The sequence below is a fragment of the Labrus bergylta genome, chromosome 4, assembly GCF_963930695.1.
Source record: "Labrus bergylta chromosome 4, fLabBer1.1, whole genome shotgun sequence".
NCBI lineage: Eukaryota > Metazoa > Chordata > Actinopteri > Labriformes > Labridae > Labrus > Labrus bergylta.
Window position 1 is genome coordinate 28961087 of NC_089198.1, and position 141888 is coordinate 29102974.

The 141888-nt window shown below is 39.6% G+C and overlaps 11 protein-coding genes across 24 annotated transcripts; 7 read left to right on the forward strand and 4 right to left on the reverse strand.

Moving 5' to 3' along the window:
• The first annotated feature begins 240 nt into the window (after positions 1-240).
• larp6b (La ribonucleoprotein 6, translational regulator b) lies at positions 241-2893 on the forward strand. Its single transcript, XM_020628133.2, has 3 exons — positions 241-257; positions 334-517; positions 633-2893. The coding sequence occupies exons 1-3, from the start codon at positions 241-243 to the stop codon at positions 1515-1517; spliced, it is 1086 nt and encodes a 361-aa protein (XP_020483789.1). The 3' UTR covers positions 1518-2893.
• Positions 2894-4078: 1185 nt separating this feature from the next.
• Positions 4079-13609, forward strand: LOC109981364 (neurturin). Of its 4 annotated transcripts, XM_020630116.3 has the most exons (4): positions 4079-4228; positions 4384-4819; positions 10626-10929; positions 11463-13609. In XM_020630116.3, exons 3-4 carry the CDS (start codon positions 10653-10655, stop codon positions 11897-11899), a joined length of 714 nt encoding a protein of 237 aa, XP_020485772.1. In that variant the 5' UTR covers positions 4079-4228; positions 4384-4819; positions 10626-10652; the 3' UTR covers positions 11900-13609. The 4 variants fall into 4 exon arrangements, with proteins under 4 accessions (XP_020485772.1, XP_020485788.2, XP_020485780.1 ...); XM_020630132.3 differs by lacking the exons at positions 4079-4228; positions 4384-4819 and adding an exon at positions 6902-7045; XM_020630124.3 differs by lacking the exons at positions 4079-4228; positions 4384-4819 and adding an exon at positions 7189-7363.
• A 14438-nt stretch (positions 13610-28047) lies between these two features.
• On the reverse strand, positions 28048-43628 carry ranbp3b (RAN binding protein 3b). Of its 6 annotated transcripts, none has more exons than XM_020629287.3 (17): positions 43555-43626; positions 39959-40014; positions 39456-39492; positions 39285-39362; positions 39103-39174; positions 37214-37279; positions 36923-37015; positions 36598-36707; positions 35920-36039; positions 34848-34948; positions 34672-34747; positions 34482-34578; positions 32704-32828; positions 32492-32612; positions 31407-31549; positions 29398-29593; positions 28048-29249 (listed from the first exon to the last, which is right to left on the reverse strand). In XM_020629287.3, the coding sequence occupies exons 1-17, from the start codon at positions 43574-43576 to the stop codon at positions 29206-29208; spliced, it is 1557 nt and encodes a 518-aa protein (XP_020484943.1). In that variant the 5' UTR covers positions 43577-43626; the 3' UTR covers positions 28048-29205. The 6 variants fall into 6 exon arrangements, with proteins under 6 accessions (XP_020484943.1, XP_020484934.1, XP_020484956.1 ...); XM_020629278.3 differs by having other exon boundaries at positions 36890-37015; XM_020629300.3 differs by lacking the exon at positions 39103-39174 and having other exon boundaries at positions 36890-37015; positions 43555-43627.
• Positions 43629-54284: 10656 nt separating this feature from the next.
• ccl25a (chemokine (C-C motif) ligand 25a) lies at positions 54285-57264 on the forward strand. Its single transcript, XM_020626486.3, has 5 exons — positions 54285-54439; positions 54903-54987; positions 56093-56210; positions 56349-56451; positions 56678-57264. Exons 2-5 carry the CDS (start codon positions 54924-54926, stop codon positions 56702-56704), a joined length of 312 nt encoding a protein of 103 aa, XP_020482142.1. The 5' UTR covers positions 54285-54439; positions 54903-54923; the 3' UTR covers positions 56705-57264.
• Positions 57265-62482: 5218 nt separating this feature from the next.
• On the reverse strand, positions 62483-71402 carry LOC109979097 (serine/threonine-protein kinase NIM1-like). Of its 3 annotated transcripts, none has more exons than XM_029276547.2 (6): positions 71233-71402; positions 70792-70912; positions 66147-66272; positions 65773-66048; positions 63580-63848; positions 62483-63267 (listed from the first exon to the last, which is right to left on the reverse strand). In XM_029276547.2, exons 2-6 carry the CDS (start codon positions 70871-70873, stop codon positions 62512-62514), a joined length of 1509 nt encoding a protein of 502 aa, XP_029132380.1. In that variant the 5' UTR covers positions 70874-70912; positions 71233-71402; the 3' UTR covers positions 62483-62511. The 3 variants fall into 3 exon arrangements, with proteins under 3 accessions (XP_029132380.1, XP_029132382.1, XP_020483840.1); XM_029276549.2 differs by having other exon boundaries at positions 70792-70921; XM_020628184.3 differs by lacking the exon at positions 70792-70912.
• pnhd (pinhead) lies at positions 71207-74695 on the forward strand. Its single transcript, XM_065954437.1, has 4 exons — positions 71207-71519; positions 72314-72495; positions 73289-73347; positions 74539-74695. Exons 1-4 carry the CDS (start codon positions 71207-71209, stop codon positions 74687-74689), a joined length of 705 nt encoding a protein of 234 aa, XP_065810509.1. The 3' UTR covers positions 74690-74695.
• A 944-nt stretch (positions 74696-75639) lies between these two features.
• admp (anti-dorsalizing morphogenic protein) lies at positions 75640-78730 on the forward strand. The gene is made up of 5 exons (XM_020630533.3): positions 75640-76771; positions 76858-76994; positions 77112-77234; positions 77347-77536; positions 78049-78730. Exons 1-5 carry the CDS (start codon positions 76477-76479, stop codon positions 78471-78473), a joined length of 1170 nt encoding a protein of 389 aa, XP_020486189.1. The 5' UTR covers positions 75640-76476; the 3' UTR covers positions 78474-78730.
• Positions 78731-81539: 2809 nt separating this feature from the next.
• Positions 81540-86853, forward strand: cib3 (calcium and integrin binding family member 3). The gene is made up of 6 exons (XM_020659986.2): positions 81540-81812; positions 82289-82323; positions 83867-83978; positions 84462-84609; positions 86314-86509; positions 86674-86853. Exons 1-6 carry the CDS (start codon positions 81762-81764, stop codon positions 86693-86695), a joined length of 564 nt encoding a protein of 187 aa, XP_020515642.1. The 5' UTR covers positions 81540-81761; the 3' UTR covers positions 86696-86853.
• Positions 86854-87260: 407 nt separating this feature from the next.
• LOC109980880 (ras-related protein Rab-8A) lies at positions 87261-93942 on the reverse strand. The gene is made up of 8 exons (XM_020629433.2): positions 93761-93942; positions 93198-93258; positions 91112-91172; positions 90943-91020; positions 90740-90829; positions 90583-90648; positions 90448-90498; positions 87261-90194 (listed from the first exon to the last, which is right to left on the reverse strand). Exons 1-8 carry the CDS (start codon positions 93882-93884, stop codon positions 90105-90107), a joined length of 621 nt encoding a protein of 206 aa, XP_020485089.1. The 5' UTR covers positions 93885-93942; the 3' UTR covers positions 87261-90104.
• Positions 93943-94894: 952 nt separating this feature from the next.
• Positions 94895-108262, reverse strand: LOC109980233 (tropomyosin alpha-1 chain). 4 transcript variants are annotated; one of them, XM_020628770.3, is made up of 9 exons: positions 107873-108259; positions 103701-103826; positions 99039-99172; positions 97848-97965; positions 97672-97742; positions 97504-97579; positions 97153-97215; positions 96996-97065; positions 94895-96444 (listed from the first exon to the last, which is right to left on the reverse strand). In XM_020628770.3, exons 1-9 carry the CDS (start codon positions 107984-107986, stop codon positions 96362-96364), a joined length of 855 nt encoding a protein of 284 aa, XP_020484426.1. In that variant the 5' UTR covers positions 107987-108259; the 3' UTR covers positions 94895-96361. The 4 variants fall into 4 exon arrangements, with proteins under 4 accessions (XP_020484426.1, XP_020484497.1, XP_020484457.1 ...); XM_020628801.3 differs by lacking the exon at positions 94895-96444 and adding an exon at positions 96578-96805 and having other exon boundaries at positions 107873-108262; XM_020628841.3 differs by lacking the exons at positions 103701-103826; positions 107873-108259 and adding an exon at positions 100381-100877.
• Positions 108263-113987: 5725 nt separating this feature from the next.
• On the forward strand, positions 113988-128496 carry ap1m1 (adaptor related protein complex 1 subunit mu 1). The gene is made up of 12 exons (XM_020630203.3): positions 113988-114189; positions 115935-116091; positions 116228-116295; positions 116428-116558; positions 118451-118598; positions 118733-118859; positions 119686-119828; positions 120966-121037; positions 121337-121495; positions 121693-121818; positions 127201-127276; positions 127707-128496. The coding sequence occupies exons 1-12, from the start codon at positions 114148-114150 to the stop codon at positions 127727-127729; spliced, it is 1272 nt and encodes a 423-aa protein (XP_020485859.1). The 5' UTR covers positions 113988-114147; the 3' UTR covers positions 127730-128496.
• Positions 128497-141888: the final 13392 nt, after the last annotated feature.

Genomic DNA, 141888 nt, shown 5'->3' on the forward strand with positions numbered 1-141888 from the left:
TATCGAGGTGGTGGTCAAGGTGCTGTTGTGTAATCTAGAACTTTGCTTGAAGCATTTTACAAAGTTTTGTTTTGGATTCCACAAAAAACAAATTGACATCATTGTAGTTTAACAAACTGTGTCTAAGTTGATTTTGTTGTCATTCAGTGACTATCTAGCTTGCTGCTTTTGCTTAAAACCTGTCTTCACTAAGAAAAAACTCAAACAACAGCTTAGCCCCTGAGTGACCTGAGTGAAACGATGAGTAATCCAACTGGGTAAGGAAATTAGAAAACATATGTTTGACTGCTTTATGTACAGATTATTATGATGCTGAGCCGTGTGTTCTTGTAGAGATTGTGCACAATCCTCCCAAGAAGAAGACCGTGAAGGTGAGTCTCTCTGCCTGAAGATTAAAGCCCAGTTGGAGGATTTGTTCTCCGACAGCCACCTGGCACAGGACGGCTTCCTGCTAAAACATGTGCAGAGGAGCAAGCAGGGCTATGTCAGCCTAAAGCTCCTCACTTGTTTGAAAAAGGTAACAAAAAAAACAACTAGGTTTTGTGTGCTTTCTTTGGTGTTTACATTCCATCAGTTCTATTAAACATTCAGTGAAATGCAAACAGAGCTGAGGTTGCAAATGTTTGTCTCAGATTAAGGTCCTGACCACAGACTGGTACATGACTCTAGCCGGAGCAGAGTACTCGGAGCTTCTGGAGGTGAATGATGTATGCACCAAAGTGAGGCGGAAAAAGCCGCTTCCCACATGGCTGCTGTGTTCCCCCACCAGCAAGCTTCTCCTTGCTTGGAACATTTCTGAGGAGAAAACTGGAGAAGACGGAGTAGCCCGAAGCCCCGAGCACCCTTCACTCTCAGAGAGGATCTTCAAAAAGTTCAGCACTCATGGCACCGTTAATTCAGTGTGGATACTGCATCCGGGCAAAGAGCTTCCCAAGGAGCTGCAGACCTATGCTAAGCGGCACAAAGAGCTCGGCCTTCATTTGTGTGCAGTAGTGAAGTTTGCACAACTGGAGGCGGTTCGTAACGCGTACAGTCTTCTTAAAGACGAGCCTGACGGGGAGGGCATGCATGTAGTGCCGCTGGGATTCCTGATGCACCACCCCACCAAAGAGGAAAACAACCACGACCATCCTGGAGAAGAAAATCCACTGGAAATCTCTGAGGAGTCAGTCCAAGAAGAACCCTCTTCACCAGTGAAAGTTTCCACTGAGAGTCTAAACACAGCTCAACCCCAGGAGTCCCAGAGTAACTCCATGCAGAAGCCCTTGGAGCTGCTATCCAGCAGCAGGAAAGTCCAGCCCTTCTGTGGTTTAAATCAGAGGTGCAGTAAGATGAGCTGGTGCTCTGGAGACTATGATAGGGGTAATTCCCAGAGCCCCTGGGTGCTGAGGCGCAAATTTGCAGCCAGTGCATTAAACCCCAAGGTGGCTGGGGACCTGAATGAGCCGAGATTCATGCAAAGAGTGATGCGTCAGCCCCTCGGTCCTGACGGAACCAAGGGCTTTCTGTTCAGATGAAAACTAAGAAGGAAGCCAGACTGTCCCTTGGATGAAGTAATACTGACTTTGCTGTGTATCAGTGGCAGATCTGCAGGAGCAAGTACTCACACAAAAAACAATATCTGATGAAAAAATAAACTATTTTTGCCTAAAATTAGAAATACTAGTTGAGTTTTAGTATCTGTACTGTTGAGAGACAGAGGGGGGATTGTAGCTTTAAACCACGGACAGATGGGGGCAGCATTTAGCCGTGTTCACGTCTGATATTTTAAACACATCCTACTTGTAGAGCTGTAGTGGCGCAGGAAGCAAATGCCTATAATACATAGATTAAACACATATAGGTCGAGGTACAAATATCTACACAAATTGTGTTTTTTAAGCAATGTCGTAAAAGCGTTTAAGAATCAAACACACATCTTTTTTGATATATAAGTGGCCTCTGCACCCCTGGAGCCTCAGCTGTCTGGTCCCAGCTGCAAATTGCCATGTATATTTGTTCTTGGGCCAAGATGGATGTACCTTGTTACCTTTTTTTTTTTTTTTAGAGAAAGAGGTGTTTTCTTTCAACAGGAAACACATTTAGAAAAAGCACTCATTGTCCAACTGCATCTTTTTCACAAATGCCTGTTTAGGTTTCGGTGCCCTAAAAAGTAGTTTTCCACCGACTGAGATGACATTTGGCTGACGGATACTTGTCCAATCATCAAACCACATCTTGTGCAAGACGCGGGTAGAAGCAACAGTTATGCCTTAGTTCCAGCCTTCCTAATGACACCTCGACTAGAATGGTATGTTTATAGTGTTACTGATTGAGGGCTTCCTTAAAATCTTGCCCGAACCTAAACAAAATGTGTTTCTTCACTCATCCACACCCAGTGGAAAAGATTCAATCTGATGTGTATTGGGATCCTATCAAATTCAAATTTGAAACATTCTTTGTTGTTTTTTCCCGTTGTATATGCTGAGTGTCATACTGTCTTCATGACTAATGTAATCTGAGCTGTTGAGAGAGACTCTGCGTTGTATACAGATCAAGTGTTTCACTGTTATTGTCTCTGACTTGATTTAGCAATTAACAGCTGTTGGGCTTTTTTAATGCAGGAGGCTGGTCTGTGAAAAAACTTTGCACATCTGTGAACAATATGGAGACTATAGAGTAGAAATGTTCCTGCCCGACGTCAGGAAATGTTTCTGTGCTGATAGTTCCTTTTCAAGGATAGACAAACACAAAACCTCCTGCTAACTGGAAATCATTATGTATATGCAAGGGCTGCCCTGGCTAGTAATTGAGTTCTATGTCAAACACGTTTGTAATGATAATTCTTGTGTTTTCTTTTCTCTTTTTTTTTCTGACAGAGGATAGGAATGATTTTGCATCTGTTGACTGTCAGCTAAACATTCTCACCATGATGAAGAGTAAGAATCCTCTCTTGATTTGTGGCACGGTGTTATCCTTTAGGTCAGTGCTTAAGAGTTGAAGCTGAACTGAAGGAGAGTTTGTCTTGGCATCGTTTCAGACACCAGAAACCTACGCTCGAGGTCACTAAGCAATCAACCTTAGGATATTCATCAATGCACATTTTTGGTTTAAAACAAAGCGTGGACTTGGACAATCAAAACTTCATTGGGTTTTTCCCTTTTTCGCTCATTCAACACTCAAGGAATTTCAAGTTCTAGAAAAGTTAGTGCTTCGCAACAGCTCCACTTTATGAGTGGAATTTTGCAAAGCGTGATTTGTGTATAATTTGGCCCAAGTATACGGGAATGACTCATGGTGTTAGAACGAGATATTTGTTAACAAATAATTCGTTTCCTGTTGTGTGTCTGAATTTTTTACCCGAGCACAGAGATAGCTGCTTCATTTCAACATCTTTGGCCGCAGACGCATTTGTGAAACCACAAATTTAGTTTGAATCAACTCTGTTTCTGAGGATTTATTTGTCTGCTCCCAAAACAGCACCTGCAAGACTTTGTGTATCTCCCTCTCTCATGCATCTACTCCCTGGTCTCCAAGCTGGCCTTTGTATATCTATGATTGACCCTACACACCTGACGCATTTCCTCCATGGATGGGCTATTTATTTAGATAGCAGTCTGGAGTGCTTGATACCTTGCAAAAGCACAGCCATCTGCTCCTCATTTGCTGCTCAAGGCTCAAGAGCTAAAATACTGGTTTGTATTGGAGGTGACGTGAACGTGAGACATGCAACAACACCCTGGTTTTATCTCCGGCCAACTGTAGATTGAATCCTCATGAAATACCTCCGCTGTGATAAGTCCATTTAACTGGGGGTTAATGTTGTCTTAGCAGCATTTAAACCTATTGTGAACTTTCTTAATTCCACCTAAAAGATTGAAAAACACTTGCTTCAGCAGACTCTACTGATCTGCCCATTTGAGGCTATTACTAGTCACCCACTTAGTATGGCAGACTCTCCTGTGGCAGAAGGTAAATGTAAGCCCTTGCTCAGGCCAAAGCATCCTTTAGTGCTCCTGGAGCTAGAGCCAGGGAGATTATCATGTCAGGAGTAATCCGACTCGGCCCACAAGCACAACTATGGAGGAGGAGGAGCAACAGTTGAGGGGGGGGAGGCAGGCAGAGGCATCAGATGGGCTCTGCTCCGCTTACGGTAACTACGCTCTCCCTCCTCACCCTAACCAATCTTCTCAACCCACAGAGTTCCCCTCCTTAGAGCTGAAGAGAAGACCTGCTGCTGGAAAAAGGGGTAAGCAGATGAGCATTATCTTTCCAACCATGCTGTTGTGTGGAGTTAAAATGATCTGCAGTGGATGGAGTTGCACAACAGATGGAATAAAAGTCAAGACATCTGTACGAGCTGTTTATTGCATGGCTCAGTTCCTCTGTTTTGCTCTGTTTCAGGATCAGGATCGTGCAAAAGGCAGATCAGGAGTTTCGTATGGAGGAGCATGATGACAGAAGTTTTCTAAAGTGAACCAGATGCCCAAGTCAGGAGCGTTGTTAAATACATAACTGCTCTTGTTGAATGGATCTGAGTACCATGAATCACACTGTTACATTCAGAGGAATGCTGATTCTGATCTTTGCAACCTAAAAGAGTTCTGTGGAAGTGCAAACATGATGAAAGAATAATACAGCCTGGACCTGAATCAACTCAGGTCACCTCCCCTACTTGCAGGCACAGGGAGTTGTGATGATTTTCAGGGGGAATAAGCAGGAGTGCTGCCCTCACTCCTCTCCTGTGATGATGATGATGGACTTACCCAGCCAGCACTTGCCTGTGGTGGTCAGCTGAAGACGACGCCACGCAGCTAAGTCTGGATTAGCCGGCCGAACGGTAAGGACACCACATCTTCTTTTGTTAGTTTAAGCCAGCAGCTTATGGGGAAGGCGTTAGGTGCCGCTGACAGGGATGCCTCACCAAGTGCTTGAGTGGCAGAAAACACACGTTGGATTAGCTGTATCAACAAGCGGCCTTTGCTGGAACCACATGTCAATAGCGCAGATCAGGTCACGAAATGTTTGTGGAGCGGTTACGTTTGATTAAAACATGTTGGAAGAGCAACAAGAGGAAGAAATAAGTATTCTTGTCCTCTGGATAATTTAAACAACCTGTCATTGTCCGGGGGGATATTTATTTTTCTGTCGCTTACCTAACGGTTTGTGTTATGCCACTTTATCAGGCATGATTTCTATCAATGGCTTTCTTTTTTTAAAGGTACAAGCACATCTTAGAAATCTTAGAAATCATAGGGGTGGATTATTTTTGTCTTGATTGATTATTAAAAGAAGAAAGGAGAATATTTTGCAGAACTGTGTCTCTAACACATAGTTAAGGAGAGCTAATTAAAATGATGAATGATGCCTTCTTAAAAACAAGGGGGGTAAGAGAATGTGTGATTCTGACTATAGGCATTTTACTAAAGTGATGATCCCTTCCTTCTAAGCCCATATCATATGTAGAGATTACACTGTATCCAGCAGAGCCCCCAGAGGCCGGGTAGAGGTTAAGCCTAAAGTCAATTGAGCCGTCCAACTTTCATAACCTGACAGAGCTGGTCATAACTGGAGAAACTGAAAGGGAAGCTGCACTGATGCGCGACTTCTCATCACCTCAATGACATTTTTCTGTATTTTTCTTGCTCAAATATACATTGTGCACGTGAAATGAATAACAAGCTAGTCTTTCAAAGAGAGCACGGGGCTATAAAGATGTAAAATGTCATCATATTTGAGATGTTTGTACTTGCTTCTGCATGCTCGCGTGGGTCATATTTGAAACTGGTATTCAGCGTGTGCCAGATGGCCATCATCCCTTTGTAACAGCAACATCAACATGTTTAACATTGGTTTAGAGGCGCTGCGGTTGTGTAAAAAAAAAGGAGGATCTAGCATGGACAGATTAGCAGCTAGAAGCCAGAATAGAAGCTCAGAGACTCTTCTTTAGAAAGTCGTCGAAGCAACATCAATCTCTCTCCCAGCTCACTCAAAAATGACGACGCACGGTGATGTTTGCCTGACAAGCCTCATGTAACCTCTTTGTGAAAGAGAAATGCATGTCAGAACTACACCTTGACTCAACGCTTCCTTTTAATAGAAAGGCCAGATAAATTGGGACATGGGTCAAATGTGCATCTATAAGTGTATCTGCGCCTCAGATCTCATTAACGCCACCCTAACAGCAACAGGTTTGAGTTGGGACATGTCGTGCAAGGCTGTTTGGTCAGTGGATTAATCCGGATCAATCCGTCGGATGTGATAGTAAGGCTCCCAAAATAAAATGGAATGGTTTCTAAGCACTCACCTACACCCAGCAGATTTAATTGACACAGTAATGGTTGGTATTTATAGAACGCAAATTCAAATGTACACTGTTTTTCTGGCATTACTTTACATGTTTTTTCCGCTCATTTACTTCTCAATAATGAGCAGCAGCTTTTTCTCTAACAAGGCACAGGCTTGTTTTAATTATGCAATGGTTACTGAGTGACAGAGTGTGAGCCAACTGAAGCAGTTGCCCAGCAAAATTACAGCGCAGTTTAACCTAAGCCTTTTTCAGTTGCATTAGAACCCAGGCTGGATTTAGAAACAAGGCAATCCTGGCTCAGAACATCAACTTTTATTTTGCAGCCTTTTGGGCCACCCTGATGGACACAACTTACTGAGCAGGTTACTATTCTTATAAATGCTTAAACCTCCACACGTTTCAAGACAACAAGAAGGAGCAGTGCCTGCTGGCGCTCACTCAGTGGGTCCTGCAAACATGCTGGCCTAACCCCTAAGTTAGAGGTGTCTGATGGATTAACACAGACGCACACACACACATGCAGCAGGACTCAGGCTCCACCACCAACACTGAAGGCAGGTGTTAAACCACGTGACTACAGATAAAGCCGGCAGGCATTAGTGCTAATCCTGCCCTGATCTTTGGAATATGTCCCTATTACGTCCCCAGCACTCTCTAGCTGTCCCCAGGCCTCCTGATGCTCACTTAAGAGGGAAAAGACAAAGACAGTGCCTCTCTAGGACTCCAAAAAGCAGGTCGTTTACCTGCAATTACACAGTAGGTGCCTTTCCCGCTGTTTGTTACGCTCCTCGGGTGTCTGAGCAGTGCAGGTATTTGTGGGGTGTGTTCACAGTAGCACAGACGATCACATGGGTGGAGCTGAGTTGAAAAGCACAGCGTGGTAATAATGTTCTGTAGATAAGGGCCTCAGGTTGTGCAGTGGCAAATAAAACGATGATTCAACCCGCGGACATGACTAGAAATCATGAAGCAGCGGTGTTTTTGTAAACTGGATTATTTAGTGTTATATGATGGTGCTGCTGGGAGTGTGTGTACGCACTGGAAGTGAAGTGGGTGTCTGGACAACAATGGAAGGTTAGACTTTGTCTCTCGATTTCCACACAAGCATGTGTCATATGATTTGAGGGAAAGTGAAACCACACAAGTGTTGCAAGTGTGTGTTTATGGTATGTGTGAGTCACGGCGAAGGAGCGATTGAGACAGAACAGGCTGTATTTAGGGAATGTATAGGAACGAATTCTACAGCGTTGAGAGACATTTAAGTTGTTATCTGTGTTTTTCAACACAAAGAATTCATTCATTCGGCTCTGTGATCTTCACTTGCTGTAATCTTGTCACAGTGCTAAAGATCCAAGCGAGCTGACAAGAAGGCACCCCCTGTCTGCTAGCTTCATTCAAGTGTTAACCACAGACGCCCCTTATCCCCAATTTGACAGATCTCTTCTTCATCTTCCATAGGCCGGGGCATTCTTTGGATTGTCTCCCTCTGGCATGGCAGGGAGAAGGACATGAGTGCCATGCTGCTGTAATTACATTACCGACAGCTTAGCAGCGCATTTGCCACTGACCCAATTATTCCTTGAAAACATGCATTTTATTGTGTCCATTCAAATAATGCAATCTTTGAGTGACAACAAGAGCTTGGCTGATGTTTGAGGACTGGACTCTAGTGTACGATGCACTCATTGGAGTATACATAACAGCTCAGGAATGGCTTTGACAGACTGGGGAATTCATTCTTGGCTTTGCAGTTCGCTTTCAAAGTTTGCCTCAAACAGGTTAATGATCCTCCCTGGACTGTTTTCACTCTGTTGGTAGCACTTCAGGTGACGGCTGACTGACAGCAAAACATCAGGTGTACTTTCTCATACATACCTCATATTCATTTTCAATCCCACTAGGACCACACAATATTTTAAAGAACTGTCATAAATGCAAACAGGATCCTTTTCTTCTCGTGATAAGTTGGTTTTCTGTTTGTTTTGGGCCTCACTCTTTCGACTAGCCGTTATCTCAAAACACAGGAGCGTGCATGGGCACATCAGTCCTGCTGACGTGCTGCGCCTGAATGGAAGCTTTTTTTGTTGTCTTTTGCAGCTCATCTGCACTTTTATGTCTCATTTTGAGGATGGCTTTTCCTTCTGCTTGGAGTGTCCTCTGGGATTCCTCTATATCCTCTGCCTTGTTGCTCTCCTCTATTTGCTGGAAAACAGCAGCATTTGTCTTTTCAGAGAAGTGGTACGCTCATTCACATGTTTCCATTGCTCACCTAAGAAAACACTGGTGCCTCTTTCCCTATTCATATCTGTTTATTTATGAACATGACAGCAGGGGCCAGTGGTAGATATTAAATATCTGTGCCAATTAGTCATCTGAGACCATCCCGACAAGCTGCAAAATGCACCTTGGCATTTTTATAGGCGCCAATCGACTGCAGATGGGACTAATGTGTTTCTGAGTGGAGCAATTACCACAATCAAAGTGTCTTCCGGGACATGAGATCAGCGTTTGATGACCAGGTTTTGTCAAGCCTCAGAGACCAAGACATCCAAGAACTCATCTCTTCCTAACAAGCTAATTGTTTTATCAAGATATGCCATGGATCTAACGGCCCACAGGTCTGAAACAGATAAGTCCAAGGCAGAGTAATCGGCCCAAACTGACCTATTAACAGCATAAGAAAGCAATGATCTCATCCTGTGCCATATATTATAATAAACAAGCCCTTTCTAAATTGAACATTTATCCCAATTAACAGCGAGAGCGGGAGGATTCTTGGTGTCAGGCGTTGGTGTTGGACTTACAGGAACTAAATTAGACTTTCAGTGGAGGCCTCTATCTATCATGTCTGGTGAATAAATATAGCTAGTGGAAATCAGACATACTGTATAGGCGGGTATGAGTAACATTCAGACGCAGCCGCGGCTCCACATTTGATTCAGATCGACAATGTCAAATGAGGTTGTTAGCTGAAATGTTTGACTTTTAAATGAATACCATTCTTCCCCTTCATTGTGAAAAGACTGGTTACCACGTCAAACGCGTATGAAATTAAGAGTGATGAGTCAAGCTGTGACTGATAGGACTGGTTTGACCTGTTTATACGCTGTTTATTCCATTGCAACTCATGCGTGCAGCGCCTTTGTATTTTTCCCTTTGCGGTGGCCAAAACTCTGGAGAAATGTCTGAATTTGCCTATAGTTCCTTTTCTGTGCTTTTCTTACTTAACTGTAAAAATTCCACCAGAAAGCCAAAACGTTCCAACTCTTTACAATTTTTCATCGAAAAAAATCAGTTTAATGTGATCTGCAGGAGTAATCCACGTGCTAAAAGTGCAAACTTCCAGAAGTAATTCATTTCAGATTTTTGTTTTTAAACTAAACTAGACAAGGATATGTGAATTTTGACCCATTGTAAACACTCAAGCAGCCTGTATATGTACACTACAGAATCCAGTCTGGCAAAACAATTTGTGAGGCTGGTCTGGATTTGCTGTTAGTCACTGCCAGTATACCGTTTCCTGCTCTGGGGAAATGTTCTGCTCACTGGTGACATGATATGAAAAAGACAAAGAAGTCAGCTTGTAAAACTTCTCAAATACCTGGGGCATGACAAAAAGGAAAGGTAAGAAATAAGGTTCAATTCTACCAAAGTGAAGTTTGTGGCAGCTGTGGCGCAGCGTCTATAGAATGGGAGGGGCGGTGTAAGATAAAGGGATGTACAAACACACATGTACATACATAGCATTGCAAATAGGCGTGGTTTAGAGGTTCCAGTTGAGGAAGGAAAGGATTTCCCCTCTTTAAAAGGATATTTCCAAAAACATTTACTCCTGCACAGAGAAAGTATTTTTCTTCAAAAATGAAAGGACCAAGCTTATATTCCCATTCCCATCAGGTATTTTTTTTTATGATACACAAATGTCTTTTTTTTTTAAAGATTTTGAGGGGCAAAGCTCATTCAACATGCCTTCAGCTCAAATAAGAAATTGCAGTAAAACGTTTCTTCTCTCCAGGCAGCTGCGATTGAGCACACGTTGCATTCTCATTTGTCAGCAAGGGGATGTCAAGTTCGCGGATCATGAACCCACTTAAAAGTGAAAATGAGCTGACAGCAGAATAAGAAAAAGTAAACTGACAGTGAAATAAAAGCCCTGTTGAGAGGAAAGGATTTATGGCAAGGTCAATGAAATTTGACGGCATAGAGGATAAAATGTTTTGCATTGTTCTCTGTGCATTAATGTGACAACTTGAGGAAGGTTGCTTGGTATGTATGATTAAAGGTGAGACTGTAAATACATGTCTGACGTCTGTGTCTGCTCTGCCTCTCTCAACAGAGTTTCAATGCTCCTCCACGTTCTAAGATGAAGTTATGGAAAGGTGCTACTTTTGCCTTCGTGCTCTGTGGTGCAGCCCTGTCCATCCTCCTTGTTAGAAATATGGCCACTGTTGGACAGTTCAAACCTAGGAAAAATTCTCCATACACATCTTCATCCTCATCAAGACCATCTTCATCGTCAGACTCAACATTTAAATCCTCGGCATTATCATCTGCAGAATCGGCAGCGATGTCTCAGCAGATGGGTGGTCTTCATCGAAGAGCGCGCTCAGCAGACGAGATGAACTCTCTCCTCTCAGAGTGTAAGATAAACTGTTATTGTCTTCCTTCTTGTCTAGTCTGAGATAAGGTGTCATGTGAAAGGGCTTTTGGGGTTTGGACAGAACACTTAGTACCTAGCTCTGTTGTTTTTAGAGCAGGTTTTGATGTCAGGCAATAACCTGCAGTCAATTAGCACCTCATAGTTCACCTGCTCTCCATAGAACCATTACAGCCTTCAAGTGAGGATGATATACCCACTTTGCTTTGGTTTCCCGAGGCCTTATTGAAAGGCATTTGTCAGCTTAAATGGGCTTCAGGGAGTTCTTGCACTGTCCGTAATAGTGATGGTGAAAAGACTAGTCTGTAGGTGTCAACATGTCAGATAAAATAAACTAGTGTTCTTCTTCTGTTTGCACATTGTTTTCATTATTCTGCCAAAGGCCCCACACTATCTCTGCAAACCATTTGTGCAACTGACATGTCTGATTATTTCGAAACGCATCCATTTCTAAGGAATCAGATCAGCTGTACCCTCCCTACCTGTTTGTTGAATTTGATTTATCCTCCCTTTCAGTTTCCAAGATGTTCCAGAGCTTTACGGAGGGCGAGCTGCAGCATGTGGTCGGGACCTTGCTCGACAGGAAGAGAAGGAAAAGCCGACGCCTGGGTGACAGTCTGGCTCGAAGGACTAAAAGAGCCCGCAGGCCTAAGCCCTGCTCTGTAAGGGAACTGGAGGTGACAGTGAGTGAACTGGGTCTCGGATATGACAGCGACGAGACGGTCGTGCTGCGCTACTGCAGCGGCAAATGTGTGGCGCACCGGCAAAACTATGACATTACCATGGAGCACATGGCACGGATAGGTTTCACGAAGAAGGGCCGAAAGGACAGAGTCAGCAATGGACCCTGCTGCCGGCCGACCGCCTTCGAAAAGGACTTTTCCTTTCTGGACAACAAGAGCCGCTATCACACAATACAGAACGTGTCAGCGAAGCAATGTGGGTGTGTATGACCCAAAGAATTGAACTCATCACTTATTCTTGCTGCTCTCAGCCATGGCTAACTTTGGAATACAAACTAATGGAGAAGAAATACTAGGAATGTGTTCATGGCCGCATGGTGGCCTTTTTGTGACAGGAAGACATTTTGACAACTGTCAACGCAAAATGGAACCGTATCACATGGACAGCAAGGGCTGCGTTTGTATGGATTCCAACAAAGGAGACACAAAAAATGACTAATCATACCAAAAACGTTTTTATTATCTTTTCTCGCTGTGTAGTAACACTGTAAACTGTGGTGTAACAACAATGTAGCAACATTTTTGAGATATTTAAGAAGTAGTACCATGCGTTAGACGAGCAATGAAGCGATAGATAAGATGGACTAGATGATTGCTGTTACTACACATAATACCTATAGATGTCGACCAGCTCCTCATTTTGTACTTTACATGATTATAACGGTGACAGTAAAGAAACTTCAGAGAGAAATGAGGACATTCAATTCTAAAGTAATTTTATAAATTAAAGATAGATGAAATGCACCAATGTTAACTTAAAGCTCTGTGCAGGACTTTTGAACCACTGACCTGTAACGATGTCCGGTGGTTAGTTGTCTTTTGGAAGTGTAATGAATTAAAGGTTGGTTGAGTTGTTGTTATTACAGGCGGCAACTGTGTGACCTGTTTTCATGCTGTATGCATTAGTGTTACTGATTGCAGTGTTATTACACAGGGAAAGGAACTCGTGTTATTAAATGCATTTGACAATGAAAGAAAATACTTTTCTATAGATCCAGGTTTGATACCCAGCTTTAATTATTGTGTTTTTGTATTTTGATGTTGTTTAGATGAACAATGAGGACCTGTTTGGAAACACGTACAAATATTTCACACTTAAGTTATTGAAGAGCATGACATTTATTCCATATGTTCTCCATCGAATTACTCATCACACTCAGACAAATTGTCCTGTCAAATTATTATATACACAAAAAAATCAGTATTGTAACAACCCATAATCTTTTGGAATTATTTTTCCTCAAAGAATTGCCAAAACACACCTAGTCTATTCAAAGGCCCATCATGAATTGACAAATTTTGATTCAGAATCATCTAAAGTCTCACTTTACTGTCCACCCTGTATGTGATGTGTGAGTCTTTACACCTGAGAGGTTTTAAGATAATCTGAGGCTCAAGTGTGAAGGAAAATAATGATTTAAGTGGGTTTGTTTGTTTCTGCTGACAGAAAACAAGCAATGAAGTAGAGTCAGGATGTGGAAATGTCTTTGTAGCCATACACCAAACCCTGTTACTTGCTATGATTCAACGCCCAAATTCAGCCTTTTATTGGCCAATCAAATGCCTCCTCATTGATTTGCCTGGTAGAGTTTTAGGGGAAAATAAGCTATTGGAATTCATTATGAAGCATTTTTTCACCTTTGAAAATCTTTATTGGGTTTTATGCAACTCTTTGCCTGAAGTACAATAAATTATGTTTTGTTTTTGTTTTTTTCTGAGGAGGTGCAGTGTCGGGCACTGATGCAGAGCATCTTTATTGTAGTTTATATTGTATTTATTTGGGAAGTAAATTATGGTTTTGCATATTTATTTAGATTACCACACAGAAACGGGACAGCTTATTATCATTAAGCAACTGTGCCAAAAATGTTTTATCTAACATCCTATATTGACTGCTGAATAAACATTATTTCAGAGGTATGGATATTCATTATTTCTCTCTACTTATCAATCTTTGGGTGTTCAATATTCTGTACTCAGATTGTAATGAAAATAAGTAAATAAAATAACAAAGCTCTGATAATTCCAGATGTTGTTAATAATAAAAGAAACACCTGTAAGAAGGGGAATCCCTGTGGGTACAGTTGATGTACAGGTTATATTAAATAATCCATATGATGAAATACAACACCTTAGTCATGTGAATAAATAAATGTTTCTCAATGACACTGACACCATCTATTATACAGCAGCTCGGTGCCTCATGTACTAAACACCAATGAAGACAGAAGCTTATTACACCAGGGCATGTGACCAGAGTTTGATCCTGATGGCGGCCAGTAAGAAACTGCAGAGATGTCACTGACAGCTTTTCTTGTGTAATAATTGACAGAAAAGAAATCAAACAAAGTACGACTCTCTGTTTTCTTGAAGTAACCTTCTTTTTCTTGAAAACAAATTCCTTGGAAACACAAAAATCAACAATGACTGGATCCTACTGACAAGTATCGCCCCTGAAGCCAAATTTTACATTTACTCGGAGAGCTCTGCTATCATCCAAAAATATTAAATACCTACATGTAAATCTTACTGTTGGGTGGAACATTCCTTCATTACAATGAAACCTGTACTGGAACTGTAATTTATTTTGAGTCAATCCCACATACACTGTTCTGCTGCCAAATATACTCACTAGAGCCCAAATGTGTATTTATCCGCAGCTGAAAATAGTCCCCTGACAAAAGCCCTATTTACTCCTGTTTAGGAACAATTCTAGGAAACTGCTAGGGACCACATCATTGGTTCTTTAAAAAGTAAACCTTTAAAAAGTGAGCATAAACAAGCATGCTATTTGTTTGAATACCACATAGTTTAAAGTTTTATGAGTTAGGGTGCACACACTTAGCACTAGATAATCAGTACCGTGCCCAAGCAAGTTTGACCTCCCCCAAAGTTCAGTTTGTTGCTGCTCTAGAACGCTACATTTCCTTTGCCCTGCATGAGCTCAAGCACAGGACATGTGCAATGTGGACATGATGTAAAATCCATCTCGGCCTTGCATTAATCGAGAAATCCAGAAGTGTTACAAGGCTATGACCAAAGTGACTTCAAATAAGCCACAAAGTCATTAAAGTTGCAGTTATGTTCTCTGAGATGTTCTCCAACTATGAGACAGCGCTTACGTCGTGATGACTTAAGTACAAGAGGTAACTGTGCTGCAATGTGAGTGCAGGCCAGTAGGGGACTGGGGAGGCCGGACAATCATGCTTTGGTATGGTATGGGGCAACTGGGCCTAGTGTGAGTGCGCCTTTAAATAACTCAATAAGCCATTTGGACTGAATCTATTCATTGTTCTGATGAAGACTGAATCTGAGGGTTGTGCTTATCTTAATAATTAATAAGAATTCCTTTGCTTACCTCTTTGCACCAAGCCATGAGGGAAGTCTGGGTTTGGTTAGGTAGTCAGATATTCACCTCAGCGGTCTTGTTTCATCCCAATGGTTTTTGAGAGAGAAAAAGCGACACCAAAAAAAAATCACCATTGATTACGTTTACTAAAACAGTTAGTCTTATCAGGATGATTATCAGACGATTACAAGCCTTTGAACCCTATTATCTCATTTAAAGTTTTTAAGAAGGCTAACTTTGAAGGTTTGCTTGCCCTCTTCAGTCCAATATTTACTGTACGAGACTAACTGATGAGGGGCAATGTACTTAGTACACTTTGCAGACAATGCACACAGCATTGTGCATAAATACGGACACCCTCAAAAGGAAACATGAGAAAGTCTCAATGTTTTTTTATCAGTTATTTCTTAAATTAAAAATTCCACCAGCTATGCGAAACTTAAAATAAACACAACCAACAACACGACCCAACCAAACAAAATAAATAGCAGCTTTCAATAAGGGAAAGGGAATTAATTATTATTAATCATTTCAATAATATTAAGCACCATAATGATAATACAAAGAAGAAATTCCCCAAAATCGAGCCTCTCTCCTCTCGAGTAAAGTAGACTAATTGTGGAGGGATTTGGGGATGGGGAGATAATTATGCTCAGCCTGAAGCTTGGGAGGGCAGGGAAATGTCCTTTAGTAGATTAAGCTTGCTTAAATTGTGCCTGCTTTTACTAATTGTTGGCTAAAAGAGGAGTGAAATGTAAACAGAACTTTCTTTTTATTAGATATTATCAACCTATGATAGGGAGGCACTTAGTCTGTTTCAATCTACCAAACTAACAAACTCATTTCATATGTTTGCCCTCTCTTTCTCTCTTCTGTCTTTCTTTCTGTATTTGAGATAAATATTTGGCTGAAGGAAGCTGAAATAAGTCGAAGTTACACCTGAAGTCCTTACTGCTAGTTAGTTATCTCCTGGCAACGACGTTCGCGCGTGATTTGAGGGTGGGACTGAACCATATGATGTAATTTGAGAGGGGGGGTTAGAGATTATCTACGTGTTTACTTTGTCAATTTCAGGAAAGAAAAATAAATCCTTTCATTAGAATCGTATTAACCAAATGTTTTATAATTGTCTAATATTCAAATATTTCGTGTGTTACAATTCACTACTGGCATAACATTGCCGCCAGGTTTGGGGGCAGGACCGAACCATAATATGCACGTCGAGGGGTGTACACAGATGCTCACTTCATGTTTACCTTTTGCACACACAAAAATAAGAAGAAAAAGAACAAAGGGAAACAATGTATTCGTATATAATCAATTGAAGAGTCTGGTATTGTGTTAAAACATTTTCGGGGGTGGCTGTTCACTAACCCCCCCCCCCCTCTCTCTTTTCATGGCCAACATGGCAACATGTCATGGCTTGGAGAGCGACTGTGTTACCTTAATTGATAGAAATAATAGTTGCTTCATTCTTCTGGCATGTGTCTACTTGGAAATATAATGGAACAAAGCCATTATAAATTAAGTGTTACAATTCAAAAGCACTCGAGGATATAACTGGAAGGAAACGGAGCAGGCATGCTCGGGGAATGTGGTTTAATAACAAAAGTGTACAACAACAGCTCATGCCATCTCCTTTGGTTATTTGGGTATGATCATTCATAACACTGTGTGAGTGTGGAAGAAGGTAAATAGCCTTAAACACAAAACACACTGTTGTAATGGTGTTTTCATGTGATGGAAAACATACATAGGCTACAGCATAGTTTTGTAAATAAACTTTTCATGTGGAGGAAAGTAAAGAATATTTTTAGTTTGAGGTAAGTGTCAGACCCTGAAAAGGAGTCAACGTGCCATTTCAATGAAAGCCTAGTAAAGAATAATTGTAATGTTTGCTGCTTGATTGCATTCTGGGTGTAAATTATCTTAAACATGTTGTTCCTGTATTTCATCTCTTGAGAATCAGTTATATTAAGATGGAAAAACCCTCCCTAAATTGACATATATGTGGACTTAAAGCTTATTATCCCCAGGGGACGCACATCCCAGAGAAGAGCAGCCAACACAACTCACACAACTTCCTTCCCAGATTCAATGAGTCGACACCACCTCTGTAAGTGTTATGCCACGAATGCAAGCAATTGGAGGTAACACAAAGGTCAATATGAGTATAGAGAGACAGTGGAGGACAAGTCACACAGAATAATCTGGCAGACAGATTGTCCCGGGTAACTTCAGTATATTTGTGAGTGAAAAAATAATCTGTTTTCCTTTGGGTTTTATTTGTCCAAGTGGAGCACATGTTTTAGTTTGACTGTGACTTACTGTATTTACTACAGCTGTGGAAATGACTTCAACAGTTTGTATTTCCAGCAATTTTTATGTTTTAAAACAAACTATGACATAGTAGGACATGACTCCCCTCACATCAAAGGCATTTCACACTCAAACATTTGGATTCAATGATATCCCGTGTAAAGTGACAACTACCCTTCCAGTACTCAGAGTCAAGAGACAGCTTTGGAAAACATTTACCAACAAGTTGTATTTACAGTTTCTCAATGCAATTTCCGGCTATTTTCTGTATTAGTTTAGAGCAACCAAAATGTGCAGAAAATGTTTAAAACTGCAGTGGAAGTGGAACCACTCTACCTCTGGTATAAACAGATATTTCCGTTTCATGCCACGGCAGTAAATGCAACCGACGCGTCTACACAGCCGGAGCAAAGAACGGCCGGGTCTGAAGGAATGAAGAGACAAAAAGACAGTTAATGAAAACAAGGCTGGTGAGAAACTTGAACTGCATAATAACACATGGCATCCATTTGACCACATGGGTAAGACTCATGTGGAGGAATGTGTACTACGCTCGGACTGTGGTTTGACATTCTCAAAGAAATAATCATTAGAGTTGTTGTGTCTTTCCTGACGTATGCTTCATTGGGTGGTAATCAAACTTTAAACACTGGGATAACCAATAAATGAACTCCAAATCTTTGACAACTACTTACTGAAACTGAACAGAGGAGATGCTAATGCAGTCCAAACTGACTCCATCCATTATCCTTTGCATTTTGTGTTCATGTTGCTGCAGGTTTTCTGTCTATTGTACTCTTGAGGTTGCAAATTCTTCCGCACATTTTGTACAAGTTGGTCCTGTTTGAAATGAGCACATTTTAGCTCAAAACGAATGATTATTTTTGTTTACAGACTCATAAGAAATATTCAGGATAATGGTGTTAGTGTATGCACGACAGCTGTTGTTGCTAGCAGTACTGACAAGATCTACAATAAACATGCCAAAGTATTACAACCCCCCTCCCATGTCCAGCTGCATCGTGTTGGTGTGCTCGGACATCTTTAGAGAGAGAAATCAGGATGGAGGATGCGGCGCAGACTCTGGAGGACCCGCACAGTCTGAACAACTGCAGTGAGCAGGTGTTTCTCCTCTCCCTGAGCAACTCTGAACTCTCCAGAGGTTAATCAATAAGAAGCATTTTGGTGATTTTTCCATTAAGAAACGATCTCAGAAGACACTGGGTGTAGCATTTTTTAATTTAAGCAAAGATTTACTCAACATTAGGCCGGGTGGAGAAATGTGAGGTCTTGGATTAGTCATTTCATAATGGAGATTAAGTGAATAAAATGTACTAGTTGACTCCTTGTAGTCATTCATTATTCATGCACATTTGGCTATTGCACTTCCATAAATATTTAAAAGCTTTAAACCTAAATAAACATGAATAATTCAGTGAATTTATACAAGCCACTATTTGAGAAAGATGACATATAATACATACAACATGGGGTCTGAGACAAGGTTGAGTCAAAAGATGATTCATGTCATAATAAGTGACTGCTGTCTATGACATGTAAACAGTGTTAAAACACAGTCTGGAGTTGAATTCTTTTATGAGCTGCAGACAGGCTGCTCATGGTGCAGCTACACTGTCTTTCTGATTGGCTGCTTCAGGTTGTTTTTTTTTGGGGAGGCTGCACCGGAGATGCAAAAGGCCTGCTTAATTTGGCAGTGTTGTCTCTAAATAGATCTTGGTTGGCACCATCTCGCCCGTTGAAAGAAAGATGGCCATTCTGTTCACAGGCTGGCGTGTGTTGGTATGAACAATGAATCTTCTGTTTGCGGGCTTCTGATGTCTTCTAGTGTGACTCTTTGCAAACAGTCGCACTTGGCTCTGCTTGGGGTGAATGTGATTGTAGAGATGCTGCTGATAGCCGGTTCCCCTTGAGAGCTGTTTGGACAGTTGGCAGATGGGTTCAGTGTTAACAAGCTGACTTAATGTTATTGATTGTGAGCAGAATTATGTCAGGTCTTTGTCGTGGATTTAACACAGTTATCTTTTAACACGGGATACTCCTCTCTCTCTCTCGCTGCGGTGCAGTTGTGAGTCATTGTTTTCTGCCGCTCGGTCATTGCTTCCCATATGGATCAGAATAACCTCCACACCTTGAAACCTTTGGCTGGCTTTCTTCTCGTTGGCTTTGTTTATATTAGGTCTCTGTATGGGCAGGGATCAGGGCGCTTTAAGTTCAAATGCTTTTTGTTTGAGTCAGATATAAAAAGGGCAATGCGTGCCAGCATGTTTATTTTTCACTGTCGTTGGGGGTGTGAGTGTTTAAAGGGGCTTTGGGGTGGGGCGGTGATTGGGAGTGGCAGGATTTGATGGAAGAGGGGGATTAGAGGGAAGTGGGGCAACGTGTAGAGCTGGAAAGCCAAAGCAAGTGATCATCCTGCAGATCAATCCCTACGACCTCCCCCCCCCCCCCCCCCCCCCCCCCCCCGCAATTCACACATCCTGTATCTGTTAAATATGGATTTCATTACATGTTGTTATTAGATTTTCATGAGATTAATCTCCGCTTTGAAGCACACATTTTTGAAGTTATCTGACAAGTATTTCTTTCATTAAATGAATATTCTGGACACTCGTCTGCTCAGATTTCAAAGCCAGTCCAACAATAAAGTATCGAGTGGACATTTTGGACAACATTCATAAACAGAGCGCTGCTTCTGCATCGACTAAATGTTCAACAACCTAGATGTCGGACTTTTTAAAGCCAATAACAAAAGGAGAATGAGGTGGAAAGTGGAAGAAAAATAATGACAATTTCAGAGAAAGTATTTAACAGTTGGCTTGACGGGCTGAGGCTGTAAATCAAAATGCCAAATGATCTTCAAGTGTATATTATTTCATATGAAGTCAACTCTTCACTCTTTCTAGCTTTGCTTTATTAATAGATATTTCAAGGAACTCATAGTGGGCAAAACCTTCCTTTTCCAGTGTGTGATGCTGCTGGCTGTCCTGGACCTTTAGAAGTATCATTTGAGTGTCACTTTCTTAAAAAAACAACCTTTTTCCAACATGGGTAGACTTTTCCCAGACACGCTGTTTGTTTTGTTTCTGGCGTTAATCTGTCTTAGTTGTAACATATGTAGTGTCACAAACAACTCTAATTAGATGACAAATCCCTCTTAGATTAAGATTTTGTGTTTAATTGTCTTTTGTGACAAAACAAAATACCCAAAGTGCACCTTGTTTTTAAGCAGCAGGGTAATTGGACTGGACGCAGAATGGCAACAGAGCCCTCATGTGGGACGGTCTCATAATGATAAAAGTATGAATAGCCATAGATGATGGGAGGGGTCCATGGAAACAGCCTCTGTATGGGCGTCCATAATTATGTGGAACATCCCAGATTATAGGTAGTATTGCATCTCATATGTACAGTATGACTTAATGAAATTAGATACAGAATGATGTTTAAAGGACAGAAAGAATTAAGATGAAGGAGTAACGGGAATGACTGACGCTGTATCTGTCCTGTGATGTCTTATTCTGTTGTCTGATGTTAACAGTAGGATTATGTATGGAGCCATGATGGACACAATACGCTTAGATATGGCTTAAAACTTTTTGATTTGAATTTGACTTATACAGATATATATTATCAACACACAGAATATCTGTTACAGTTTCATACAATCATTATAATGAATGACAACAACAACAACAAAAACAGACACTCAGCAGAAGCACTGGTTCACTAAAACTGACTTTGCATGGGTTCATTATTTCCTCTGTTCGGTGTTTATGTAAGTAAAATATGTTGATTTGTGATTTCACCTGTAATTTCTGCTGGAATTCAAAAATGCATCATGCAATATTAGACATATTTTTGGGGTGTTTTCAGAGATAGTTTTTGACAGCTCCCCCTTGTGGCATGATAGGAGAACGACAAGTGTAGCTTTGGCTACTCCTGGTCATTTTATAATGTGAATGATTTAAAAAACATTTATATTGAATAGAATATTAAACAAAGTTGGTCAAAATGCTAAATATCACAACACTATAGTGAAAGAACGACATGATCAACAACATTTGTCATTTCATGTCACATCTCAAGATTCTGTACCATGTTAACATGTCAAAGGTCAACATCTAAATAATACTTGAAGAAGAGAAAATAGGCATGAACAGAACATTGGGCTTGAGTATTGAGCAGGCAAGAGGAATGATATTACACAATTATTAATTTAACATGATGAAGAAAAACTAGTACATAGTGGAAGAAAAGTTTGAGATTTGCTTTTTGAATGCGGTGGAGTTGAAGATTATGTAAGAGAAAAAAAACTCAAGTAAGGTAAAAGTGCATTCAAATTTTACACAAGTAAAGCATTTGAGTTAATACAGTTAAATTCCCCCACTGCTGGATGAGTTCATCATGATATATAATAATGCAGATTTGTATTTTGTCATTAAATTACTTATTGCTGGTGCTGCTGTTTTTTGTTGCAGTGATATATCATAATGTCGATATTTCTTAATTCTGTTAACTTCTTGTTCTTTGTTTTTCCTCTGTCTGCGTTGATCAGAACTTAGGATCAACAATGTTGTTTGTAAGGTGCTACATGAATAAAGTTGAGTTAGCAGCAGAATAGCAGACAAGTATAGGAGTATGCGCCTTATGGGATTCTGCACTTTTATAAACAATGGATAGGACGTGTAAGAGATAAATTGTCCCTTTTATGCACACATTTTTTTACATAGTGAACCAACTCACCTAAATGAAAATGGGCCATTGAGTCATCTGACAGGTTGCCCCACCTGGACAGTTTCACAACAGGGCTTAAGAGTTTGGATCATCATTTATCACAAAATGTAAAAATTAACTCTATAACTGAAGAAAACTTTCTTTATTGCGTTATTAAACTGAAAACTGCTATGAAGCAGCAGTTACATAATAAAATAAGCCTTTGAAATGCGTCACAAATCGTAGTGACTTTTATTGTTTTTCACCATTTTTCTAGCCTTATGCTTTGTAATAGAAAAAACGAGTTAGCAAACCACATTCAATAGACTTAACGTTTTTCCCCCCAGTGTAGTCATCGGACAAATGTTCCCACAACGTGGTTAAAATACAAAACATTTCATTTCTGTGTGCTGTCTGTTTAGAGTGGACAACAATACGCTACTGTAAAACCATGTCTGACTATTGAGAAATGTATTTATTTATGTATATACTGACGCTCAGACATTCCAAATCCACGTCACGCTCTTCTTGAAGCAACATTTCCATCCACTTTCTTGTAAATGCAGCATGGAGGAAACAATGCTTTTTTGCAGTGATTTCCTCCCCGGCCTATTTAGGAAGGGCTTGACTCCTTGTAAGGAAGAATAAAACACAAGATTTATCCTCGGCCTTTTTTTTTTTACCAGAGATGATACATATGCGTCTTTGGTTCTTTTGATGTTCATTTTTTATGTTTCCTGCTTGTTTATCCAAGCTGCTCAGAGGGAAGAATATACTTGATTTACATCTGTCCACCTATATGAGAACACCACACTCCCCCCTTTCTCATCAGAGCATTCCTTAAATTCTTCTTTTAAAGTATTATAACACTATCTTTTATCACTTTCCCTTGGATCCACTCTGACATGATCTTCCTATAAAATTCCTAAAACTTCCCCTGTGACTTCCAGGACTGTATGACTCACTCTCATTTACAGACCTGCCTATGGTAAACAAGCTTCAGTTTGCAGGTGACAACATGCAGGTCTTAAAAATGCGGCGTCTGAGGTGGAAATTTTAATTTTGCACTCCCTTTAAAAGCTCGCTGAGTTATAACACGACAGCCGACCATGCAGAGAAGAGGAATGACTTTGGTGTTAGCAGGTGTAATTTGTTCTCTGTAAGGAATTCTTAAGAGGAGCCGTTTGACTAATGACATAAGAGATTCATTCCTGAGCTTTTACTTTTTTTTTAAACAATGCATATTAGGCTCTTCTCATTCTGACATCATGACATGTATAGGCTTGAAAGTTATCCAAGTCTACTGAAATTCAGGAGCTGCTGCAACTCAAGGATATCACTTTACAACAGCTTCCACCTGGTCTTAAGTCATGCATTTATTTGGTGTGTCATTTGCATTTAAAGGGCAGAAAAACACTCTGAATATTCATTCTATCTGAAACACAATACAGATTAATTCTGTGCAGAGACAGAGGAGCACATTTTAGTGGCAGTAAGTACAACAAAGAACATTGTAACCGTTCACAGATTCACATTAAAGAACTGTGCAGAGTGTTTGACCACTAACTTCACTATAAAGTCAGTTTTATCAGAGTCGTCCTTTTTTAGTTTGTGACTTCAAAACCAGGACAGGGCTGGCACGACAATGGAAATCAACTTTATTCATATAAAATAGTTGCCAAAATGTTCCAAAACAAAGCTGTGAAGACTTTTAAAGACAGAAACAGTTGGTGGCAGTACTGAGCCGAGTAGGGAAGAAGAAGAGGACTGCTAGAAGCTTGTTTGTCATCAAAACATTATTTATCACACACAAAAATATGTGTTAGACTAAATGTGCAAAATATCAACCCCTTGGAGATCTTGTAAAATTAACCGAAAAAGCCTATCAAGACATACCCAAAGTAAATTGTTTAGAGTACAAGCACAAGCACTTTTGAAAGGTCTCAAACTCTGGTTCTCAAAAAGTTTCTAAGTCCAAATCTCCGGGAATGAAGACATGAGAGAGGCAAGAGGGAAGGCCGAAGAGGGGAGCTCGCAGTCGGGCACAGTTGGTACTAATGGTATTGAACAATAGAAGCTGGAACCACACATAAAAAAAACGTTTTGTTCCCGCCTTAATATATTTTCTTTCACATACTCATAAGACCTCAGAGACACACACCATGAATGTAACCTATACTGTAGTATGCCCAGCTTAAAAAGTAGTTTTCATGATGGGTCGAGACTCCACAACTGGTTTCAACCAGACTGTAAATATTTCAATATACAAGGAGGGCGCCTGAGGGACGTCACCCCGTCTGTTACTGCAAGGGGCTCTGGAGTGGTGATGAACATTTGAAGCCAAAATATAACAACAAATACTTTGAAATATTTTACCACTCATGAAGACAAAACCTATATATGGACAAAAGGAATGCAACGCGGCATGCAGCACAGCCATCTTTTGATCTCTATTATGTTGTTTTCATGATCGTGGGAAGCCAAAATTGTAAATGAATTGCCCTGCCTTATAGGTCGATTATGTATTTTGCAGGTATTTGGTCATAAAACCAAAGTATGGAATCTTGACTTGATGGTCTTGGTAGATTATAGGTTTTGGGGTCATTAAAGTTTTTACACTTCATCCTGAGTAAGACATGAATGACTTCACTAAATGTCATGTTGTTGAGACGTTCCCCTCCAAACCTCAAGAAGAATGTCAGAAAATCACAAAAGTATTTAGGACTCATTGTCTGAGGAACACGAATACTTGAACAAAATGTCATGGCAATCCATCAAGTGTAACTGGATTGTTTTTTTCAAGACTTTCTATCTGACCAGCAGCAGTCTGAAAAACCAAAACGTCTATCCAAGAGCCACGCCGCTGGGATGGCGAGGTACAAAGGAAAACAAAACTAACAAACCTAAATGGTTTAAACCTTTCCTAGTCACGGGAGTCTCCACTTTCCTCTTGATAAACAGATTTCCCCTTTTGATAAGAACGTGTTAACTACAACCATAAACCACAAATACTTACCATAAAGTCCTGCACCTAACAACACATGGTGCTTGTGCTGTTACTGTGGTGACTGTTATCCCTATATGACCCTCATGCCTCGGGCACATAGTAAAGCAACGCTATGATTCAGAAAAACAATCAGGTTACTAAGCAACACGCTACTGTTTGATAGGTAAGACCACCCCTGAATATTCAACTAGCTGTTCTTCCCCTCTTTTCGATTGGATCAGAGTCTGTTTATTTTGTGCCAAGTTTCCTACGTGACAACTTTTTGAGCAAGGCTCTAGGCTTCATAAATCAACAAAGACTACAAGAGGAGAGGAGGGGAGTGTTTGAGGTTGGGTGTTTTTTTTGGGTTTTTTTTACTGCTAGTGTTAACTTCCTCCTGTGAAGAGAGAAAAATCTTTATTTGATCCCAGTATAACAGAGGAAAAACATTAGTGTGATACCATCTGTGTTTCATTCCAAACTGTTGTGACAACCTTACCGCGGGACAGATGTAGATCTAGAAACACTTCAAATAATAAAGGAATACAAATCACAGTGTAAAGAATTAACAGCATACGGGAAAAGGGAGGGGATCAAAGGTGGTGATATGTTTGGGGGGTCTGAAGGTCTGCAGGTTCCCCCCCATTACAAAGCAGTTGGTAATGAGATTGAGATTGCCTATCCTGCAGATGTTAATCATTCTTCACACTATGTGTTTAACCTGTTACCCTACTTAAGCCCAGTTTCCATCAAGCGGTCTGGTTCAGTTCGGTTCGGTAGACATTTATTGGTGTTTCCACTGTCAAAAATTGGGACTGGTGGGGCACTGGTGGCTCAGTGGTTAGTGCACGTGCCCGATGTATGAAGGCCATGGTCCTCCAAGCAGGCAGCCCAGGTTCAAATCCCACCTGTGGCTCCTTTGGGTTAGGGTTAATGTCTTTCCAGCTCTATCCACTGTCCTATCACTCCATTAAAGACACAAAAAGCCCAGAAAAAAAAGTTGGGAATGGTACCAAAATGACTGATCTGTACCGTCCTACATTTTTGGTACCCTTCTGTTGGGGGTGCTTCTCTTGGAGCTTGATTGGTCAAAAGAATCTTCACTTCCTGACACGTGCAAGAGCGGTAATAAAGGACTAACACAAAACACACCATGTTTAAAAGTCCTGCTGGATTTGGAGAGAGTAATTTCAAGGCTGTTTTTTATTTTTTTGTGACTACTGTCAGCACATAGCAGCGCCTTATGGACGACCTCAGAGATGCAGACCTTCCTGACTTGAGCTTGTATAGCGCTTTTCTAGTCTTCTGACTACTCAAAGCTCTTTTTACACCACAGGTCACACCTACCGATTCTCACCCCTTCACACACTGATGACACAACTTTGTACAATCAGAAGTTACTAATCCCATTCATACACATTCATACACCGCTGACAAGGCAGCAGGAGCAGTTTGGGGTTAACCGTCTTGCCCAAGGACATATGGGACAAACAGCTGCAGGAGCTGGGGATCAAACCCTTGACCTTCCGGTTGAGAGACAACAACTCTCCCAACTGAGCCACAGCCACTCTCGACCTCTGTGTAATGCAAACAAGGGTTGTCCCTTTAAGTTTAGATGAGTAAATTAATGATGATTCTCTTGTGCCTGTACAGTTACTGTCTCTTGCAGCAGGGTCTCCCGACCTGGAGACAAGTGGTCATTTGACTGGACAAGGTGCGTAAACCTTTAACCAATTGATCTCGTTATGTTGGATCTGCTTCACATTGTCTTATCAAAGCTGCAGTTTATTCACAGAGACTCTCAGAAACTGCCTGAACTTGTTTTAACCCCAGTTTATTGTTCCCCTGACTCATGTGATATTTAAATGACCCCAAAAAATCCTGCACTCTAAACAAATTCCTCTGCATACTTGACTCACCTCGTCATTACACGACTGCTCAATGTGGTGTTTAGGACACGACTGAGGGTAACATGACAGTAAGTTAATACATCAGAGGACGTTGACAGCAGGATAAAAAAGACAAACATATTAGGGCATTTTAAATGAATGAGATATTATGATGCATCATTATATGACTGTCTTACATAATCGCTGTGTCATGACAATGACTTGGTCAGTGTCTCTCAACCTGTAGGAGTGTTTGTGCTCTCTCTCTCTCTCTGAGCAGTGAGAGGAAACTACAGAGCAGAGACTTCTGGCTTTTCAAGGTTGAAAATTAAATGTGATTATGCTCTTGCTTTTGTTACTCCTCAATTCTGCAACAGCGTTGACATATTTATTTTCCGTTTTTTTTATTTTATACTCCTTGAATATTGTGGGTGGTACACTTTTATCCTACTGTTCATCTTCCCGTAAAGCACGTTGGGGTTTTTGTTTATAAAAGTCCTGTATAAATAAAGTTTACTTAATTTTTTGCAGACCTCCCTGGTCAGGGAAGTAAAGCAAAAGAGAGAGTATGAAGTATGAAGGATTTTCTAGGCTATAAGTGAAAAACACTACATTATGCTGATTGATTTGTATTCTATACAGCACAAACATTAATGGCTGAATATGTCATTTATTTAGTGACTTTTACTACACCGCTGGTAGAAAATACTTTCCTCCTGAGTCACCACAAAAAGTCTGATAAGGAGAGTCTGGGAAGGAGGAAACAGTTATTTGGATGTTTAAGACTGCATCAGATTGTTAGGAAAGGTACAGGCATTAAATATTTATAAACATGTGGGATGCATTGAGTATAAAAGCAAGTCCTGGTGTGACACCTGTAGTTAGTGTACATTACCCTGCAGGCCAGCTCTGACACATGAATACGAAACAGATGAACCATTCTACATTTGATTAAAAACATCTAGATGACAAGAAATGCCAAGTGATACCACACTCTACTGAAGTCCTAATCTCTGAATTTTGGATTTAAATAAAAAAAAATTTACACATAAAAACGTCGGTTTCAGAAAAACATCTGAGATGTCAGTCCAAAAGGGTTTATTTTGTAAAGGGGGCAGTTGGAGGAGATGAGAAAACATGGTGCGCTACTAAATGATATATTCAAATGTACATGACATTCAAAAAAGTATTACAGTTATCACTCAAATTTTCCACACATGAAATTAAAGTCTTCATTTCAATAAGTTTTCCAAAATGTAAATGGATAAAAAGTTTGTATATTTTCAAAATAAAAAAATATGTAACAACACAAACTCTTGGGATGCTAAAAAGAAAGAAAAAAAAAGAAACAAGTTTCATGCAGAATGGAGACCAATGTGTTAAACGTTTTTGATTTGAAAAATAAAAATAAAAAATACAAACAGGGTGAATGACAAATTGTATTAATTTGAGAGAAAAAGTTTGAAGTGACTCCTTCGGCTTCTTTGTCCTGGCATCATTAACTCACATAAGCAGGAACTGCTTTGTTTCAGTCTTTTATTCAGTATAATATAGGTCAATAGGAAATATAAGAAACTGCTATTAATGACAACTCGAGTGGTCTTGGCTAGCCATTACAAACAGCACATATGTGTCGATACCTCATGAAAATGATCATCCAAAATAAATTACATTTGCCAAAACCTAACGCACGGACTGGTTGGGATGGAGGTGGGTAGGAGGAAGGTTGGAGTCAATGTAGTAACAACTGACTGATGATGACTGGTCAAATACAATGTGAATCAAGCTCCTCTGGATTCGTGGCATCCAGAGGTCGACTGTAGAGTGAGTAAAAAGGTCCCAAAGTAGAAACTGCAGTCTTAACATGTGCCATACTTTAAAATGTAGAGGAAAACACCCTTACACTCATCAATATGATGAGCAGAAAAGTCCCAAACCAAAGCTTTGAAGTCTTTATTTTTGCTATCGGGAAGAGGAAAAAATACTCGAAAACAAAAATAAAACACAAAACAGGAGAGGGAAGGAAGAAACGACTCCAGATATTACGCTGAATGCAGAGAAGATGAACTGCACGAGTTGGGTGAGACACTCCGGCACAAGGGGTTATTTCCTGGAGCTAGACTTCTAATATCCAAAAGTACTGGTCTGGAGGACCCATGTTGGTCAAGGGGTGTCCATAGAGATGCCTACAGCAAAATGCCTTAACAACAGCATCTAAGCAGGCTGTCCAAGAGTGACGCTATGTGCTCCCTGCTGCCTGGCTCTCTCCTCCCTCTGAATTACCTGCAGAGGAACAAAGTGACAGCAGGTTGACAGAAGTTAGGTATGAGAGCGGTCTGAGTACATATATATCACCAAACAAACTGCTGATGTGGTACCAACAAGCAAAAAGCAGCAATAAACCCACACGCTAACAATAAAAATCACTGACTCGTAGCAGGAGTGCAGGCTGAAGCTGAGGCAGAGGCATCGTCCTCCTCGTCACTGTCGTCCTCGTTGGACTGCGGTACCTCTGCGTCAGGGATGGTTGTTGTCGGGGTCTCGGGCTCCTGCTCCGCCCTGCTCTTCAGGGCTAAGATACGGTGATGTAACGCTGCAGCCAGCTGACCTACGTCCTTTGAGCTACCCTAAAGACATTAGACACAGAGGCAAAGACCAGTCAGCTGCATTGAATAAAAGAAAGAAATGAAACATTCTTAGAATAAACTGTTAGCATTAACATATGATTAGTGCACTTCTGCACTGCATGGAGATGATTCATATTAAAAGCTCACCTAAAACACAGGCTATGCTAACTAAACACCAGCTGAAATCATAAGTGACTTATTCTTCTATGTACGAGATGCTGACTCACTGAAATGAAAGGCAGATTACAAGACGAGCAGATAAAAACACTAAACATTTATTTCTAAAAAAATAAAAACTTCCTCCAATATAAGCATTTCTTAAATACTTTCTAACTGATAAAAAAAATACAACAATTTCTTATTTAACACTTTTAAGTGATGAGCACCATGGAAAAAACCTAAATGCATTTCCAAAAACAGGAGCTATTGATCTAAAAAAAAAGTCGAGAGATGAGATATTTGATGTCAGGAGCTGTCCTCGTTAAAACTGTCCCAAATGTTTCATTTCACGAGATTCAGTCTGTAACGAAGCTCTGCGTCACCCTGTCTCCGTACTTTACACTGGTGACCCAGTGTGCTATTTGACATTGCGTCATGGCTTTTGGGAGCACAAGAGGTAACGCGTAAACAGTCAGCAGGAGCAGGCTGCCTCGCTAGCTCCGTCATTTTAATGTGATCTCATCTCACCCCTGTTTGGCCCTTTCACTACCTCCCGGCAGATCATTTGGGGTGCAACTTTGTTCCACCACTAAGCCGCATGACCCTGAAGGTGAGACGCTACAGAGGCATAAATATCCTGACTTGAACTGGCAACATAAAGGTGAAGCGTTACAACCGGACTGATTAGTCTGTAGATTAAAGTTGTTAAAGCCTCCGGAAACCCAAATCCACATAAAGCTTCTTACTCTGTTATTTATGATCCTATGAGCACAATATCAACTCTCCTTAAGAATAACGTTCCAACTGTTTTTGAAATTTTGTCATTAAAGTTTTTGAAAACTTTCTGATATTGGGTGTTAAGTAAGCGGGGTTGATTCTAGATTATGTAATTCATTTAGAACCAATAATAAAAGACACACGCATGTCCTTCCCAATGAAGTGCAACAAAACTACTCCGAACCTGCTCAATGTGCCTTCAAGACTCTCAGCCTACATCGCACTTCATCGCTTTTTGCAATTATCTAGCTACCTACATACCACCTGTAATCTATCTGTCTACTCATATCTATGTGATCTATCGATCTGATCTCTTTCCCTCTACATCTCTCCCTCCCCGTGTTGTTCCTGGTTGCACATCCACACAGGTGAAGATGATTGTTGTGCAGTCGAGTTGGAGAAACACAGGGCCGTGTTTCAAGTCATGCCAAAGCACTCCTGCATATGCTGCGCTCATTCCCCCTCAAGAAAGGTTGAGCAATTTTTCTCTGAAAGCTGTCTGCTTTTTAAAATGGCTTCTACTTGCTCCTGGAGCGGTGTCCTGCCACCCTGCACCGTGCCTGCACACAGAAATCCAACAGTTCGGCTACAGTCGCGCCGCCGAGCTCTGCTGGTCACACTTGTCTTAAATTTTGGTTTCTAATCAAACAAACCAGCACTCCACAGAGTTTATTTTCTAAACACCTGATTAATTAAAAAGTGTTCACTTTTTGCTCCATTTGTACTGTAACTGAGATATTATATCCCTGCTTTAATTAACTGAAGGACATGGAATTTTTAATTTCCCTCTGGATCCATACAGTATGTATCTTTAGTATAGTCCCTTCCCTTCCCTGTGCTCTGAAGTCAAGCGCTTTAAATGTTTAGTGATACATACCGATATTAGGAAGACCTTGACCCCCTGGTCCTCTGTGTCCATGGCAGTGATTCGTACACTCTTCTCGCTGGCCTTGTCCACCTGCATCTGGGGCCAAAGTTTAGTGTTGAGGATCAACCGGAGGCTGCCCTGGGTCCTCATCACTGGAAGAGTGTAAACACACAAACACGTCAAAGGTTTACAGGCCTGAAGCAGCATCTTTTTTTACTGTTATAGTGTGCTACCTTACTCTATCATTGTTGTTCTCTGACTCGTCATGAAAGATAAAATTAACTATCTTACAATCCAAGGTGACTGAAGATGCTGTTTGTCGGGCGCTAATGACACGTTTGTCAACCTAAATACGGTGATTACAGATTCTATGTAGCGTGAAACTAAAGTCTAAATTAAGAGTTTTGTTGTGCAAAACATCCAAACAAAAACAGTTTAACTTTGCAGGGAAAGAAGACTCTTTAAATAATCTGACATTTCTCTTCTTTCAATGATAAAATGCATATTCCTTCATCTTTGACCTTTAAGCATGTACAGGGTTTTCACTAGCATGCAGTAAAGGAAATGAAAGGAATGGGCTCCCCCTTGTGTTCAAAGCCAGGTATTGATCAAACTATTGGTTTTTTCACCAAGATATTTATTATCTCTCATTATTGAACGTTACATAAAGATGAACACCTGCCTGTCAGTTCGTTGTTTATTTTAGGGCTGTCAAAATAACACATTTATTTTTAAATAATTACTTCCAGAAAAAATAAAAATAGAAAAAAATATGGTTATTAATTGCACTCTGACGTCATTGATCACAACTGTCCACAGCAGCTTCGTAAACTATAAACACGTCCAAAAAAGGTAATGGATTTTTTTTATCCATCCGAAAGATTAACTCTGAAGAGAAGCTTCAGATCAGATGGAATAAAAAATGTTAATGAATCATTGATAACATGAAAAACTGTGGAAGCTAGATATGACTAACTAGAAACAGGGTTATTAATTAAATCTACCTGTAATGCACGCAATGAGTCTCATGTTGTTAATATGTATAATAAGCCTATAATTAGATTATTTTCTTCTTTTTCATCAGGTGAGTTTACCTAGACGGGATTGTAGCGTGCCATCTTCTGTCGACGCCATGTCGTTGAGCCTCAGCAAACCTCGACCTCTCTCTATCCACGACTGAGCGGTCTTCTCAAACACGTATAACTTGCACTGCATCTGAAGTTCAAGAGTGACACAAACAAGAACAGTGTTGCTATCTGCCATTTTCATTTAGTGTATGTGTTGAATGAAGAGAGCTCGCTTCTACCTGTAAAACATTGCTTTCCGATTCCTCTCCGGTTTTGACGTCGACTTTCTCTAAGATGCACTTCTTGGCTGTGGCTTTGGTGTAAGCTGCTGCAGACTCCTCCAAAGACTCTGACACACTGTTCACTGAGGAGATAAAATACAGTCAGGAGAAATCTAAAGCAGGCTGGAGACTTATCCTTAATTGATGCGTCTGAAAAAGCAGCCGCTCAATTCCGTAAAAAAAACACAGTATCTGCAAAAAGTGGGATTATCCAGAGCTGAAAGGTGACCATGCTACGGCTGGCCCTCAGTCACTTAACCATTGGAGCTCTTCAGGCTGCTGCAGATCTAAAGCAATTCAGTGCTAAGCCTGCATTAATGAAAGCTGTGCCAGACAGGCAGATTTTTTTATTCATTGTCATTGGACAAAAAGAAAAGTCAGTCCCACCAAAAAATGGGACAGGCAAAATATTTTCTCAGTAGGTGACATAGCTTTGAATGTTTCGTTGACAAAATAACCATCTAGTGTTGACTGTGTTCACACAGCGACCACGGCATTTCAGCTTGAGTTCATGATTGAAACCAAACAAAGGAAATGCCATTCTCTAAGACCAAAAAACAAAACTGTGTATAATTATAGCCTCCATTGTTTTAATCATAATCATCAAACCAATGGTATGAATTTTGCATCTCAAACTGCAGATGTATTTATTTTTCTTGCACAAATCTTTGTCGTGTTCTTGTAAACACTCTCAACTGAATAAAAAATTGTGCATAACTCCCCGGATCAAAAGATATATATCAGTGTCTATGACTTTAAGGATAATAATCTTAATCTGACATTTCTGTTGAACTTTTTATATGGAGTTAGATCAGTCTCAATATTCACAAATGCACACAGAAGGATTCACAAATGTATTTCAATGCACACACAAATATATTTAATTCTCTATAAATAGAAAAGGTAACACTAGTAGGCCTAACGTTACTGGACACAAACAGTCTGAACAATGTGAGAAAGCCCGAAAGTACCGTGGATGGACACCTGGCCATGTTAACTTGTGACAGTGACCGCTAGTCTGTCATCAGAATGTGTGTTGATACATAACCACACACAGTCATAAAGCAATGTCATAACCACGATAAACAACTTTCCATGTACAGTACGACAATCACAGAAACTATTTGTGCTGGTCAGATTAAAGATGACTTAATCAGATTGTCTGATAGCTAGGCTAATCGCTGTATGCGCAGATGCAACGCTAAAGTGATCATATTAAATCATACCCTTGAATCTACGCTACTGTGATTGGCTGAATAGGAAGGAGACATCTGATTGGCTACAGACATTTCCCTGCTGAAAAAAAAATGCATTTGTGAATCTAACCACGGCAGGAGAGTCTCAAAAATCCCACACACAAATGCGGTGAGGTTCACAAATGACAAACAGTTTGTAAATGCAGACTGAACAATTTATATATTTGTGGATTTCTATTACATATATACAAAACTATAAATATTTGTGTGAATCAGAAATACATTTGTGAATCTTATTTTTTAATTTGTGGATTTGTTTTACATTTACAGTATATAGAATGAAATATATTTGTGTGTGCATTGAAATACATTTGTGAATCCTTCTGTGTACATTTGTGAATATTGAGGCTGATCTAACTCCATATTTTTTACCTGTAATTTGTGGTAATCTCTTAAATCTTGCCAAGTGAGTCACTGAAATCTATGATAAAACTACAATTAAAACATCATACAAAAATCAGGGGGGGGTCTTGTTTTTACCTTTCTCTGGGGTAGCTTCCTGCGATGAGGGCTCTGAAACGGGAGCAACTGGGACTTCCTTATATTCCTCATTTGAAGCTTCGCCCTTTGGGGGGCTCTAAAACAAAAACACAACAAAAGATAATGATTGGAACGTGTTCAAAGCTTAACGTTTTTGTAATCTGGCAAGTGATAAACTCACTACTCTCACCAGAACTCGCTCATACATGTTCTGCCCAAAAACAAATTTTGCCCCACTGTCTGTACTGTTTGTGGCATTTTTTGAACTGCAAGAACAGGAAAGAAAAGACACATTAGTGAGGGGATAGAAGTTGATCATGAATGAAGATGAGTAGCTAAAAGTAATGGAGGACACGCTTTTATTACCTTGGGGTAGAGATGTATTGTAAGAAATAATTAGTGCCCTCTCCTTTAGAGTCCAGTGGCACACTATCCTTTGACTTTTCTTCTGTACTGTTCTCTTCCAACTAGAGAAAAATGCATGTGTGTAATTGTTATTTATGCTTTAAAAAAACAACATGCAACACAGAAAGTGAGTGAGCAGCAAGCCCAAATAGTCAAAATATTGGCCAAACAGTTTCAGACTGACCACAAACATGTACAAAACACTTTTTAACAAACATTGTACAAAACAGTGAAGCAAATGCACCTCACTCTAGGAACTGGAATAACTCTAAAACATTTCTAAGAAAGGGAAGCGAGACCCTTCATGTAGTGATAGAGTTGAAATGTATAGAATCACAAATATACTGCAGAGAATTGCATGGCAAGTTATTGGTCAGAGGATCATCACAAATGTGTAGGGATGTAACGATTCATTCAACTCACGATAATCTCATGATTTATTTTACAAAAGGAGACTGAAGACAAATTATGACTGAAAAAGATTCCTTTAGGGGCTTCAAACCCACTTGTCAGTGTGGTTTGGCCTTTTAAAGTTTTTTTCTCACAACAAGGGGAGGTGATTGGAGCTTCTCATCGTGGTGTGGATTAAATGCTGCATCATGTTGGTTATGCTATTTGTGTAGCTCCCTGTCTTCTTGCAATATTTACACAGTTTTTGTCATGTCTGTTATCTTCTCACCTCTTTCATTTTATGTCTTAGGGTAGACAAAATGCTTCCACACCTCCGATTTAAAAGACAGTGGTGCGTCTTCAATTTGAAAATCTTACTCTTCAGCTGCCAACCGCCTCTGCTCTAAAGCTGCTGACGCTCAACATATTATTGCAATTCATAATTCAGAGTATCTATGTGAATCTTGACACCTTTGAATCGATCTATCACGATTTTACGATTCATCTTTACATCCCTACAAATGTGTAAGAACTTGTCTTCTGCTTTGAACAAATTCATGTTTGTATCAGTTTGTCACACATCCCTGCCTTCGTTTACATGCTTACTGTATGTCAAAAGAGATTATGACGAGTGAAAACCCACCTTTGCTCTGTCTTTGATATTCTGACCAAATACAAAAGATATTGCTACATCTGCATCCTTCTTCTCTATTCCACCTCCATCTTTGTTATCACTCACTCCATCTTCCTCGTTTTCATGTTTCTGAAAAAGAAGAGCAAAGACATCCTTCGGGTCAACTCGACATCTCTCTGTATTTTCAGTATAATTCAAGTTCTACAATAATACAATTAGCACTCCTCCAAAAAGCAACTTTTACTCACAAATGTCGCCCGCATTAGAGAGATTCTATTAGTTTAAAACATTTGCACAACTTCTTAAGACAAGACTCAATATGCTTCGTTGTTACAGAGGAGAATAAAATAACCACAACCCTTCAGCTGTTAGTTGTAGCATGAAGAACAGCCAGTACTGATCTGACAGGTTTTGTTTTTCAATACCAAGCTCCGGCTTATTTCTGGCTAAGGTTTAGAAACTCCTCACCTGGGGCGCAAATAGCCTAGTGGTTATGACACGCGCACCATATACAGAGGCAACAGTCCTCAGTGCAGCGACTTGTGGGTTCAAATCCGACCTCGGCCCTTTGCTGCATGTCATCCCCCCACTCTCTGCTCCCAACATTTCCTGTCTCTCTTCAGCTGTCCTATCTCATAAAGCCAAAATGGCCCCAAAAAAATATATTAAGAAAAAGAAACTCCTCACCTGTGACTTTGCCGGGTCGGCTGAGTGCTCTGTGTTGTTCAGGAAAATGGACGGGGTCGCAAGTGCCCCATCTGAGGATTTTTTCACACCGTTGGTTCCACAACTGGAATCTTAATGACAATAAAAAAAAAAAAAAAAAGAAGACAAAAAAGATTTTTCTTTTAACAGTCCCAAATGAAGTTTAGGCTGTAAAGTACATGAAGAAGACTCCAAGGGCATGCACTATCCATGTTAATAATATATACACATTTAAATGAGTCAAAGAATCTTATAGTGATGTTTGTTTAGCTACTTATTTGTGCAGGGGACTCCGAGCTGCACTCACTGGACTCTATATGCGATTTAGAGGGCGGCGCCTGAAGAACTGCAGGGCGGAGGACACTGCGTTGCTGTTCCTTGGGTTTCTGACTTGGGACCCCTGAAACACAGCCAACTTGTCTCAAACTTTTTTCCCAGCACAATGAGACGTTTTGGGTTTGCATGTTCAAGTCTAGTTTTTACCCTTTCTATTTCTAAAAGAGGTCATATGAAAAAGGGTCCAAGGGTCTCTTTACAATTTTATTTAAGTCAGTGTGACAACATAACCAGAAGAAGGTCAAGAACCTCAAACACAAACCTGAACTTGGTGCCTGTCCATGTATGAGAGTTGGTGGCTTTAAACGGAATCCCACAGGTTTCTCTTCTGATGAGATGGAGCACAAGAGAGGGCAGACATTAAAAAAAAGATCCAAGAGTCACAAAGCAACTTATAAAGAGTGTTCATTGCCTCTGTCTTGTCACCTTTCCAACCAAAAGGCCAGTTACCACAGCAACCCTTGTAGAGCTTCAAGAGCTGTGTTGTGATCCAACTCCTGCACACTAACATTGGCCCTAGGGCCTCTGATCTTTGTCTGCCTCTCACTCTCGGGGTTTTATTAGCCTGACATGGCCTTATCCTAATCAGTGAGTCCAAAATCAGTCGCACAAACTTTAATGTTAAACAGCTTAAACAAAGTTGTATTTAGATCTGTTTCCAAGAACTTTGTTTGCTTTTCCAATTCTAAATAAGTGCTTTATTTAATGAGGGATATGATTATCAAAGGATCCCAACATATGTCCGGACCTAGCTGACATCATGGTCTCCCTCCATTTCTAAAGTCACCCAAGAATGTTATAATGACAAAGCAACACTTAAGCAGTTTTCACATATGCACTCCTGAAAATATCTAGATCATTTCTAGAGAACTGCTCTGGATTTTCTCCCGACCTGGCTGTTCACATGTGCAACTCACAGCAGGAGACTATGCCTTTCAGATGGGAGGAACGGCGGGGGGGTCTCTTGAGGCAAGGTTGGTTTACCACACATAGACGATACCTGGGCGGGTGGACTAGGTGTATTTATGGCCGCCCAAGTACATTTCTAACCTGTTTTTATTCATTCTTTACTTGAGCACGAGAGAGAGAGAACAGGGGGGAGTACAGGCGCGCGAGAGGAACAGCTTTGTTCAACATGAACAAAACTCCAGTTTTATTTTTTTTAAATCCCTCTCGATTCCTGCGGCGAGATAAGATGCAGCAAAACCAAGAGAGCAGAATCTCATCTGCTTCAGAGAGTGAGACAACAGGTCCACTGCCCCTACATCCCTCTCATAAATGCAACGATTGAGGCGCCATCAAAAACTGAAGCTTCTCATGGCTTCGTTTTAATAATGTTAATAATAACGGAATATCCAGTGGAACTCAAAACGCAACGTGTACTCCTGGTGTTTGTGTCTGTGCGCGTGGATAAGTTGAGCAGGTTCAAGTTGTTTGTCGCAAAAACTAAATTAACTTAGAGGGAAAAACACATTTGATAGAAATACAAACCTAATATTATGAATACTAAGATAAGAGTGAAAAAATTATGTAGACCCCCAGAAATCTGAGTACAGCAGGCTTTAATGTAAGAAGCTGCATCATTTCAATAACAGTATCTGTTAATTGCAGTATTTTGGGTTTTGCTTGCAACAAGCTTCCATGCATTGCATCTGCGTCTCTCCGAATTAGCGCCTACATGCCCTACCTAAACGCCGCCTTCTTTTGACTGAGATGCTGCACAGTGAACATGTTGAATTGTCCATCCATCCGCAGATCACGTGTGACCCAAACCAGCGAGGGGGGGTATCCAAATGGATCACAGGTCAACTGTCAATTGCATCATTATAATACAAATATAACAATTAAGTGACAAGTGAGTGCATTGTGAGGTCTATACAGAACAAGCTACAGCTGGTTTACTATCCCTTATAAACTAGCCAAATACAAGCAGATAACACTGGGTATTTTAGAGTAGCTAACCCTCGTTGGTACCAATATCAATACTGGCATCATATAATTCACTAACTCAGAATCTGTTTCCAAACTGAACTTGAACAGCAACAACATGAACAGTTGAAAAAGTTCCATGTTTGACCTTTGAAACTAAGATTATCAATGGCAGGGGCCTTTAAGCTGAGAAGAGACACTAATGGTGGTCTTGATGCCTACCTGGCTCAGAGTCAGAGTTCCCAGTCGGGGACTGGCAGAAACTTGAGGGCATGAATACATTGTTCTTGGGAACTGCAAAGTAGCAAACAGGCATTGCACTCAGCATACAAATCAATGTGTACACCACAAGCAAGAACCAAGAAAAAACACAAATGTTCCGCTTAGTCACAATGTGCCCTTACCAGAATGTGGCGGTGGGAACGACGAGGTCCTTTCCCTTTTCACAGGGGGGCAGTAGCTTCCTTCGTCTTTATCTGAATCTGAAACAGACGGTAAAAATATTATAAAGTTTAAATAACTCTGAGAGAAAAATGATTAACAAAGAATGTGATCAGGTTTAGTGTTAGTTTTACCTTCTCCATCTTCTGCACTTGAGCCCTCCGCAGATCGCTGCAAAAGAACACAATTAGCCCTTACTTTTTGCAATAAGTAATCCTTAAATAATGGTCACAAACAAAAGAATAACAAGCAGCATCTGGCTCGATATCAGTGGTACTCTGTTTGGAGCTGTACAAGAAAGATCTACTACACATCAACTAGACTTTTCTTTAGTATATTCCATTTTAGATCGTCAGGTTAATGAAAGGTTTTACAGCGTGCTTTCTAAATCAGTGAGAAAACAAAGCAACAATAAAAGGAAAATGGCAAAGTTTGGCAACTAAACAAACAATAGACTAGACTTTTTTGACAGTTCATCATGCCTTTATAAATGTGCTAATATGGGAAGATGTGAGCTCAAATACTCTTTTGAAATGTGTACTGTAGTCCAGGCTGAAAAGATCATTCAAGTGAAGCAGAAAATCATAAAATGTGACCTCAGAAACAACATACACCTAATGCATGAAGAGAAACTTACCTTCTGTGCTTTATCTTTTTGGAAAACAAACACAGGGGGCGCTATGGCAGGCTTGTCTGTTAAGAGAAGTAGAGGCTAGTCATTGATGCACAAATTCAAAGTGTACAGCAGTCCTGCTTGTTACATTCTTCTTCATGGTTAACAGTAGAAAAAAAACCGAAATTTTCATAAAATCTTCTCCTAGCCCAATCATCCTCTGAAAACAGTGACAGCATGAGCTCTGGTAAAGCCAGAATGTTTTATACAAAATACTTCAGTCTCAGCATAATCTTCTAGCCCTGAACCACACGATAATTCAATGCACAGCGATAAAACATACCACAGCCATTATCATATGAAGCCAAAAGAAAACCAGAATCATGGGAAGATATTGTTAGAAATCCTACATTTCACAGACAGTGAGGAATGTCAAATTTGGGTCTGAAACTTAAGGTGTCTGCTTTTATCAAATATTGGTGTAACTTGAAGTAAGAGTAAAAAATGTTTTGTAAAAGATGGTCGTGTGGAAATGATATGACCAAGGTCACAGGAGCAAATAGATTTCTATAATGCTGAATAATAAGTAACTTCAGGTAAGGACCATGTGAAGAGGTGTTGCATGAGTGTGAGTTTATAAGCTACCGAAGATGGCAGGTGAAAATCTTGTGTCAATCTTTGTGTCAATTTCTGGGACCCCTGATCTCACTTTCTCCTACACATGTGTTAGGCATATTTCTGACAAAAGAAATCTCATCCAGTTGTCTTTTAAAAGTCAAATGTATCACTCTTTGAGGAACTCTGCTGTGAGAAAAATAAAAAAGGAAACAGTTTCTGCAGTGTGCTGTTAATCACTTCGACTGACACCTATCCTGTGGCAGCAGTTACTTTCAGGCATTAAAAATAACTGTATAAAAAGTCCATCTGTCCGCTGATGGTCGTGTTTGCTTCTTATTCAATGATAAATTGCCACGTGCACGAGAGAGAGCGAGAGGAAGAGAGATGGAGAGAGGTCTACTGTCCCTCTTGTAAAGGCACTGATAGAGATGCAATGCTCATGTCAAAACTGAAGCTTCTCATGCCTTTGTTTCAATATTTTCTGCAGCTGCTTGTTGCCCATGCGGTCATAAATTTGGTTGTGATACGAATCATCATTCGTACCTCCACCAACACGGATCACCTAATATGACGTTAACTGAATATGGTGTGAAAACATTTCAAAATGCAAGTTATCTTACTTGAGTATCTTTAGCGTTCTGTGTAATAGTGTCAAAAGAGCAGAGAATAACAAATATCAAAGCTACAAAATAAAGCGGAGCGGCACAAAGACGCTGTGTGAGAAGTGCAGACTGTATGTGTGTGTGTGCACGTGCTTAGGGGACTAGGGAACAGAAATAAGATGAACAGATAAAAAAATTTTGTTAGACAAATTTAGAAAATAAAGCACAATTTATAGGCTATGCATACAAACATAATATTAAAATATAACCGCAGCCAACTCTACTGCCCAGGTATAGTGTCACGTTGGAAAATCTGGTTAAGTTAACTGTGCAATCATATTAGTACCAGGAAGAACCTGTGTGTCCAATCAGACTCAAAGCTGATCGTTTGCTCTTACTGACATAGTTCCCTTTTTTCTAGATCCTTGCTTGTGTTGTACTTACTCTGTGTTGTACTTACTCTCTGACGTACGTCGCTTTGGATAAAAGCGTCTGCTAAGTGAATTGTAGAATGTATTGAACCTAAATGTGTGTTTGTTTTTACATCATCTTGGTCTGAGCTGCAGAGTCCCCTTAAACTAAATCATTTTGGTTGGCTTGGACAATTTTAAAAAACAGGAAAAAGATCTATGACCTCTGTATGCACATATTTCTCTGCGTAATGCTTCTGATTCAATGATCGATGTAAACGTCTGTCTTCTTTTTCTATTTGTTAAACTATAATTCTGCTGTCTTGGGCCAAAAATGGATCTTGTAAGAAAAATAAAGAGCTCTAATCAGTATAGAAACCATCTTATAAGTCATCGTTATCAAACAAAAACAATCGTCACAACCATCATCATCATTAATGATATCGAAACCATCATCATTAAGTTAATAGGTATTCATTAAAGAGCTGGGTCTTTAGCTTTTTCTGAAAGGTGCAGAGGGATTCTGCAGATCCAATGGAGTTTCTCTGCTTAATGCTTCTGATTCGATGATTGGTGTAATTGTCTGTCTTTTTTTTTTCTATTTGTTAAACTATAATTCTGATGTCTTGGGCCAAAAATGGATCTTGTATCGCAGCAAAAATATTACCAAAAAAAAAGAAAAGAAAAAGAAAATACCAAATAATAACATCAGCAATAAGACAATGATAAAAGATTAAATCAAAGTTTCATTCATTCTATGGGGTCAGATAACTACCTTGTTATCATAATGGGCCCATTGATTCAGATTATGCCACCCTAAAAAAAGCAACTAAGAAATTGAACAGCAGTCGTCAGGCCAGGTTAATAATATGATGTCACCTCAGCCCAGCTAACTCATCTACCTGCACACGGTAACCTTTGTAATCCTATAATGTAGCAGACAAAGGTTTTCGCTCCGTCTTGAGCTGGGCCTGAGCAGGTGTAGCACACAAGCATGTTCTAACATCAAAACAGCCGACAGCCTCGATTGTTTGTATGTATATATATATATATATATGTATATGTATATATATGTAACTATTAACTGGTATAAAACATGATATATTGTGACCTATATTTAACACCTAGCTTCGCATTTCGGTGAGGCTTGCAAGCCAGCTATCTTAATTGATGCATGCAACAACAAACAAACAAACAAAAAAAAGCATGCACCATCGATGCATCACGGCCGAAATTTCAAGCAGTCTTGAAAATGTTCCCGGTTTATGTTCTGAAGCTGACCCACTCCAGCAAATAGTCGGGCCCCACCGGTTGTTTCTCTCAATAGCTTAGCTGGCTAATGCGCTCCATCCCGCATGAGTCATCTCGACTGACAAGCAATGACACACATATTCTCACCTACTTCCCCCCCCACACACACACACAACAGTTTGCAGAACATTGCAACGACACTCCTAATAAACCGAGAGGAAGGGAGATTTACAAAAAAAAAGCAAGCAGGGATTAGACCAAAGCAATGTTCTTCTGTCTGCGCGCCTAAATGAATGCTAGCTCAAGAAACACTAAAAAAACACGCGAGAGTTTCAAGCGCTGACAATTTAACACATCACAGAGTCAGCCACGCGTTTTTTGTGTTTAAACTTTGTACCAATAACTTATTAAAGGTCTGTTCAGCTCATTGCAAAATGGCAAAACACACTACCTATAAATAGCCGGGGTGCTAAGCCCTGCTAAGTGAGCGGAGGGCGTTCCGAGACTCTCCAGGTATTACCCACCGCCCCAGTCGTTAGCCCGCATGCTAACGCTGTGGTCTTGTGAAACGCCGCGACGCCGTTAATTCACCCGGACCTGACTATCAACATGCGGTCGAGCAGCTCGGTTTGAGCTCTCGAATATGCAGACTATGTGTGCGAAAGTTTCCCACGGCTCCGTATCTCTATTGTTTTTTTTTGTTTTGTTTTTTTTTTTCTTCTCACAGCCACTTACTCACCTTCGTTTGCCAAGTCCGCCATTTTACTTCGACGCTCACACACCCACAACCCACCGCGCAGATAACAGCGCCGACAAATGTTTTCAGTGGCAGACAAACACATTGCCGCCGGTTTCTGATGCAGCAAGAAGAGTACCCTGCTTCCTCGTTTGCCCTTGAATTAGGCCACAATGATATTACCAGACCTTTGATGTCACTGTGTTCATGATATTTTGACATTTGTTCGACCAGTTGTTCAGTTTGTTCAACCAGAGGCCCCTAAGGCCCCTAAAGAAACGAAGGGCTCTCAAGTTTTTAACTCAGTTCAGAGTGAGATTTTGGCTGCGGCGGCAGTTTGGGTAAAATCTGATGAAAGACACATAAATTCGTACAAATAAAACTATTTATTGACTACATTTCTTAGTGCAGGGGTGCTTATCTGCCCTCCCTGGTGGGAGATTGTGTGTGTGTGTGTGTGGTTAGTGTTGTGATTTAATCTCGTAAATTTACAACTTTATTCTCGTAAATTTAAGACTTTATTCTCGTAAATATTCTCGTAAATTTAAGACTTTATTCTCGTAAATATTCTCGTAAATTTACGACTTCATTCTCGTAAATGTAAGACTTTATTCTCGTAAATGTAAGACTTTATTCTCGTAAATGTAAGACTTTATTCTCGTAAATGTAAGACTTTATTCTCGTAAATTTAAGACTTTATTCTTGTAAATTTAAGACTTTATTCTCGTAATGTAAGACTTTATTCTCATAAATTTAAGACTTTATTCTCATAAATTTAAGACTTTATTCTCGTAAATTTACGACTTTATTCTCGTAAATTTAAGACTTTATTCTCGTAAATGTAAGACTTTATTCTCGTAAATTTAAGACTTTATTCTCATAAATTTACGACTTTATTCTCATAAATATTTTCGTAAATTTACAACTTTATTCTTGTAAATTTACGAGAATAATCTCGTAATTAAAAAAAAAGAAAAAAAATGTAACGTGGCCCTAATCCTCCGTCGTAAAATCTTACCCAGATACAGCAATGCTATTTATTGATTTCTTTTTTTGATTAGCTGGTGCGTTGCAGGCTCCTTCTGAACGCCATGGGAAACCCACTTGATTCCTATCTGTTCCATAGTTTAAAAAAAAAATAGCGGAGCAACTTGGTGGGCATTATCCTGGTTATTTATCTGCATGCGAAATACAAGGTGTGGCGTGTGAACAGGTTGAAATGCGTGAGACTTGAGAGCATTGGAAATGTTTTCAATGTTTTTCCAACCATAAAATGTACACTGAATGGCACAAGAAAAATAATGATTAAAATAGGCTTCTTGTGACCTTTGAAGGAGACGGAGTTCCACCCTCCCAAAAAAAGATGTATCCAAAAACCCATCTATTTCAGCAAATCCCTCAGGAGAAGGAAGGAGTTTGTGGAGTTGTCATGGATACGGCTTAGTTGGCATCATTGTTGTGGTCATGAGGATGGATGTCATCAAAGGAGCACAGATTTGATGGTTAATAAGCAAAAGAAAGAATATCTAGAAAAAGATGTAGCCTATTTTCAGTATGCCTCTTGGTCTGAGCTGTAGAGTCGCCTTAAACTTAATCATTTGGTTGGCTTGGAAAATTTTAAAGCCAGGAAAAAGATGTCTTCTGTATGCACATATTTCTACAATTCTACAATTCACTTAGCAGACGCTTTTATCCAAAGCGACGTACATCAGAGAGTAAGTACAACACAAGCAAGGATCTAGAAAAAAGAAAACAATGTCAGTAAGAGCAAACGATCAGCTTTGAGTCTGATTGGACACACAGGTGCTGACAGGAAGTGACCAGAGGCAAAGCACAACATTGACGGCAGTTCTTAAGAGCTCTAATCAGTATCAGAAACCATCTTATAAGTCGTTGTTATCAAACAAAAACAATCGTGACAACCATCATCATCAATGATATCGAAACCATCATCATTAAGTTAATAGGTATTCATGAAAGAGCTGGGTCTTTAGCTTTTTCTGAAAGGTGCAGAGGGATTCTGCAGATCAAATGGAGTTTCTCTGCATAATGCTTCTGATTCGATGATTGGTGTAATTGTCTGTCTTTTTTTTCTATTTGTTAAACTATAATTCTGCTGTTTTGGCCAGGACTGCCTGGAAAAAATGGATCTTGTATGGCAGTAAAAAGAAAGAAAGAAAAATAAAAAATAAAAAATAAAATACCAAATATTAACATCAGCATAAGACAATGATAAAAGATTAAATCAAAGAGCTATCACAGTTTCATTCATTCTATTGGGTCAGATAACTACCTTGTTATCATAATGGGCCATTGATTCAGATTATGCCACCCTAAAAGGCAACTAAGAAATTGAACAGCAGTCGTCAGGCCAGGTAAACACCCACCAGATGCAACAATAAAAGCCAAAGACCTAAAGGTGAGGTAAACTCACAGGCTACCTCCACTCTCCCTGTCCTTTTTTTATAAGGGTTTTTATTAACTTGAACATATGTGATCATTTAATTTCACTCTTTTAAACTAGAGCCTCCTGGAAGAAGAGTTTATACACATTTGTATAATCGGACTGACAGTGAACGCCTTGAATCGTTTAAATCTTTTAAAATGTTGTTATTGCCTAGAATGGTGTTTTAATTATTTGATTCATATTTTCTCAAGTCCAGTTATTAATAGTTTTATAGTAGGCTTAATTGTATGTAAAATACAAATAAATGATCAATAATCATTCAATCAACATCATAAGCTATCTAAATGTTTGTCTACATGCTCCAACCAATAGCTATTGCCTATTTAGTATTTAATGAAGATAGATAGATATCTTTACTAAACGTCACATGATTCTGTTGCTCTTATTAATACTGTCCCTTCAATCTCTTGACTTACATTGGTTTTTAAGAATTTCTGTTTGTATTGCCTTTTTTAAATTTCTATAGGCTATACGTTCTTTATTTATCTGTATTCATTTCTGCCATGGTGAACTAACTAACTATTATCTCATGTCATCAAAACACATCTTATTTGATCTCTTCCTTACAAGTCTCTCTTTCTAAACCCCTCTCTAAGTTTAGTGTTATTCTGGTAGTGTTGATATCTAGCATAGCAGTGACATAGCTCACATTTCATGGTAATGATTGTTGCACCTCATTTAACTTCAGACAAACAGTTTACATGAAAATGTTCCTAAACAGACTTAAGTGAGCCCATTGAATCATTTGGCTCCATTTGTGTGTATACTTGTATTTATAACATGTGGAATACATTTCCCTCCTCATGAAAAATGCAGAGGACTTTTTGAATGTTTTTAGGGAATCATTGTTTACAACAGTTTTCACTGTCCTCTTTCTCTTTTATTGGTACATTAGTGCTTTTATGGAAGCCATATTTAAATTAAACATGAATCGAACATGAAAGCTTTATGGATTATTCTGCAGTCATGATTGGTTTTCAGATGGCCACCATGCTCTGATCAACCCCAGGAGGAAGCTTTGGGTTAAAAAACAACAACAACACAAGTCCAGATTTTGACCTAATTCAATTCATCTTCAATATTTTTGTCAACAGTTTTCACACAGATATTTCTACAACTTTTATGTGTACCGACAGCCCAAAATCTGCCTGTCTGCTGTTTTGCATATTGTTTCTCAACTGAAAGCCTATGCAGTTTTCCTCAAGTGCCACCAGAGTGCACACTATCATGTAAAGCTTAAAGTGGCCCTCTTCAGTTATTACCTGTATATTATTCTTTAACACAACAAAAAAAATCCCTCAGTGTCCTAAGTTAATGTCAAGGTTTCTACCCTTTTGAATTGATGTACTCTTCTTTGAACATTTTTAAAATACATAATAAATCCAATAAATTATTTTCTGTTATTGCTGTTATCACTGCCTAAGTTGCTGCCTACTTGTTTCAAGACTTTTCCCAGAGGGCCAGATGTGAATGGTGGGATTATGAATGTAATATTTACAAGTACTCTGTTAAAAATGTGATTTACTCTTCCATGGTTGTGACCACAACTATGTGACTTGTAACTTTATTTATAGTTTTTATCACTGTTTTATAGGGTGAATTTTAGCATTACTCGTGATACAATGCGATATCGATATGATACAGTGTTGCTTGGCCCTAGATAAATTATATTATCATAGCAATTCTTTGATAACTGATGTATGTCAAGACAATCATATAAATCATGATATCTGATCAACTGAAGAATACAACATACCCCTAAGAAAGAAAGGTGCAGGATTCACGTGTTAATTCACTGCAATGTTGTGTCAGTGTCACCTCTTATCCCGCATCTTCTCTCAACTTCTTTTAAAAATTGTCAATCATCATCCAGCGGTCAAATTTTTCTTTGGCCAAAAACCTTTTCAATCAGGTGACCCTCATATGTCTTATGCGGCATCATCAGGAGTCATGAAGTCGTAGCGGGGTGGGTGAATTTGCCAGGGAAGTCTGTCAAAAGCACTTTTTCAAATTAAAATATCGACATTTGGCAGCAGCAGTTTGATGATTGTATTACAAGACGATGGACAATAATGTATTGTCTGATCGGTGTAATGTACCACCCCAAGTGTTTGATTTTCTGTTCACATCTTATTGCTTCTCTGAATGTATTTATGTGTTAATACTGGTTTCAATTAGTATTGCTTGACTGCGTTTTGTTGCTTTATGATTTAAAATAATCACATTGGCGTTTCCCTGAAGAATGAAACATATTAATTTTCATGACTTGTCTCCTCGGTCTTTTTTACTCTCCATGAAACAGAATTAGGGTCAAATCAACAACTACAAAAACGCATCTTTAAAAAGTCCTTCAGAAATTGACCAGATAAAGCCAGACGAAGACACTGAAGAAGAGAAAACACAGCACAGATATAAAGAGAAACCAGTTGCATGTGTTGTTTCTAAAATCATGGTTAAGGGACACAGAATAGTGTACATTGTGCAATTCAAACAAGAGTTAGAATTGCACAATGCTGAAAGCAAGGTTTCAGAAAGAATCATTCTTCAAATTTCCCTCCAGGCACAGCTCAAACAAGCCTCTGCTTGTGTTTGTGCTGTTTGCCACAGAATCTGTCAGGAGAGCTTGGCTTGTTCTTTTAACTGAAACGCCCGAAAGTTTCGCTTCTGCTCTTTCTATCTAGTGCAGCATGTGTCAAATGTTCAGGGCAAAATCAGTAAGTCAACACTTGCAATGGTAGCAGACCAGGAAGCTTGGCGCCCACCAAACAGTAACTTTACTCCACATATATGTGTCTGCACATTTTGCCTGACAATTTTTTTCTGTGATTGAAAGCAGAGGCGTCATGGCCATTCAAACTGGGGGGCTACGAAAAAAAAAGAGCAATTAGGAATTTTGCATAATTTAACTGAGGTTTCCTCAGATGGATTGAGAAATAATACCCATTCATACATCTAAGCAGGACCCCTATCCCCCCTCTAACATACACCCCCCCCCCCAGAATATATATTGGCTTGCATGAACGCCCTGATTGAAAGCATAGCATGCAATTTTCAGGCTCTGTAGCAATGTAAAATTAGATATGTGTATAACGATGTGTGTAAGAACACCTCCATTTCACTCTGTTACATAACATGCCATTTTTTTTGGCAGATGAGTGTAACTAAAAACCTCGAGCCATAACAATGAGGAAGTATCACTGGATGAAAACAAAGCTTATTAAGATGTTCACATTCTTTCACAAAACCCAAAACAATCGTATTCCTTGAATGGTGTAATATTTGATCGTATCTTCTGAGCAGCGTCATCTGAAGAACGTGGTTTCTGAGTAGTGTAAATATAGCCAAGGGATGAATTCATTCAAAGGAACAGTGCAGCAGAAAAGCTCCAAAAGTGTTTAATCCACACATGCTCGGTAGAAAAGAGTGCACAAGGTATATTTCTATATGACTTCAGTGCAGCAGATGAAATGTATTGCTACCCAGTGCCATTTATTTTTCAAATTACTTATTAATGGTCAAGCATATATAGTCAAGGCATCGAATGGAGGGTTGCCGGTTCGATCCCCAATACGTTCTAAGAGTGGAAATTAAGACTGGCAATTCTTTTTCTGGGCACTGCTGAGGTGCCATTGAGTAAAGAACCGGACACCCCACTGCTCAATGTGCTCTTTGTGTGCATGCTTGTCCATAGGATCATATTTGTGCATGTCTGTATTTCTAACTTGTGTGTAGCATGTTTAAAAAAATTAATGTCACCTCTGGAATTAATAAAGTAAATCTTTATCTTCTTCTGGGGGGGATAGGAGATTCAATCTGATGTACAAAGTCAGATATGTTGCAAAAATCAATACTTCTCCAAAACCCCCACTTTACTGCTTTACCATTTACCACTCTGCTTTCTAAATTGTACGTGGCTTCACGGTTGGCAAAAACATGTTTCTACTAAATGTCAGATTATGTCATATGTCTTATCCGAATAGTGTTCCTTGGAAAGGGTCTTTGTCTTCTGTTTAAACTATGGTTAGTTAAAGCTCCATATGAGGAGTTTTAATGAAACAGACATTTATACTAATAACTATTCATGACCTACAAAAGCCAACAAGATCTTTAGCGACTATTGATCCATTAGATCTATTATATGCAGACTTAAATACTGGCGTTATCTTTTCTATCTGAGGGTTTCATCCTTCACACCCTCTGACCTTCATCAGTCAGAGGAGTACAGGGACTCATAATCTTCAGACCCTTTCTTACTCTCTGTTCTAAAAGTCAGAACTGAGCTGTGGAAAAAGGCGTCTAAGTTTGTTGCTCCATTTATTTGGAACGCGTTATGAAAAACAGCTGAGACTTAAACGAGCTGCTCTTATTGGATGGTTTTAAGAGGAAGTTAAATGACTTGGAGGTGGACACATCCGGCTGTAGATCTTCTTCCTTAAGTTTTTGTGGATGATCTTTACAAACATTTGCCATTTAAATTTGTTATTTGTGTCTTTTAGTGTCTAATAGTGTATTTTCTTGTATTTGTGTTTGAGGCTGCTTGTTGTTTAAATGAAACTGTATAAATTGTGCGCTGCCTGTCTTGGCCAGGACACTATTGAGAATTGATTTTTTTTTCTTTTTATCTCAATGACTTCTCTGTCTTCGGTTAAATAAAGGTTAAATTAAAAAAATATCTATATGGTTAAGTTTTAAGACTGTCACCCCTGTCAGATGATAAGTGTACGATGATTTTTTCATTTTTCAGGCCCATGCAGTTTACAAATGAATGGTTGCTACACATGTCCAATTTAAATCAGTTTCATTATTCAGTCTGCAGGATGTGGGGACGCTCTGTCTTTCTCTGCGCTGCAACTTTTTATAAACTGTGTGCCAAAGTCAACTTTCTCACAGACAGATTAATGGAGGTGTCTTCTTTTATATCCATGCACAATGACAGCCACAATGAGAGTCAAAAAAACAACATATCACATTGTCTGAAAGGTATGAAGAAGACAACACAGTTTGTCATCACATGGCCAGAGTCCAAGTGCCATCGGCAGTAGACCATCATCTTCTGACGTCCATGAATCCATCAAGATATTTTTATTATTGGAGTCACAACCAGTAATAGAGATCATGACAGCCAATTTTATGGGTTTTTTTTTCTTTTTGAAGTCACAGATTTTCCTTCCAATGAGTAATCTGATCTCTTTCATGTTGAACCCAACTGTCAGCAGCGAGCAAGACCAGAATTGCACAAAACGACTGAGGCAATTTGTGTGTAAATCACAGCACAGTAAACTTTCATGAAATCCTTAAATGCCTGGGTGGCAACTGGGAAGGAACGGTAGATTTGCATATTATTAATGTGGGATGTAATGTATGTGTTAAGACTTAAGTTTGGCATTTAATACACAGTGATCCACAGCAGAAACCAAGCTGCTCAAACTGGGTGTCTACAATTACGAGGGTTTGGATTGAAGACTAAAGGGCGCACCCACACTGCTGGTCCACTGCTGAAGCACGATTGACCCCTCTCCCCATCCCTCTTCAAAATGGTGCACTATGATCAACCTTTCGTTTCGCACATCCAACCCAAGTTCATTGCTCTGTAGTTGACACATGCACACTTTTCTTAAAAATGTTGGGACGGCCTGAACTTTTCAAGAGTTGTGATGGAAAAATCCCTTAAAACTCAAAGTTTTCCCTGTCTGACGGGAAGGTGGGTCTCAGGATTAGGGCTGTCTCAGTGAAGGAATTCCCCCTGCGGTGATGACAAACTTGTTTCTGAATCAAGCATTGGCAACTGACGGCCAAATCTGTTCTGCAAGAATATTTGAAATGGGACTTTTACACACAAACATTAGCATACAGAAGAGTGTGCGAGCAGCCCTTCAGACACTGGACAGTGCCTGGTGCTGAAACAAAGCACCGTCACGGCTGCAAAGTGCCTCACCAGAATCACCTCTGCTTTAACCTTTTACCTACAAAACTAAAAAAACAAAGACAGTCTGTTTAAAGAAAAATATATTTTTAACTTAACCCTTAAACTGGAGCGATTAAGAACGAGTAACCTGAAGGCATCGTAAATGAAAAGGACAAGTCAGAGAAACGCCTCATTGGGCTTTTAGCTGTTTGGATGTGAGTACTGCTAAGAGTATAAACAGTGAACAGCGCTATCAGATGTCCAACCTGGCGCTCAGGGATCATTAATATCTGTCACAAAAGCTTTAACAAAAGACTCAGTGGAAAGAACACTGTGGTTTATTTTCAGGAATCAAAAAGTGAAAGCCTTTTAAGGTGGATACGCGATAATGCAACGCAGACATGTGTTTTCAATTCAAAACCTCTCAACTGTCAGATTGTTATATGACTACTGGAAGAATAATCCATATTTGATTCTGTGCAACTTGAGTTTCCAACATCAGAGTCAGGGTTGTCTGAGATAACTGACGAGCATAACAGAGAAGGTCAACAGGCTAATAAGAATAATGATGTTTTCCTATTACAGCGTTTTGATTTATAAATGGACCGATGAAACTGACTGCAAACTTCAGTACATGGACCAGTTATCTTTGTGCAAATAGGACATTAAATTTCCATCAACATACTCCATGTTAGTTACTTTATAACATGGTGATTACTGCCTTGTTATTTCCACTTCTTGTCAGCTGTAGCGAGCAAACATTCCTCTCAGATTTATTCAGTTCAGTTCTGAGATAAACGTTTTTATGGCCTAATAAAACACTCCGTGTGCCGTCTGGGGACTTCCACACACAATTAAAACTAAATGAGTGACAGGAAACTTCCCCCTATACTGCCCATCAACGAATTCTCTCCGGGTTAAGGTTTTCCACACATTTGAGGACTTACAGTATTAAATATAATATTGTAGGAGAGTATACCAGGAGAGTTACGGTTTCACTTTTGCGGGCCCCCCACCATAACTTTTCACATTGCATTTTATCTTCAAACAGTGATACAGGGACCAGTTTGTGTATAGAATTATGAACATATACCATATAATCTTTACACTTCTCCAACTTTCACATTTCTTTACCAAAACTCCATAGTGCACCTTTAATGAATAAACTGCGATATAAGAATAAGGACGGGAAAATAGAGGAATGGCAGGATTGTGTGCATGATGGTAATGCTTTGCTTTATCAACTAAGAGAAAGGAAGTCACTGCCAGTTTCCAGCCTGTTATGTATTCAAAGGAGATGTTTTGGAAAGTCTTTTTGGTTTATAAAAGGCAAACTGTGTAACGTAAATGGAAGAAAATTGAAGTTTTTCTGAATAAATTAATTACAAACCATTTGAAATGTTCAACACTTTTTCATATTTGACATTTAGCCCTACATTTATACATACAAGACATCCTTTTTGGTAGAGTACCACAGCAACAGGGTTGGATGCAGACTTTTTTTCTCACTGGGCTGTGGAACTGACTAATGGAAAAGTCAATTTTCCTTGTTTTATAAATTAACAAGCTGCTCCAAATGATACGTTATATTGTGTTTGCATTTACATAACATGCATGAATAAAGCTGACCTCACCATAGTTATACTGGTATCAAAGTAAGAAGATGCAAATACCTGATCTGTTGCTAAAGCTAATGTATATCTCAGTGCTATGTCATGATTTCTAACGGAGGAGCTCCAACATCGTGACACAAAAGTTTGATTGTCTGAATGTGTTTTTATTATTACCCCCCTCTTTGTTCACTGATAATCTGAAGTGCCAGAATTGACTCAGTAAAACTTTTTGTACAAAAGTTAAGAACCTGTATTGAAGGATTAATTGCACCTAAAACCTTCCTTCAACAGCAATTACTGCAGACTTAGGGTTTCTCAATACCTGTCAGGCTGTCACTGTGAAGTGAGGGGGTTGTTTAAACCTTAAAGAGTTTAACGGGTCAGACTCCAAACACAACAACCTCAGGCAATGTGAGAGCCTATTGTAAGAGATCTATTTCCTGTTTCCTAATGCGTTTGTATGAAGATCGACTTAAACTACTACTATAAAATATGTTGAGAGAAATGAAAATGTGAACAGCTTCTTAATAATTATAGAGATGTCCTGCTCAAAAAAGGGGGGAGGAGTTCATTTCTGCACTAATACTACTTAAATTACTGACATCTCAAACTCTTAAACTCCTATAATAGGCAGAAAACACATTGTTAAACTCATATGTAGATTCACAACAATCGCCAAATTCGACGGCTCAGAAGTCCCACATCGATGTTGGAATGACACCAAAAGAGAAAAAGAAAGATAATCTGAGTGCAAAGGTGTGCAGAAATATGATCCCTGTCAAAGTACTCCTGAGTGCTTTATAAGAGCGTCTCAACTCACCTGCACACACACACAGAGACTGACAGAGATACAGAGAGCGAGACAGAGAGAGAGAGCTGGGAAATACATGTGCAGCATTTCAGGTGAGTCATCTTTAATCCTTATGTTGGAACTGTTAATATTTTGAATTTGACACCATTTTCAAATAATGCTTCGCTACATTTTTAACAACTTGTGACCCTATTGTCAGAGTTTTTCTTCACTTTTCTTTTCTCGACTTTCGTCTTCTTGTCTTTTCTTTACTCACCTGAACTTTTTCTTATGATTAACATTTTTGGTCATAAAAAAAGGGTTGCTTTTTTGGAGCAACTTCTTCACTTTAAAAAGAAAAAACAGAATGGCATAAATTTACAACCCGTTATAGTGTTATAGATACAGTATAGGTGCAGATAGAAAGAACATGTTCGTGCACAGAGAGGGAGAGTTAGGTCCAATTATATATGCAAGGTCCAAAGTTGTAAACAGGTCTTGGGCAGGTAGGTGAGGCTCTGTGATAAGACTCGCTGCAGGTAAGCATTGAATCTCTTGGTGTCCTTTTCCCTCCAGGTCTGATCTACACTCTGCACCATGCGGTTCAACACGCTGTTCTTCCTGCTGATGGGATTCTATCTCAGTCTTACATTGGCACAAGGTAAGATGATTTTACAAGACTGGAAAAGTGTTGCAATAACAGATTGATAAAATAGCTAAAGTGAGGGTCAAAGTTGGTTTATTGCAAGTATGAGTGTGGGCGGATGAGGACATCTTTGTTCACGATGTCCAACTTCTCTTCTCTGATGCAATCACCTCTTTATTGATAACTAGATTTAGTGGACTTTGTACAAATATTGTTGTATAATACATTCAAGATTCAAGGTTACAGTTACAAAGGTGTGATCATCTTTTACTGGGAGGCTTCATGTAAAGATTAAAGCTTCTGTGAGGATGTTTTAGCAGGTTATGAAAAAGATTTAAATTCATAGTAATGCATCTTTATGACCTACTTAAGCACACAAGACCATCAGCAACAACGTTGATTAGTTTCATATTGTAATTAATCGATGTCTAAAGCCGCTGCTGTAGGGTAGGTGTGGTGTGACGTGATTAACAGCAAGCAGATGAAACAGCCTCTCTTTTTTTTTCTAGACAAGAAAGTGAACATTTGATTTGAAAAAGAAAAAAAAAGACAGCAGGGTGAGATTTTTTATCAGACAAATACTTCCTTCATGTACCTGCACAGGACAAGATTAGAAAATAGATAAGAGGGAACTTTTTTCCCCACAGGGGGCGCCAAATTGACCACAAACCGAAAGTTCCTCACAGGAGCTTTAAATGTAAAAGATATCAAATATAATGAAAGACAATTAAACAGAATTCTAACAGACAAGGTGAAGCAGTAATTAAACTAACATTAGGGACGTTTTAGATTTATTATTTAAAGCGCAGATAGCCTGTAGCGGTTATGTTGCGCGCCCATTGTGTAGAGGCACTAGTCCTCGTCACAGCATGTCCTCATTGATGCATGTCAACCCGCTCCCAACATTTCATATCTCTCTTCAGCTGTCCTATCCAAAGAAAGCAAAAAGGCCCAAAAAAAACTTAAAAATTATATTCACTTTAAGGTCCAAATTTATATGTTAACGACTTAAGACTTTATGATGAAATCAACAGTTGCCGCTTAAATTCACATTCCAGAAATTAGCGAACATCTAAACCACATAAAGGGACTGAACTTTCCTGTGTTTCTCATCCCTCAGGGACCTATGAAGACTGCTGTTTGAGGTACGTGAAAACACTGAGCGGCAGGGTTCAGAGACATGCCGTGAAGTACAGATGGCAGGTGCCGGATGGAGACTGCAACCTGATTGCTGTGATGTGAGTACACACAAACAACTAATTAAAAAAACATCCTGAAAATAGACCCTCCTCGACTTTAGAGTTCCTCATTTGAATAACAGATTTCTCCCTCCTGCTTTTCAAACTAAACTTCTGTTTGAATGATTCATCTTCCAGTTTCACTATGAGGAAGGGCCGGGAGTTTTGCACGGACCCCAAAGAGAGCTGGGTGGGAGATCTGATGGAGAGGGTTGACAGAAAGGGAAAGAACGGCAACAAGGTGAGTGAACCCTGAAAACTGTCCGACTTATCGAATCACGGGGATTCTTGTGTTCATAAAACAAATGACAAATCTGCCACTGAATTCAGTTTATTTACCCTAAATGAATGCTTGGCGTGGGAAAAAATAGAGAAGTTGAATTAAAGAAAAATCGCTGATAGATTTAAAAAAGATAATAATAATATTTGTCAACTGATGTATAAATGAATGTCTTTGCTCTTCACAGAACCGTTCACATCAGCACAGACACTAAGAAGGAGGGGTAACCACAATGGCCGCCGTTCATCTCTCCTCCCTCTAACAAATCTTATCATAAAGCATCCAACAGTTTTATGGCGTCTTACTGGAAAGCTGGTCAAGGACTTCTTGTAGCAGTTACTAGTTACTTTTTCTTTCACTCTGGCTCGGTCAAAGATGAATAGTTCACTTAGGGTTGGACTGCTGACGCCAGCTGGACTGCACATATAAATTCAATATCATGGCTGCTTCACTGAGAGTACCTGGGACTGTTTTCTTGCCCTTCGAGGTTTCAGATATTCAATAAGCTGCTTAGTTTAATGGTGATGGAGTGTAAATAATATAATTACTAAGATGGAGTTTGCTTCATGTGTTCAAATGTCAATAACCGATGTAATAACAAGCTGTCAAATGTCAAATTATATCAGAATTTTTGTATTATAGAAATGGAAAAACCTCTGTCTTTGTTCCTTCTCTGTACTTTAAATGTTTGTCTCTTCACATGTTTTAAGAAAAGGTTTTCTAACAATGTGTGTTTCTCAAAAAGAGATTTAATAAATGTGTTCATTAATGTTGTTTACAAGTGCAACACTTTTTTGTACAATATTTATATCAATGGACTTCCAAAATATTTTCCTCAATGATTTAATTAAACTCTTTTTATTTTAATATTTAAAACTCTTTTAAAGGGCCTACTGAATATTTTATACAAATGTTTGTAGAGACTGAATTATATGAGGAATATTATATTCCTGAAACAGTTTGGTTAAAACAAAGTTAATAAATGTTATGTATTCAGCTTAGCTCCCTGAAGTGTCCAAATAAGGGATTATACAAATATACTGGAGCAAAATGTATATATCCAAAAATACAACATTAAACAAGCTTATATTCTTGTACTCACTGGTGGAAAAAAGAAAGAAAGTCAAATCAAAGATCCAACACAAATAACACAACACAAGAAAAACTACTGGAAGACACAATAGTAAATCTCCAAACATGAACCACAGGAGGGTTGACCTATAATGATCTGACATAGACCATATACCCAGGTGATCAAACACAGGTTAGACTAATTGAAAAAGGTGACAAATATTCAGGGTGGGGCACACAATCACAGAGGAGGTAAAGCGCAATAAGGAAGGAAGCAAAACATGAAACAAAGTACAAAATAAAACAGGAACCACTTAAAACTAAACCTGAGGGTGAGAAACACAAGGATTCCTAAATAAATTGGGGCGGCTGTGGTTCAGTTGGTAGAGTTGGTCGTCTCTCACCTGGAAGGTTGGGGTTTTGATCCCCAGCTCCTGTATTCGATTTGAAGCTTTATAAAGTATGATATAAAGTAGAATAGGTTTCATCACATGATGTTATCATCATAAAAGCAGAGTGTATACCAGCTGTGGTTCAATTCAAAATGTGACTCATCAATACTGTTTTAGTAGAAGTAGAAGTGTAACTCCTCATGGGAAATTACTCTCACTGATCACTGCAGTCAAAACAGAGCAACACAATCAACTTCAACTTTTTTTTAATTTGTTCCCGAAGGGCGATTGGTTTTGCGGCGAGACAGAAAAAGAGCAACACAATGTTGAACTGGTTTTAAACACAGAAGGACAAGTTAAAGACACATTAACAGTTTAACACAGGGGGTGCCAAACTTTTCAACCCGTGACCCCCCCCCCCCCTCCCAAAAGGGTGCCAGAGACCGGGGACCCCCTACTGTCCCTGTAAGGGGTTTAAGCATTTTATGGTGCGCACAGTCACAAGCACTAATACAGTAGGCCTGTCCTAACACTGGCATTAGACCAACACAAAAGAACACAGCAGCCTGAAAATAATAAATATTATTTAAGGGTCTCTGTGTGCATTTTTAAATCATTTCAAATTCTTATTTGTTGTGGGAAGGCATCTTGCAACCCCCCTTTCAGTGCCCCAGGGGGTCCCTGGTTTATCATGCTTGTTTATCACACTCTGATGTTTACGCCTGCTCTCCGTCAAAAGCTTTACAAAGTTTTTGGCCATTTCCTAGTTTTGCAAATTTATCCCCATTGCATGTGAAGCCAATAAAAAGGTCTAATACTGAACAAAGTAGGCCTGAGTTTTTCAGACATGGCTCTGCCAATTATCTGCAGCAATAGAAGTGACACACGTGAAGCTTCAGTGAGAGTATTTATGAATGTAACGTGCAGATTTACAGCCAGCAGTATCTGATGGGACTGGTGCGTGATTGATTTTTGTCATTGATGTAGGTGCTTCATGGGCATTTACAAGAACTGCTGGGACACGCAGCTGATAAAATCTCCCAGTGAGTAATGCAGCGTTTGACTGGGCTGTCTGTGGAGATTAATGACTCAGAAACTGTTGCCTTGCAGAGGCTTGGTCTTTACTTTGTGTGTTGATTGAAATATGCATCAATGGCAACATTTCAGACAGTACAATCCTGCTTTTGAATAGTTAAAAGTAGGGCAATCACCATAAGAAGCTGAGTTCTGCATGCACACAGCTGAACGTTTTGTTTGAATTTGTTTCCAATTTGGCCCAGAGGTTAAGGTGATTGATAACTTAGCTAATTCATAATGATTAACAAGACAGAAATGGCATAAACCACGTTGATGGATAACTGCTCGGAGTGAGAATAATAAATGCATCTTTCGAGGACAAAAAATTGGGTTGCAGTTTGAAAAGGATCTTGGCATTGATGCTTATTTCAGAACATTACTGAAAAACTTGAAGCGCTCTTTGATTTTGGCATGCTGGGGCAGAAAGACATGGCTGGGTTGGCATCGAAATTAGAAATGTAAGCCATCTTTTGTCAAAGAGAAAATAAAACCCCTGAAAGGTAAGTATGAGCGGGAAACAATAATCCGATTTTTGTTTTTTTTCTACCCTGAAACAGATTTGATGAATTACAGGAAACAGGGTGAATTAGCACACTCAGAGCAGAAAGCAGAGACAGCGAGGTTCAGTGTCACTGTGCCACTGCCATCCGATGAAATCATTTTAAAAAAAAACAGTGTGGGCTTGTTGTTTTCCTGTTGCTGTTTCTCTGCCAAATTCATGTTAACAGAGGTCTCTGCACGTTTGGTGCAACAAAAAAAAAGATATTGGCATTTAACATGACTCTAAGGAGAGAAAGGCAAAAGGGCAAAGAAGAGGGATGAAAAAAAAAGTCATGAAAGACATTCACACGATGCTGTTATTGAAAAATGACATTTTATTTACAGCCATAATATTTTACACTGCTCTCTCTCAGCCTAAATCTGTCAAAACCACACCTTTATCTCCCTTTAAGCGGTGAGCTGTACGTGCAGGACTACAAAGAATCACTATTTTATGCTGATGAGCCAGAAATATTGCCAAGGGTTACCGTTATGCTTCAAGGTCACTAAAGTTCAATGTTGAATTATGTAGGTTTCAGAGACCAGATTTTTTTTTTATATATACATATATATATATATAAATATATATATATATATATATATATATGTTGACTAATTTACTGAAATTAAAATGTCTATTTCGAGTATAATGACTTTTTTCTTTTGGACAGAGAGACAGGAAATGTACGGAGGAGAGAGTTGGGGGATGTGGCTCAGTTCATAGAGTTGGTTGTCTTCTAACTGGAAGGTCAAGGGTTTGATCCCCAGCTCCCACAGCTACATGTGCGATGTGTCCTTGGGCAAGACACTTAACCCCTAGTTGCTTCCACTGCTTCGTCTGTCGCATATGACTGTGTATGAATGGGATTAGTTACTTCTGATGGTCACTTTACAGAACAGCCTCTGCCATCAGTGTGTGAATGTGTAGGTGTGACCTGTGCTGTAAAAGTGCTTTGAGTAGTCAGAAGAAAAGAAAAGCGCTTTACAAGCTCAAGTCCATTCACCATTTAGTGCCGAGTTGGGATTTGAACCCACAGCGCTGCGATGAGGACTAACATCTCCATACATGGGACGCACAACTAAACTGCTTGGGCTCTCCGGCGCCCCCTTTGTGATGTATTCAAACATTTACAGTAGTGATCACGTCTTTGCTTAAAAATAAAATGGTTGAAAATAAAATATGAAATTATTTAATATTCTATAAAAACATTCTGGCAGTTAAAATGTGTCCTCTGCACTGCTAATAGCTGCAGACTTTGTGTATTGAAAATGAGTCCCTTTTAAAAGTTTCATCAATAAAAATGTTTAATAGGAACAAACGTTACCACCAGGAGTTATGAAAGAGCATAAAATATAAATGGAGGTTTGACGAAAGATGAAAAACTAGTAAAAGTTTAAATCTCATTAAAATGTCATCACAGATGAGATGTACTTTGTAAAGCAGACGGCAATCTTGCAAAATAAAACACTAAATTGTATCTTAAAAAATACCCTGATTATTTCCCACACTAATCTGACATTTCAATCGTAAAAAAACACTTCCATATAATTTAGATATTTCGAAATTCCTCTTGAGCCCTCATATGACATTTCTTTCATGCTGAGTTAGTTTAAATGCATCTACCCTGTAAAAACGAGGATCTTATTTCAGCAGCCAATGAGTGCCAAGTACAGTCCACAGCTTGTTTTCTGGGTCTACGCTCCTTTCCAGTGACTTGCATTTGCACGAAATGTTCTTCCCTGAAATAACATATCACTTTTAGAATGACATGTCTTCAAAAAACAAACTTGAAGGAGCGCTTCCTGTACACAGAAATAATGTAAGGTTGAGATGCTCTCTTGGGATACATGCTGTAATAGAAGAATAACTTCCAGGCACATTCATTTAAACACTTAAATACCTTTATCTTCATGGCAAGGTCATCAGAATCTGAAACTTTTGATGCGTTTCAGCATCAAGCCACCATCAGTGTGAAAGAAAGTCACTGACTTCCTGATGAAGGATTGATGCCAACCTCAACCAGAAACTTTAAGTCAAACAAATAAAACCCATCAGATCTAGCGGTCTCTGTGAGAACATTTGATTTGCTCTCTTTTTAACTTAGGCAGAGGCCACTAGTATTTATTTTCAGCTCCTTGAAGTATGTTTTTACTACTTCTATTTTCCTTACTAATGTAGCAGAGTGCAACCTTTAAAACAACATGTAGCCACCTACTGAACTGGAGTCCTTAACACCATGACTATGTCGAGAATATTCATTTTAATACTTTTTACGGCTTTATTATGTCTTGTTTCTTGATAGCACAGTGGCTAAGAGTAGACATGCTGGAAAGGAGCCGCATGTCAGAGTCGAACCGGCCTGCCCGTCTGGAGAACGACAGCCTCTGTACATGATGTATGCCACATAACCGCTAGGCTACACGGCACCCTCAAACCTTCTAAATAAAGCTTTTTGAAACCATGATGGTTTTTAACTGTCTGTAAAAGAAAGGCTGGTAAAACACAAGAGAACTAAACTGGTTTTGGATAATAATATTATTTATTGCTGTTAGAATTTCAGGGATGCTGAGATGAAATTAAGGAGTGCTCCAGCACATCTAAAAAAGGGTCTTAAATTGCCTTTGGATCTTACCTGCCATTGTTGTTGTCAGAGTGTGGCACCTTTCAAATTCAAACCATGATCTTCACAGTCTTGAAAAACGGCCTAACAGTAAAATCAGTCCAAAGTAAAACGGCTGAATAAGATGTTTTTGAACATGGTTTTCTAATAGGTTTCTGCTCTATCAGACTCTTAACGTTGACATTATATTTACATTAATTCTATTTCAGTTCCATTTCTAGTGGCTTTAACAGTAATGAGTGTTACGTTCTCATTAAACTCTAAAATAAAAAGGCAAATGGGCTCCCAATATGTAGAAATATTGCTTTAATAAAGTTTAACTACATGGTGCTACACACTACAGATTGGTGTTTGTTGAGCATTCCCTCTGAACCTGCTCTCCACCTGAGTCTGTTCTCGGACTCTTTGGTGCCCGTCCGTCTGAAGCCCACAGCTTCCACGGACCTCCTCTTTTGGACGCGGTGAAGCAGAATCCTGTAAGCCCCGGTAACAGGGCTTCTCAAGTCTAGGTTGTTGTTGAGGAGATGGGCCTTGGTGATGCCAAGATCCTCCAGCGCCGCCTTCACGTGCAGTTCATCTGAGCTGAGGTTATGGGAAGGCTCGACCAGGTGGGAGGGTGTTGGGGCACAAGCTTGGTAGGGCCGGGGGTATTCAACGCCTGTCATCCACTGACTGTCCATGATGTCTGCCAGAGTGAGGCGCTCCGCAGGAACCGGCCTCAGCAGACCCCTGATGACCTCCTGACATGTTCTGGGAACAAACGGGGGAATGACATACGCGCCCTGCAGGATGCAACACCTCAGCATATTTGAGTTTGCAGCCTTGAACGGCATTGATGCAGTCACCATGAAGTAAAGCAAGACACCCAGCGCCCAGATATCTGCATTCTGACCGACGTAACCTTCTTCTGTAAAGAGCTCCGGGGCTGCGTAGGGCGGGGAGCCGCAGAACGTGTGAAGGACGCCATTGGGCCGGCTGAACGTGCTGAAACCAAAGTCCCCCACTTTAATGCAGTAGGTGCTGGTGTAGAAGACATTCTCCGCCTTCAGGTCTCTGTGTACAATGTTGTTATCATGCTGGGGAAAGAGAATATAGGTTGAGATTATTGTGGTATCATGTGGGGCGTTAAAGAGTTAATTATATCTCCTGCGTACGTGGTTTATGGTTGTAGAGTCTTATATTAAGTCACAATAAAAGCTGTAATCCTCTGCTTATCATTGCCTGGATTCATGACTCAACATATCTTAAATGGAACGTATCTTCAGTCAAAGTATTTCAAATCAGCGTGATGTTCTTTAGTTCAGTCGTTTAAACGATCTGTCATGGATGTTTATTTTCTTATCTTTAAAAAAAGATTAGTAATTCACCTACGCCTGCTGTTGACTCACCATGTGTTTCACTGCCGACAGGACCTGAGAGAACACAAGCTTGCTCTCCAGGTCCGACAGGCGCCCCCTGGTGCTGATACGGGAGAACAGCTCTCCTCCACTGGCGTACTCCATCACCAGGTAGAGGCGCTTGAACGTCTCCATCACCTCGTACAGGCGCACTATGTTGGGGTGAGCCAGCTTCACCATGCAACAGATCTCTGACTCGAAAAGCGCTTGAGTCTGCTCGTCCACATGATTCTTATCCAGGATTTTGACTGCCACTCTTTCTATCAGATGAAGACATGAGAAACGCACGTGAGGAATAAACTTCTATAACGTTTAGATTCAGTAACAACTCTGGCTTTTCTTTGAGATTATTCATGGTATGTTATAAGTAATTGGTGCTCCAGCACATTTTAAGGCATCAGTACTTGTTGCTGAAGGCTTTATAGATTAGCTCATGGCTTGTTTAGTGAGATTATTAAAAATGTTTACCTCTGCAAAGACCCAAAAATGGACTAAACTGTGAAATATGGTCATGTAAGATGACCTAAATTGGCTATTTAAGTAATAAGAATGACTGTGTAATTTTCTAATGAGTTTCAAACTTTTATCTGTATCCCATAACAAGTGATTTTCTCTCTAAAAGAAAAAGGTTTTTAAGTCTTGAGCCCCTTTCACACATTTCGCACTGAACTCCTGAAAATTTCCTGAATTCTTTTGAGGTGGACTGCAGTTTTTTTTTTTTAAACCCTGTCTTTATCCAGCCTTCCTCATAAAATACCCTGAAGAAGTCCGGGTAGGCCGATGTGTGAACACAGCAGGTAAATCGCTGAGTGGGCGAGGTTATTTACGTTTGTAATCTGCGACCAGTAAGAAACCGGTGTGATCTCTATGCACAAAATGAAGCTGCTTCATACTCCTTCTGCTCACCAACATGTTCTTTTCAATTTATTCATTTAAACTTAGAATCAATGATTCCTTAATTGTATATGGGATAATATGCAGGAAGAATTTTTTGTTGTCCACACTTCCTTGCCTCTGAGGTGGGGTCGCAGCAGGCCGTGCATTAAAGAGGACGCCGATGGTTTAGGGGACGACACAGTCCGATGGTGGTGGCCTCCAGTTACACTTAGTCTTGATGCAAACTGTCATTATAGTGTCAGACTCTGTGGCTTCGTCTGCCATCTTGGATGTGTTGATAAGAAGAGGGATTTACACTGTACATGCGATTCATATTTACTGTACTTCTGCAAATGCTCAAGACACCATTATGTTTGTCCCCATCCTTCTTCTTGCATCTTATCCCATCGCCCCCTATCCCATTTTTCAAGCCCGGCTCTGTTTCTGCAGATGGCTGCTCATCATGAGTCTGGTTTTGCCCAAGATTTCAGCCTCTTACAAGGAAGTTTTTTTTAGCCACTGTAACTTTTGCTAATTGTTGCTAAATGTTACTTAGTGCTCATGATGGATTAATTAAAAATATAACAAAGAGTAAGGTATTTTACCTGCTTTCTGTAAAGTGTGAGATAACACTTATTATGAATTGGAATGAAATATACAAATAAATATTGATTGATTGATTTTAGGAAAACATCATTGATATTGAAATACAAATATAGTAAGAAGATAAACAGTAATCCAGCATCCACAGGTCTTGTGGACTGTGATGACCTTTGTAGCAAATTATAGTGCTGCTTAAAAATGATGACAGTTTTATAGCAACACAACTTAGAAACATGATATTTGATACAAACACAAATGTCTAACAATGTTGAATATAAACTGCATAAAAAGTCTTATGATAAAGATGAACTGTTCTGAAACTGTTGTAGTTTCAGTGTACGATACATGACCCACTTATCGACCGTCTCTCTGCAGTGGTGCTAAAGTTGTTTTTTGTCAGAGAGGAAAGGCGTGGTCTTTATGCCCATCTTATCATCACTTATCAATACAGTAATAACTCTGGAAACATGCACGTTGTTGAATCATAACCAGATAGAGGCCACCCTTATGAACACATTTTAAAAAGTCATGTCACTTTATTTCATTTTTACAAATTGTGGAATCATTACTAAATAAATCAAATGTGAAATGCTTGAACATCTTCTCTGTAACTGGACAAAAACAAGGTTAACTCTCCAGCTACATGTCTAACCTGGACGCTGAAGCTGCTAAAATAACAATCAAACAAAGCTCCAGGCATCTCACCTTTGGTCAGGTCATGTATCCCCAATCTAACCTGGGAGAAGTTTCCAGAGCCGATCTCTCCCCTCAGCTCGTAAAGCCCCACCCGCCGTCCAAACGTCAGATCATTCATCACCCTCTCCGAGTGGCTCAGGTCATAAAATGCTTTCCCAAACGCAGTGCGCTGCATCGCCTCCTTCTCCTCCGTCGTGTTCTCGTCCGCCTCCACCTTTCTCAACGCTTTTTGGGACGTCATGGTGAACTTCTCCTCCGGACGCGGGGTCGTCTTCAAGTGAGCCCCTGAGCAGAAGAAACAACTTTTGGTTAAATTCTAGAAAATGGAAAATGCTGCATTGTAGCTTCATAATTAAACTTCCAAGTGGTGTGTCTGTACTCACACGTTTTGCCTCTCATATTCTTTTTGCTTCTCTCTGTGTTGATGTTATTATTCCTGTTGTTCAAATACATGATTTCTGCCCACAGGAGGTCCTCTGCTGCCCCTTTCAAATCTGACTTCTTGAAGACTTTAAAAACAGGACAAAGTGGTCAAATTACCACGCATGGAAATTCCCACAAAGCACAAACTGGGTGGGAAAAAAAAGAAGATTGGAAATAATCCAGAGCGCATCGTGTAAAATCAGAGTCAATGAAAATCCTCTGCATGCACCAGAAGCAGAGCTCTTAGGACATCCACATGCTCTTATAGTCCCACTGCTCTTTCTCTCCCAGTGCTGCCAGCTGTATAATCTAGAGCTACAGCATGACACCCTGTAATCCCACAGTGCTGGACTCCTCCTCCCACAGAGACAGACAATAGCCAGGCTAACCCCCCCACACACACGCATGAACATATATACCATCTGTAAGTGCTCACACAGCATCTTCAAGGGATTATCTCTACATATATAAGTACCTCCTATGAGCCATACTGTGAGGGGTCAGGGCAGTGAGGAAGTGCTGTAAGAGTGGGGTTCAGATAGTCTGATAACATATTCACTTTTAACATAACAAGTACATTTTTGCTATCTATTTGTTTGTTTTTGCTTCTACTGGTGTTGCTGATTTCTGTGCAGTAAAAAAAAACAACTCACCATGCTCTCATTTTCAATCAAATCAAGACTTCAAATTACTATTTTTACCCCTCATATCACGCACCAGAAGCTACAGCAAGTGGCATGAGAGCGTCTGTGACCTTCAGACGAGACTACACAAGTGACCCAGACACTGACCCTGACACCAATCAGACCAAAACCTGCTGATGAAATGTCTGTTAGCCGCCGCCGCCGCTGCTGACAACCTCTGCCACACCATCTGGACCACAGGGATGTCGAGCAGTCATCCTTGCTCATAAGCCGCGTGGTTTTGCAGAGAGTACCTTTCTATAATCCAATCACCAATCAGTAATCATCTCAGCACATGCAATGTTGAATTCATTGTGTTGGATTAGGGAGGGGAGATGAGCTTCATTCAAACAGGTATTGTAGGAAAAGAGGGGGGCGCTACATTTGATTTTTTTTAGGATTTTCAACAACAACTCCTGTTTTTGTCCTTTTTTTGTCTTTTTCTGCTTTGGTGTTACTGCCTTATACATCATTATGAAGAAGTTTGTGACATCTGTTTGTGAAAGGTACAATAATGATCAACTTTTACAACCTGTCAGGTTGTAAAAATGTCATCGTCATTTCTAAGTGGAGGGAAACTTCCTGACTCCCACTGCTCCAACTGTGAATATCAGTCTAACTTAAATACCAGATCAGTCCTTTAAATATCATCATAAAGTTGTTCAAGCTCACATTAGACCTGTTGTCTTCAAATTATCATCAGACTTTTATCATTACATCTGCAGTTCATACAAACAACATGTACTTTTACCATTATAATCAGCACTAAAGGCATCATTTCTCTCGTGTTGTCTTGATCCATCTTTGTCTTTCTGCATCTCCATCCATCCCACTTTAAGATCAACACAGTCTCAGCAGATATCTGTTCAATGTTTCTGCCTGTTCAAAAGAATAACTTCTTTGCTGCTGTTACTTACTAAATGTTCCTGTGTGTTTGCTCATGATGGATAAATTTTTGGTCTGTACAAAAAAAAAAATCCAAGGAGTTAAATATAGACCTGCTTCTTTATGTATTTGTAAAGGGACAAGTACGGAGCAAGTAAAACATTGCAACTGGCTACATCATTTATAGCCTAAGCTCATTTGCAATGCCAGTCCCTAGATGGGCCTTTAAAATACATGAAACTCAACAACAGGTACACAAAACATGGTACCAAATGAGCACAGCAATAAGAAGACTGTACAGTACAGGAGGCAAACTATTATACAGTAAAACAAAGTAAAAGTTGAAGAGCAAGATCAAATATGAAGACTGAGTCCTTTTTATGAACTGCTTCAGTTTGAGTTTAAAATGACTCCAGTCTAGATTCAGTTTGAGTTCTGAAGGTAAAGCATTCCTCTTGTTGATCCCCTGAACAGAGAAAAAACTTTTGTATCCGAGCGACCCCTTACAGTCTCCATTAGATGCTTCACGTGTCACAGATCCTGACAATCTTAAGCTGAACCCCGAGGTCACAGAGCACCTGAGGAGTCTGACGATTTAAACATGTACGGATGAATTTAAGCAAAGAAAATGTCTTAAAATGATCAAAACTTAAACATTTTTTAAAACACGACAATGATGTGTGTGATTGTGTAACGCACAGTTCTTATAAATCTGGTCTGGTCAAATAAAGACTGATTGATGAATCGACTGAAATGTACAGGAGAACACCGGGGGAAAACATTAAAGATGCCCAAGAGGTCTAAAGGTCACGTATTATAATACAGAACAGGCAGCACTGATGACAGCTGAGACATCAATTTAAAACAAACAATTCAAAGATTTATATCCTGATATCATCCGTTTGAAGGTGTGCAACATAAAGAAAGTATTTTAAGAAAAAGTGAAAGTGTGAGGCTCAACCTTGATCCAACTCTGACACCTGATGAAATAAAGACATTCTTACTAAACGGTGATTCATGTGAACGTTTTACAAAACAGACCCTAACACACCCTAAATAATCTTCAGGTTTGGCCCTCCTGATTCAAATAATTAAATCAATGAATAAACAAGTCATCTGGGTATTAGCAGGGTTATGATAGATTATCAATAGGATTTGTTGTTCCTATAATAAAAGGAACCAGCAATAGAAACTGCTGTAGGCGTCATCTTAATCAAGGTGTCTGAGTGCTGACGGCCCTCTCAACGATGATCCGTTGATCCCGGAGAAAATGAGGGGATCAGATCAGCACTTCAAAGAAGGACTAACACCTTATTAAGATGCAAACAGATACACTTCTTTTTAATGAGAATAAACTCATCCTTTTTTAAAACATCACATCGTATTTTTACGATGTTTAGGTTGCTTCTTCTAGATGAAAATTTGACGGATCATGACTAGAACTGAAGTCTTTTTGCAACACTTCCTGCACTCTCCGTTTACATTTTACCTCACAAATATTGTTTAAAAACTAAGATATTTGTTTGACATCATTTTAATTAAAGAGGGGATGTTTTATTGTTCTTAATCGTGCCTCTTTCCTCTTCATAGGAGGAAGAGGAGCTGAGTTTTTGCGGGGCCGCTCTGGGAGCTCTGGCCATTTGGTGTCATGTTGAATAAACACAAAGGTGCTGGAGTTTGGTGAAGGGGAGGCTCAGGCCCCCACGCTGATCCTGTTTGTGTGTTTGGGCCGGGTTTTGTTTTAAGTCAGAGGTGCTAAACACCTTCCCCCTGAGATAAAAGATGATTAATGCCTTTGAATGAGCGACGCTTTAATGGCTCAAGGCTACTTAAGCCCTTCATTAGGCTGAGCGCGGGCCGGTCGACACACTCGAGCCTCTGGGGAGACTCGCAGCAGAAACAGAGGAGCTGCAGAGGTTTTCCTTTGAAGTGCCTGTAGGAACTCCATCCCACAAAGCATTCAGCATGGAAATTTGATTAGCTCTCACTTTTTTAGGCTCCACACCACTTTAAAGGGCTTGTTTTCAGGTCACATTTTGGGGCTGAAGCTTGAGCCCGTATAAATATCAGAGGCGTTAGAGGGCAGAAGGACACTCCGAGTTTCACAGCTGAGGAGCACATTCGGCCTCAAAACATGGATTTACTACAACAGCTCCTTCTCCTCCTGTGTGCCCTCCACCTCACCTGTAAGTACTACGTTTGTTTCATTCTTTCCTAGAGTTGATGTAATGTGTGTAGTCGTTGTACACATCGTATCTTGGGTAAGATTTGTAAACACGAGTGGTAGACGAGGCCGTGATGCTGCAGACTGTCTTGGGTGTGTTCAAGGTTATTCATTTGAATGCACAGAGAGTTTTGGTAAACCTACTTGACTTTTTTCCCCAACAAACTTCAGAATGAACACTTTTAAATGTTCATACACTTCCTGAATAAATATCATTGTGAGCAATGGTTTGAAATATTAATTAATATATAATAACATTTTGGCCTGTGGTACCGCTGATTTGTGCATTAAATGACAGATACTGATAATATGCACTTCTCCACTTTTGTTTCCCAGATTTAACTTTTAAGTAAAATCCTCTTTTCTAATCAACCCAAAGCGCTAATGTTGGACATGATTACGCTCTTATAGCCCTCATAAAGACAAAGTATGAACAGGCTTTATTGAGTAAAATGTTAACTAATGTGATGTGTGTTGTGTTTCCTAGTGACTGGAGTGTTGAGCAAAAACATAGATCACAGAAACCTGTTCACACAGAGAATGTGCTGCAAACGACAGAGCCACTTCGTCTACATTGGACAAGGTAACGCACTACATTTCCCAACATGCTTAGGGCAAAAGTTCAAGCACATGTCAGTGCATCACTATATGATATGTTTATAAGAGCCAATATGTTTTTTCAAACTGATTGAGACACTTAAACTCAATATGGATTCATTCTTCTTTTTTTTAAAATAATAATCACTGTAATAATCACCTTGCTCTCTGACATTATATCAATTGTATTTTTGTGTGTGTGTGCGTCTCTCTCACTGCAGACATCTCTGGGAGTCCTGTCAGTGTGGATGTGGGGATGTGCAGGTCTCACTGTGGGGGAGCAGTCAGGCCTTCCCATGAACCAGGACAGCAGGAGTACTCAAAACACGGCTCAATGCTGGAATTCCTCAGGAGCAAAAAAGTGAGTGAAGTTCAACCGCGTGGCCACAAGAGGGCGCTGTGACTTTGACAGTCAATGTTATGACACTGAACTGAGTCCAATAATAATGTTGCCCACTTGATTATATCCTCATTAGGATAATAAAAACCTGTGTTACAATTAATATATATTTTAATATAAACACATTTTAATTGGAAATGACGCATAAACCAATCAATGGCTACATGGTTTAAAAGACGTGTCGGTGTAGATTTAAATAAAGCATTTACATACTGGAAAACATGTTTCGACATGTCTCAAACTATATCGTCTCTTACGTTTACAAAGGGGAAAACACGCAGACCCTCATCTCCAGAGAGCCCGGAGCCCCTGAACCAGCTGCCCTCCTGCGGGATGAACCAGGTGTGTGAGCCGACCGGGATGCGCGTGGACCGGGTGCTTCTGTTCGAGGGCCCCCGGGAGGTGGAGGTGATCCAGGAGTGTCACTGCGAGGTCAAAGTGAACCAGTGCCTCCGCCTGCCCGCACTCAAGACCTATTACTCCGACTCACCGTACGAGGCAGTCATCGACGTGGGAGGATGCTCCAGGTCCAAGGGTTCACCAGGTGAGTGTGTCTATACCTGAAGCGAACACATAAAAAAAACAAAAAAACTTACAGTTAGTTAACAACAAACCAAAACAGGAAGAGGGGCTAAACTGAACAAGTGCAGGAAAGATGCCTCAATAGCTCATTTTAAGTGAAGGTTGACATTTTTAATGATTTACAAAAGAAACAAAAAACAAAGTCTATCTAATCTTATGTTATCTGAAAACTAAAGGCCGACTGGAAAAATTAAAATTTAGGAAACTAGTGTTTGTTTAATGTCTTCACACAATTTTGGATTAGCTGAATTATTGAAAAATTAGCCTATTTTTTTTTAATGCCTGTCATATCTTAAATCTATCATATCATCTTCAGCCTATCTTTTGAAACCCACTGGGTTGATGCAGTGATTCAAGTAGTCCTAAAGTGGAATTTTTTGTCTGAATAAATCAATAGAAGTGCATATACTAAAGTAAGAATACAATTCACTGACAGCAGCCCTGCAGTGCAAGCATCAAATAGTTATTTTTCAAGAAATTCAAGGTTTTAGTCAAATTAAATTCAGACAGCATTTGATGTGTTTTGTGAGTTTAGTAACTTTATTAAAGATATAGGTCATATATCACTTATAAACACAAACTCTTAAACCCAAAATCAAGTTACAAGGAGTCTTTTTAGAGTTTTAAAAGATCCATCACTTGTTTTTTTTTTTAGCAATCACAATTATATACTTTTTGTTTTACTGTTATGTTTGCCTCTGTTTTGAATCTCAAGTTTAGATCACCTAGCATGTTGTCTTTATCAATCACTCACAGAGGGATTCTCCTGCGTCCCCACTAAATTCGACTCAGCCTTGGTGGAGACCCCAAACAAAGTGGACCTCATCCAGACCGTGGCGGGATGTGACCTGAAGGAAAGCTGCTACAGGGTCCCATACGTGGAGTATTACTATGAAATAGTACAGCATGCAGATGGAGTCAAAGAAGAACGGCTTAAAGTGAGTTTGTAGAGACACTTAAACTCCACACCGAACATGTGGGCGTATCAATTTAGATTTTTAAATTCAGCCTTTTAAAAAATAGGATTCATTTGCTCTGTAATAAACATAACATACTCAGCACCAGCAGAGTAGAGGGATTCATTTGTGCTGCAGGTTTCACACTTTCTATTGTGATCAACTTTAGAGGAAACGGGGGCTGCAGCTGGGTGCCAGACAGTAATGAAGTATCTTTATGCATCAGACACGTGTGGAAGACAGCACTTAATCAAGCTAATCCACTGGTCTGTGTCTGCACTGCCAGACTGCAGGATGCGCTGCATGCTTATTCAGACATAACATGCAAAAATTACACACCAGGGACCGGGCGGAGATTTTATAGTCCGAGCTAGGCTTACCTCTTGGAAACAGGATTAAACCTGTATTTAAATTGTGTTGTTGACCGTGAAGACATTGAGGAATGTCTCATGATTCTCCCTGAAAGTTCCCCGTATATTTAAAGCAACAATCCCACAACTCAATATCACAAATAGTTAAAAACACTACATTACGTTTTAAGCTTCAGAATTTAAGATTTAGTTTCCACAATGAGTTTTAGGTTAAATTCCTGCACACCGTTTGTCTCCTCCAGCACCTGAAGTGCGAGGGCAGTGCAAACACAAATGGCCCCGCAGGTGTCGAATGAAAGCAGTTAACATGTTAAACAGCATTTTAACCCCCGACTCAACTGTGTCAATATTTGTGACCAGCTGCGAGCTGACGGCCGTCTCTCTGTGTTGCTAATTTTCCACAGGAAATAGATGTGGGCAGATGTTTGGGAGGCTGCACTACAGGAAAACGATGTCTTCTCAGGTAGGTATGAACACAGCTGCTCCACAGAGAGCCCAACACAAACACCTCCCCGGCCACACTCGTGACAATTACCCGTGAACTCTGACACTTTCTGCCCTCAGCATGTTGGCCTTTTAGTTTAATTCCGACAGCAAATGTGCCTCTTATACAATCTGCTTTATTTTAGGAAAAGAGTAGACCCTCTAATAGTGAAAGATTGGACCTTTATCACAGTCTAAAGAAGAATTATTCAGCTCTTATTTATTATGTAATTTAAGTTTGTTTGCCTGCTGCACAAACAAATACAAAAGTGTATCTTTGAATTTAATTAACCCGTTTTCATTCATCCAGTTTCCTTTTTTCATTTCCCGTCTTGCAGCTCTTATTTGAACCTAAATGCTTTTAACACAAAAATATGTAAACCAAAGACTCCATGTTTGTAAAGCAGCAAAGATCTTTCAAATAAAAATGTCATGTTACTATTTCTGACAAATGTTCTTTAAATTCATCCTGACACCGTCCGTATTTTTCATTTCTATAGGCCCTCACGTCCCAAAATGATAAATCATTTTATACATTTATAATGAAACATTAAAAGCTTATAACATTTAAAACATTATAACAGTAGGATCATTTTACAGCAAGGGTTTGTTTTCACTCCTAAAGAAGTGAATGCATGTTTTATAACAAGGATTTAATTTAAGTTACATGTGATAATACAGATCTATTCTGGTTTTGCGTGGTTGAATTATTTATCAGCAGATTCCTTATTAAAGATATTTTGGGGCTGTTTTGCCTTTATTAGATAGGACGGCTGAAGAGAGACAGTAAGGGCCGAGGTTGGATTTGAACCTGCAGCCGCTGCAGTGAGGACTATGGCCTCTGTACATGGTGCATGCAACTTAGCTGCTTGGGTATACGGCGCTTAATCAGAAGGACGATATCATCAAAAAAAGTTCACATAGGAACTCACCTTTAGTGCAACTTTACAGTAAACCGTTAATGTCAATGGAAAGGCATAAAGGAACACAAAACTAGCCTCAAATGAAGTTCATTCAGTTTTACTGGGCTCGTCAACAGCAGGCTTCATTTAGATCCATTCATCTAAAAATGTCGTCACATATGCATGCGTCAGACACACATGTAAATATTTTAGGTTTGTATACGTCTTTTAAACAGAGATTTAAATGTGCTTTCTTTGTTCTGCCACAGGAGTCCATCTGATCCAGAAATCTGCCACTTGTGGGCGGACGGAGAGTCCAGTTCCTGTGTTCCTCTGGGCTACGAGAGCCACAGCTTCCTCAACCAGCACGGACAGATCCGCACGGTTCACTCCATCACCTCCTGTCTGTGCCAAAACTGAACACTTCCTTCCCATCGGGGGGGGGGGGGGGGGGGGGGGGGGAGAAGAATTCCCCCGTTCTAACCGTCAGAGGCTGGAGTCTATCGCTGATCAAATACTGAACTTTTTTTGAACTCCCCACCCTAAAGTATTATTGTATTATATGTAATATATGTAAAAATGATAATTTTGTAAATAAATTTAATACAACAAGCTGGGACAAATTGTGCAATACTTTTTCTCTTTTAAATACAAATCAAACCTAAAAGAACTTTGGAGAGGTTTACCTGATGTTACTAAATAAAAACAGATTTTACATGACTGTCTAGATGCTCTACCTGAGTAAATCATTTGGATACCCCTCCTTAAATTAAATAGATATGGATAGAAATATAGATTGAATAGATGTATTAGTGTGTAGCCTTTATATATTTAAGATCAAACTTTCAATCAGAAACATTTGCAGGTATAAGCAGGACGGAGTAAATATCTTTTCAACTTTAAGGCATGCTAAATGAATGAAATGTGAAATAAATGTAAACCAGTATCAAAGAGCAGATATCAGTCTTTGAAAAATGACTTGAAAGAAGCCTGTTTAAGAAAACACACGTGCAGGTCGGTAATAAGCCCTTTTTTTTAGACCCACGTGTGAAAAGCACTTGTTTTTCTTCTTTCATCTTAAGAGAGCTGCTTTATGACTTGCTTTCAAGGTGTCATTTAGAAGAAGCTTTGATCTCATAAATGTTTATTTCAGTGGAGGGAAAACAACGGTTTTTTTTCAGAGTCCATCTGTCTTTTTTCTCGTGCGTAATCGTGCGTAAAGATCAAAGTAACCAAGAAGACCCCTTCTGAGCTTCATATAAGAAATAGAGTTTGCCTTGAGAAGTAAATTGATAACTAATTGAAACACAAACTTATGTTTGACTTTGTGGAGTCATTCATTTAGAAATAGAGACTTCTTATGGAAAGTGGTTAAGGAAAAGCTACTCGCTCAAAACGATGATGAATCTTATTCTGCGGTTTATAAACTACGATTTGTATTGAGAACGACTTGTATCAAACATAAATTGAAGAAAGGTGTATATGCAAAGAGAAAGGAAAGATCAGCTGGCTTTAAATTATGATAATCTATTTTCAACTTTGAATTCTTGTAAAAAAAAAAATTAAAAAAACAACACCAAAAAAAACCTGCAAGTTGAGTGATTATCCAGCTGGAACTGGATTAGCAGAATGCAAATCTCGCGACGTGAAGCCAGCGACACCCTTCTCTTTATCGAAGTAATTGGTTTCCACCTAAAACAATGTGCCCATTATTCTAATTTAATGGATTCATTTAAGCGCAGATGACCTCCCATGGAGAGTACACTTCCTCAAGAGATCAGCTCCAAGTGCTCTCCGTCCATATTGCTCGATATAAAAACGAGAATTCTGATAGAAGTACATCCCACAACCACGTAGAGTCTCTCGTGGATGAGCAACACGCTTTTTCAAAGGCTGAAATTAGTTTATTTGAACCTTTATTGCCAGACGTGGGGACAATGGGCTTGAATGAAATCTACAATCGGGTTCACACCTTGTTAGCACCGCCATTAGTCTTCCTTTACATTCGCTGATTGGTGATTTACATTTGCGACCAAATAGCATCTTTACTGCTGTTTACCAAGACTTCAGGGGCACTGCGGAGTGAACGGGAGCATTTGATATAAAAGTGGAGACTCCAGGAGCCCTCAGTCACTCCAACTCAAAGTTGCAGACTGGTTGTGGATCTTAAGACACGGACGCACCGGGAATCTACCCAAGCCTCAGAGATGTTGATGTTTGTGATCAGCCTTGCTACTCTGGTGTTCAACACCGCTGCACGGCCTTCAGTCAATTACCTGGAGAATCATTTCACCGCCGAAAACGAGCCGGAGGAAGTCCGATCAGCAGCCATCAAGAGGCTTTTGGAGGTTTTTGGGATGGAGGACCCCCCGGCTATCCACGGACACAAGCAGCCGCCTCAGTACATGCTCGATCTGTACAACACGGTGGCTGATGTGGACGGTGTGACCAAGGACCCGAACCTCCTGGAGGGGAATACTGTGCGCAGCTTCTTTGACAAATGTAAGAGCTGATGATTTTGAGCTTGCATACGTTTTTTTTAAGCAATGTTTGTTGAGTTTTTCCTAATGATGTGGTTTCCATTGCAGTGCGCAGTGAGCAGGTGGAGTACAGGTTCAATTTGTCCATGGTTGCCAGAAGTGAGAAGATCCTCACAGCAGAGCTCCATCTCTTCAAGCTGCGACCTCAGGCAACACTGACATTTCAAAGACATCACTTCTGCCAGGTTTGTACTATTAAAGAAACTTAAAGTAACCGGAAAATAATGAAATACACCCAAGTGCATCTCCGCCTTGTCTTGGACATGACTGTAATCCCTCCATCTCTTCTGTTTTTTGTTCAGATTAGTGTCTACCAGCTGCTTGACCCCAGCAGAAGCAACAGCACACAGGAGAAGAAGTTGTTGTCTTCTCGACTGATCCCAGTCCACTCTACTGGTTGGGAAGTTTTCACCATCACACAAGCAGTGAGTATCCACTTTTCTGTGAAGCCTCCTTTAACTCGTGAAGTTTATTATTTCTGAACAGAAATCTGTATACACTCTGAGTTTTAATCTTCTGATCTTCTTCTTCTTGAAGGTCCGGTCCTGGACAATGGATGAAGGCAGTAACCTTGGGCTCCATGTGGTGGTCAGGACTCTGGGAGGGAGCCAGATGGACATGAAACTGATTCGCTTTGCTTCAGGACGCAACCACCACCAGAGCAAACAGCCCATGCTGGTCCTCTTCACCGACGACGGGCGCCGCTCCGCTACTCTTGAAAGTCTCGGTAAGACTTCTTTCACACTTGATGTCCTGCAATAGTTAAACTAAACACATGGTCAGTGCTTGAGCAGAGGTGTAGACGAGAGTTAGGGGGCCTAAGAGAAACCTTGGCCTCCTTACCGCCCCCCTCTTCTTCTTCAACACTACTATATTTACAAGGAAAAGAATGACTGTAAAGCCATAAATAACTTTCAAATGTATACATTTCATATTATTTAATATAAGTTGTTACGGGAAAATCTCATCTGTAGTGCTCACTGGCTGACAAATCAGTCCTTTCATCAGTTGTATCAGTTGAATTGATGTTTTTAAAAGGTGTCATCCAGTCCACCACAGCTAAAAAAGCAGTTGCCATTTTTTTCCAATTATAGAAGAAAACTAGAATGTATTTAGAGGCATAACAAACATAAAGAAGTTGTTTCTTGAGATGTCTTACTGTAACCCTGATTTTGTTGACCTGCTTTAAACTTTATGTACAAAAAGAGTCTAACAAAACTCTCCCCTTTCCTCCAACAGACCCAAACGACACCACTCCCACTTCCACGCTGCCCCAGGCCCCCCTGTCAGGTCCACCCTCCCGCAGTGCCCGCTCCCTAGACTACAGCGAGGAGGAAGGTGCGTCTTCCTCCTGCCAGCGTCTGCCTCTCTACGTTGACTTCGAGGAGATCGGTTGGTCCGGTTGGATTGTGTCCCCCCGGGGTTACAACGCCTACCACTGCAAAGGCTCCTGCCCCTTCCCCCTGGGCCAGAACATGAGGCCCACCAACCACGCCACGGTCCAGTCCATCATCAACGCTCTGAAGCTGATGAAAGGCATCGACACGCCGTGCTGCGTGCCCGACAAGCTCTTCTCCATTAACCTCCTCTACTTCGACGACGACGAGAACGTGGTGCTCAAACAGTACAACGACATGGTGGCTGGAAGCTGCGGCTGCCACTGAACACTGTCAAAGAAGCTGGACTGCACAGATATTCATCAAAAGTACAAAGTCAATCTCTTAAACCAGCTGCCCTTTAAAAAACTCAAAGAATAGTGAGTAATGTGCAGAGTCCAGTGTGGAGCGATGTAATATATGTAAATATTCATAAATTATAATATATGGCAGTGATGGAAGTGAGATCCTGTGAAAGATGTGAATGTGTATATTTTATGTTTTTGTGAACTATCACATAGTCAGAATAAAATGTGTAAACAAGAGATTACGGAGTGAATTTATTTGAAGTAAGTTTTCTTAATTACAGGTCATTTATCTTTCTGAGGTCAACGTTCGGTTTTCCATCTTTCCAAAATTTGCAATCTTGAATACTTTTTAAAGTAAAAAACAGCCATCATCAAACTTAAATATAATGTCCAGGCTTTCACACCATTTAGCAGTTATTAAAAGCTCAAGGCATGCGAGCTATCAGTTTATCTAAGATTAATTGGTGCTAATCTAGAGATATTTTGGATTTAGGGTGTGTGCGATATTGTGGAAAAAAACCCACATATTATGTAAAACATGAAGAACAGCAAAAATTGTGAGTTATAGCAAATATGCACTTTTTGATTATTTATCACACTTCATATCATTATTATTGCAACATTTAACTCTAGAATAGAATCACACAACATTTTTTTTTCTTATATCCTACAGGCCATGAATGAATCCTTTTTGAGTTTAAAACTGATCTGATCCTGGAGTGTTCACAGTCTGCAGAACCTCAGAATTACCACCAGATGGCGCTAAGGTTCTGCTGTGTTTTTAACTGGATGAATAAAACAACTACAGTAGGATAATGGCTTTGAACCGCAGTCATAGCTCTCAGAGAGACCCTCCTTTACACGCATAACAAGCCTGAAAAGAAGCTGAAAAATATGAACTGAAACCTGTGTTTTAGATGATTAATGAGATTTTGTAGATTATATATCTTTATAAATAGATAACTAGGAAAAAGGAACACACTTTGTTCTATACACCTACATACTAAAGCTTGGTTTGATCATGCAAAACTGTAAACATTGAAGACTTGTTAACTAATACATCTGTATACTTTATTTACTTTATTTCTCCAATCCAACCGCATAGCCATGAAACAACCTCTGCTCGGCTTATTAGAATCTTTTAAAGGTTGTAGTTAAAAATGGTTCTGGACTGAGGGTGTTTCTAATAATCTGTGTGCCCAGCAAACAGAATAGGAAGTAGAGGAGACAGCGTTAAACTGTTCATCTCCTGTTGGCTCATTTCACTGGATCAGTGCTCTTGATGGTAAAGTAGGTTTCAGTGAGTATATCGCTGCTGATATTTAACTGTGTAGATAAAATAATATTAGCAGGTATTTTGAAGATGTGTTCAAAAATGCCATGTTTTAGGTTCTGCTTCCAAACCCAGCAATCTGGATGAGAATGTGTGCAGTCATGCTAATGAAAGAGACATCTGAGGCAGGTGTAACATCTGGCTATCTAACCTGTAATCAGCACTGGAGCTGATGACAGGAAACCTGAACATGTGTAGCTGCTCCTTCAGAGAAAAATAAACCAAGGTGGACATGTCAGTGTGTCATCAAATGACAGTTGATTTTTTTTCAAGAAAATACCAACGTTAAAGCTTATATGAGTAGTTTTGAGCTGGTTTCTTAAGAGGCAATTCATACTGAACTGAGCTACAAAAGGAAATGAGAACATCAGCACTAATTATTATTATAACTGCCAGGGGTAGGAGTCATACAACAGGATTTATGGCACCTGCAGAAACCGTCTGTTTTTTTCTTTTTTATAGCAAAAATTGTGTCACTCACCCTATGCAGCAGCCATGGTTTTTCCTGTCTCTCTTCAGCTGTCCTGTCCAATAAAGGTAAAACGGCCCAAATATAACTTAAAAACAAAAAACAAAAAAAACAACTAAATTAAGCAAGATCTTATTTTTCTTAAAAGATACTATTTACCAATTTGTCCACAGGGGGGCACCAACATCATCTGAAACGCAAAAGTTGCTCACAGGAGCTTGACGTTGACATAACTACTGCTTGAAATCTCTACAAAAGGTGGAATCTGTCTTCCTTTTTTTCAATTGTGATATAATAAGGTTGAGTTTTCTTTTAGATAAAAGATATCTTTTAGATAAAGAAAGAGAGACAGACATTGTTAAAAATCCACCATAATGTAGAATAGTTGTACATGTTGTACATGCCTGAACTTCATGACTCTATTTAACAAAACTTAACTTCTTAATTTATTGCTTTGCTTTTATGTAGTTAAATAGCCTGGCTGGCTGTCGTCGGCTTAGTCAGACAATGACAGTCAGACCATAACATCACAATGACAAGCCATCCAATTATTTTAGAAAAATTAAATAAGAAAAATTACAGGGTTTTTTGTGTGTAGAATTTGCACATAACAAAAGTATGGCATAAACATAGAAGATATTCTGCAGAAATCACTTTGGACTAATGGTTGTAGATTCCTGATAAAAGCTCATATAACAACGTGACACTGTAAAAATCAAGGACTATTTGTGAGCCCTCATTAGAGGTGATACAGATCAAAGTGTAGAGTAACTTTCAAACAAAGTTTAATGAAAGTTAATTTAAATATCTCATTAAATTCAGTTTAATACTCATTTCATAAACATACAAACCAAATATGAAGGTAAGCCAGTGAGACTCTTTAAGACCTGTACAAACACTTTTTATATGCAAAGTATTTTTTTTGAATTCCCTGCTTTAGTTGAATGACTTTGCAAGTATGATTAAAATGCAAATAAAAACATTTTCTACTTTTCAGTTTTAGGTCAGATATATAATACCTGATCTGAGACTGACAGGTTAAATCTACTCGTTGGATAAATATCTAATAGTTATGTGCTCTGCTGAAACAAAACTTGTCTCCCATCAAAACGTCTATTTGCCCATGACAAAACCCTGTCTCTACAGAGTGTAACCTGAGCGGTGACCGAGGCGTTGGCCATACAGTGGCACTAAAGGGGGTTGATACCACTTGGCATGATGCTGGACGACAGCCCTTATTCATTGTCAGAGGGGCTGCTATTCACAATGGAGAAAACGATGAAATGCTGCCATTATAATGGGGACCAAAGGGCCCATGGCAGCCTGACACCCGATCCCCTCTTTGGCTCTGGCTTCCTTTTGTTCCAGTATTTCATATCTGACATATCCACACACCATAAAAAAAAAAAAAAGCACTGATGGTGGAGCAGCGATGGACGTGAGGCTTGGCGTCTGCACGCTCAGACATGGGGAATAAACAGACCATCTTTACAGCTCAGCAGCTAGACGCCTATCAGGTAGGTGTCACTCCGGTTTCTTTAGCCTCATTCTCTCTATGCTGTGCTGCTCTTATCTACACCGCGTACCAGCGAATGTAAACAAGATTAGCACGTCCTGTGGGACTGTCACTACTTTATTTTAGTGAACATAAGGGGACCGGGGTCATGAGGGGCTTTCTTTAAAGGACAGTGTTGAACTAAGTTAAAGCTTGACTGATCATATTTGTTGACTTGAATTCTTTGAGCATTGTAGTAATTTAATACTTTAAATATTCATTTTGAGAGATATGCTTTAGAGTTTGCAATCAGATCTATTCTGCTTTATTTCAGAGAGAAATGTTTGTTCTGTTTAACTGTATATGATATATATATATATATAAGATATTATTACCATTTTTAAGATTTAACAAAAAAAACACAAAGTACTTCTTAAAAATGTTTATGCATTCATATCTAAATTATAGTATAACAAAATGTATCTTTGTTTTTTGCAGGATTGTACATATTTCACAAGAAAAGAAATTCTCAGGTGAGCCAATAATTTTTTATTTTTAAATGTTAAAGCTACTGTGAGGAACTTTTCGAGTTGCGTCGACTTTGGCGCCCCCTGTGGGCAAAGTGTTTATCCCTTTACTAATCGTTTCCTGTTCATGTGTGAGTGATCATTTCTGAAACAATCGATCCTTTTGGTTATAAAATGTTAAACATGCACCTCAAACTGAATATTTGGACACATTTCAGAAAAGGCAACGTGCTGATAACCATTGTGTGTGACACATATACCCCGTGGTTGAGTTTACAGGCTAGTAAAGAACTATAAATAAAATAATCAGTCTTGTTACTGATGGTCTTGTTTGCTTTCTTAGGTCATGTTGAGGCTTCAGTATTAATTCTGGTCTGTTTTATTTGAAGCAAAAAGCTCTTCAAAGGAGCTTTAATATAACTGAAACACTCTTCAGACTGCGGTTTCAAGGCGCAAAGTTTACGTCAGTGTGATGTCTTCACCTTCAGTATGAATGTTGTAGAGGAATAATTGGGGTATGAAGTGATCCCCCTCTGAACTTTCTTCAGAGGTAGTAACAGAGCGTTACAGGGGTCAGAAGGGATCGGCAGAGCCAGCGAGGGAGCACAGCGCTGTTCGGTGTGCACATCTGACTGTGCGTGTGTATCTGCCGTGTTTCTTTCTGCTTCCTCTTCGCTGTAAGGCAATGGGAATTCACAGACTGGGACACCAAACTTACACCATTGCGATACCAATATTATGTACAAAGACGTATTGACGGCTGAGCTTAATTCCGGCGCTGATGAAAAATCGCAATCTGAAAAGGGCTTGACAGTAATATGTGATAATATGCCTGCCACATCACATTACTACTATGTAACTCTAAACCACTGTAACGACAGTCAGACAAGCAACTATTGAGAGATCTAAAGGAACTTATTTGTCCAGGAAATGATCGTCTCCACTGGGTTTTTATTGTTCACCAACACTGCATTCGAATTACTAATTTCCTCTCTCCAATAAAACACCAACAAAATATAAAAACAACATTATCCTCTGCCATGTAGAAGGTGTTTCAGAAACCCTAAGAACCACACTTTAAGGTTTTAAAATAGTTTCTACCCCAGAGTCATCGCTGCCCCCTACACTACAGTACCACCCCCCCCCCCCCACACACACACACACACACACACACACACACACACACACACACACACACACACACACACACAACACCACAGGTCTTACTTTTGTCAGTATGAGCATGATGCACAACACTTCCTGTGCAATATCATTATGTTGTTGTAACATTCATAGTGCAATAACATGCTTGTATGGTGCAATGATTCCCAGAACACTTTTGAGAAATTCTTTTAACTAGCTATTTTTTTTTCAACTATTATCAACAGACATGTTTCGACGAATTCCAGCAGTTATGTGATGAATATTACTCTTTTGTTTTAGAGAAGCACAGCAACATTCATTTTGTGCAATTTCTAATGAAAATTAAAGCATGCTATCCTTTTCCATTCATACAATAATGAAAGTTAATTTTTCAAACCTTTCCTAGGCTTTTCTACCGCTATAGGGATTTGGCACCGCAGCTCGTTCCCCTTGACTACACCAACCAACCAGATGTGACGCTACCATATGAGCTGATTGGCACCATGCCCGAGCTGAAGGTAGACCCACTGGTCCACACACCCTGCAGACCCGCTCTCTCCCTGTGTTCCCAATCCATAATTAATGGCCAACTAATCGACAGAATTCTTTGAAAGGTTATACGTTATCCGACTCCTTTAAACTTGAAGAATGCTGGCTAGTCCCTCAGGGCACACTTGTTGGAAATGGGTCAATTATATGCCTCTTTAAACAATGACAGCAAGGTAAACAGGAGTGCTAACACGGCGGCGTTCACTGACGTGACCTGAGAAAGGGAGAGTTCCTGTGGAAATGTGTTTTTATCAAATTATAACAAGGCTATAACTTAGAAATATCAGACATGAGAAATGACTGAACAAAAACACAGTAACAGAGTAAAGGAGAGCCATCAAATGTGAAGAGCAGCTCTTTATAGTTCTGTATGACTGGTCGCACTGAATTATTTACACAAGTTTAATTAGACTGTTATAACTGAAGGCCTGCCGGTGTCCCCTAATTTGCAGGACAACCCATTTCGTCAGAGGATCGCCGAGGTTTTCTCAGAGGACGGAGAGGGAAACATGACCCTGGACGACTTTCTGGACATGTTCTCAGTCCTGAGCGAGATGGCCCCGCGTGACCTCAAGGCCTACTACGCTTTCAAGATCTACGGTAAAACAACCCTCGAGTTGGTAAAAATAATATTTAAAATCCACCAAATTCTTATCTTTCCATTTAAACTTGATTTTCTTCTGACATTATTACATTTAAACCAAATTTGTTAAAACAAAGAAGCCTGAAGTATGATTATTATACCATAGAAGGAACATTTTTTTTACATTATACATTTACTATGCAAATACAAAAGTAGATACTTATTCTCAACAAACCTGCTGTGCAAGAACTCCAATAAGGGATATAGAGCATTAGACATTCAATTGTTTTAGGGTCAAACAGAAAGAATGCAGAATTTCCTATCAAAGAATCGTGTTGATCTTACTCCAATCATATTTATCTCATAAAATCCTAAAGGCCCATCAAGCATCTTTGAGAAAACTGTTTTAAGTTTGTGTTTTGGCGCTGTTAAATGTTATTATATGTTATTGTGCAACAAGAGATTGTTAACAGGCACCCTGACGTCAAAATTGGCCCAACTTTAGAGAAACTGAATAATTAATTCCCTAAAATAAAAGTTTTGCTACAACAATGTTATATTGGGAAGCTTTGTAATATGTCAATAAAAACAAAATGTGGTGATGTGAAAAACATCAAAACAGAAAAAAAAAGAAGAAAGAAAAATATTTTTTTTTATTTTTTATTACAATTGGAAATAATATACCCAATTTGAATTACATGCCAGCAGCATGTGTCAAAAAGTTTGGGACTGTCAACAAAAGACTTTAAAAGTTCTGATTTGCTAAAGAAAACACCTTGTGCAACAGGTTAATAACACGAATACGGTATGAAAAGAAGCATCCCAGAGATGCTGAGTGAATTTAGTAAAGATGGAGAGAGGCTCTGCTTTTATCAACACAACCTTAAACTCTACCATGCAAACAGAAAAGTGGATTCATTACAGATCTAGAAATGCTGCGGCCTTCTCTGGACTTCAGTTCAGGAGGAGTCAAGATTAAACATAGAGGTTTTGCAAACCGTCGTATTATGTCTTTATTCACATTTTACAAAATGTCTCAATTTATTTGGAAACTAATTACAATCCCCCAGTAAGTTGAACAGCATTAGATGAATCATGAAAACCTACTTAAACTTCAATATGGAAGCATTACATGCAAAGAGAGCACGATGAGGGGTTTGGAGCTGTAACCATGATGGATGGTGCATGGAACGGTATTAATGATTAACCAGCCCATTATGGAGGTAAAGAGCTTTTCAAAGCCGTGCTCAGGCTCGTCCTGTGCCTGGCCGCAGGACTAGGGTTGCCCCTAATTAACAGACGCTGACAGATGAAGAAGTTATATACACATCACCCTGTGGTCATGGGTCAAAGGAACTTCTCATCCATTATTCAGACCTATAGAGACGGTATACAACCCAATGTCTGGCCCCTTGTATTCAGGGGGGCTTTAATCCTTCGCTTGGAGAAACAAGACATGTTAAGGGGACTAACAGGTCAAGTCCACCCCTCAGTGCCCACAACCAACAAGCTGTAACCGAGATTAAACAGTTGGTTATAAACCACCGTATAGAAAGATGGACGACGCATCTTAACCTCCGACCATTGTACAAAAACAAAGCCAAAATATCCCCTGTGACACATTGTGGTGGGTCATTATTTGAAGCTAGAGAAAGTGCTGTAGATATCAGCTGGTGGAGTTGCAGCATTGATTACACCTTTCCTTTTGCTTCTTTTCCCAGATTTCAACAACGACGACTTCATCTGCAGGGCCGACCTGGAGAAAACCCTGAACAAACTGACCCGTAACGAGCTGACGGAGGACGAGGTGAGGATGGTGTGTGAGAAAGTGATCGATGAAGCCGACCTGGACAACGACGGGCGTCTGTCACTCGAGGACTTCCAGCACATGATTGTTCGAGCACCAGACTTCCTCAGGTAGGTCGGCAGGGAGGAGTTAAATACACATACAATACACAACAACACAATGGTTAGGTTATGCATAATGTAAGGTAATGTATTGTGGCTTTCTGTACTTTTATTTTTAATCCTGAATACAAAGAAATCAATTAAATTTGAACTTTTCTGGTTTCTATTCACAGCACCTTCCACATAAGGATCTGAAGAAAGTTAGCCAAAATGTGAAATTCTTGACTTAAAAGAGAATCTGAGGAAGAACTTTTAACACTTAAGTGTGGGAATCTTGACTTCTAGTACTTTTACCCTCCTGTGAATATATATACATTGTGCTTGTTGTGTTGTCATTTGTAATAAAATCTGCAAAATAAAAATATTCTTACCTTCATCAGGGGTCCTTAAAATTAGATTTTTAGAAAGCAGAGAAATACAAAGATTACACGTCTCTTTAACTCTGAGCATCACTGTAAATGTGCAATTTTTTGTACTGTTGCAGCAGCAACCATAACAAGCCGTCATGGTGTGACGGCAGGTTTATCATCAGTTGGACACGTCGGCTAATCAATCAAGACACGCCTCATTAGCTGTGAACATCAACAGTACATTTTTGGTTTGTATCTAAAGGGATAGAGTTACAGCGGACTATAAAAGAAACACATGGCAGAATATTCCAGCGGGTCACAGAGGCCAGAAAAGGAGAGCCATTTGTCATTGAACATAGACTCGCTGCATTGTAGGAGCACGGGGAATAAAGACACAGAATTCAGGAAAGTACATTTTATCATCTTATTTTATTAAATCAAAAGTACACATATCTACAAATTGTAGATAAATTATCATATGGGTTTAGAAAGTACAGTACACTTTAAGTAGATCTCTTTTTTTCAATGTGGTATTTACAATGTGTGTTTATTTATCTTTTTCTTCAAAATGTAATTTTTCATTCTCCCTGTGTACTTCCCAATCGATGGAATGAAAATATGGCTGTAAAAAGGGGGTGTACAGTATAATATGACACGCGATAGGAGTCTTAAGAAAGAGGATATGATTTCAAAACAAAATCAAAGAGAAGGTATCATTTCAGCCGACAAATGATACAGCGCTGAGTCCCACAAAAGTCTCCTCCCTACGTTTCTGTTCCTGACTTAAAGCTACGGCATCACTCCAACGAGACGGCGGCTCTGTCTCCACATTTCAACATCAAGACTCTTCCTACTCAACCTTTCATCACTCTAAACTTCACCCACATTGATGTAGCAGTGCCTCCTGTTAAAGACTCAGCGAATGATGCAAAACAAACAAACAAAAAACAACCCCATACATTCAACTGTACAGGACTACAAGTATGTCTGAAAACTTACTTCACACAAATATGCACAGGTCCAAGATTCACAATGCATAGCTCACCTATGACAGGACTGAGTATTAGCGGTTAAGACAAATGGCTATGGTAGTCATGAGGTCCCAAATGATTTGATATTAAAAAAAAAAAAGTGCAGGCAAGCAAAAGCTGATCCTCCATCGATATTGTGCATACAGGAGTTGGATTTTCAGACTAGCAACAAATGCAGGAACGGAACATGAGGAATGGTGGAAAAAGTCGGAGACATAAATGTTAAAAAGAGGGTGCATGGATAACACGGTTCACTATGGCTCGTGTTCTTAATAAAATACTGATTATAATTGGAGTTCAGGTGCTCATCTGTTATGTCTACTTTGCCTGCGGTGCCACCTAGCTGTCAAACTATGATCAAACACAAACGCACAGGAAAATGTACAACAGCTAACTATGGGAGAGTCTTGAGCTTACATGGAGCCAGTGTACACGGGGAAAACAATCACTTTTTAAACTACAGTTTGGCAGGGCAGTAGCATAGAAACACAGGCTTGCAAATTCTTTTTCTTTTTATATAAATATATATATTTAAGTATGACAGGGCATTTTTTTTCAGTGATCTAAAACCAGGACAGTGCTTCACAAGCAGTGAGATAGCAGAAGGAGATTAAGGTGAAGTAAAATTTAGGAGTTATGCCCGTCATCCTACAAAGACTCAATAGATTAACACTTTTTTTTTTAAACTAAGTAATTGTATTGTTGTATTGCAAAACTATCACTTGGCACAGACTACACACAAAACACGAGTTACTGGTAAAGTGCAAGGAGAGCTGCGTGGATAGCAGGAGAAGAAGAAGAAGAGGGGGGCTTACAGTGCTAGACTTGGATTTGTTGATCAGTGTAACCAGGACGTCATTTAGCTTTACTGTGAATCAGAGCTGCTTCAGAAACTTTGAGTCAAATTTTCAAACATAAATTGCCCGGTCATATTTTGATAATCACCTTTAACGTGAATCATTAAGCATAAATAATAAATGTTGTTGCCATTTCTAGATTCTCAATCGTGTGGATTTGCTTTCTTTCTTTACCTTACATGATAGGAAATTAAATGTTTTTAGGGTTTTTTTTTAACAGGTAATTTGACAAAAAGAAGCTTCAGCTTAGACATAAGAAAACTCTCTTTAAGATATTTTCTGACATTTTTAGAACAAAAAATAAATGTATTATTCTTGGGAATAAGTTTTAGACTTACTGATTATTAAATAATTACTAAATATGGCCTCGGCTCTTTTTACACTGAACTCTACTGTGGGGGATATACATGTTTGCAGCATATCTTAATATTTCTGTAAAATATAGTTTGAGCATACTTTTAATTTTGACACCTATTCACTGAGCAATTTAACATGACAATAGGTTCTTGCTGGTCTCTTAACCACACAAAGCTTCAGCAGAATCTTGTCTTCTCAACAACAGTGATATTTATTTAACAGCCGTGCTTAATCTACGCAGTCAAAAATCTGGATTGTATTTCTAGTTTTTGCATTGCCAAAGCGCCTTCCAGCAAATGCGGAAAGGTTAATCAAAGTTGGAGGCATTGTGTAATGAATGAAACAAGATGAAACGCATTGAATGATTGCTAAGGACGACAAACGTGCGAAGAACAGAGCTCACATTGAAAACCTTTCAATCTGATTCCTCTCTGATCTGGGACTGCCTCTTTGAGGGATTCTGGACAGCTCAGGTGAAAATGAAAGCATGTGCAGCTCTGTTTCATTAAAGTGCAAGCCTTTCAGTCTCTGGTTAGCATTTATAACACAAATAGGGGAAAGAGCACTCGTAAAAAATAGATATAGATATTACTTTTTGGAATTGGAATCCCATAACTTTGACATAAATTCAGCGGTTTCTCGTCCTCGGTTGTGCTACTGGCTGTGTGAAATATGAGTGTGTGGTACAAAGAGACTAACATCAGGAGTAAGAGCTTGTCTTTCTGTGAAAAGGAAGCTGTGGAGAATACGCTCCTGGCTGAGTCCTCAACCAGTCAAGCACTCTGACCAATGAAGACAACAGATCTCCTAAAAATGGAAGAGATGCACCACTGGAAGCTTTCAGAAGAAGAAGAGAGGAGGGGACCTCCTCCGCTTACTTGGAATATTATGGTTTGTGTGTGGACTGGGAGGACAGGCCGTAGATCGGTCAAAAGAGGGAAGGGGGAAGGAAGTGCTAACAGCAAGCACAGTCCATTTATGTCCAGCCAGTTGTTGAAAGCCTCAGTCCTCAGAGTAAGCTACAGCGGAAGAAGCTGGTCTTTTTCTGAGGCTCTGAGATCTTGACTCCGTGACTGGTCCCCTGCGGCGTGTTGCCCTCCTGCAAACGTGAAACATTAAAAAGGTCACCGATATGTCAGGTACAAAAAACACCTAACTGCCTGTTCTCATATGGTGGAAGAATCCTATCCACAGAATTGTAATGTACTTTGTCACATGCAGAAGCCAGCTGCTGTGGTAATGAGAAGTTTCATACTTAAAAAAGTAAGAAATTTAATGTATGAAAATGAATTATGACATTTTATTAGTTACTCAAGCTGCTAAATGTTAGATAACCAAAGATGTCTTCTTACCAATTTTGTGTCCATTTTGGATTTGATGTCTCTTGCAAGTGTCAGAAATGACTGTGAATGAAAAAAAAAAAATAGTTACACAGATGCCACACAATGTTTGAATCATCTCCTAACTCCAGCTCGAATGGCTCTTACATTCTCAACGTTGATGTTGGCCTTTGCACTGGTCTCCATGAACTTTATCCCGTACTCCAATGCAAGCTAAAAGAAAATGACATCAAGTTAAAGTCTGTTAACACGAGTTATATTCATACTTGTATTATATTTGATTATAAAAACAACAACTTCCCACCTTCTCCCCTCTGTCTTTGGACACCTGCCGCTTGTCATTGATGTCACACTTGTTGCCAAGGACCATCTTCTCAACATCAGATGATGCATGCTGGATAAAGAAAACAACAATTTAATAAAAGAACACATCTGCTATGGTGCTATTGGCTGTTTATCATAAGCTTGAACACAAGTTAATGATAGCCTATTTAAGCTGTTACACACCTCCTCTATGTTTCTTATCCAGTTCTTGATATTCTCAAAAGACTTCTCGTTGGTGATGTCGTACACAAGCATGATGCCCTGTAAAAGAAAAAAGAAATAAAAGTGTTATGGATGGAACCAAGAGCATGTAGCGTCCAAGAAAAGGGAGATTTGTTTTGATCACACCCACCATTGCTCCTCTGTAGTAGGCGGTTGTGATTGTTCGGAAGCGCTCCTGGCCAGCAGTATCCCTGAAAAACACCAGAATTGACTGTAAATTAACACTGAAGTAAAGCGTCCTGATATTTGTGCTCTTTGGCCCTCTGCTTTGGAGGTGTAGAACACCTGTTGAACAAAAAGCACTTTCCTGCGTCGTCCACTTTGCCATATTGTTTTCGAGTTGGTTTGAATTATGATCACTTTTTAGCACGGCAAGTTTGAAAACGAAAAGCCAAAGACCTTTTCGATTTCATTTGAATGATGTCATACAATATGCATACATAGAGAGTAAAAGTATAATGCAAACGGATGACTGAATATTCATTTTAAATATAGGTCAAATAATGCACCCATATTCTGAAAATTAAAACGTGTTTCTGTTACTGTATTTTCATTTTAAAATGAGCTTTTTCATTTGAATTATGATATAAATTTAGCGGGGCACTTTAATTTAGTCAAAGAATGTGCATTTTTTAAGTTGAAAACTAAAATTCAAATTAGATAAATAAGTCATTTTATTTTTGAGTCAAATAATACACCCATATTCTGAAAATTACATTTCTGTTAATGGATTTTAATTTTCAAATTAGCTTTATCATTTGAATTCTGATCACTAATCTGATACAACTTCGCTGTCACAAGGACAGATACAGGAAATCTTTCCTACCGAAAGGCCATAACTCTGTACAACAGCTCACCTCATGTGAGCAGAGAACTGTCATCATGATAATATCTGTCTCTCCATACTGTAATCTGTTCTGCACATGTTAAATTTACAAATTATAACTGCACTCATGTTCACTTAATTTGGCTGTCTACTCGCCGTTATATTGAACAGTTTCTGCTGATAATATGACTACACTCATGCACTTTAACTTATGTCAATACTGTCCATTTACGACTCTGTTTTTGCACATTTACATTCAATCTTCTATATTTAATCTTCCTATTTAAGACTAGTAATGCTTAGTTAAATCCTGGTTGTATATATTCTTCATTCTTAGTTTTGATATTTTTAGTACTTATTTACTTTGTATTTAATATTATATTGTGTTTAGATTTGCTAACATTGTGTTTTTTACTCATATTGTGTGTTGGATAACCTGCTGCTGTAACGCCACAATTTCCCAGTTTGGGATCAATAAAGTAATTCTGTTCTATTCGCTTCCATAGAACTGTCTCACTAAATGCTGATGAAAATAAATGTAACTACAGATCCCTCTTTACAGACTGTATATTGAGGAATAAGATATAAAAAAAAAACTTAAGATATTGAAGGAAGAGAAGGTATCAAGAATATCTAATTTTTTGCTGCAGACATTTACTGCAGACCCTTTATGTTTTCTATAACTGCACAGCTATTTGTCTGTAAATTGTTCTTAACCATCCTCTTTTTTTTTTTTAATTTAACCTTTAATTTACCAGGCAAGAATTGCTTGAGATCAAATGACCTCTTTTTCGAGCAAGGCCTGGCCAAAATGGCAGCAGTAAAAAAAGAAATATAAGACAAACCCAGAAAGAAAGAAAGAAAGAAAGCACAGACATGAGAAAAAGAGACAAATGCAGTCCAGAAGGTGAAGAAGAAGGAGGAGGAGGAAGAGAAGGAGGACAAGATCATGTTAAACAAAAACAAAACACAACACCACGATAAACACTAAAATAACAATTATGTGACGATGATAAAATACTATGCAGTGAAACATTTACACACTCCTAAATTAGCCATTAAAAAAAAAAAAACAACTTGTGAGCCGAGTTTTAAAATCAGTAATAGTGATGAGTTCCTGAAATTTGAGTGTTTTTTTGTAAGACTGTTCCAGAGACTTTAATGAACTCAAAGAATTTGGTGTTGCTGAGAGGTTATGAAGATTTGATGCAAAGGTCAAAGGCCATAAAACCTGTAACGTTGTCGTCCCAGGACAGAAACATAGAGAGGGATGCATTCTGCAAAGTGTTTTAAAGACTTGTGGGCAAGTGTGTGTCATCCATACATACATAAAAGCTCAACATTAATAAAACACACGTATTAAATAAAGGGGTTTTTAATTTAAACTTACCATATCTGCAACTTTATCTTCTTGCCGTCGAGCTCTATTGTCCTGATCTTGAAGTCAATGCCTTAAAGGACACAGACAGGAATCATGCATGTTAATTACATCCTTAGCTTGTTAGTTAAAGACACGCAATAACGACTCGGCTTCACGCCATGGCATATTGAAGTAACATGTACAGAAAACAACAACAACATTTATTTATTGCTTGTATTTAGTCGTGAATGGCGCGTTAAAAATCGCAAGTTTTCCGGTGTGATGCCAGCATGTAGACGGGGCCTCACGTCTGATATAACAGGGTAGACAACCCGGCATCAGCTGAACAATCAACCCCAAACACTTCAAACTAATATGTTAAGCTTAAGCAACACATTCCCAGAAGTAAGTCTTCCTTTATCGCCGCTTATTAAACATACATATTTATCAGTTTAGCTCTGAGGATAACAAGGCAAAGAGAAAACACTTCCAGCTATCAAAGTAGCACCACTAGCATTCCAGTAAGTAGACGGAGCCTTCGCGCACTGTAAACACACAGAAACATAAAAGATTCACAAGGAGCAAAACTGTACCTATAGTTGAGATAAACGTTGAATTGAAGGCGTCTTCTGAAAACCTGAACAGGACACAGGTCTTCCCGACACCAGAGTCGCCGATTAACAGTAATTTAAACAAATAGTCGTATGTCTTCGCCATACTTGATATTATTGCGGAAATCCCGCCCGGCGAAGCAGCGCTGTTAAAGCGTCGACAGGACGCCCCCTGCTGGCCCGGAATACACCTGCAGGGTTACACGTCACGGGGCCCACTGGGCGTGAACTGCAGCCTCATGACATGTTTTGAAGGAGCTACCTGCAGCAGCTGCTGTGTGACCCTTTTTTTTTTAAAAGTAAAAGTCATCTAATTGACCCACGATCATTTTAAATACTTAAGTAGGTCAAGCTTTCAAATTTTCTACTGAAGGTCTTTTCCCCCCCATTTCACTCTCTTTATTGAAATCACTTTAATTGGGAAACTTAAGGCAAAGAAGCAGAACCACTGGCCAAGCGTTAGGGCGGGGAAATATGTTTAATTTTTAAGATATATGGATATATTTTCAAACAAGATATAGGGTAAGACAATATCATTAATATGGATATAGTTTATGTTGCATTTAAATAACGTAACAGAGGTGCCAGTTCACCTTTTTTCTCATCTCACTGATGATGACTGACTGTCTGTCCCTCTTAACCCTGCTCCTCCTCTCTCTCTCTCTTTTATTGTATTTAAGGAACAGTTTTATTTTATTATATTACTTTTTAAATTCACAAACAGGTAGTTTATTTTTCCATGTGTTTTCACTGTTAATAAAATACATATCGATATATATATCGAGTATCGCCACTCAGCTAAACAATATCAAGATATGAGTTTTGGTCCATATCACCCAGCCCTACTAAGCATGCTGTGTGATTGCGCTTTAAGAAAAGGCAAATATCAAATAAAAGGCACTTAGAAATATTGTGGTCAACATTTAACATTTGTCACTTAACATCAGTTCTACAGAAGGTATTTGATATTATCAACATTTTAATATAAGTACATAAGTAAAGGTATGCGTTCATTTTTGTTTGTACAAAGACAGGCCTGAGGTTAGACCCTACATCCGTCTAACCTCAGGACCCACCACCACTTCCTTAACGACAAACTGTGACCCAAATTTCTGATAATGCTCTACTACTCAGATTTATTTTATGAAAAGTTATGCAATTTGGATCTCAGATTGAACAAAAAGTGACACATCAGAGAGACAGAACAAAACAAACACGTTTTTAAAAGCGCATCATAGACTTTCTTTTTCCGGGCACACATTGACGACCCACTGAAAATGGCTCTGTGACCCAGTTTTGTGTCCTGAACCACCAGTTGAGAACCTCTGCTCTATCATGTGTGAAACATATTTTTTTACATTGCCAAATACTATCTTCACTTAACAGGAAAGGTATGAGAAACTTTCATCTGAACAGTAAGTAAAGCTGTCAGAAAGTGTCCAAAAAGTTTGTTAGTTTCCTCTGAGATGTTGATGTGTAAATTGTAAATAATCCGTTAAGTATGTAGGACTTAGTCATTTAAAGAAAAGTTAGTGTAATTGCTTTCCACCGATGATTTTGACCCAAACTACAAATGCTTTGAACTGATACAACTTTAAGTGCAATAAATTGTGTTTTACTCCACTACATGTATTATTCAGTTATAGTAAATACTAAGTAAAATAAGATTTCCTTTACAAAGCATCCTTGAATATAAAGCATTTTTAACAAGCCTACAAATACTTTTGATATGATTATATTTTCCTGATAATACTTGTTTATTTCACCAATATATAAACACTGAACATTGTTGCATTTCCTGTAATAAGACAGTACAAATTCGATTGGATTGCTGTTTTCAAATACTCTTCGGAGGCTGTTCACTTGTTTATTATTTAGTTTCACTAAAAAAAAAAAAAAGGAAATACATAAGTTTTGGGTATTTAAAGTAACTAAACTAAGTCAAACACCAGGTGAGTGATGTCATTATTATAATTAAAAACAAGGTCAGTATTATGTCTTGCATATACCGGTGTATTGTTTGATCACCTTAGTAAATAGTGACAAATAGTTCTCATGTCAGACTCAGTTGTTGTTGTGGGAGCAGCGGTGCTCTAGTTTCCTGTTTGAGGAATTTACTGTGTAAGGCAGAACAAAAAGCAGTGAGCATGTTAGCAGTTGTAAATTGATGGTTGAGCTCTCTCTGCTGCTTGCGGTTTATGGCTGTGTGTTGAAACAGCCTGAAAGACACACACCCACAAACACATATATAAACAGAGTAGACAGACAGCCAACATTACTCATCCAACTCACTTCATCATCAGCATCTTTGTCACTTTTATTTGTGGTAAGGGTTTGGTCTAAAAACACAATTTCCAGCACCGATACTGAATATCATATGGACCCGAAAACCATTTAAAAAAAAAAAAAAAAAAAAGGCAAGGAAACAAAAGAACCATAAATATATAAAAAGGGAAACGTGTTTTAGCTACCAGGATAAAGAGTGAAATTACAGACAATGGGTGGCATGTAGAAAATATCTTTAAACAAAAGAAAAAAGGGGGGTTGTTTTTTCATTTATTGGTTGACGTTCTTCTTGGCATATTACAAGCACACCAGCTCTGCCATTGTTTGGTTCAGGGATTCTTGAATTGTTGCCTTTTCCGCTTTCTCAACAGCTACATTATCTGCAATAAAAAAAAGGTAAGAGCAGGTAAAGAAAATGCCTATATCAGTGAACAGATTGATTAGCACTACAGTGGTTGAGCAGATAACATGTAGTTTGTGGAACACTCAAGACGTTAAAGAAATAGAAGAAGACGGGGTAAAAGAGAACTTTATTGAACTAAAGCAAAAGGAGGAAGGAGAACTTCAAAGCAAAGGGGGAAAACAAGAGACAAAGTGCCTCTGATCATACAAGAGGAGGCAAAGAGAAAGTGAAAACATCACGAGCTGAACGCAAGGTTTACAAGGTGTTCATGTCATTGAGGGCATGATCCAGCTCCTCGCTGATAGCCTTGTACTTGAGCTTCTGAGTGTACAGTTCGTCTGCAGGTCAGAGGTCAGAGGTCAGAGACAGGGAGAGCAGGTGGAAGAGGTGCAGAGGGAATTGCAGACCGAAGAGGAAAGGAAGAAACAAAGAGATCGTAGATTAAGAATGAGAAATACGGAGCGGGAAAGTTCCAAACAAAGTGAATCAAAGAAAGACTTGAAAAGAAGGATGATTATTAAAACGTACCTTCTAAGTCATCTATGGTCTTTTCCAGCTTGGCAACTGATCTTTCTGAAAACTCTGCACGGGTTTCAGCCTTTAGACAAAGACACACAATGAAACATATTGATCATCCAGTCACGGCTCCCACTAGAGGAAAACGCTTAGACAGACATGGACGTACCTCCTTAAGTCTGTCACTCAGGACTTTGATCTCATTCTCGTATTGATCCTCTTTTGTAGAATACTAGAGAGAAACAGACAGAGACAATCATTTCAATGAAAAAAAACAAACACATTTTTCTTTCTGAAAATGAGTTTTTTTCCAGGCTTTTAATGCTCAATACGAGAACCGGTGGGATGGCGGGTGTGATGAGGTCTTAAGCCTCTGTACAAGGGGCATGCAACATAACCGCTTAGGCTAGATTATCTGTGCTGAAATGTATCTTTCTAAGAAAATACGATCATTGTTTTGGTGTTTGAAGCATATTGGATGCTTTCCTTTAAATCTACAGGACAGATTGACACCACTCACCTTGTCAGACTGAGCCTCTAGAGACTTCAGGTTGTTGGTGACGTTCTTCAGCTCTTCTTCCAGGTCTCCACACTTACTGTACAAAGACAGAAATTCATATAAATGTGACTGAAAACTTATTTTTTAAAGGTGTAGGTGTCTTGAGAGATTCAGTGAATTTCTGCTTACAGCTCTGCAATTTCTGCCCTCTCTTCTGTTCTCTCCAGCTCACCCTCCAGGATCACCAGTTTACGGGCAGACTGGAGTATAAAAATAAACCAACACAGGTGAGCAAATACAGAATGATACCAGATCCATGTGTGAACTCTACGTCAGCTCTAATGAGATCTCTCCAGTGGATGTACCTCCTCGTATTTGCGGTCGGCCTCCTCTGCGATGTGTTTGGCTTCTTTGAGCTGCAGCTCCTGGAGCTCCATCTTCTCCTCGTCTTTCATGGCTCGGTTCTCAATCACCTTCATGCCCCTGAAGATCACAAAGACGGACAGTTCACAGTTAAACAACACCACAGTATTGTCTCTGCTAGTTCTCACAATCCATAAAACTTCAAATTAAACATGGGCTCATAGATAACATATCCACGGAGATAACCTGAAAAATATATAAAAATAAATGAAGACTGTTCCTAAAAACTTAAAATTTAAATTATCAATTTATATAAAAAAATATATATTTTCAAGTTGTTTTTGTTATGTTGGAAGTTTTTTTTTTTTTTTAATCAAACTTTTAATTTGGAATTTATCTTTGGAGATGTCTCCTGTCCTTATTTTTGTATCTGTATGAATCAGCATTTAAATTGTATTGTAAAATGTATAAAGTTTATTTTATTATATCTTTGCATTTTAATTTTTCTCAAACAGTTACAACCCCCAAACAGATCCCTCCTGATGTTGTTTTATATCCAGCTATGGTTACAGTATTTTCTTTTTTGGAGAACCAAGCGGCTATGGCTGAAGCTAACACCGGGGGGCAATAAGTTGAAGTTCCTTGATTGTCCACTTGAGGCCGGCTCCAAAAGCCAATGAACCCCCATTAAGACCAATGTCAAAATGTAATTTACAGAAGAAATAATAATTTTTACAGAGCTATTAAAAAACCCCCCAAAAAAACCCATTTGGTTCATATATCTCTTCTTTTTTTGTTAGAACTGTACAATGGTTGCATTTTTGTTTTATAACTCATCTGTTTTGGTTATGCTAAGGCTCCGCATTTTACATAAAAAGGGTCCTGACCTATTCGACCGACAGCTGGGAGTGTTGTTGCTGTGCATCAGGAGGCTTAAGGCCCGCCTCCGCGTCACCTCTTTGCCCCGTTTTTTTTTAGATCGATAAAAAGTTAGGTCGAGAAAGCATTTCATATGGTCATCGTTCGGCTTCTCTTTAGAAACTAATGGGACTATGTTCATGTTTTATTCAGTCTATGACATCAATGGTTGTGTTTAACCTATATAATATCCAACAGTATCTCAAAAAGTGTGTTGTTCCTGTAAAGTGATCGGATGATGCATTACAACTGAGTTTTTAAATGTTGATTCTCACCTCTCGCTCTCATCTGCAGCCTTCTCAGCCTCCTCCAGTTTCTGCAGGGCTGTGGCCAGTCTTTCCTGAGCGCGGTCCAGCTCCTCCTCCACCAGCTGGATCCTGCGGTTCAGGGATGCCACATCGCCTTCTGCCTACAGCGACACAGAGAGGAAGAGAGAGATGTCAGAGGTCAGCCAGGAAACACAGTGCAGCCACAGGAGGAAGGATACTGTTTAGGATGGCTGAAGCTGCATGTTTGAAACGTGCTATACATTGTATATTCATTGATTTTTAAAAAGTGGTCTAATTAGGTGATTAAAGCTAATTTCTTGCATTGCCAACTCAAAGAAAATAGAGTTTCTTGGAGTATAATGATCTCAATATTGTTTTTAGTTTATTAAAAGTAATTATGTCTTTTCATGATCTGCAATCAATCCAGATACTTGGAGCATTTTTTAGTTGAATGGTCACAATAATATGGTCAGTTTGGAACTGATATATTCCAGTTGTCTATAGGTCAGGTCTTTTACAGGTAAGCAGTTTTATCCTCAACAACCATAATGACATCTGGACTTTGCAGCTTGACCAGATACTCAGAAAACTGCTGATGTAGACGAACAGGCTGACAGTAGTAAACCCTGACACATCTCAAGTTTTACAGCTCGATTGTTGTAATGGTTGTCAAGGGAAACCATGTATGTTTGTGAGACAACAGATTAGTTCTCCTTGGCCTGTTTCCTGTTGGGCTGATATCACAGATAACCATGTATGCCCTCTCCTTCCTGTGTAGTGACTCAAGAGGATTAAGAAATAGATCAGCTCTTCATTTTTGCACACTTATGAGTCAAATGACAAATTAAAAAGGCAGAAAAATAACTAAACAGGAACCACTTTCAGAGTGTATATGACAATAAAAAGGTGTTTGTACAAGACTTTGAGACTTTACAATCCTGCCATCCTTTGGTATTTCACAACTAAGCTGACAGTTCATGAAGTGAGGGCGCTCGGGGCATTTCTTCGTGTTTGAGGAATATATAGGGCGAGTTTGAGTTAGATAACACAGCCGAACAAAGGTCCGCGAAGGAATGTCCATAAAACGATGCCTCAACTTCCTCAAAGCCTCTAAAACGACCCTGAAGGACACCTTACAAAGTAAAAACAACACATTTACCAATGGGGTTCGGAGGAAAAGTTGTAAAATATTTTCGGGCCGGAATGAGAGGATGATAGTCTACTTGTTAGGCTACCTGAAGTACAAGAGCAAGTTATGAAGTTCTCAATAAAGATGCCTAGGCGAGTGAAACTAAAACTCAAATGAAAATTGCGACAGAAGTTGTAAAAATTGACACATTTTTCTCACTTTTTCGCGCTGTTCCCGTTCAGTGTCCAACAGCCTTTGTACTTCCAGTGCACGATCTTCTGCATCGTCAACTTGTTGCTGGAGGCTTTGGATTTTCTTCTTTACCACCTCCATTACCTCGATTAAATTGTTTTCTCGACCGAAAAAGAATGCGGAGGGAGGGAGGAAAAATAAAGTAGCAGCCCAAATTTGACCGGCTGTGTCCCCTTAAAAGTTCTTGATTTGAAGTTTCAAGCTCCGAGGAAAAGGCTTTTTTTTTCTCTCTCTCTCGGGCAGGAAGTCAGGGACGTGCACTGTTGGGATGGGGAGAGAAAGGAGGAAAAAAAAAAAGGGGTAGGGAGTTTTCAGGAAATTTATGGCGAGATCCTCCAATCCTGTGAAGATGCCTGGTCTCCGATGACATCACCGGATTTAGGAGGGGAAGGCAGTGCTCCTTTTCCTCCTCAAAAGAGGTATGTAAAAGTCTGTGAGAGGGAGCCGAAGCGGTTCCATTGTGGACTTATAAGGCAAATTGAAGGTGTTGCCTAAACTGCATTTTTCTAGTGTGATCAGGAGGAAGCAGGGCAGAGATCATGAGAGGACGAGTAGGCTGTACAGTTCTGATTAATCGGATTCACCAGTCTGATGAATCACAGCTTATTAAATGTGGAAAATCATGACATATGATTGATATGGTTCAGATGGGGGAGGATGGGAAAGAGTCTGAAAGGACAGAGTTGTAAATTCAAAGGTCCAAAGTTTACTTCTAGAAAAGGGGGGAGGAAAGGAGGAAGGGTCTAAGGTTTGGGTGTGGCAGCAATAACACTCTCGAACAAGGGTTGTTGACCTGCATTGGACTGGAATGTAAATTGATTTGCTTGCAGACATGACCTGCAGCCATAGGGTGGCGACACATTCCTCCAGGGCCCCCCTTCTGTCTCCACCTCCTCCTCCTCCTCCTCCTCGCTCTTCATTGATTTATTTTCTCTGTCTGTCCCTGTGTCACTTTAATACCCATCCAGCATCCCTCATAAGCTGTGTAAAATATACTAAGAGAAGAAATAGGGTTGGACAAGTCTACAGGAAGCAGATCTTCTGGCTGCTGAGACACAAATCATGTGTGATCAGACCTCTAACCTCTGAGGGGTTTTACCTTACTTTCAAAAATATTATGACAATTAATGAATGATATTATTTTTCCGAGGCCAAACATGCGCAGGTTCCACTGTGTGAGAGAATTTAAGATAAGATAATCGTTTATTGATTCCCGCAAGAGCAGAAATTCAGCTGTAGGCAAATTGGTAAATACTAAGAGAGAACAGATTGGATTGCATTGTAAAGGCTAATTGTTTTGAATTTGGTTGTCTCGATCTCATGAATATATAGAAATATAAGGACTTTGATTGATCTCTTTAAGAGGCCTAACGGTCGAGCCAATATAAACAAACCTGTCAATTACAGCACACATCTACACTTAAAACATACCCTGCTTCATCAACTATTTTACTATCATGAACCCCTTTTTACCAAATGAGCTACATGCTGTATTGAAAAAGCATTTTGAGATAAAATGAATGCATTATGTTAAGGTTTGTGAAACTGGGAAGCTGCCCACTGCTGGCTACTTTCACTTGTCTTAATTAAGGATGCTAACATTTGCTTAAAGCACAAATATTCATTCCAATGTTAGAAATAAGAAGCTAATACTTTCACAATAAATGAAGGATTGAATTACAGTGCCAAACATGCTTTACTTCCACTGGTTGTGAGAGTTTAATCTTTAATATCTTTTGTAGGTCAATTCTTCTTTCTTTTTTTCCCCGTAGATTATTCTTTGACCTTCTTTTTATTGAAGGGAGGCAAAACATTTGGGGAGGATAGAGTGGAGTAGACATTCATCAAAGAGCCGAGAACGGGAGTTGAACCAGAAGGTGATGGTGTTGAGGACTGTAGCATCTGAATATAGGGCGCCGGCTCAACCTGAGCTATATGTTTGTGTTTTGTTGTGGTCAGACAAAAAATACTCATAGTTGGAATTAGGAAACTATGAAAGAGCTGATGATAATCCATTTATCAAATAGATAGCACCAATAACTGTAAACTAAAGGCATAGTATGAGTATAAAAACAAAACATGGTGTTGTTTTTCCTACATCATGAATCATTTTTTAAGAAATTAAGAAATCAGTCAGTAATTGAAGACAATCATCATCATGTAAAAACTGCATTACTAAAGAAGTTTCATTGTCATATCATTAATAGCCTACGTGTTGTTACTGCCCATGAAAAGCAAAAGTCAAGACTGTTTTTCTACATATTTCTTCTCGAGATGAAAGATAAAACGTCATCAGAACATCTCTATTCCAGGTAACTGAGGCATATCTGTAAATCAGAGATGCTCCTTAAAGGTGAAAGGTCACCTTTATCAGCTTTGTTGCAGGTCAGGTACGCGTTGTAAGGCCAGACAGAGCAGAGAGTGTCTCCGCCCCAAAAAGGGCCAGAGCATTGATTTCATTAGAAACTGCAGTATGGGGTTCTCTGTTTGCTTAAGCTGCATTCCTGAGATTCCTGGTCGGCTACAGGCTGGCCAAGTTCTGTCTGTGCTTGAGGAAAAGCTTTGTTACAGGCCTCAGGAATACACCAATAACTCAGACTGTGATTCTGTATAAAGAGGTACAGCTCAGTCATTTCAGGATCCATTTAAGGTTTGTTGGTCTGCTTCTTTTGAGGTTGATCAGTAGGTGTTGGGTTAGAAGATTACAGGTTTTGTGTTAATTCTCTCTGTCATATATTGTGTGTTTTTGTTTGTGATTTGTAAAAGACAGAAAGAGATGTCTAAATTCAAATCTCAGGGCGAAGCTTTCCTTACCTTTGCCTTCTTTCTTCATTTAGTTGAAGTCATATTGAGGGACTTTTAAAGATTGTGCCCTATAACTTTCCACAATTACAAAATGGTAAATACCTGATTCTGATTTTGGACTTTGATATAGTTTCTAACAATTATATCTCTACATGTCAGTGTTTTCAAAATTGGCTGCTGTTTTTCATTAATTAGGAACCAAGTTAATTATTAAAATGCGTTCAGGCACGGCCTTTTTGAGGGTGTTGGTAGTCAAAACAATACTCAGACTGAGTGTCATAAGCACTTCATTTCTTTGAAAATAACATCTGTTTGCAGACCTGAATGTGTCTCTATTACTGACCCCCCACCCCCGCTCTCGATCTTTGTACTTAAGTCCATCTGACAGAGTTGTTATCAATAGTTTACTGAAGTCTGAAACTTAGAAGTTGTGGTGTTCCAGTGTAATGCATGTCAGATGTCCCTTTCTGTGGTTCACTCACATCTGCGGCCTTCTTCTCAGACAGCTCCAGTTTCTCCTGAGCTTCCTTCAGGGCCTCCGAGTACTTATCAAGCTCATCCTCTGTTCCCTTCAGTTTCTTCTGCAGAGCCAGCAGCTCGTCCTCCAGCTGAAAGAAGACAAACATGACACAATGTCAGGATGGATACGATGAACACAATCCAAGATGTTGCTCTTCAAAAGGAAAAATTATGAGTGAAACACTGCATGGAAAAATGAATGAATTGTCTTCTATTTTTTTAAGGCAGCGTTGGAGCAGTTTGGAGTTATCCTCCAAGGTCACTTTACATATTTAGATAGAAACACTTTGTCAATACCCAGAAGCACTCAGATGTGAGAACATGACTGCTAAAGAACCTGAGTTAAAAATGTTACTGTGTGGTGTTGCACTCTGTGATGCTTTGAGCTAAATGCAAATACCAACATGCTTACTTTCTCATTTTATCATGCTAACATGCTTATTTCTCGTCGGTATAATGCTCACCACGTTTACCATCCCATTTTAGTGTGTGAGCATTAGAGACTGTAAGAAGTGAACTTAGCCACCAGCATGATGTCACACATTATTTAGTGGACTACAATTTTATTGCCACATGTTTGACGTTTTTGTTATTGAAATCTTGTAGCCTATGTGTAGGCTACATATGGATGGCTAGGCTTCCACATTGCCATGCCACTGTGGTCTGTTAATTCCAAATGTTAGCATCATGTCAATAACAAGGTAGCCACACAATAAGCAAAATCTACTTGATCAACTAGTTAAGCAGTATTACGTGACAGAGTTAATGGTGTAGGCCTACTATAGGCTATATCAGTACTGATGTGATTCATTCGTGAAGGCTTAAGGCACCAGGCTGAGTGTCAAAGATAATCACAGTGCTGATATTCAGTTCAACATCACAACCTCAGAAATGCTTTGATGTCAGAAAGATTTGTAGTGAATAGTGAATTGTCCTGATTTTGTTATGTTGTCTACATACTGTATGTCCTGTTTTGCTCTATTTTTATGTTTTCAATGTTTGTATGTCATTTTCAATTGGGTAAATTTTATTTGTGATAGTAAATATACTTACTTTGTTATTTTTACTGTATCTTATTTTCAATTTGTTTAATTTCTTAAGTTGAGGTTTTGAGATAAGCCCTCATGGGTTTCTACCTCACCTGCACATGTGTTTCATTTTTTTATTTATTCTGTTTGACTCTTCTTTCAAATAATTTGCAAATAAACTAAACTAAACTAAACTAAAACCTCCAGTGTGATATTGTTTTATTCAACAATTAAAAAGACAGATAATTGTAGTTTTGTAGTAGCAAGCAACCCAAACATTCTCCTGCTCTATGCTGCTCTGCTTGTGTCCATGGTTACCACAGACCAACTACTTTGTTTTACGCTCATTTACCTGTATGTTGTAATGTATCAAGCAACCAGTGAAACCATAGCTTCCCTTCTGAGGTATCAGATAGATTTGAATAGAAGCAAGCGATGTCTGCTGTATTCAGAGCTGCTGCCTGAGGCAGAGTGATACACAAAGTGACAAGTCCCAGTGATGCCATGCTCTTTATCAGAACTCTTGGAATGCCTCTTGTCCAATCAAATGACTTGGTCTAAAGTGTTGTATCATAATGTTGTGTATTTCTTATAATGGAACCGAAATTTACAAAAATTAACATTGGGAGGTGTTAAATTATATTTGAAATTATTAATTAAGATTGTTAATACATTATGGAAATGTTTGCTGATGTGATAAATATAACATATATATATTTCATTTTCTCATTTTTTAAAACTAATTAAGTCGACCCCTGCTGGACATTAGAAATAAAGCAAGTTTGAAGCTTTGAAGTATTGCTTGGAATCTATAATCTGCTTCTTCTTCTTTTGATACAGTCTTTATTTAACATGCTAACATTTTCTTAATCGCTCATAAACCATGAAGAGACTGATGGGGTCATCATTTAAACATGTTGGTTCGTAAACCGATTATTGGACGACTTGATGGTTCCAGATAAAAAGTCATAATATACAGTAGACTAAACAGTTTTCGGAGGATATGATTGTCTGTTTAAACATCCCAGCAATCTATCCATGTAGTTTTTTTTCTCTCAATACCACAAATATAAACCTCATGGTGGCAAGAAGGGAAACATCAGGGGAGCACCAAAGGGATAATGATTCATCCTCTGGGAATCATGAATGTCTAAACATCATTTCATGCCAATCCATTTAATATGTGTTTATATTACTCAAGAGATAACAGCCTACATTTAGCCCTATTAGCATGGCTCAAAATTCAGGAAGTGTTTTCATCAGGACTATTTCTTTTGAAGAAAGTAGTTCCAATGTTAACTCTCCATGATGAAGTCTGTGGATAATCAAGAGTACCCAGGACATTGTCTGTTGTCTGTATATATTGTTGATATTAAGTATGTGTTCTGTGTATTTTCAGTGTCTTCCGTCAGCTCTGCTGCGCTCTGAGGTTGCTCCCATCTGGCCAAGAATAGCAAAGAAAGCATCTCTTAGCGCTGCTTGTATTGCTGCCATCCAAACAAACTAAAGCCCTCTGCGTAATCTTCTAGGATTTCATGCTGACTGTGTCTTGATCTGGAAGACATGCTGAGGGTCCATGTGTGTGCTGCCAACTGACAACTGTCAGTCCTTGTTCTCTCTGAGGGTATCATTAGAGCATTAGCCACCCGGGAGAGGATTCTTTCCACTTGCTTTAATGAAGATCCTGGCTTTTTTCAGTGCCTCTCAAACTCCCTGCCCTCCAGCATTCCTCCTGTACCGCCATGATGAGAAAACCGCCTCCTACTGTGAAATAATTGCCTCGTTTTGAAAACCTCAAAATATCCCATTACATCCCCAAGTTCTGCTTTGCTTGTGTAAAGTATGCTATCATTAAGTTAGCCCTCAAAATATCACACTGTGTAAGGCTTCTGCAATGCAGCACCAAATATGGACGTGTGTGCAATTTGGGAGGTTTTCCTGAACAGACTCAAATTCAGATAAGGATGCTGGGTAATGCAGTTCTTCTCAGTTTAAGATTAAAAGCACCAGCTACTGATGATTGGCTGATACTCTGCAGAATATTTGTGGTAGTGTCAAATAATCCCTGAGGTTTACTGTTGAAAATATTTGACCAGTCGTCACTTTGTGATTCTCTTCTTGCATCCCTTCTCTCTCCCCCCCCCCCCCCTTCCCCCTGCCCACCAGAAGACACGGCCCAGGGGCTCACTATCAGCTGCTCTTTGTAATTCAGCATTTGGTGCTTTGGGAAATACGTGACATCGTATACAGAGCTACTACACACTCTGCACAAGGACTTTGAGCACTTTTTACATTTATTTATTGATTAAATTAAGATACAATTATGGATGGGAATTAATTTAATTTGCAAATGGGAGATTCTTTTTTTCATCTAATCAGGCTGTGTTCATAAAATAATCAAAATAAATTAAAATAATCAGTCGATAAAAGACACATAAAACTATTTGAACTTTGAACTTGGCAACTAGATTTCACCACCTAGATTTGTATTTCTTCACTCAACACATACAGTATGGCTTAAATGAAAACCAGGAAGAAGCAGAACTTCACCAACTATACCAAGGTGCATGAAGAGTGAAATGCGAGGAGTCAAAAAGCTCCAGTGACACTTCAACACTTTCAATTATTTGTCAATAAAGTTGATCTTCACTCCAAGTGTTGCTGGAGATTTTTCACCTCTTAAATCAAAACTACTACTTTTGATTTTCTGGTCATGTCATCCATCATGAGATATAAAAAATAAATCACATCTGAAATATGAATTTATTTTGCAGATACTTCAATGAACCCACAAAAACTCCAAATAAACTAAAAAAAATGTTTTTGTTACAAGTATTTTAACAAGAGATTGTTCAAATCTATTAATTTAGGCAAATTAATTATTAATGTATTTTACATTTTGTAGTTTATTTTTTATTTTTTATGGTCTGTTAAGCCGTCTCTTATTAGAACTTGTATGTTGTGCTCATTATGTTCACACTATGTTCTAATCTTACTTGTGTTGTGTATTTGTTCATAGACTTCTTTTAACTGCAGAGACACTGTAATATTTTCTGCCTTGGATGATTCACTTCATTCTTATTTGACACCATCACATCTCCTCTCACCTGCTTGGATTTGTCCTCCGCTGCCTTCTTGTCGGACTCAGCCTGTTCCGCCCTGTCGATGGCGTTCTCCTTGTCCAGCTTCAGCATCTGCATCTTCTTCTTGATGGCCTCCATGGTGATGGCTGGGTTTCAGTGGCTCACAAAAAAAATCAGAAGAAAATCACTTTTTTTATATCTGTAGGTGAAAAAGCTGCTGCAGATGTTCAGAGGACACAGGGCCAACTGGAAGATCAACCAACGGATGCAGAGAAGATGAGGAGGAGGAGGGAGACAGACGGAGAGTGAGCAGAGGAGAGGAGGATGCAAAGTGAGAGTTGGAGGAGCTCTGTGTGATTTAAACTTCACTCGAGGTTTTGAGGCAGCCCCGGTCTCCAGTGACAGCCCTTTCCCACCGTTTACCCCTTCTGCCACTCCCCACTTTGGCTACTCTAAACCTCACTATGCCCCCCGTCCCCGCCCCCCCCCCCCCCCCACCCCTCCCTCCCTGATCTGAACCTCACCTCTTCAAGGCTCTTAGGAGGAACAACATGGTGTAGATGTGTTGGCAACATCCCACCCCTGTACTTTTTTTTTGGGTCATGGCCTTTTTGTTTTGGACAGAAGTGAGGAGAGAAATATCTGATAAGAAGCAGCAGAATGATCCGGAGCCCAGACATCAAAAGAACATTGTATACTGATGTATTACTCATCAGTAATATGAGTTTCTGAGGTTTCATTTTTCTCCCCCGCTGATGAGCTGCATATCCATACGCCTGTGTTCTTACTTAGGAATGTTCAAATTGATGTTAATACCAGAGTTGGTTAGAGAAGGACATAGTTTTCATTCTACCGCTGAATGAAAAAGGGCTGTATGGAAAATGATCCAGCCAAAGAAAATTGGGGCTGTCTGCATGTGATCTACACCAGGCTGCTGCAGCTTTTCGGTCGAGCTGCACAGACATAAACCACAGGTCTCCTGCAATTAACATCCTCTTAATTACTACTGGCCTGACAGACCTTTATTTAGTCATGTTTTCTGTAATTTGGAAGGCCCACAATGCACGAAAACTTTGTTGACAGGCGGTCACAACTTGTTTTACACAGATGGTTTCCAGGAATATGATTTTATGCACCGATGAGATACGCATGGTATGCATGGTATTAACGTCATGGGACTTATTTGCAGAAAAAAATGACAAGAAAAGCTTAAAAAATTGTACCAAAAGAAAATAGATATCTTTAAAATTAGAAGCTTGGTGCAAGCATTGGTTAATTTTAAATCATTGGGAACTGTGTTTCTGTGTGTGTGTGCGTGTGTGTGTTTGCTAAAGACATCAGCACTTATAGACCTGTCTGCTTGATTTCAGCTCATCTGTACCAGCTGCCCTATCTAAAAATAGAGATTACAAGTAAACTCAGAGAACAGTGAGGCACACAGAGGCCCCTTCAGTTACATCTGAGAATAAACTTGGACTCATGTACAGTATCTCTTGTTTTTTCATGCTGCACTGACACTTGTTGCCGTGTCCATCCCATAGTTTGATGTGATTTCTTATAGAACGATTGTGTTCTGGCAAAGAGAACTCTTCACAGGAGGGGAAATTAGAAACAACACCTGATATTCTGTTTTCTTCACTTTGACTTACGGAGCATATTGTACAAATGTAGAGAGTTCTTCCAGTTATAACAAAAGCACTAAATGTCCCTTTATGTCAATCAATCAATCAATCAATCAATCATTATTTGTACAGCGCCAATTCATTACAAATGTTATCTCGAGACGCTTTACAAAAAAGCATAATATGCAGGCAGGATTTCCTCTTTATGTGTTGTAAGAATTCTCTTATTACAGTCCAGAGGATGTTTTCAAAACTCAGATTGGCTGATCATTTAGTGATTCAATCTAATTCTGCCTCATACCACATCAAACGTGTGTATGTTCAACACTAATAGAAGGTGAAGAAGAGAGACAACAGGAGTGCTTCTGGAATCCCTCAAACCAGTGGTGCTCTTTGAAGGTATTATTTTAAGAAAAAGTGGAGGAAAGCTTAAGAACAAAAACATTGATTATAAATTATCCAGGCACTCAGGATGGTTTGAAAAATATAATTCATATGTCTAGAAACATTTAAAATACACCAACGTGTATCAGCCTGTGTCTTTTTCAGGGTGTAGTAAGGTTACATTTATAGATATATATTTTTTGGGGGCATTTTACTTAAACCAAGATTTCACTTGGAAAAGAATGAATGCAAAAAATAGAACAATTAATGGTTGTCTTTACCAGCACAGATGTTGAAAAATAGATGAAAACAACATAATAATTTAGCACACTCCTACTACTGCACACACACACACACACACACACACACACACACACACACACACACACACACACACACACACACACACACACACACACACACACACACACACACACACCAGGTATTGCATAAATACAAGTGAGGAGCAAGAGATTTGAACAGTAAGAATTCTCTTATTGCAGTCCAGAGGATGTTTTCAAAACTCAGATTGGCTGATCATTTAGTGATTCAATCTAATTCTGCCTCATACCACATCACCACATCATCAACAACAGTTAAAGCATTAACATTCATGAGCGCAGTAGTTTGTTTTTTATGGTTTAAATTGACCTTTGGGAACAATTGGGTTGACTTTTAATGTGTATTGTAAAAAGTGTATAAAAGTGTGTGTGCAGCACGAGAGAAATTGTGACTAAATGTGTGTAAAACTTTACGTTAGCTTTGCAGCAGTCTGAGGAAATCTATTTTCTTTAAGAGAGACCAATAGTTCTGTTAGTGGACGAACACAACTCTGTTTAGAAGGGGAGGGAAGCTGCAGCCCTTTTTTGGCCTGAGTTTATGAAAGTGGTGGCAGTTTGATAGCTTGAACAAGCTTACATCACGTCCTGTAATGATAAAGGGTTGGGGCTGTGCGCCTTATTTGGTCTGTCAGGACGCTCCTTGTGTGCAATGTTATGATAACACATAGCTCGGATACAACTGGGACAATTTAACGTTACAAATATTGATTTTGGAAATGTTTTGGTGATGTTTTCTTCTAATATCAGAATTCTTTGACATGTTTGGGCTGTATGGTTAGAAGCAAAGAAGCCTGGCGAGGAACCAGAAGAGGAGAGGGGGGGGAAAGGAGGAGGAGGAGGTGAGGGAGAGAGAGAGAGAGGCAGAGTGAATCAGATGCGGAGTGAGAGAAATCAGAAACCTCCCACAGGAAACCCAGCTGAACTCCTCTTCTCCTTGTATGGTAAAAAACTCCCCCAAAAAGCCACAGGATCGTCTTGGGAGTAGAGTCAAAGTCCTGCTAAGTATAAATCACAAAGCCATGGGAATGGTGGAACAGATTTGAGTGTGTATGAATGCTCTGAGAGGAGAGAGTAGAACCGTTTTAGTAGCCTTTAGTGACTGATGTCATGCAAACTACATGTGGGCACTGATGCTACAGTTTGCTCTTCAGGGCTTCCACTTTGCAATTAGCTGGAAGAATTGGACAAGCAATTATTGGATTTATTTATCACATAAATCAGTCCAAAGAGATACAATTGAAAGTCTCATATTACAAAAGTTGGCCGTGGCAACACCTGCACTTTAAGAGTGCGTAACACCTGTGTGATTCACTGAGTCATAGTCTATACTAACAAGCCCATTCTGTAACACAGCTACACACGTCACCAGGCCTGTTCAGCTCTGAGGCTTCTGCACAAACATGTTTATTAACTACGCAACCACATCCACTGCTTCCCCACATTCACACAGACCACAGTCACAAAAACAAACACACACACTGTACAGCATACAGCGTATGGAAGTATCTGAGGGACGTGGCAATCTGTTATATTTGGCTCTGTCGCTCAGTCCACTTGTATCTATGACTTCTGACAATGTCTAGACTCCATCTTACAGGCCAAGGGGAGCTGAGATGTGTCACTTTGATGAGGCACAGTTGTCTTGCACAAGCCTGGTGCTGAAAGGCTTTCCAAATGGAGACGCTGATCTGAGAAGGGGGAGAAAAAAGATGCTCGTTAGTTTTCACTCTTGAAACACATTTATTTTTCATGTCTCTGCTTTAACCACTTTTGTTGTAATTTATCAAGCAGAATTTAAAAACTGGGGTTCTCCAAAACTTCCTCCCCTCAAATGCTCTGTTGTAACTTCTTCACTCCCCGCCATCACTTCACATCCCGATCTGTGCACACACACAGCTGTGAAAAGTAGCAGCTGTTTGAGTTTGTGTTATAGAGCAAGCTTTTAAACCCGTGTTATTTCACTGTTAAGCCTGTGCTACCTCAATAATTGCTCGAGTAGCTTTGTGTACTCTCCTACACTGACACATTAATAAGCAGAATATAGCTGCATGAGGCTGCGTCTCGTGTTTCAGGGGTCTTTTCACCTCTGATGAAGTCATTTCTTGTTGCTTGGCTGCTGTTTAACACCACAGATGTTATTCTCAGTGAGATGAGGAAGTTTAGTTATGTTTCAGTATTAGGTTAGGATGGAGGCCCCATCAGAACTTAAGACAATAAAGAGTTGCACTAATTAAGTGCAGCTGAATGAAGGGAATGAGTTTGAATGAGTTCAAATTAGTCACACATTTTTGCACAATTACAATGGAAAGACATAATGAGTGTTGGATTGTAAGAGACTCACTGCACAAGGCAGATAGTTAATAAAGACAGTTTACACTAGTTGGCTCTTAATTATGTGGACGCAAAATTTAAGGTCATTTTAAATGCATTCATTTATTTCTGTTTTAATGGGGGAAACAGACACATAACATCCCTTTGGCAAAAGTATTGTAAGGCACCTTGTCTAAGTACACACCCGAGTAAATACCTGATTATATTTTGTATCATTCAGCAAACTGAGATTAGAAAATTAAGATAGTCTTGTCACAAAAGTGCTTCAAAAACTGGATATATTTTTGCCTGGTTCTTTGCCTTTTTTCAATTAAATTATCCACCTACCAAGATTATACAAGAAATACAAAAATAAAAAAATGTAAAAAAAAACATTTTCATGAACTGAAACTTTAATAAAAACAAGGCTTTACCAAAAAACGTTAACTAACTGTATTGTGTGTTTACAAAACTGACTGAAATGAAATAAAATAATAGAGTTTTTTTTGTCTTTGACACACGAGCACACTGAGTGACACGAGGCCTATCCTTAGGATTTGTCTCAGGCACGTTAGTTTCAATTTTGGATGAGCTTTCTTACTGAAGAAGTTCAAACTTTTAACCCTTACTTACTTGTACAATACTTTAAAGTGTAATTTTTTTTTATTAAGTTGCTTGTTATCTTTCTCTGAACCATTTATGATACAGAGAGAACAATAAAAAAAAATAAAAGCAGGCTTTTATTTACAAAATTAAAACCTAATTTAAACTAAACCGAATTCAAATAACTAATTTACTTAAATAACTTCAGTTGTGTAAAAAGCATCAGTGCCCACATCACAGTGTCACAGAGGTGCTCGGAAAGTAATTCATCCTGTATATTTTTATTTATTTGATTTTATTCAACAGGATTTGCCACTTACCACATCCAGAGGCGCTGTTTGTCAACAGGCAAGGCAGGCAACTGCTTAGGGCCCCAGGCCATTAGGGCCCCCCCCGAGGTCTGACAAACTTTAATCCACAGCAGTGGCAAAAAATGTGAAAAGTTTGCAACATCAGAAAGAATCCTTCCTGAGGGCGTCCCATCTGACAACATATTGTTGCCCTACCAAGCATCACATGCATTAATACTGTTCAAATGTTTGTCAATGAAAGTCCAGAGGAAGAGGAATTATATAATTACTTATAACATCATAAAGATGAACGCTGGTTGGAGGGGCACCCTGTTAATTTTTGCCCAGGGCCCCCACCAGACTCTCCACTTTACACATCCCATCATTCCTTTGAGAAATAAACATAATTCATCCTCCTGTATTATTTAAGTTGTTGCTAGTTCTGCTTTATTTCCCTGTTAATTGTTTAGCACCAATACACCAAGTCAAATTCCTTGTATGTGTAAATGTACTTGGCAATAAACCACGATTCTGATTCTGATCCTGATCCTCCTGGCCCACAGGGGGCGCTCCTCAGCTCTGTGGATGGTGTGACAAAAAAAAAAAGGGGAAGAGTGGATTTCCTCTTCTCAGTATTATGAATGAATGTCTGGTTCTTTAATGTTAGCCCTTAACTAGTTATTATCAGATAAAAAAATCAACACGGTGCTGATAACGAGCTGAACTAAGCTCGAATAAATTACTTCGAGATGTCTGCGAGTGCGGTGTATGTCTTGGATTTGAAAGGAAAGGTAAGAGCTGATGCTGCTGTGCTAAGCTAACGCTAGCCGAGCTGACACATTCTTTAGCTGTCAGATTACTATGATGTGTCTCAGTCTGATGACATTACCAAACTGTTTGAGATGCGTTGTGAAGGGTTTAGCTCGTAAATACAGCCCCATGCGTTTCACCTAAACAGTGTAGCTGATGTCATATGATGCGTTAAAGTGAAAAATGAAAAAGGCCACGTAACATTAACCGCAGACAGGTGAACAGCTGTTTGCAGCCCAGGATCCAAAACATCACTTTAAAGACTCTTTTCTTATCGTGCAAGAAATGTTATTACTTACCAAACATGACTTTTTTTTAAAGCAGTGGTGGCGTGAAAGTAATAAATGCCTTTAGTTGTAGATAGGGCTGGACGATAGGACCTCAAATCAACATCACGATTAATTGAACATTTGACCTCGATTACGATTATTTAGTTTTTGTTTTTTTGCCCTCATAGTTCACTGACATGGTCTTTACTGTAAATATGCTCAACTATTAAAGCTGGGATGTTTTTTTTTCTAATGAAAGAGTGCATATGTGATTGACTGTTTTGTGGTTATTTATTGAATATTTGGAACTGAAGTCTACAATTCACTTAGCAGACGCTTTTATCCAAAGCGACGTACATCAGAGAGTAAGTACAACACAAGCAAGGATCTAGAAAAAAGGGAACTATGTCAGTAAGAGCAAACGATCAGCTTTGAGTCTGATTGGACACACAGGTGCTGACAGGAAGTGACCAGAGGCAAAGCACAACATTGAGAGCAGTTCTTCTTGAGAGCTCTAATCTGTATAGAAACCATCTTATAAGTCATCGTTATCAAACAAAAACCATCGTCACAACCATCATCATCATCAATGATATGGAGACCATCATTAAGTTAGTAGGTATTCATTAAAGAGCTGGGTCTTTAGCTTTTTCTTAAAGGTGCAGAGGGACTCTGCAGATCGAAGGGAGTTTGGAAGTTTGTTCCACCACCGGGGGGCGACAGAGGAGAAGAGTCTAGTCAGAGAAATCAAAGCATCACTTAAATAAAAACGACACATTTCAGTTTTAAAGTAGAAATGAACTTCTCTAAAACAGTCGGACATAAATAAGTTGCATTTCTTGCTAACAGTTTTTCCGCAGTGGTTACATTTGACTTCTTTTTGTTGTGCGGTGTCTCGTCTTCCCTAAAGATAAAATGTGTCCAAACTACGGGCATTGCTTCCATGTCGCGGAACGGACGTGTGGTCATGTGACTCTGCCCTGAAAATAATCGACACCGGCAAGATTATGTCGGTTAGAGGTTCTGTATGTCGGTTTCGATTAATTGCCCAGCCCTAGTTCAAGAATGGGCAACTTTAGCTGTTGGCGTAAAAGCCCGTGTCTATGTTTTGTCTGAGTAAAATAGTCAAAGTGACGCATTATGAAGAAGTTGACACCCAAATTGAAACGTGGATTTGCATCTACAAAGTCTTTTAGTGATGTTTCCACAGTTTAGCACAACCCACACAGCCTTACCAAACATTCTTCAGAAATGTTCTCGACGTGGGAACAAAAGCGTTTTTAAAGTATGACCACATGGATTTATTGAGGCTGTGTTAGAAACTTTAAACCCTCGCCAACATTCATGGTACTTTGTCATGACTCGTTACCGTTTAAATACACATTTCTTAGAAATACTACATCCGTCTTGTCTTGTAGTAACGGTATTGTATCTGCACAAACGACGTGTTCTTTCAGGTCCTCGTGTGTCGAAACTATCGGGGAGATGTGGACATGTCGGAGATTGAGCACTTCATGACTCTTCTGATGGACAAAGAGGAGGAGGGGACGCTCTCTCCAATCTTGGCCCACGGAGGAGTCCGTTTCATGTGGATCAAACACAATAACCTCTACTGTATCCTCATTTCTCCCTTTATTATATCAGTACCCAACAACATGTCAACTCTTGATGTTGTATTTTAGATTCATGTTTTGATTTTTTTTTAACTTAAAGTGGAAGTTGCTACAATTCTTAACTTACTTTTTGTCAGTGGTCGCAACGTCCAAGAAAAATGCTAGTGTCTCTCTGGTCTTCTCCTTCTTGTACAAAATTGTCCAGGTAAGATTTTCTTCCTCTCACCTGCTTTACTGCTAATGATTTAAGATAATGAAAAACAGTACCAAAGCCATGTACTTTGTATGTACAGTTTTATCCACACTGGATTATAAAACAGTGTTTTGTCTTGTTCAGGTGTTTTCAGAGTATTTCAAAGAATTGGAGGAGGAGAGCATCAGAGATAACTTTGTCATCATATATGAACTGATGGATGAACTGATGGACTTTGGCTATCCTCAGACCACAGACAGCAAAATTCTGCAAGAGTAAGTATCCTTCTATTAAAAGCCTGTTTTTTCATTTTACCCTAAGTTAATGTAAAAAAAAGAAAAAGAGACCAATAATCAGTATTTTCCGGTTTCCAAATTGACAGCAATCAAAGATCCCTCCATGTTATTCTTAAAACAATCATAGGGTATAGAGAAGATTGAGAAGATCTTCTTAACAGTATTAACTGCTGGATGAAAGCTTCTTTAGCTCTCTCTCTCTGTATGTGCCAGGAAAAGATGTTGCCTCTTGGGGCTCAAACTCAGGAAACACACTGACACCTGGTGGCTTGTAGAACTCATAACACTCATTGACAACTTGGGCCTAACTACTACATCACCTCACTGAGTGAAATACTTTACACTGGCTTTACACATTTGTACAACACAAGTCTGAATCAAGTCACTGAATCTGACCATTAAATCTATTCTTAATATTCATTGGTGAAATAAATACTTTTGTTCAGAAGCATTGTTTAATTTGCGCAACATCACACAGGACAATAATTTACTTTCAGACTCTTAGCCGAGAAGCCCATTACTAAGTTATTGTTTCTGAGGACCGTGGATAGATTTGGAAATCGGGAAGTACAGTAGGGAATGACGTGCAAAAGGAGGTACAGGCGGGACATGGGGCGTGACCTAACCGCCATCAGCGCCCAGAGGTTTATGCATTTTGATTTGATTTATTTTTCTTATGAGTCCCAAAACGATATGTTAGCCTATTTCATTTCTGACAGTGTATCAGGTGGAAATGTTCAAATATGATTTTTTTTCTGTGTTCACCTGCACATTTCTGTATTATTCCTGTCCTTTCATTCGACTTGAATATGTGCAACACTTAAAAAAGCACTCTGCACTATTGTCTGTGCTACAGATCTTCATTATCAAAGGCCTGTCTTTATTTAACATACGTTTTTGATTTCTACCTGATACTTCTCAAGAGTTATATTCTTATCACTTAGTGTTTATATCTCTGGTTTCCTCAGCCAACTAAAATAGTGCAATTTAATTATCCCCAATATTAGTGTAAAGATAACATTTAATTAGAACAGATGTTTATTGTCATTTGGAACATCAACAGAAGAGTACAGGCACGTTTGAATGTTTTTTGTTTTTTTTACAAAACATAAAGTATAAGAGCAAATCAATATGGAAATAAGTATCTTTAATTACATAGCACTTTAAAATAAATTACAAGAGACATCAAAAATAATAGAGCAACAAAATTTAAATACATTTAAATACAAAAACACCAAGAAATATAGAGTGTATAAAACTGAAGACTTTCTCAAATATAAAGGGAAACACAGGATAAGACAATGAAAAAGTATGTATGTGGGGCGCCAGGATTGAATCTGACCTGTGGCTCCTTTACCGCATGTCATTCCCCTCTCTCTCTCTCTCTCTCGCTCTCTCTCTCTCTCTCTCTCTCTGATTTCATTCTCTATCCTGTCTCTACATAAAAAGCCTCAAAATGAAATTTCAAGAACGGATGTGGGTTCTTGTCCTGAGAAGGAGTGAATTGCTGTAATAAAATAATTGTTGCGCCGTTAAATCCGTTTTTACAAATTGCTTTGTCATTCCTGTAAATCTGCAAGTGAAAAAGGTGTTACCGTACCGGATGAACGTTTGAACTCTGAGCACTGTGGTTGACACAGATTTGTGAATGACCGTTTAAACGTACAGTACTGCGGTTGATGCACACACGTAGCAAGCTAACTCTGGATTTCCCCCAAACTTCAGCAACAACTCAGACTATCCTCCCTCTAGTAACCACAAGTCTCTCTCTCTTCCCCTTTGATGCTCTCTGGGAATTCACCACTGCAGACGGCTGGTTTCCCTTTTTGTCTCTGTTTTTCCCTCATTCTCTACGTGTTTGTGTCTCACAGATACATAACCCAGGAGGGGCACAAGCTTGACACTGGCGCCCCGAGACCCCCTGCCACAGTCACCAACGCTGTCTCCTGGAGGTCAGAGGGCATCAAGTACAGGAAGAACGAGGTCTTCCTGGACGTCATTGAGTCAGTCAACCTCCTGGTAGGAACTCCTTGTTTTAGAAGTGCTGTGTTGCTCAAGGAGTGACTGTCAGTGTCCGTAAACTTACTCCCTGTGTGCGTCACTAAATAAGCCCGGTGCTTTTGCTGTTTTTTTTTAATCCCTCTGTCTTTCAGGTTAGTGCCAATGGTAATGTTCTGCGTAGTGAGATCGTGGGCTCCATTAAGATGCGCGTCTTCCTGTCTGGAATGCCGGAGCTGCGGTTGGGACTGAACGACAAGGTTCTGTTTGAAAACACTGGACGTGAGTTCCCTCATGTAATATATTTACAGCCTGGTGGTTAGTGTGCACGCACCATGTACAGAGGCTGTAGTCATTGAGAGTGGACGGCACAAGTTCGAATCCGACCTGTCGCTCCTGTAGTTCCCAACTCTCTCTCAACCCTCCACTGTCCTATCTCTAAAATAAAGGCAGAAAAAAATGCCTAAAACTAAATCTTAAATAATACATATTTATATTTGAGTTTGACACTGAGCTTTAGTGAGTCAACATTTTATTAAATCTCCTGTGAGGAACTTTGCATTGATTTTGGTAGCTCTTTGGACAAAGCAGTACATCTTACCCATTTGCTGATCGTGACCTGTCCACGTTTAAGGAGTGTTTTCTGACAAAGGGCTCACCCTGCTTTAAATAAACAGTCAAACAAATCACTTGCTTTGAATGTTTGCTGTGGAAGATGTAAACAGAGTCTGTTTCTGCAGCGTGCAGTAACTCACTTCTACTGACACCTTCTCGGCAGCAGTGGTTACAAGCGGTAAAAAATAGAAACAATTACTCCGTAGAAATGATCACATAGGTCACATAGTTGGTTTCCTAACCAGCTGAACACTCCTCACAGGAGCGTTAACCTTTCTAAGTATGCTGGAGTCAGACACTCGTTGCACATCCTGTTTTCATATGTATCTATCTGTTTCTTTAACCTGACTTAAAAAGCCCTAAAAAAATGTTTATGAGTGCAGGGAGAGCTTTGGATTTTTATCACTTGACAGTTAATGCAACTATATTCTTTTTTTCTTTCTTTATTTAATTTGCATCCATGTGTGTGTTGTTGTTTTTTTTTTTCACGCAGGGGGTAAGAGTAAATCAGTCGAGTTGGAAGATGTCAAGTTCCACCAGTGTGTCCGTCTGTCTCGCTTTGAGAACGATCGCACCATTTCTTTCATTCCCCCTGATGGAGAGTTTGAGCTCATGTCCTACCGCCTCAACACTCATGTGAGTACAGTGCGTCAGACACACCTCTCAGCATAGATGGTACTCTTTTAAACAAGGTATGAGAGTCGACTCTCTATTAGAACCTGCAACGCCAAGCAGTACACAGACGATATAAGCGCAGTAAGGTAGTTTCAAGAATGCCTAACTGAGGTCATTTAAGACAGTAGCTCTTTTTACATTGAGATCCCACCACAGCATGGTAACAAAGCTCTGTCGTCACTCAGTAAAATATTGGTGTACCAGCGCAGACTTCAATACACACATTCAGACATGAACACTCACTCAGAGCTGTTCTGTCCTGCCGGCTCAGAGATGCTGTTTCACCTTTGGGGTAACTAAGGGGTGAACGTCCTGCTCAGTATGCATCTAATCACATATTTTTAAATATAAACAGGTTTTTAGAAATTACAGGTTGTCGTTTATTATGAAACAACAATAAGTGCATCATCGTTGGCTGTTGATGATGCAGCAGCATGTAAGGTTGGTGTATAGTTATCAGGGTATATTTTTCGCATTATTGGCCTCAAAAAGTGTTAAGGCGCTTCTCTATCCCTAAGTATCTGTAAGTTTCATACAGTCATACTGTCTTTCTCAATATCTCTTCCTCATCATGCGACTCAAACAGTTTCAACACAATGCAAACATGAGTGTAGACTATTTACTGTTTAATGCTACGTTGACTCATTACACCCATCGGCAACAACACTATGAACCCCTATACAATCTTCTTCATCCAAAACTGTAGTCCGACCATAAATTCTACTTTACAAACTTCTTCTTTTCAGTTTTTCTTGGCATAGTTAGAGAGGTGATAATTCTACTTTATATTAATTATTGAAGTCCCTGTATGTGGTGCTGGTGGTAGTGGTGGTGTAATATAGTGCATTACATTGCATAGTGTTCCTTTTTTTTTTTTTTTTTTTTGATCCCATCGTGTTTGTTAATGAAGATGGAAAAATGTGTTAAACCCAAATTCCTCGAATCAGTTTGTTGGTTTTTCTTGTAGTAACATCGGTCATCCACTAGATGGTGACTGTGTCATGTTTTGTGTATACTGACAAACATGTTTTATGTTATTGACTTTATTAAAGATTAGATGGACTGTAGATAAATAATGTGTGTTGTTTTTTGTCTCAGGTGAAGCCCCTGATCTGGATTGAATCTGTTATTGAGAAGCACTCCCACAGTCGGATCGAGTACATGATCAAGGTCTGTCTCTTTTTCACTTCTTAAAACAGTTCTTGTGTCTTTCATTGTAACATTGTTGTGGACAATTGCTTCCATAGTGATGTCTGATAATTTAAAAAAAAGGGTAAGCGGGTTTTGTTGTCCAGACTGGCTCCAAGCGTGTGAAGCATCACAGCAGAGTACAGCATACTGTAATGGTTTTCTAAGACGCCGTGGCTCTTTGTCTCATGTTTTCACACAGCTACCAATAAGCCCAGGGGTTAATGCTCTGCTAAGACGGGACGCCTTGTTTAACTTGACCTGCTTGTTCCTTGTCTCAGGCAAAGAGCCAGTTCAAAAGGCGTTCCACAGCCAACAACGTGGAGATCCACATTCCTGTGCCAACGGACGCTGACTCACCCAAATTCAAGACCACAGTGGGCAGCGTGAAGTGGGTGCCTGAGAACAGCGAGATTGTCTGGTCCATCAAGTCCTTCCCTGTGAGCAGAAATCATGACTCATTAGTATTTAAAAAATACTGTTTATAAGTAGTAATGGTGGTTTGTGGATACAGTTTGTTTGTGATTTTACCTGATACAGTCAGTTTCTACATGTGTGCATAGGTTAAGTTTCATAAAATCCTGACTCGCCTTGGTTTGAAACTTGAGGTTTATAGTGTGTGTTTGACTTCTCAAAGGGTGGAAAAGAGTATTTGATGCGAGCCCACTTCGGTCTGCCGAGTGTCGAGGCCGAAGACAAGGAGGGGAAGCCACCAATCAGTGTCAAGTTTGAGATTCCGTATTTCACCACCTCTGGCATTCAGGTACGTCTCAACACACACACACACACACACACACACACACACACACAATCACATGATCTCTGTCAACGTTAACGTTTAACCTGCATGTCTCAGCACGTGCAGTAGGCCGAGGTCAAATGAGCTGAAATGACTTCCCCATGGAGTGACAAAACGAACAAGTATACGATTTAATCACAGGAAACTGTTGGTCTAACCGAGAGGATCATTCCTGTTTGGTAAACCACCTGGGAGACGATACAAACAAGTGCAGCAGTTCAGTTTTTCTGTGTGTTTTCAGTCCAGTGCGCATGCATGCATGCATAGTCTAAATGTCTTGTGGTTCTCTGTTGTTTCCCTGTCATCCTTGAATTAGGATTTATGGCACGCAGCAGTGTCTCACACAAACTCTCTCAAGAGCAGGAATGCAAACAATTCATGCCTGCCTCGTTTTTGGCCAGAGGGGGCAGTATGAGAGCAATGTTGCACTGTGACACTCCTCATGTGGTACAGTGTTAAACAAAGCAGCCTGAGTCATGACCCCTCTGCCTTTTTTGTGTTAATCACAGTGATAGAAAATGTCTCTCTTGGTTACATGTCAGAAGATTTATTGGATCTTGATTGTAATTCCCATGATGCTTAAAGAGAAGTTAATGTTTTCTTTCATGTTTGAATGAAAACTCGGGCTGACCGCAGATTTACACAGATGTGCTGCACCTCCTGTGTAATCACAGTTGTCCTGTGATTATGTGTGAAGCACCACAGCAACACAAAATGAAGCTTCCCCGTGTCCTGCAGTGAAGGAACGATGGCAACCTGACAATCATGGTTTGAAAATATGTCATTGACCCATATCTTATTATTGTGTTGAAGAAATACAGTTTGTTTTCAGCCGGTACAATTACAACCCAGCGTTACATTCACCAGATCTTACTCCACATTATTTGTTTAAAACTCTGAAATTGAAATAATTCTCGCGTCATGTTGGAACCAGAAGTTAAACATTTACTGGTGCTTTCTTAAAAATTTACTTTTTACAGGAAGTTGGAATATTTTTTTTATCAACGCCTCAAATTACAAGAGAAACACTTCTTTGAATAAAGCAACTCAAAATGAAGGCAGCTCAATGATCACAGAAAAAGATTAATGCATAAACGTCATAATTATTCCACTAATCGACAAAATGTTATGTAGGCATTGCAGTGTCCACAAATCGTCTCCATGACGACGTTCAGACGAGATGGAACAGCTCCTTCTATATATTAAAAATCCAATTCTTACACTTCAGTTTAAAAGATTTAATTTGAAAAACCTGACCGTTTTTGCTGCTTCCTGTTTGTATGTGAAGCCAGCACAATGCAATGTAATGCCAGGTTTATGACAGCTTTGTGCAGCCTTACACATAATGCCAAGAACAACAGTACCACTACTAGTTATGATAATAAACATATTGGTATCGGTATCGGTGCACAAGTTTTGGAATCGGATCTGAACTGACAAAAGTGGATCGGTGCATCTATACTTTTGTGAAGTAGACAGCAATATCATGTTTTGTAGGTACTGGATCACAACTTATCCTCTATGATCAACTTTATTCTTTTCACTTCAGGGCCCTCTCTTGTACTCACACTTGATTGAAATCTCTGTTTTCTGTGTAGCTGTCCGTAAAATAACTCTTTGGTCGTTTTTTTCCAGCTTCTCCACAGTTCCTATGAAGCTCAATAAAAGGTCATTAAGTTTTTATGGAAATGACACAGCCCACTCGGAAACAAGCAGCTCACACTGATGTTAATTGAACGTTAATTGAAATATATCGTACTTTTAATTGGGGTGTTTTTTGGCAGTAAAAGTACACTTGTCATTTTTAAAGGTCATTTGACAGCTGAGAGAAATAATCTGTTCCCTCCCTTCCTTTCAAATCTTTGCTAATCCATAAATGAACAGATGCTCCGATAAAAGCATGTGCATGGAGTCGCAGCGACAAAGGCAGGTGTGGAGTCACTTTGCATATCCCAGAGGAAAGGCCTTTTCCTCTGTTATGTATTATTTTATAGACAGAAATGGATTTAGATTAAATTTCATACCCGAAAAATGAGAGTCAGAGGTGTTTCAGGTCAAAGACACTGAAAGTGACTAATGCATTTTTTTCTTCTGTAGTTCCTCTTCACACTTACAACATGTATTACTGAAAACACTGATTACTCAACTCTTCTTTTGCATTTTCATATCAAAAAGAGATTTTGTCAATAATAACAAAAACACTTTTGGAACAGTGATCCACTCAATCTGTGTTTTAGCACATCTTTTCTTCATAAGAACACCAATAAAAATATAAAAACACATACAGTCATTTATTACACTTTGCACCCTTTTGCATGGACAAAATACCTGATGAGTTTAGTCTGAGAAATCTTAGCACAAAGTCCTCAACACTATCTGTGTATAAATACTGTTTCATATATGTGGAGACTGTCGAAAAGGATGACCTCATTGAAAAATATGCAGAAACCTGCGAAAGAGCCCAAATGTAAGAAATGTTTATTTTTACTGTATTTCGATTAACTGTCGAGAAAGAAGCCACCTGATCAGCTCTGAATCTGAAAACCACACACCTCCTTGGGGAATTTTATATTTGACATCTAAAATGTGCACTACTTTAAAATTGATGTCTCAGCGTTTATATTTGTGACTCAACTATTGTTTTCAGCCTCAACGTTAAGAGAAAAAAAACCCCGTTCTGCTCTGTTACCTATAGAGGTTGAGAGTGATTCTTCATACGATGTTTCTTCATTTACATTTAGGATCTGAAGTTATAGACCTAGAATATATAACGGATTAATTTAGCTGTTACTAAACACAATAGAGGTGGAAATCACAGGGTGACTCCTGAAAGGAGTGGCTCATGATCCAGATGATATCTCAATTCAGGGATTCTGCACAAACTGGTATCAAGACAATAATATAATCATACATCCTTTTACCGCTGTCCAACATTATCCCGCTTCTCCTTCATCTTCTTTTATCCCTCTGTCAACTTCTTCTTTGGCCAATTAGCTTTTGTTCACGTTTCCCTCGTTCATGTCGCATGAAGTGGTGAAGCGGTGAGAAGTATTGGCAAAAAAAAAAATAAAATTCTAATTTGAAATTTCAACATTTGCCACCAGCAATTCAATAATTGTATCACACTAGTGAGTCACAACTCTGATATTGCCAAATCGATGTTTTGGTCCCTTTTTGTAAACAGAGCGCTCTAAGGTGTCCGCTCTACCTTCTCTCCATCTAACAGCCTAAACTCTCTGCTCCGTGTTTGCAGTCACACTGCGGTGCACCCACCGTCTCAGAGTCGACTTTAATAAGAGCAATATTCCCATCGAGCCTGTAACCTTTTTCCTTATTACAGGGCAGCAGCAGCAGGCTGGCTCTCAGGCTCTAATGCAGTGCTCTGTACGTGTGAGAAGAGGCCGAGTGGAGTTTAATTAGACACATGTAAATATCAAAGCATGAGAAAGTTCCTCTTAACTCCACCACTAAGTGCAGGGGGTGGCACATGTCGAGTGTGTATAATGCACGTCACTGCACCTTGTAAATTTGACTAGAAATGAAGGAACCCCGCACTTTGAGAGCAGAGGTGTAGTTATATTTTCACATCTCCCGTCTTTAGGTGATGTCGAAGGATCCCAAACAAGCTGGCAGATGCTTATGGGGCCCCGGCTTGGACCGAAAGCCTGATAAATCCAGACCACACATGTAGTCTGTACTTACCAAAACGCCATACAACAAACATCCTCCCTACCCCTTCTCATCTTACAAGCCATAATGATATTTTGCGGAGGCTGGCTTCTGGTGGCGTTTTGCTGACGACGTACCCACGGTCAGGCCGGCTGCATGTTTGGCTGCTGGCTTCGGGGAGAGAAGTGCTGCGCAGGCAAACTCGCTGATCCCGTGTCTGTGTGTTTGTCGTCATGTGTCTGGTGGCCACGGCGCTCGCTCTCTCTCTCTCTCTCTCGCTCTCTCTGACCTCACCGTGTAGTAGAAGGTAATAACAAGGCGGCCACTACCGAGGCCTCACCAGAGGGCCGCCATCTCTCCGTCCCCACAAATTCCTGCCCTGTCTGTCCTGCTTTCAGCTGAGAACCGGCGACATTTCCCAGAGAAGGGGTCGTGTCAGCCCTTAAAATGTACCGCGCTGCCATCGCTGCTAATCGTGAGAGAGCAGTTCTTTTTCTTTTACTTCCAGAAAGTTTTGTGTGAAAGTTTTTTTTTCTGCAAAAACACGGAGCGTGGAGGAGATGTCTGTAATTATTACCACAAGATAAAGTGAGACGACACAAAGAAGAGCGTCCTCCCTGTCATTGGGATGAAGATCATTGTTCAAATAAATAAGTCAATACGATTCAAACACCTTGTTTTTTTTCTCTCTCTCCACTTGACGGCTGAAATCGCTGTGCAATCGTGTTCAGTGATGGGTCAGGCTGGCAGGTTATTTTTGGATTGCCTTCTCGTAATTGAGCGGTGTGCTAACACTGTTGTGGTGAAATATTGCACAATAGCTTGTGAAAGTTGTATCCCGATAATGCTAATTCTGCATTTTTTTTCCCCCACACATGTCCTTAAGTAAAACAATAGGTTACAGTTATGTAGATGAACTTAGTGAAAGCTGTTCTGTATCTGCTTCCCTCTTCTCAGAGTGACTCGTACTACTGCTTCCTCATCAGCAGCACCACTCTCACTACTACTTGCAGCTGGCAGAGTACTTCACTGAAAACATATCTCTGGCCTCTGAAATACTTAACACCTGTAAGGCTTTAAAGGTAGCACCTGAGAGGCAGCTTTACAGCCTGCTGGTTTGCAAACATTCAGAAGTGACAGTCAAATGATCAAACTGATTGCACGGTACGCTCGAACTGAACAGAAGATACTACGGCCAGAACAACAGCACTATGAAGAGGTGCATGATTAGGGGCACTTCCAAGTTGAGTGAAAGCTCTCTCGCTTGCCTTTTTCTAGATTGGCTCAAAGTTTAGTTGAGGTAGCATTTCAAAAAAGAAAGAAAACTTTAAGACAAACTCAAAAGCCATGAGAGAGAGAGACGAGCTGCTGCATTCACAGGAGGCTGTAGTCCTCCAAGCGGGCGGCCCATGTTCGAATCCAACCTGTTGCTCCTTTCCCTCATGTCATTCCCTACTCTCTCTCTCTCCCTGATTTCTGACTCTATCCACTGTCCTATCTCTCCACAAAAAGCCCAAAAATAAATCTAAAAAAAAAAAAAAAGAAAGACTTTCAGTGGTGTGCAAACTGAACATTGTTCATATCACAGAATTCAGTCTTGTTAGAAGTTTTATTTTTTTTGTTCTCTTGACTTGTTCATGTTCATTTTGTGTCATTCACCTTTGTTTACCTCTGCAGGTGCGTTACCTGAAGATCATCGAGAAGAGTGGGTATCAGGCCCTGCCGTGGGTGCGCTACATCACCCAGAACGGAGGTAGGTCGAAGAGTTCAGTGATACTTGTACAGAGTGCCCATATGTGCAGTTATTAGGCAACAGTTGGGCAATACAATGCAATGTGGTGGGAACCAGCTTTGAAATTATGCAGTTCTATGAAAAAGGGGATACACTGTGGAACATGAGGCAATGTGGCAACGTCCTGCGAAATGTGAGAAAGTGAACTTTTCTTTTTTTTTTTTAAGATATGTTCTCTACTGTCCTCAGTCTTGTGGCACCGAGATTACCGAGGTTGCACATGTCGGCCTTTTCGCTAATGTTGCCACTAATTGCTAAACATCCTCATCTCATTTCCTTTATATTTCATTCATTCTGGGTGGAAAGCATCAGCTGCCTCTGCTTGATTTCTCTTCAATTCCTCCTCTTTTTCACTGTCCATTTGATTAAGTCTTGTTCATTTCCTCCACAGATTACCAGCTCCGGACCCAGTAGGCAGCAGGCAGGTGGAACTCAGAGGGGGCGGAGTCAAGCCGCTAATGTGATATCAAATGGCAGGTGTCAGTCATGAGATCAACTGTCGGTATCATTTTTTTTTTTTTTTTTTATTTGTTTAAGGTATATTCATTTCGGATCAATGCAAATATTAGAAGGAGCCTTCGCTTAGGAAAGGTTTGAAAAAAAGAATTAATTACGTCATACTACTGTGTGGCTCCTAATGTGAGCGAGGCCAATACAGCAAGAGTAAAGTTTACATCTAACCCAAGAGTAAAATCGTATCACAGCGGGTCAAATAGTTTAAAAAGAGTATGTTACATTTGTTACTGTAATCACGTCCACACAGGTTTAAAACACGCTCCGGTCAGTGTAGTAGATGAAGCTGCTTTGTTCTACCACAATTCCTCTTTTGTTGAATTATCTGTATATATTTGTTACATGTCAATGGACTTGGACTCAGTGTTATCCGTTGTAAATTTAAAAAGCTCACTTGTTTTTGTACCATTACCTCCGTGTTGATGCCATTGATACATGCCAGAGTGATGCCTGCCTGCTCGGCTGTTGTGCTTTCTATTCGTCAGTGTGACTCCTCGGACATTCAGCTTTGCATAAAAACATGAAGTGCGCTCATTGAAGTTACTCAGTAAAACAAAAAAGAGCAGTTATAAATCCCTGTTTTTTCCACACCCCGACACCTGTTTCCCCTTTCCCCTCTATGTAACCACGCTGTTTTAAATCATTAAATGTCTATTTAGAGAAAAGTTTTCCATCGTCTCTCTGCGTCATTTTGTGTGTGATGTCACCGCAGTCATCACACTAAAGTGACATCGTGTCATCTGGAGTCACCTGTCCTACAAAGCAGTGAGGAATGCTGAACACAGGGGAAAACTGGGGGGGTGGGGGGGGGGGGGGGGGGGGGTGTTCTAGTATCAAGTTTGTGGTTGTAGCAAACCCTGAATGGTTCTTTTCCACACTGTGCTGGAGGTCTTTTCAAACAGTGCTCCTCTTAATACCCAGGGCGCGTGATATCATAGGCAACAGAGCGCCAGCACTCCGTAAACATGCAGGAGAGCGAGGGGAGGATGTGACTCAAGCTGTGGTCAGCGCTCGCAGACATGCTCGAGAGAAATGTCGGATGGACGCAGCACAGACCGGCTATTGTTCATGCCAAGCCAGACTGCAGTGGTCCTGCATGAGGTCATTCCTGAAGTTAGTCTTGTAAGGGGACTGTGATATTCTTAATTCATGAGTCACTTAAAGCAGGTGCTGAAGGGTCAGTGCATGCCGCCATAACTTAAAGATGCCACGTCTGGCCTTAAAAACCATCCCAGGATTGACTTGATTCACTAATTCATGTGGCAGGAATATTCTTGCAAACGTCTGTTTTTGACGCTCTTATTTAGCAGATTTATATCCGGTCTATGAAAAGAAGATTTCTCAGTTTAATGAAATGCTTTAGTATTCACAGAATAAGCAGCCTGTTTTTCAAAAGAAACAACTTGCTGTTTAATCCAAAGCTGTCTTTTCTTTCCTTTGAGACACGTTTAATTGAAACACATGAAGAATTATGAGAAAACAACTTTGATATTTCTATTCTGCATGACATTAAAATACATTTTCTTCCATATTTGAGACAGTGATTGAAATATTAAATCAGATAAATCAGATAAATCCGCTGCATTTGACAAAAACAGTGATATGTAGATAAAGAATGATCAGTTCATCTCTGTGGCTTTAGGTTTTTATTGAACTTTTCTCATTTTTCAAACTAATACCCGAGTGAGTGCCTGAGTTTCATTAAAGAGTTCAAATCCAAGATACTCTTTTGAAAGAAATAAAGAGCCTTAATTTAATCGGCAATTTCTTTATAGAAATCCTAAAAACATAGACAGATCGTGTCAAAAAACATCTCAGTAACAGCTCATGTGAAGCTTCATAAACAAGCCTTCTACAGGTTTTTTTTTTTTACTTTTTAAATTTCTGTTACCAACCAAATAGCAACTTAATAACTGTTTGAACTTCCCAGCACTTGCACAAAGTTTTGCATAACCGATACTGAGATTTACCCCCCCCCCCACCCCCACTCCCTCTTCTATAAAGGGAAGCACAGCAATAATACACATTATTGTAAGACACTAGAAACTGCTACATCAGGAGAGAAAGTAGATCTTATTTTCGACAAGTATAATAGGTTACAATAAGGTGACAGAAAGGCATCAAAGCTGGCAAAGTATTAGGGTTAAGATTTTTCTCATCCTATATTTTGCATCTATTTAATTTTTGACTTTTTTTTAGGTGAATAAAAGCAGCTTCAGGGTGTTTCCATCTCTGAGGAGGGGCCTGCCAGCTGAGCCGTCTCTAACTTTAGTTTTAGTTTTGGTTTATTTGCACGTTTAAAGAAGAGTCAAGGGAGTGCAAGGGAGGTAGAAAGCCTGAGGGCTCAAAAACCTCACCTTAAGAGATTAAACAAAGTTAAAATAAAATAAAATCCGTCTCTTACTGTATCTCTGTTAAAAAAAAAATCAGGATTCATACAGTTTACTTAGAGAGGCCAAACAACAGTAATAGCAATCACATCACACTAATGGAGGGTTAGTAGAATACTAACGTGTTAAAAGTCATTCATAAAATGTCTGGGGACTGAGGACTATTCTACCGTCATGTATTGAAGTAGGTAGTAACACCTTGTCAGGCTGGATTCAAATCACTCTTCAGCAGATTTGTGTGAGTAGATCTCTGGTTCTGGATCCTCTTCTGCACAACACACATTTATAACAGAGTCTATTCATTCAGACATCTTTACAACTTTTACTACAATGATCATTTATAACAAAGTCGTAAAAAAATCCCCACTGCTCCTCAGTTGTAGGTCGTAGACGTGTGCCCCCTCCCTCTCTGTGGAACTCTCTCTCTCTGGCAGAGCTCGTGAATATTTGGCCCGTGATGAGAAGGTTGCATTCATGAGGCAAAACCAGTCCTCTGCGGAGCCCGAGAGGAGACCTGACATGTACCTGGAGTCGCACGATTGCTTACAGAAGCTTTGGTTGAAGCAAAACATGAGTATCCTCTCTTATGTTCACAAATATTTACCATCAACATACACTCTTTTATCGTAGATTCACCACAGGGTTATCATAACATGTCAAGTAAAGGGACAGGGTGCTCGTTCATGTTGCAAACATACGTCAGAGCGACTTCAAAGACGTAAATATAACGCTGTGGTAAACGCAGTAATAACATGTTTAATTAATTACATAATTTGAGCTTTTATTTGGAACTCACAGATGAACTTTCTCATGCAATAACTAGGCCAACAGGTTAGAGTGAAATAGCTTTACCTGTTCTGTCCCCTCAGGGAGTTTTTTGGTTGCCATGCCAACACTGTTGTCACAGATTTTTATGGCATATACCTTAGTGTAGTTACTGTCGATGGAAAATAACCATGGTTACTCAACGATGAAGCAACAGGTGACAGCGTGGCAGTGTCAAACACAGGTGTGCCACAATCAGGAACCCCGTGTTTACCTGCACACGGAACCCCGGGCGCCTAGCAACCGGGATATCCTCGCGTGTCGCATCAGGACTCTGATCTTGGCGTGACGTCAAGACAGGTCGTTCCCCTCTCAGGCATGCGAGGGTGCCCCTGCAGTCGTCGTGTGCGAAAGCCTCGGTTGTGAAATGCAAACAGCTGATGAGTCACTTTGAGGCAGTAACCGGAGAAAAGGTGTTTAACTATAGGTGAAGCCGAGGAATGTGAGGGACTCACACACACACACACACACACACACACACACACACACACACACAGAAAACCTGAAACAGTTGTTGGAGCAGCAGCGGCTCAGTGTGTGGTCTCGACTGGATTTACAGCAGGGTATTCCTCAAGCGCAGGGAAATTTCCATCCTCCTGTGTAGACTTTAGAACAATATTGGTTTTAAGGAGCTTATAGCCGAGTGCTCAACCGTGCTGGCCTTGAGACGCTGCTGTAATCTCAGCCCACACATCGCTGACAGATAGTGTACAGAGACAGCGGAGTGTGGTACGTGACAGTCGGTTATACAGCCTCATCAAGAGCCTTCTCATCGAGCTGGTAACTTGTCGTGTCATTGGAGTCAAAGGTCACAACAGGTTAAACATTTGGCACTGTTGCTATTTTTTTTTACTTCCCATTAAGAGATCTCATGTAAGTGTGTTTTGCAGGGTTTGCCTTCGAAACTGACTCATCAGCAGCAGAGTACAAAGTCTGAAAGATCAGCAAGTACAGTAGAGCACGTACAACCATACCATCAAGGCCTATTCCATAATATACACACATCCTATTATTACAGAGCAACAGATCCCAACCTGTGGCTCAGACCCCACAAGAGGCAGCAAGACTAAAACAAGCAGGGTCAGCAGATAATTAAAGACACAGTTAAACATATTTAACACCCTGAAGAGATGTTTAAACACTTTTTAAAAGTGTTTAAAAAAAAGTATCACAATCAGATAGCTTTCATGTGTGTTCATAAAGAATTGAACCTGAGGCCAGAGGTGATAAGTTACACTCAGTATAAAAAAACTGAGGCAGGGCCAAACAGCCGAGCTCTTTAAGAAGGAGCAATATGTCACTCTGACATGTAGTGTTTAAAGTTGGTACTGCAGCCAAAATTCAAAACACTAGAGGGGGCTGTCTCCCCCTCGCCCTGCCCCCTCATCCCCAGAGTCGATGTGCATGTGAGTTGCCATGTCTCCGACACTGAAGCTTCAGTGTTTAGCCAGCTCTGTGTCAGTCTAGTTCGAGCACGTTTCTGCTCGTGGAGCTTATGAGAAACATGCAGAGGCTTTTTTAGGTCGGGGAGATTCATTTATATCTAAACCAGTTTGCTTTCCCACCGTGCTTTTCCATCACTGCGGCACCTGCTGGTTTGGCGTTTGCCCGGAAAAACCATCGTTTATCAAAGCGGGTAAACGCTTCTCTGTTCAAAACAAATACAGATCATTCAGGACCGGAATCGAAACTTGAGAGGACTTGCTTGCTCCTGCATTTTTGTCAGAGAAGCCAGCACTTCAACATAGCATGTTTCCTTAATGTCTGATCATATAGTAAGGTCATTTTATGATTTAATTCAGGCGATATCTTACATGTTGCTCCTTGTGAAATGAAAGCATGAAATGTCTTTAACTTTACTTATGAGCATACTGTTTCTCTGTTGTTTATTCCCTTCATGAAAACAAACATCCAAATGACAAGTTGGCTGTTTTAAAGGCTACTTGTTTCGTTCTGTTTCTGGTGTTTAAGCTGAGACAGACAAAAACAAACCTGATATGTGACGTTTTTTGGTCAGTTATGTTTTAGACTCTCTACAGGCCAAGGCCACTAAACTACCTTTACATAATAACTCCTCTCCCATCATCATTTTGATCATTGGTAGCAAGATAGTCATAGTCTTGAAGAGGTACGTAAATAGTAAAGAATAAATGTAGATGAAAATGTCTATAAGCCTAATATGAAGGACATCAAACTCTTGTTTCTCTGATCAACAGTCCAAAAACATGATATCTCTAAGTCTGGTCAATTTCTTATTGGCAAAGCCCAAGATCAAATGTTTTCCTCAAGAGGCCTCACAAGCATACAAACTTCCTCAGACAAAAAATTTGGATATGCAAATTGTTTGGAGAGAGAAAAGAAAAGGCAGAGCAATAGAGGAACGATGGTTTGACACTCAAAAACATGTCTAATGTGCTGAATAGACCAAACATGGTCAAATGATCACAGTAAGGGTAATCCAAAAGACAGAGTCAAATATTTGAAACATTGCAAACAACAAAAATGCAATCAGGAAAATGTCAAGAAACATCAGATGTCACCAATCACACTCCAGCCATATGACCTCCTCTCAAACACACGAGAGGCAAAACATTCACACGGATGGGAAAAAAAAAGAAGAGCAAACCCAGAGGGAGAAAAAGAGAGAGAAAAGGCACACAGTGGACAGAAAGGAAAAAAAAAAAGACGAGGACGTTCGGATCCAAACGTCTGGTATGAGGCACCGAACGCCAGGCCAAATAGAGGTCAAAGAGAAGAAGGGACAGTCGAGGCAAAGATTGGCACACAGCTTTTTGTGGCAAAAGAAACCAGAGTTCCACAGATGCTGTGGTTTCAAGAAGTCAACAATATTCTTGTCTACGGTTTATTATCACTGCAGAAAACATCTTTACATTAGTGAAACTGTAAGAAGTGAAAATGTGACAAACATGCTCCAACATCATTCATCAAACACAGCTCTGTGTATCTGATGAATCACTCACACATGATGATCAGAAACTACACAGTCAGTCCACTGGTACTATCTAGAAATCTGACGACAGTACATATTATATTATAGTGTATAATTTCAGCTCAAGTTTCAGACTTCCTGGAAAACTACCCTGGTTACAGTCATAGTATCTAAAACATTGGGAAAAAAAGGCCGTCACTGCGCCCTGTCAGTTTGTTTTGTCAGTTACTTAATGTGTCTTCTTTTTTACGCTTATCCAAACTGAACTGTCTAAGCCGCCGGTAGTTGTTTAGCTCTTTCTATATTTACACATCTGTGTTTCCTCGACGCTGTGGAGAGCTGCAGTGCCACGACATGCCCCGCGCCGCTGAGGGATTACGTGAAAATGACATATCTAAAATGACGGTTCTCCACATCCTGAGGCAAAATCTGCAGGGCAGTTTGAATAATGTTTTCCTTTGACAACTGCCTGCGATCGCGCTGGTCTTCAAGAGTAAACAACTCCCCCCCCCCCCCACTGAACACACAGAGATGTGTCCGGCTTGTGTTCCTGGGAAGTTGTCTTGTGGAAAAAAAAAGAAGAAGAAAAGACGTCCTTTTCATTAAGCATGTATAGAGAGAGGAAATCCAGTGTGTGCTGAATGTTTTATAACAAAGATAGTATTTTACTCCTCTCGCTGAACAGAGTTGCTTGAGGCAGCCTGTTAATTGAGAAGTCCTTTGTTGAGCCACAATGGAGGGTAAATCCTCCTCTGTCTTCTATGAGACAGCACAGGACAGCTGGCTGTTAGATGTGAGTTCAAAGGCTTGAAGGAGCTTTTTGGTGACTTTGCGTTCCTGTTTCATGTTTTCGGTCAAGAAAAACAAGTGCACGGCGAGCGCAGAAAAACACCTTGCGCCCAGAATAACGACAACTCCAGATTCTCAGCAGCACCGCAGAAGTCAAACCTCTTCTTCCCGTCCTTCAAAATGGCTCTTTTAACCCAGCTACAAATCTATAAAACCTACATCTGGATATTATCTGGACAGTTACAGCTGTAATAAACATTGAGAAACCCCCTAATTCACTTTGATTGTCCACCAGAGCGCCTTTTGGTTTTTTCGCTCCCTGCTACTGAAAATATTTGTTTTGCCCTCTGCAGCTCCTCTGGACATCTGATAGGCCTATTGGATTGCGGCCGACATACTTTCTGCTGTCTTAATGCCGGCCCGTAGCACCAAATGATATTTTAGCACAAGTGCATGGCAACAGCAAAACAAAGAGGCACAAGAGGAATTCTTTGGCCGACCACTTTTTGAATTACTGATCATGTAAAAACCCACTGTGGCTCCCAGATTGCAAACATCAGTCCTTGGAGCCTGCATGCAAACCAGACCTCTAAATAGGCTTGTCTATTTCTGTTGGGTTGCGGGGGGAAACATGTGTTTGACATCAGTGTCACTCGCTAGACGTTTTGCAGCGGGGCTTCATTGTCCCCTTACAGCAAATCCACTTCAATTCACATGTGACAATGGATGATTTCAAAGAGTACGGGTAATTACAGTACGACCTATGAGCTCACGGTTTGAGGACAGCCTTGCTTACTGAGGTTAAATGGTTTTTGGATCCTTCATTGTGTCTCATTTAGAATAGGTCTGGTCTTTGAAAAAAAGAGCTCTGGATAGACAGCAGCAAAGTCAACACACTCACAAAGTACAGTGTGTCCCGCGCCACAACAAACTCTCCAAGACTATCAAACCTTGTACAACACTACTGACATCAAAGGGAACAGTCAGAAGTGACTCGAAGTCACTGAATGGCCCAGAAACCTGATCCGCAGTGACAGATTGGGCAGGAGAAAGTGAGTGTGCAGCTCGCTCCTGCTGTAAACACGACAGTTTAGGAGCTCGTAATCAAAACAGTCAACAGGCAAATTGCTCCAGCTGTGCTACTAACAAGGCAGTGAAAAAAAAATGCTAAGTGGCTAACAGGTGTGGATTTGAGGATCTTTAGCTTTTGTTTTCGACGAGTGAAAGTGAACACTGCCGGATGGAGACTGATCACAGAGTTTCATCAGCATCACAGTAGCAACACTTCCTCGTTGCTAAACATGTCACAACTAAAATGTGACATGCAACACTGGTTTCTGAAGACTTCTTATGAAGCCCAAAGATAGCAGTGGTCTTATTGGGAACGCTGACTCCAACAAACTGGCGGGCAAAATCCAAATCTTGGTTGCTGAAAAACACCCATCCAGTTCGTCATCTTGCTAGGATAGTCCAGATTTTAAAAAAACAACACAAACAAAGCCACCAGCTACAACGTACCTGCATGTCATTCAAATCAGCCTGGCCCTTTTATTATGCCCAATTATGCCACGGTGAGCCCTCATATAATAAAAAATGGATGAGTAATTTTTTTTTTTTTTAAATGCCCCCGTCCAGTTGTTATCAATAAATAAATTGCACCACGTTGTAAACATGTTTATTTCTGCTGTAATAACAGGCCTGTTAATTTGGGCTCTAATTGGGTACCTTTACTCTAAGATCAAGACCCAAGTGGACAGTCAAGGAACTGCAGCTTTTTGCACTTAAAATAGGCTTAATTTTTACACCAGTGGATTATTTACAAGCTAACACAAGCTAACTACCCGATGTTTGTTACCTACCTATCCAACAGAAATCAGGCAAACTCCACATCCGCAGGTGAAAGCCAACCCATAGTACAACCTAGATTTGGATCTAGCTTTATCTGCATGGAGTTTCGCCTCACTATGATTACATTTTCTCTTCTTTGCCGCAACGTCTGCGTACCCGATATTTTCCTGTTTGAATGGTGTCCAATCGCTGAATTGTATTCACCCCCAAACTCACCTGGGCTCTGTCATTGGCTGGAGGTAACACCGCCCAGAAACGTCAAGAGTCGACCAAAAATTAAAAAGATACAGGCAGATAACAGGGTCTCTGCAGACGCAGTCACCACCACACTAGTATTGAGGCCCATAAGTGATGATTAAGGGGCATTAGTTTTGTTTTTTTAGGAAAAAGATCCCGACTCTCTTTAACTTTACTCCAAATCACGGATTCATTACACAACTAAAGGTTACAATAATGTTAGCTCGCACAAAACTTCCTCTTGTGAAATTTTTTGAAACGAGAGCAACATTAAAATGCAGTCGATGTAGCAAAAGTCTGAGCGCTATATTTCCCAACATAAAAGGATAACACAAAGGAGACATAAAAAGACAAATCAAAACAGTGGAGATCAAGAGGATTTGACTTTAAACCTGTTAGTCCAAGGGAAGCTCTCGTTATTAGTTTGTCTTATGTAATTCTGACTCTGAACTTCATTCTAACCAAACCCTATTCAAAGACGTATTACTTTTTCTTACCTACATATTAAACCCTCAAACTGAACTTGATTTAAACTTGTTTGACTTTTAAAAGAAACCCTGTTGCACTACAAACATTTTGTACGGTGGCTGGGAAGTGCAAAACAAAAATACAAAGTGAGAAAAACTTTTACAAAGTTTGAGATAAATTTACATTTTGAAAAACCAAATAAAAAAATAAAAAAACACTTTTACCAGTCCCAAAACAAATTTACAAATGGCAGAATCTTGAGGGAAAGGGAATGAACCAAATGCTGGAAGTGACTCGGAAGTGCATATCTGGTCCTTCCGTCTCGTCGGTATTCTTTAAAAGTTCACAAGAAAAGCAAAACTGATTAATCTAGCTTGAATGAGTTCCACAAAACGGGCAAAACATCTCTCTGTAAGCACAAACTCTGTATCACTCCATATCACTGTTCGCCAAGTCTCTACCAAAACAAACAAATTGACCCCTCACTCAATCGATTCCGGCATTTGGTACATTCCCTCTCCGTCAAGAATCTGTTGTTTGTAAATTTGGGAACTGGTATGAGTATTCTGCCACTTGTAAATTTGTCTCAGCACTTGTTAAAGGATTTCACATCTTGGAAATTTGTCTTATAAAACGTAAAAGTGTTTTCAAAATGTAAATTTGTTTCACACTTTGTCATTTTGTTTTGCACTTCCCAGCCACCGTAATTTTGGCATTCGTGTTGCTGTCCATCATATTATCATTTTATGGGTCAGTATCATATTTGCCGTGTTATACATCCTCACAAAACAGAGTTTCCTTCCAGAGCTAGACACAAATACTCTCAAGCGTACTGCACTGCACTGTACTACACTGAAAGAGCAGGCCTACATTGTAAACTTTCTGGATGAAAAGTTCAATAAAAACTCTCCCGCTGTAAATGCAGGTGATGCATGCGACCACTATCCTCATCCTGTTACTGTTTCCCAGTCTCCGAGAAACCTTGTGTATTTATCCAATCAGTTTGACGAGAAGAGGAGGAATGAGAGGCCAGTGTGACACCAGCTCTCCCCCTCTATAATTTCCGTCCCCATTTTCCACCAAGACCACTCGATCTTACAGCCATATGTCGGTCTGCTGCCATAACCATTCACATCTGAGTAAAAATAAACCTTTGGGATGCAGCCTCGGGACAGGGGTTCGAGGACGCATTCAGCACGACTTGTGTTTGACTTAGTGCTGGTTATGATAACCTACTGTGATTCATCCTATCTGCACATGATTCCCCTCATATAATTTGCAATTTGAGTTCGGTCAGGGTATACAATATCCTTCAGTTTAAAACTCAAGGCTGAGGCAAAAATAGAAAATCAACCACATGAAGCAGTTCAGACCAGAAATAGCTTGTTTGATGGGTATATATTTCAGTGGTGCAATGATGGGGTCGCTTCTAAAGCACCCCCTTTATTTATGATTAGGGGTAGGGTGGTTGCACACGTGGTTAGCTTACTGTGTGCTCGTGCATAAGACAAAGACCGTTAAGGGTTCAAACATCCTGCAGCACTTAGATTTTGAAAATATATCTCCATATATACAATCCCGAAATAAACACGCGCGTTAAGAATGCCCCTTATTGTTAATCTTCAACATGATTGATGAGATTAGCTGATGCTCTTACGTTGGACTTTCAGCAAACACGGCATGTCTTCATATCACAGTCTGATGAAGTAACGCCTGTCTGTTAGGAGGTGTGGCCCCTGCAGAATGCCTCCCACGTTGATTAATGTGTAAATGATGTATTAGCTGTGCAGACAGCGAGATACAACCTTCGCCCACCTCACAGCAATTAAACAGATTGTCTGTAATTACTGTGACTGACTTATGGCCTAGTAGGTATTGTAACAGCACACGTTGCTCAATGGAAAAACACTTAAGGTATATATGTTATTAACAGCTTAGACATCCTTAGACGTAAATGAAAAACGTTTACTTACTCAAGCATACTGTTAGTTTTTAGCTGATTGCGAAACACTCGTTTAAACAGTTTATATACGACATACAGAAGCAAACCAGACTACCAGCTAGCATATTCATTTATCCTATAGAGTTTTTTAAGGCTTTATAGACGGAATCAGATCAGATTCGGACTAAGCGCTATACAGCATGCAGGCTAAAAAAGCCTTTGTGCACATTTACCATGGATAAGGGTTAGGGTTAGGGGTTATGTAATCAAGTTGAAAGGAAGCAGAGAAGACTTTTCTTTAGAGAATTTATGATTCGTAAATACATAAAGTGAACTATTAAGTCTGCTCATCTATGCCATTCATCACTGTTGGGTTGTTGGGCTTAACACTGTAAAAATGACACCTGCTAAAACATAACCGTTATTATTTCTAGAATGGTACCAAGTTTATGTCTGCATTGATTTGCATATTCTGTAGATGCTGGACTGGAAAAGTTGTTAAAGAATGGAAATATATTAGAGAGACTAAAACCCTGCCATTTAAAATATCCTTAAATTGACCTTTTCACCCCAGGTTAATTGACTTCTTGACTCTCGGCCCCAAACAAGTAAAAAAGAAAAAGAAAAAAAAGCTTCAGCCGCCATCCGTCAGCATACCAAGGCTGAGGTTGTAGCGCTGTGATCTCTATCTCCACATCTACACTGAGGGGCAATTTACTCTCATGCCCACAGGAGATCACGAGGCATTGAAGCGATAAATTACAAGTCTGAATCAAAGACTGCAGCTCCAAGTGTGTGAACAGGAAACAATTGCAGAACAAGGTTTCCCTGCAACATTTCAACAGTTTGGAAATTTTACACTGCTTTTCCTGTTTGATGTGTCAATGTCGCATGAAGGATGTGCTTCCTCGGTGCTCAACTTATTGTTTCAAAGTAATACACCAGAGACCTCTCATTAAAATCAGTAATGGTGCCTGATCATAACAGACGGGAAATTAATAAAAGAATGTGCAAATCCCACTGGGTGCTAATGCGGGAACAGGACATGTAGTTGAGTCACTGAGTTATAATAATGGCTGAATCTGTCTCTCAGCTTCCAGGCACTTGTTTCTACTTAGTGTACTGAACGACAAAATCATCAAGGAAAAAGAAAAGGCACTCAGATGCTAATAAAGAAAAAAGATTAACAGGGAATCTTGCAATAAAGGAATTGAACAGCAAAATCGCACGATAGTGAATATTGTCTTTGTTGGTGCATGAGGAACAATAATAATATCACATATTGTTGTATTTGTGTACAGCTGCTCACAGCTACATTATTCACTTATAAAAGTCACTTATTTACTTTACTTAATCATTTGGAAAAAAAAATCTAAAAGTCCATTCTTGAAGTGTCTACCCATTTTCTTGGGAATGGGGACTTGACAGCTAATCATATACTTGGAATAAAAAAGGTTTGAAAGTAATTTAAGATTAAACCTATGTCAAAGCCATTTAATAGTTAAGGTTATTAAACTTAAGGGCAACTAACTAAATAAAGAGTACTGGACTGTGAAAAACATTTTCATTATTAAACAAAACCTGAATCTGTGTGGAATATTAACACACTGATATAAACTAAACTAATCTGTTTTAACGCATGCACAAACTCCATAAAATGAACCGTAATTTTTTGGGGTGAGCTGCATGGCCAGGTTACTGATGTGACCGTTTGCCGTTTACCGTGCATGTACTGAAGCTGCACCATACTCTATTCTGCTCACCAGTTTGTTCTTTACCATTCCTTTGTTGATCATTTTTTATGTCGAATCACACGTAGCATTGATATTAAGGCAAAAACCTGTCATTATAGTGTTGGACAACTTTTGTTGCTTTTCCCCCCCATCTTGGATTTCTGCCATTTCTGTCTTTTACCCCCTGACAGGTGCTTATCAATTCAAAAAAAATAAAAACTGAACTAACAGGTGTTAAAAACTGATTCAAACCAAAATGATTTTGTAAACAAAGAAAAATCTAAATAAAGTAAAAAAGAAGTACCTAAACAATAAAACAAGTATTACAAGCTTGTTGGTAGTACTGTACAGTGCAGTGAGGAAGTGTGATCCATACACGGCATGTCGGATTCAAAGCATTCCCATAAATAACATGGGGATTTAAACAGCCGCTTAATTTAGGAGACAGATCCGGATGTGCCTGCGGGACACCTTTCATTACCTAAACACTGTGTAAAATGTTTAAAGACTGAAGGGAATTCTTCTTCCTTTCTCTCGTCTGTCACATAATGAGCTTGAATACCCCCCCCCCCCCCCCCCCCCACACTTACACACCTGACGGGACAGGTGAAGTGAGGTGAGGAGCAACAAGAGGCAACAGCATCCCTCGGGGCTCTAAGACCCCTCTCCTTTGATCCTCAACAACAGATATGATCATTGAAGGTGCCCCCCCCCCTCCTCAATCATTACTCCCCAAAAGACTTTCAGAGTCATCTCTCTGAATTCAAGCTGTGCTAATCCCTGATCTTTATCTCCACACTTCAAAGAAAAGGGGCAAAGAACCAAAAAAACTTGTTTGTGTTTTGAAGTTGAACAGAATCTCCTCACCGACATCCTAA

Bases quoted from the DNA above. Each gene is read 5' to 3' on its own strand.
- LOC109981364 (XM_020630132.3), top strand. From the start codon at position 6,917: ATGTCCCTATTACGTCCCCAGCACTCTCTAGCTGTCCCCAGGCCTCCT. The intron at 7,046-10,625 runs GTAGGTGCCTTT...CTCTCTCAACAG, and splicing joins CGTTTACCTGCAATTACACA to AGTTTCAATGCTCCTCCACG. The intron at 10,930-11,462 runs GTAAGATAAACT...CCTCCCTTTCAG, and splicing joins GAACTCTCTCCTCTCAGAGT to TTTCCAAGATGTTCCAGAGC.
- pnhd (XM_065954437.1), top strand. From the start codon at position 71,207: ATGTCTCAAACTATATCGTCTCTTACGTTTACAAAGGGGAAAACACGC. The intron at 71,520-72,313 runs GTGAGTGTGTCT...AATCACTCACAG, and splicing joins CAGGTCCAAGGGTTCACCAG to AGGGATTCTCCTGCGTCCCC. The intron at 73,348-74,538 runs GTAGGTATGAAC...GTTCTGCCACAG, and splicing joins GGAAAACGATGTCTTCTCAG to GAGTCCATCTGATCCAGAAA.
- admp (XM_020630533.3), top strand. From the start codon at position 76,477: ATGTTGATGTTTGTGATCAGCCTTGCTACTCTGGTGTTCAACACCGCT. The intron at 76,772-76,857 runs GTAAGAGCTGAT...TTTCCATTGCAG, and splicing joins GCGCAGCTTCTTTGACAAAT to TGCGCAGTGAGCAGGTGGAG. The intron at 77,537-78,048 runs GTAAGACTTCTT...TTCCTCCAACAG, and splicing joins CGCTACTCTTGAAAGTCTCG to ACCCAAACGACACCACTCCC.
- larp6b (XM_020628133.2), top strand. The intron at 518-632 runs GTAACAAAAAAA...TGTTTGTCTCAG, and splicing joins TCCTCACTTGTTTGAAAAAG to ATTAAGGTCCTGACCACAGA.
- cib3 (XM_020659986.2), top strand. From the start codon at position 81,762: ATGGGGAATAAACAGACCATCTTTACAGCTCAGCAGCTAGACGCCTAT. The intron at 81,813-82,288 runs GTAGGTGTCACT...TGTTTTTTGCAG, and splicing joins AGCAGCTAGACGCCTATCAG to GATTGTACATATTTCACAAG. The intron at 82,324-83,866 runs GTGAGCCAATAA...AACCTTTCCTAG, and splicing joins ACAAGAAAAGAAATTCTCAG to GCTTTTCTACCGCTATAGGG.
- ccl25a (XM_020626486.3), top strand. From the start codon at position 54,924: ATGCGGTTCAACACGCTGTTCTTCCTGCTGATGGGATTCTATCTCAGT. The intron at 54,988-56,092 runs GTAAGATGATTT...CTCATCCCTCAG, and splicing joins CAGTCTTACATTGGCACAAG to GGACCTATGAAGACTGCTGT. The intron at 56,452-56,677 runs GTGAGTGAACCC...TGCTCTTCACAG, and splicing joins AGGGAAAGAACGGCAACAAG to AACCGTTCACATCAGCACAG.
- LOC109980233 (XM_020628770.3), bottom strand. From the start codon at position 107,986: ATGGAGGCCATCAAGAAGAAGATGCAGATGCTGAAGCTGGACAAGGAG. The intron at 99,173-103,700 runs GTGAGTGAACCA...GTGTCGCTGTAG, and splicing joins CTGAGAAGAAGGCCGCAGAT to GCAGAAGGCGATGTGGCATC. The intron at 97,066-97,152 runs GTACGTCCATGT...CTTTGTCTAAAG, and splicing joins TGAGTGACAGACTTAAGGAG to GCTGAAACCCGTGCAGAGTT.
- ap1m1 (XM_020630203.3), top strand. From the start codon at position 114,148: ATGTCTGCGAGTGCGGTGTATGTCTTGGATTTGAAAGGAAAG. The intron at 116,296-116,427 runs GTAAGATTTTCT...TGTCTTGTTCAG, and splicing joins TCTTGTACAAAATTGTCCAG to GTGTTTTCAGAGTATTTCAA. The intron at 118,599-118,732 runs GTAGGAACTCCT...TCTGTCTTTCAG, and splicing joins TTGAGTCAGTCAACCTCCTG to GTTAGTGCCAATGGTAATGT.
- ranbp3b (XM_020629278.3), bottom strand. From the start codon at position 43,576: ATGGCGGACTTGGCAAACGAAG. The intron at 39,363-39,455 runs GTAAAACTAACA...CGTCTGTTTCAG, and splicing joins AAGTGCAGAAGATGGAGAAG to ATTCAGATAAAGACGAAGGA. The intron at 36,708-36,889 runs GTAGCTAAACAA...ATTGTCATTAAG, and splicing joins GGAGTCCCCTGCACAAATAA to ATTCCAGTTGTGGAACCAAC.
- LOC109979097 (XM_029276547.2), bottom strand. From the start codon at position 70,873: ATGGGAAGGCCTGACTGCTCCCCCACAGTGAGACCTGCACATCCCCAC. The intron at 63,849-65,772 runs GTGAGATGCCTG...TTCATCTGATAG, and splicing joins GATACATGACCTGACCAAAG to AAAGAGTGGCAGTCAAAATC. The intron at 63,268-63,579 runs GTGAGTCAACAG...CTCTTTCCCCAG, and splicing joins TGTCGGCAGTGAAACACATG to CATGATAACAACATTGTACA.
- LOC109980880 (XM_020629433.2), bottom strand. From the start codon at position 93,884: ATGGCGAAGACATACGACTATTTGTTTAAATTACTGTTAATCGGCGAC. The intron at 93,259-93,760 runs GTACAGTTTTGC...GTGTCCTTTAAG, and splicing joins AACGTTTATCTCAACTATAG to GCATTGACTTCAAGATCAGG. The intron at 90,195-90,447 runs GTAAGAAGACAT...TCACGTTTGCAG, and splicing joins CCAAAATGGACACAAAATTG to GAGGGCAACACGCCGCAGGG.